This window comes from Vanessa cardui, chromosome 9 (genome assembly GCF_905220365.1).
Source record: "Vanessa cardui chromosome 9, ilVanCard2.1, whole genome shotgun sequence".
NCBI lineage: Eukaryota > Metazoa > Arthropoda > Insecta > Lepidoptera > Nymphalidae > Vanessa > Vanessa cardui.
Window position 1 is genome coordinate 2,234,245 of NC_061131.1, and position 140,330 is coordinate 2,374,574.

General features: G+C 33.1%; 1 protein-coding gene across 2 annotated transcripts; it reads left to right on the forward strand.

Moving 5' to 3' along the window:
* The first annotated feature begins 309 nt into the window (after positions 1–309).
* LOC124532495 (muscarinic acetylcholine receptor M2) lies at positions 310–61,457 on the forward strand. Of its 2 annotated transcripts, XM_047107405.1 has the most exons (7): positions 310–496; positions 34,938–35,011; positions 35,897–36,023; positions 42,251–42,389; positions 58,735–58,918; positions 59,033–60,081; positions 60,478–61,457. In XM_047107405.1, exons 3-7 carry the CDS (start codon positions 35,944–35,946, stop codon positions 61,117–61,119), a joined length of 2,094 nt encoding a protein of 697 aa, XP_046963361.1. In that variant the 5' UTR covers positions 310–496; positions 34,938–35,011; positions 35,897–35,943; the 3' UTR covers positions 61,120–61,457. The 2 variants fall into 2 exon arrangements, with proteins under 2 accessions (XP_046963361.1, XP_046963360.1); XM_047107404.1 differs by having other exon boundaries at positions 59,033–61,457.
* The last annotated feature ends 78,873 nt before the right edge of the window (positions 61,458–140,330 follow it).

The window sequence follows — 140,330 nt, forward strand, 5'->3', positions numbered from 1 at the left end:
GAAATAGAAAAATCTCTTTTTGAGATTCTAAAGCATTAAGTAATAATATTTATCAATTTATTGATTTTTTTTCTTTTTTAGGACGAAGACCACTTTGTCGATTGAAACGAGGTAATATTATAATAATCTATTTAACCAATACAAATATGAAAAACAGCATCATAAATAATATTAATTTAAATATTTAAATCTATTTGCTCAACAGTTGCTTCAACTATCGCCGAGTAAAGTACAACAGTGTCGCCTGTTGCGTCGTAGCGCTACGCCGTAGCCGTAGCAGTTATCTCGCGGACGTCGGAGTTTCCGCGCGTAGTTGATGCTCCGTCGTAACCTATTTAGTTGCAATACGATGAAATATAAGTTACGGTTTCTAAGTTTTATCTAAGTTCTGACTTAATTTAAGTTTCTCGTGTTATTTATTCGAGACTTATGAATTTTCGAGTGTTAAGTTTTTTAATTAAAATATGATACTGAAAAGGAATAATTCTACAAGTTGGTAAGTTATTATATATGAGCATTAAATATATATACGTACATATATATGAATAATTTATCATAAAAAATTTTGACAAATAATTTTTTTTTTTAAATTATAAACATAATTGTTGCTCGACTGAGATTGATGTTAAACTATAGTATTAATCTACTACATTTAAAATGATGATCAGATTTGACGTCACATTTATAATTATTTTTAAAATTATAAGTAAACGACTATTTTTTATTTTTAAATGAGTGTAAATAATTTCTGCCTCTTAAATTGGAAATTTACTATCGGACTGATCACTCAAAATTAAAAAGAAATGAATTATCCATATTATTATAATATATTTTATACCGCAAGCAATGCATTCGATATATGTATGTCAAGCTTATCCTTTATATTATATTAGTATTGATTGACAATCCTGTCGCTATTTATGTATCAAAATGCATAAAATGGATTTATTACACGAAAACCACGTTCATAATACCATGATTATTATTAAAAAAAAAAGTTATTACTAAAAAAATATATATTTTATAATGATAATGATATTTGTCAGTTGTTATAGTTTTTAAAATTGAGTAGTATTTATGTATCCCATGTGTAATTAAATATCGTTTAATATATAAAGTCATTTTTAAAAATGTAATGTGTCAAATTAAGATATTATTTAATATACCGTTTTGATTTGTGCTTATTTTAATTATCACATCATTATAAAAATAATAATAATAAATAAAGCTGTGCCTTTAATGCGAAAAAATTATTGAATTTTGTGTTTAATAATTGTCATTTTCCACACGTGATAATTATTTTTTGTGCGTGGACTTTTAAGGGTTAAAATTTATTTTTTATAGTATAGGTTGACGGACGAGCATATGGGCCAGATGATGGTTAGTGCTCACCAGTACCCATAGACAATGCCGTTGCAGGAAATATTAACTATTCCTTAAATCGTCAATCCGCCACTAACCTTAGGAACTAAGATATTCTGTCCCTTGTGCCTGTTACACTGGCTCATTCACCCTTCAAACCGGAACACAAAAATACTGAGTACTGTTGTTTGGAGGTAGAATAACTGATGAGTCGGTGGTACCTACCCAGACGGGGTTGCACAAAGCCATACCACCAACTAAATTATATTTATTATTATATCACATATCTTTATGAATCTATTCAAATAATGATATTATATACGAGATATAGACATTCACGGAAATAACACATATTAAAACATATATATTTACAACCTCACATTTTACCGACGATTTTTATTATATTATGTCCGGGTGAGTGAAAAGGTCTATGTTGTATTTGCATTGAAAAAAGTCAAGTGGATGCTGAACTATGAAACCTTTTTCACTTATTTTTCCATCTCACTCATGCTAAAGAGATGGCGCAATAGTTAGGATACATAATAAAAAAAAAGTTGCGATTTCCAATCCGAGTCAGCACCAATGCAATTTCATGAGCTTTTTCTGTTTTTAATCCATCTACGGCTATAAATGAGAATCAGCATATGTCGAATAGAAAATGCTCTCTACTCGCATTGTAGCAGCGTAGTTGAATAAGCTTCGAGCTTTCTCCTCTTGTGTAGATGAAGCTTTAACTCAACGCTTTAGTTGGTTTAACTTATCTTTGAAATTGGAAGTAGCAATTTAAAATAATGATGTTTGGCGATCGAATATTTGATACTTAGAAACAACAACAACAACAGCCATTAAATTTCTCACTCCTGGGCTAAGACCTCCTTTCTTTGCGGAAAAGGTTTTTGGAGCATATTCCACCACGCTATTCCTGCTGGAATGGTTCCACCATTATTTAAACGTTATATATGAACAACAAAAATAACAACAACAGACTGTAAATTTCCAACTGCTGGATTAAGGCCTCCTCAATCTTTGAGGTAAAGGGTTGGAATATATATCACGACGCTGTTCCAATGCGGGTTGGTGGAATACACATGGGGCTAATTTTTAATGAAATTAGACACATGCAAGGTTCCTCACGAGGTTTTTCTTTGCCGCCGAGCACGAGATGAATTATATGCACAAATTAAGCACATTAATATTCAGCGTTATTTACCTGGGTTTGAACCACTGGATAAACTCGGCTCTAGCGTATTTACAACTTTTACAAATCCGTCTGGAATCTACCCAAATTGTCTTGCACATAACCACACATCTTCATGCGTCTCCCAATCAACTGATTACTATTTCACCCTGTACAAAGCTTTTCTCTACATACTTAATGATCTCCAGTATACCAAGTTTAAGATTACTTTCTAATACCATACCATTTTCATCTTACCATATATAGAAAACACATTTCTGTACAACCAAAACACTTCAATTTTAAAGCGATACCATAACTGATTTCAATAAAAATAATCCAGCTATTAGTTATAAATGTTGAAACTCTACATAACTTCAAAAAGCACAATGGAAAATTAGTGAGAGCCTATTCAATTCATAGATCGACCCTTTTCTAGCCCTCATCCTTAGTCTATTTTCTTATTTAAGGTCTATCCCCACTGCTTAGAAACCCAAGTAATCCAACAAATGACAAAGATTAAATCTTATATTGTTCTCGCTGACAAAGAGAAAACGGTATTTCAAACAAAAAGCTTTAAATGACGAATTTGAAAACATTAAAGAATTTTTATTTTATTTATTTCAATGCATAATCACATTTTTAAGCAAATTAAATCAAATAGAAGTTATGAATATTAAAAATGTAAATTACAATCCCATCAAAACAATACTTGTCAAAAAAATCAAGTCTCGCAACTCAGTTGTTCTACGGTAAAAAGTTGTGATATCCATGTAATACCAAGTCTTATCCATGTAATACTTAAGCGATTTCCCGTATTAATTAAATTATTTAGTACAGTGCAGTTGCATAAAGCAAAGGTTTATTTGGCACCAACTATCCGATCTTAAAATTAGTATTTTTTATTTATTTTTTAGGTAGACACAAACGATGTTTAACGTCCACGATAACATAGCCTACATTGAAAAATTCGCTTCTACTTCCAGTTCTTACATAGATCTGGATTTCTTTTTAATTGTTTTACTGTTCGCGCTGTCACTTGGAACTTCGCAGACAAATCGACAAGGCTTCCCTCAAGCTCACTCTAAGACATTGTCTGCGAGAAAATATTCTTAATGTGTTTTAATTTTCTAATGTTGTGTTTCTAAACATACATTAATAATCTATTTGTATGTTTTTTTTTTTAATTATAATATAACTAAAATAGTAAAGTTAACATATCTAATACATTTATTTTAAACTTCTTAAACTGCAGGTTTTTTTATGACATTTAAGTAGCACCATTCAAGTAAATAGGCCAACCGATGTAAGTTATCACCACTGGCCGTAGGCATCGATACTGTAATCATTCCTAATAATCAATGCGCCACCAACTTTGGAATAACTAATAGAAATTCCAAAAATGTAAACCTAATTTAAACAGAGTAACTACAAGAAAACACTATAAGTAAAACATACTATTTTATTTTCATCTTCTTTCAATTTATTTATTTTCATACTCTTGTCTTTTTGGACCCAGGGGAACAGTTTTAATTTATCTGTTACTGTAATAAAGTCTTAAATATGACAAAAATACATACGAAATTAAACAAACTTAAACGTACTGTATGTACTTAAGGCTGTCTGTAATTAAATGGAATCGTAAATCCGTCATTGTTCAACGATTAAGATATAATTTACATATCTACGGCTTAACCGGCTCAATATTAATCTTTACAAATGAGGTTTGATTCTATCTGTTTAGTGTTGCTAGTTTTACATACAATGAAACGTCATAACTTGTCTCAATCTATAATAATAATAGCTATCAGTATATTTTCCACTGCCAGTCTAAGGCCTCTTCTCCCGTTGAGGACTTCTTCTCAAAGGGAGAAGAGGCCTTAGAGGCTAGGAGTATATTCTACAACGCTGCGCCGGTATGTTGGTGGAGTTACATCAAAATTTTGTTGAAAATAGACACATGCATTTTTCCTGACGATGTTTTCCTTCACCGCCGAGGTCGAGATGATTTATAAATAAATACTAAGCACATGAAAATTAATTAGTCCTTGCCTGGGTTTGAACCTACAATCATCGGTTAAGATGCACGCATTCTAACCACTGGGTCATCTTAGCACTCGATACGATGATAAGCGACAATGTAATGTGACCCATGAGCCTTGTGCCAAGGGCATTTATTACCTTTTCATGAAATTATCTTTTTAAACCTTGTGTCACTTTACTTAAAACCGATAAAGTTATTGATGTCATAAATACTTAAGTTTATGACCAATTTTATGTCGTAGTCATTAATACCTTCGTTAATATCTCAGATTATATAATGTTCAAATATTTGCATAGGTCGTGTGTGTCTTTGTTCTCGTCAGATACCAATTCAGCGTTTGGGTACAACTTGGCTTTGCAAAATTGAGTTTAACTGTACATTAAGTATAATTTATTGTTATTGATATTTTTAATATGTGTAATACAAACGAAATATCTGTCGTTTAAGGGTTCTATGTTTAAAATTAGATTTTTCAAGGTCATTCGTATATGAAGATTTTTCGTCTATCTATCTGTCTGTCTGTTTGTTTCGGCTGTTCTCTGGAACGATTGGAATTTGACGGGAATTTCAGTGGCAGATAGGAGATAGGGAGTTACTTAGGCTACAACAATAACATTTTTGTTATAATCAAACTCGCAGAAATCAAGACGCGAGTATAGCTGGTCTAAACTACTTAACGAGATGATTTTGTTGTAATACCGAACTGAAAATATAACTACTAAGTTTAATAATTTATGTACATTTATGTTCTAATGGGAACCATAATTCAGGCAGATTTGTATAAGTACAGCGCTTCTTTAGAGTTTTTAGCTTATTAAAATGCAAAAATTCAACATTTCCTATTGTCCTTTTCCACATAACATTTTCCTTGATATCTTCAGGTGTTTCCAGGTACTTTTATGAATACTTCCACTATCATTGGTGTTCGAACATTTACTCATCAACCATATTAAAAAAAAAGTAACACAATGACCTCGCGAGCTCACATATGTTCAAAAAAATAGATAACATTTTTTGTTTGTTATAGAGTATCTATAGAACCGGCAGTTTTTTATTGAATCTCAATAGGGAAACTCGGTAAGCTACAAGCTGTTTAAATTCGCTCATCCCAGCAATAGCGTTTCCATTGCGGTCAAGCCACGATTTACCATTCTGCCGTCCTGCAATGTATTTTAACAAGTTAATTTGGTAACTTAACCAACAGCGTCGGTTGCCTGGAAGAGACCGCTATGTAGCGGTAAGGTTGCCAAAATTATACGCTTCTATTATGCGTACAATAAAATATAAAGTAAAGTTTATTCCTTTAACTTTTGAACCAGAAAATACGCGGAACCCGAAAATACTGTTGATACTGCGGAGAACAGTTCTTTCCATTGTAAAACGATCCCACATGATTTGGTAGAGCGAGTATTTAAAATGGATACACATAGTATTCATAGTAATACAAAACAAATCTCAAATAGGTTCTAAAAGTAGATTGTTTAAGGTCCTTCGTACATACCTCGTATTAATAATAATATTTATTTTAGATATTTATTGATTATTATTTAAGTTACATAACCTTTAAATCTACGGTAGTAAAAAATAAATTGAGATAAAAATACACATACAAATATAAAACGAACAGTTTCGGCATATAAGTTATTACTTATTGCCCTTTAGTTTAATCCAATGGTCTAAAAACTCATTCACATTGTAGAGACATGGGTGAATAATTAATTCACATAATTTAACAAGAACGAAAAAAGGTATTAAGTTAATCATATCTATGACGTATCTGAAGGAATTCACTGCACATGAAATGTCAGACTATTATGTCTGATACGTATATAAGATGTACGTATCACGAGTGACGTCACGCTGTCAGTCTGCTGTCAACATTTCACGAGTGAGATACGAAATTAATTCTTTCGGAATCGCCTTAAGCGTTCCCATTGTAATATTTTATTCAGCTCAATACATAGCCACAGATAAAAAATAATGTCAAGAATAAAATATAAACTAAAGTTTTCGTTCTGTGACCCTTTCTATTTCAAATTTATTTAACGTTTTTTCACAAAGGCGGTCTCGTTCGATTTGACAAGGGTATAGATTTCTGTTGAGAAATCGAAAACAAAGATATCTTTAAATCTCATAAAATATTAATTCAACTGAAACCTGTGACGCTTAAACTTGTTCAAAGCAGTGCATTGAAAATAAATCATTAAAAACAAAACTTTATAAAGGGAACTCCAATTCTTTGTATCGAGTAGACAGTGGAAAATATTCGCTATAAATTTTAATTAGAACGATCTACATTTCATCTCTATAGCAAAGCTATCCCCGCAACTTTATTCATTATTTCTTTTTAAATCCTTTCAATAACTTCAATTATTTCTGGCTATAAAATTTATGATAATATTTACAAAGACCATGAACAACTGGATATGGATAAAGTTATTGTAAAAATTTAAGTATATATTTATATAATACAATTGTTCGTATTTTGAACCGTAATGGTTCAGTGGTTAGAACGCGTGCATCTTAAGTGATGATTGCAGTTCCAAACCCAGGCAAGCACAACTGAATTTTCTGCTTACAATAACTTTCGTGATCGTCGGCGAAGGCAAGCATCGTGAGAAAACCTGCATGTCTCTAATTCCTATTAAATTTATCAGACCTGTATCCGCCAACGAGTATCAAAGCATCGTGGAATTAGCTCTAAACCTTCTAAATCATTTTTATTTAATATAATATGATTTAAATAAATTTTTGTGCTTAATTGACGTGTAGTATAAATGTAAATATATATGTACGTGTGTATTATTTTATTCTAATTAGCGTCGAGGCTAGTTACTAGGCTGGGTATTTCTGACGAAATATTCTCACCAACGGTCACAAAGGGATCACGACGATTCTGAACATGAGAGACTTGATGTTGTATCTATGTTTTCGCACACATTTAAATGTATAAAAAGAGTTTAACGCACACATTTACATCTATGTATACGTATAGTATGTCGTATTTGTGTGAATGTGAATTGAATGTGTGCGTTAGTTTATCTGATTCGTCAAAGTTATCAATAGATTTTGTTTTTATTTCCCGATCAGTCTTGTTACAGTTTAATAGTATACTCGTATATAGAGAGTTATCGTGTTACATGAATAGAGATCGTGCAGCGGTTACGTAATAAAGGGATGTGCTGCGTTATGGTTTAATAACCGAAGCACGTACGATTACCACGATAGACAATATTACTTTTAATTTGAAACTGTATCTGTACATAATACCTTTTTTATTGCTTAACCTTAATCGAAATATTGCATTAAGAACTATATCAAACTAAAAAGGTATTCGTCTTTTAGTGAAATCTCAGAATAGTACCACTTACTAACTTTTTTTTGAAATTATATTTAAAACACATGAAACAAATATTGTGAGCCTAATTAATTCAAAGAAAGTATTTATATACATCATATACTCTACTGCCAAACAGCTATACTAATTATGTTGAGTTTGAAAGGTGAGTGAGTCAGTGTAACAGACACGAAGATATCTTAGTTCCAAAAGTTGACAGCAATGTAAGAAAGGGTAGGATATTTATTTGAGCCGTTCATGGACGAGGATGACTACTCACTCTCAAATGGACCATTTCCTTGTCCATAATATACGTTATATTATGGACTGGCAATAGCAATAGCAAGTGATGAAAAAACACAATACTAGTTATTGTGTTTTTTCAGAAGCCCGAGTCGGATTTGAACCGATAAATTCAGGATATTGTTCTAATAGCCTCATAAGACAATAAGGAATGACAAATAATTTATTTGGTGGTAGGGCTTTGTGCAAGCCCATCTGTGTAGGTACCATCCACTCATCAGTTATTCTACCGCCAAGTAACAGTACTCAGTATTGTTGTGTTCCGGTTTGAAGGGTGAGTGAGCCAGTGTAACTACATAACATCTTAGTTCACATTGACGATGTAAGGAATAGTTAATATTTCTTACAGCGTCATTGTCTAAGGGTGATGGTGACCACTCACCATCAGGTGGCCCATATGCTCCTCCGCCAACCTATACTATAAAAAAAAAAATAATAATAAGGCCGTCGACTCATGCAGAGTACACAAAGTATGAATATAAAAATAATTCACTCAATAAAAAAGTTTAAATCAATTAATTGCTATTCATACGATTCTTATGAATTATAATTCACGGACCAACTTCTGAATTGGACAATAAACATTCTTCAACAAACTTGATCTCGTTAAATAAAATACGATATAGTTAAACAGGGGAAAGTAAAACATTTTGTTAGGGGAAGTTTTTAAAAGAAGAATGAAGTTTATTGTATGCTTACATTCGATCTTGTTTGGAAAGCGATTATAATCTAATTTGTGAAACCTACACCCAAGTAGAAAGTTTAATGTTATTTGATGTTGGTGATTAATGTAAAAATAAGTTTTATTTAATTGGTTGATAGCATCCTAGACATAACTCTTGGACTCAATAATTTATTGCGCATTAATAGTATAGAAAATTACTATTATTAGATGTAAAAATATAAATATATGTACATTGGAAGGAATTTAAAAAATTACCATCTGTTGTCGGCATTTTATTACCTTATAAAAAATATATTTATCTCAAATTCACAATAAGAATAGGGTGTGGACTTTAAAAATCGTAAAGAAATTGTTTTGTTTTAACAAAACAATATTTTCTAACCGGTTCCATTTAGTAGATTATAGGCAGATTTCCATCTAAATGTTTAATATATACTATTTTTATGCGAAAGTAACTCATATCTCTTTGTATATTACTATTTCAAGGTCAAACTACAGAACGGAATATGAGGATATTTGATACTTTTAAGCTTGAACTTAAAGAGTATGAGCCACTAATTTATTCATAAAAGCTGATACGATATGATGAAACTAACCCAACGACACCTAATCACCCAGTTCGTCGGTTGACGTGTTAGGATATTAAGCGGGGGTCAGAGTAAAAATAATTATTCGAAACTCCGAAACGATTCCCATAACAAACTTTACAAGTTTACAAACTTTTAATAATATTTATGGTCGAATTAATACCGAATCATGTAAAATTTCCATTTATAGTTGTAATTTTAAAAACCAATATATTTTGATTTGTAATTTACCCTGCGGCTTTACCCACGAAATTTATAAAACACCAACTCCCATACTCCGTTTTACTCCCTTTGGGGTTGAATGTCACAAAATCCATTCTTAGCGGATATCTTCACCCTAAAAGAAATTTTCCTGTCATAATTCAACTTGGTAGGTGTTTTAGTTTCTGAGATTTCATGATTAATCACTGAGTGGTATTTTGCTTCAATATATATAGGTTTATTGTATATCAAAGGCTCTGCTAAATGTTCGTAAAGTATCACTTCGTATACAAAGGACCCCCAACATATTACGATGTTAATTTAAATAGTTGAAACTTCAAAATGTTCATAACATACCATTATCACTTCAAACTTAGCTCCATCGCAGTGATTGACCCAGTGACCTAAACATAATATCTCTTGAGATAAACGCATACAAAGCAACAAGTTCTCACTGTACAGCCTCTTTTTACTTATGAAACATTAAGTTTATTTGCACTAGCGTTTGCAATGAACACGTTCTACTTTTGTATCGTGCTATAAAGAATAATATGATAAATCTTATTGGTTTATATTGGATTAAAGTCTGCAGCAACAAAATTTAACGGTACTTAACAATAATGAAAAGCATTGTGCTAGGTATGAATATAAACAAAAAGACTTTATGCTTGCATTCTCTCTTGCATCGAGTATGGTTGCGTAAACCTGGGCGCTGATAAGACGATATAAGGATAAAATGGCGAAATGCAAGAAAGCTATGTCAGGAGTACAGATATACGATTTAAAACTAAAGTAACAATATACTATTTCGCGTCGACCAAAACAAGTGGAAACGTACAGGGTATCTTCTACGCAGTAAATCTGAGAAATTGAGCAAAAAATGAAGGCAAATAGTCTAGATTTCGAGAGATGCCTCTAGAAGCCAAGGTTGTCAATCGCAAATATGTCAGAATAACCTAAAATTACATTACTCTACTTTCCTAAGTAGAGTCTTAGATCCTAATGCCTTTTAGATCCTAATAAGCTTATGTCGTAAGGCACACCGATGGAGCAATTTTTAAGTTTTTTTATGAACTACAAAATAAACATACAACAGATTTTTTAATGTCAAGTTCAATTATTTAGTTATAAAGGATCTATTGTTATTATTATTATTTATAATGGTCACCATCGCGGATAGACAATGGTGCTGGAAATTTTTCGTAATATTAATAGCAGCTAATATTAGTTTTGTGACTGACCTGAGATTTGAGGCCAAAATCTAAGGGTTTGCAGACCACTACTAGTCACAATACCAACAACGATTAAAGAAGTATAATTTTTATCATAGACTATATTATCTTAACTAATTTATATTTAGAACGCATTCACATGCGATCCATCCTCCGACTTCTACAGTAAAATCCCATCTTTTATTTAACAACAATGAGTCACATCTGCGAAGTAAAATTTTAAACTGGATCTAACAGTTCGCGCAACATTTCAAATTTAACTGAATATTGTTTATTTTTAGATATAGATATAATTAAAGTATCTTTTCTTTCTGTCATGTGATGGTGTCAGGTTTAAGTGAGATTTTAAATTAATATGGCTACTTTCATTAGTACAGTTATTTAATACGGAATATTTACCATGTTTCGAGATTATCTACGATGTCGCGGGGACAAAAAAAAACTTTGTTGGTTAAGCAAATTTAATTGAGAAAAAAAAAAATTATAAAATAATCTGATAAACAAAATGATTTTAATTTACATAAAAAATAATCATCAGGGGTGAGGTCGTTGACGGTATCTGGTCATGGACATCAACAATTTAAAGCTAATATTAATGAGTTGGCATCTTTAAATTAAGAACGGATAAAGCAAGCTCAAACCCACGAATGGAATACATCAATAAAAGCCGTGCAACCAAAATAGCGGCAGCAGCAGAAGCAGCAGCACTGGACATGCAGCAATTCCTCCGACGAAGCAGATGCTCGAACTCAGCAACAATTCTCAGCTGAGTCCGCCCAGCAACACCGTAGTACTTCAGAATATACTTTATTTAAAAGTATATATGTATATAAATACATATAAAAAAAAAACACTCCCTGTGAACAAAACAACTTATTACCTATCTTGCATAAGCACTAAGAAGGTCCTAAGAATGCCTTAGACACAGGTACAAGCAATAAAGAGTTATTAAAATTCAACAATAACTCACAAGATTGAAGCTATTGAATTGGATATTTAAAGTGTCAAAAATGTACAAATTATTGCTTAATTTGCAATAACACAAAACGGAAAATCAAGAACTATATTTATTTTTACGAAATAGTGCCTCTAAGTGATTTAAATCACTATAGGATTCGACTTAGGTCATCCAATACATGGACAAGGTCTATGTTCAGGTTTTGAGTAAAATATGAAGAAATTAATAGAAATAATTACTGAGCCATGTAGGATATTGATTAACAAAGGTAATTAATGCATGAACTCACCTCAGGAGTGTTTAAATAAATGAATATTCGGCAACGCCTGTCAAATAATGCACGTGGCCGGTATTATACGACGACTGGAATTTAACGAAAAATATGATTAAATATCATTCTAAAAACCACTAATGTGCCTCGATTATGCAAATATAAATTGTTTTACTTACGGTTTAGTAGCCTAAACCTCTTAAATATATATAATATAATAGCTTGACGACGTAGGTAACCCTCCGTTTACGTAAGTATATAATTCGTGTATAATCTGAAACGAATGCAAAACCAATATACGAAATGTAGAAACAACATATGATATTCCAATATTCCAGAATATTCGCTGAATATACTCACGAATAAAAATGATTATATCGTTTTAAAATACACAAGTGTCGGTATGCGACCGGCGCCTGCACAACGATAGAATGACGACGCAGAAAACGCAGTGTTGCCGTTCCACGAAATTGACAGATAATAAAGACAACGACGGTTACGGTTCAAAAATCGAAGTTTTGTTATAAAACCGATAAATGTTTATAAAAATAAATACTATAATTTTAATAGAAATAAATTATTGAAAAATTAAAATTTTTAGGGTTACAGTACCCCCTTCCCCTGTTAAAGAATTCACGCAGGGAATTCGTCGGATGCCCTCATCCGCATCATCACCACAGAGTAAACTGGAAAAAGAGAGAAAAAACCACAACATCTACGAACATCAACATGGAATTAATAATTCCTCAACATCAACCAACTGAAACAAGTATAAATTCGAACTTCGCTAACGGACTGCGTAACAAAGTGAATTCAACTTAGCCTAAGTACAAGAATACGCATAAGAACTGAAAACAATAATCATGTTTGCAGTTTTAAGCAAAACACCAATAATATCACTTTGAAACTGTGAACAAGTCTATACATGTAAACAGTTCAAAAGCAAAAATTACACTACAGCAATTACAACCTAAATTAAAATATGCTAGTCTTCTACACTACAGCAATTTACTTATAAATCTAACAGTTCTACTGATGGTTCCATAACTCACTGCTAGTGAACCATAATCACTTAATTCAGAATAACCTAATTAAACAAAGAAAAACTTACTGCACTATATTCAAAGTAACAAAACCTAAACACAATTCAAACTATACCAAAGAAACCATTCATCAGGGCAAATCTTACACACTAAAATAATCTTTACAGCCCGGATTAATTTTATAGCAACGAAACCTAAAGACAATTCAAACCATTCTAAAGAAACAAAACGTCAGGGCAGATGTTACACACCGAATAAACTCAGCGGCCCGGACTATTTTACACTAACGAAACCTAAAGACAATTCAAACCATTCTAAAGAAGCCAAACGTCAGGGCAGATGTTACACACCAAATTAAGCTCAGCGGCCCGGACTATTTTACACTAACGAAACCTAAAGACAGTTCAAACCATTCTTAAGAAACCAATCGTCAGGGCAGATGTTACACACCATATTAAACTCTGCGGCCCGGACTATTTTACACTAACGAAACCTAAAGACAATTCAAACCATTCGTAAGAAACCAATCGTCAGGGCAGATGTTACACACCATATTAAACTCTGCGGCCCGGACTATTCTATAGATCAACTACTTAAAATAATAAAAAAAACGAAACAACTATTCAACTACATCAGCACACTTAAAATCTTTTATATGCCACTTCCCAAGGTACTTTCCCTTATCATCTTCTAGCTCATACACTAAAGGAGATAATTTACGAATAACTTTACATCGTTCATACTTAGGAGCTAGCTTAGCGGAAAAATATTTCGGAGCTGAACTTTGTTTGTATGTTCGCTTCCAAACAAAATCACCAACCTTAAAACTAATATCCCTACGACGCTTATTATAATATTTAACGTTTTTATCATGAGCTTTCTTCAACTCATTTTTAACATTAGCAAAAACATCTTTCAAACTACACAACTTATCAACATAATCGTTACGCGAACCAAACGTCAAACTGTCTAGTTCAGAAAAATCTGAATAAACTTGACCATCAACGATAGCTTCACGACCGTGAACTAACATAAATGGAGTAAACGAAGTAACATCGTTCACTGAAGTATTAATCGAAAATTGAATTTTCGCTATATTGACATCCCATGTACGATGATCAGAACCCACCAAAGAAGAAACAGCAGTCATAACTGTACGGTTATAACGCTCAACAGTATTGTACTGTGGACAATACACAGGACCTAAATGAATTTGCGGAATATTATATTTATTAAGTAACGATTGTAATTCATTACCTACAAACTGCGAACCATTATCAGCAATAACTGTTTGGGGAATACCATGAACCAAGAAAACATGATCTTCAAGCCGTTGTGCAATAACTTTGCCCGAAGCTCGCCTCAAGGGAAAAAGTAAACAATATTTAGTAAAACAACAGACCACAACAAACAGAAAAGTATTTTGCTGTCGAGACATAGGCAGTGGACCAACTAAATCCATGCTGATACACTGAAAAGGACGACAACAAACCTTAGGGCTTCCAAGCAAACCCGGAGTAGCTTGATTGGAATATTTATAAGCTTTACAAATACTACAACGTGACACATAATCAGATACGTCCTGATACATACCAGGCCAATAAAAACGAAGTTTAACTTTTTTATAAGTTTTTTCTATGCCAGGATGAGCAGCTAAAGTGGAATCATGGTTAGAACGAATGACATCTTCTCTTAATTCTTTCGGTACTACCTCCTTCCAATTAAAATCACTACTAAGAGAAGTTTTACCTTTAGTGTAACGATAAAGTTTATTATTATTAATTTGAAAATTTGGACATGTCTGGGGACGCTCCTTACAACGAATAAAAATATTATTATACCAAGAATCATTCGTGGAACCAGAAGTAACACTAGAAACAGGAACAGAACGTGATAAAGCATCTGGTACAATATTTTCAGAACCACGACGGTGCTCAATTGAAAAATTATATGGAGATAAACGACATCCCCAACGCTCCAAACGACCAGTAGGATTCTTCAAATTTAAAAACCATTTTAAACTAGCGTGATCCGTAATAATTTTAAAAGGTTTACTGCCTTCCAAATAAGGTCTAAAATGTTCCACAACATGAACGACTGCCAAAGCTTCACGTTCAGTAGCTGAGTAATTTCGTTCTTGACTATTCAAAGACCGACTACAATATGCAATTGGATGTTCTTCGCCGTCAATATTTTGAGTTAACATGCCACCTATACCAAATTCAGAAGCATCCGTATGAACGATAAAAGGTTGAGAAAAATTAGGACAAGCTAAAACAGGTGCAGTTGTTAAAGCATTTTTTAACGCATTAAATGACTCTTCAGCTTTAGGTGACCAAGAAAAAGGTAATGCATCCTTACGAGTGGATGTTAAAGCATTAAGTAGACCTGCAATATTGCTAAAATTTCTTATAAACCGTCTATAATACGAAGCTGTTCCCAGAAATCTCTTAACATCTTTACGACAAGTAGGAGTTGGAAAATCTATAATTGACTTAATCTTGTCGGGATCAGTTCTTAAACCTTGTTCGTCAACAACATAACCTAAATACTTTAATTTCTTACGAAAGAAACAACACTTCTTTAAATTTATGGTTAAATTACCAGATTTTAAACGATCAAAAACCTTTTTTAAAAGACTGATGTGTTCCTCAAACGTCCGACTAATAACAATAATATCATCTAAATAAATGAAAAGTTTACCATGAAATTCTGGACCAAACAAACGATCCATTAATCTTTGCTGAGTAGCAGGAGCAGAAGTTAAACCAAAACACATAACTTTAAATTGAAACAATCCACGATTCGGGACAGTAAAAGCCGTTTTTTCTTTTGAGGCTAAATCTAGAGGAATCTGCCAGAAACTCGATTTTAAATCAATAGACGAAAGATAACGAGAATCGCGTAAATTATCTAAAATATATGTTATATAAGGAAGAGGATATGCATCATGCTTAGAAACTGCGTTCAACTTTCTACTGTCTAAACAAAAGCGTAATGTTCCATCAGATTTAGGAGCCATTGTAACTGGATTATTCCACGGACTGTTACTCCTTTCTACCACATCCATAGCTAGCATCTCATCTAATTGACGATTCAACTCGGCAAGCTTATCTTGTGACATCATATAATATCTTTGCTTGATGGGCGCAGCGTCTCCTGTATCAATCTTATGAGTTATAAGATGTGTTCTACCTAAACCCTTCTTCTCCGACGAAATATCTTCAAACATTTTATAAACCATATTGGCCTCATGCTTCTGTTCTTCAGACAAGGACTCAAACGGGTGTAAACAATTAACTGCAGACACAGCAAAATCCTTTGCAGCACAAAAAGAAACAAGACAGTCCTTCTCCAACAAAGCTAATACATCCGGCGCTATATTAAATACTTTCCAAAAATTAATTCCAAATATTAAAGAAGATGATACTTCGGGTATCACATAAAATTTAACAATACGTGTCACATTGTTAACGGTAACGGGCAAAAACATATAACCGGCAACATCTGAATTGGAACCATTTGCCGTAACAATACTCTGCAAATCATCTGAAGGATGTAAAGTACCTAAACCAGAAAAATAATCAACCGCACTGCCTCCTATTATAGAAATTTCAGAACCTGAATCCAACAAACCAGAAACAGATAAGTCATAAATTTTAACTTTAAGATAAGGTCTAACGCTAGAATCATTGGGTAATGAATTAAGGACTGCCGACACTTTAGTTCGATAAGAATTGAAAAATAATTTTACTACACTACACCAATCTTTCCAATCTTTTTCATCGAAATTGGGATGACAGCCCTTCCTTACAACTTTTTGAATTGTTAGAATTACATTTGGGACAGGTCTTAATCGTCTTCCCCTTTTCTCCGCAACGAAAACAAACAACCTTAGGTGGAGATTTACAATTAGACAAAGCATGTCCCTCCGTACGACATCTAACACAAAACTGTTTAGCCACTGGAGTAGCAGCACATGATTTAGATTTTGAGCAACCCTTGTAAGCTAGATCAGGAGCTACCATTTTGTCAGACATACGCGGCGGTTCAACAAATGCATCTGCACGGTTTTTCGCATATTCCAAATGACGGCAGTACTTCTTCAAATCAGCCCAACTATTAATCTCAGTAAAGTATAATTGACCGGTATAAAAAGGTCTGATGTTGTTTTTGACAATTTCTAATTTTTCTACTTCAGTGAGCGGCTTTCTTAATCGTGAAAAATAATTTTGCATTATACTAAGGTATACAACAATCCCCTCATCAATTCCCTGAGTCCTAGAACGAATCTCGTCCAACACTTTTCTATCAAAATCAGGTGGTAAAAAATCCTCCAGTAGCAAGTCTTTCAACTCTGACCACGAAGTAACAGTGCCACAAATTCCTCTAAACCAAGACAAACCACTATCTTCAAACAAATCAACAGCTGAATTAAAAAGTTGATCAAAAGATATACCACGAGCCTTACATAATTCCTCCACGCGTTGTATAAAAGCAACAACACACGACTTACCATTAAATTTTAAATTAAATGAATTAACGTTTACAGAACGACTGCAAGAAACATTTACTTGAGGTGTAATCGTATTTTCAGTTTGAATACCTGCATTTTCAGAATCAAAATATTTTGCATGATCTTCTTCAGATGGAAAATACTTATTTTCTACTTCTTGGCTACTTTTGAAAATGGTGTATAATTTGTCAAATTTATGTGTTATATTTTTTAACATAGAACTACATTCAATTTTTGCCAATTCATCCTTCTCATTAACTGGAGTTAATCTACCTAACCGATGATAAATATGATTACCCAAGGCGTTAATTCTATTCAACGTCTTAAGTTGTAAAGGCGACTTTGAAGTGGTAAGACTAAACAATTCTTTTAATTTTAAAGAAATGATTTGTAACTCCGAAGAGACATCACCGTCATAATCAATAATTTCGTCAGTTAGAACTTCCTTAGAAAGCTTGCGAATTTGTGAACGCAATTCATCTACAGTGTCAGCTGGAGCACCACCACGTATTTCGATCTCATAAACTAATTCGTCCTTGTGTAATAAATTAAAATTAATGGGGCGATCTTCCATGGTAAAGCAGTATTATATCAATGCAACGTACAATGCAATAAGCCAAAAGCAAGATTAAATGTAAAATAATAAATGTTTAAATTAAATTATTATGACCAGAAACCGCCACACTTGAAAAGAACTGAACAATGTTCAGTTAAGACTTAAAATAAACTTATAAGCTTAACTTAAAATTAACTTAGATTAACATAGATACAAAAATATGTAAATATCTTATATTATAACAAAAGCAATATTATTCCAGAAAGAATGTAAAGAATAAGAGTGTTGTATGCAATGAAGTTATAAAAGCCAACTCAAATAAGTTTAGAAAAAAAATTCGAAATAAATTTCCTGTTCATGACCAAAATTTTTGGGAGCAAAAGGATCACAAAAATGCCTAAAATACCGTCAAAAGCCCCACGTTGGGCGCCAAATTGTCGCGGGGACAAAAAAAAACTTTGTTGGTTAAGCAAATTTAATTGAGAAAAAAAAAATTTATAAAATAATCTGATAAACAAAATGATTTTAATTTACATAAAAAATAATCATCAGGGGTGAGGTCGTTGACGGTATCTGGTCATGGACATCAACAATTTAAAGCTAATATTAATGAGTTGGCATCTTTAAATTAAGAACGGATAAAGCAAGCTCAAACCCACGAATGGAATACATCAATAAAAGCCGTGCAACCAAAATAGCGGCAGCAGCAGAAGCAGCAGCACTGGACATGCAGCAATTCCTCCGACGAAGCAGATGCTCGAACTCAGCAACAATTCTCAGCTGAGTCCGCCAAGCAACACCGTAGTACTTCAGAATATACTTTATTTAAAAGTATATATGTATATAAATACATATAAAAAAAAAACACTCCCTGTGAACAAAACAACTTATTACCTATCTTGCATAAGCACTAAGAAGGTCCTAAGAATGCCTTAGACACAGGTACAAGCAATAAAGAGTTATTAAAATTCAACAATAACTCACAAGATTGAAGCTATTGAATTGGATATTTAAAGTGTCAAAAATGTACAAATTATTGCTTAATTTGCAATAACACAAAACGGAAAATCAAGAACTATATTTATTTTTACGAAATAGTGCCTCTAAGTGATTTAAATCACTATAGGATTCGACTTAGGTCATCCAATACATGGACAAGGTCTATGTTCAGGTTTTGAGTAAAATATGAAGAAATTAATAGAAATAATTACTGAGCCATGTAGGATATTGATTAACAAAGGTAATTAATGCATGAACTCACCTCAGGAGTGTTTAAATAAATGAATATTCGGCAACGCCTGTCAAATAATGCACGTGGCCGGTATTATACGACGACTGGAATTTAACGAAAAATATGATTAAATATCATTCTAAAAACCACTAATGTGCCTCGATTATGCAAATATAAATTGTTTTACTTACGGTTTAGTAGCCTAAACCTCTTAAATATATATAATATAATAGCTTGACGACGTAGGTAACCCTCCGTTTACGTAAGTATATAATTCGTGTATAATCTGAAACGAATGCAAAACCAATATACGAAATGTAGAAACAACATATGATATTCCAATATTCCAGAATATTCGCTGAATATACTCACGAATAAAAATGATTATATCGTTTTAAAATACACAAGTGTCGGTATGCGACCGGCGCCTGCACAACGATAGAATGACGACGCAGAAAACGCAGTGTTGCCGTTCCACGAAATTGACAGATAATAAAGACAACGACGGTTACGGTTCAAAAATCGAAGTTTTGTTATAAAACCGATAAATGTTTATAAAAATAAATACTATAATTTTAATAGAAATAAATTATTGAAAAATTAAAATTTTTAGGGTTACAACGAATGTCTTGTTTACAAGAAATATCGCACTCGACCAACTAAAAATAAAAAACCTGGTAGTAATGCCGTATTAAATAGCTGTAATAATACGAGTATATATTTAAATAAGTATACTATAATTATAATAATATTGAGGAATATAGGAACTCCATGACGATATACATATTTCCAACCCGAATTGCGACATGTATGGATTAATCTCCAAATTATTTGTGTACCAAGTGTATGTACGTTGCTAAACAAAAATTTATTCAGACAAATAAAATAGGATGATGTATGGAAACACAAGATTCAATCTTTCAAAGAGTAATCTAATACAATATTCTTATTTATATTTTATGGCAAAGCAAACAGTTTTTTTGTCCCTTATAATAAGATTACCAGTGCAAAGCCATAAACCTGTTCAAACCGAAAGTCACGAACCCACGTATCGAAATAAAAAAGCGAGTCTGCCTGTGCATAGCGGTTTTATATTTTTACACGTTTTCTATTAGCTTTTATTATGTTGCAGGTAATTGGGCCGTAAGAATTATTAATTATATCACTATGGAGCTAAGATATTATGACCCTCATACCTGTATTTACACTGAATCAATAACGATTCATACTCAATGATGATTTATATTGGAACACTACAATACTAGTATAGCTTTACACTTAAACAAAATTACTAGTTAGAGATTTATGCAGATTCGTCTAGATAGGTTCATTAGTCCACTCATCAAATATTCTACCGCCATACAGCAATACTTAGAATTGTATTGTTCAGCCGATTTGAAGACTGGGTTATGTTAGCCATTGTAATAACAAAACATCTTAGTCTCTAAGGTTTATGTCGCCTCAGTGATGTAATATATAGTTATTATTACTTACGGCTCGAATGTCTATGGGTAATGAATGAATAATAAGGACTATATACTATCAATCTCATTTATCCATCCTCATTTCATCATCCACCTGCCCTTATCCCAATTTTCTTGGGATCAGCGCAGCATGTGTTTCCTTCCTCACTTCTATATTTGACACCTCACAAGTAACATTATTTCCAGCTATATCATCTTTAACACAATCCATCCGTCGTTTTATTGTTCGTCCCCTTCCTCTATATCCATCCACATCATGCTCAAGACCTTCCTCACAATATGTTCCTCCTACCTCCTTCAATTCATTTATCCCTCCGCATTTATTATTTAAAACATTAGAATAAATATGTAAACAAAAGTAACAAATTGAATTAATTCTCATATTTACATTTGCAATTTTGCAATTATTTATAATTTCGATGATCTGGATAGCGTTAATGGCTCTAGTAAGCTTCTAGTAATTTAGGATGTTTTGATTTGTTTTGATATAACACCGACAAAGGCGTTTGATGAATATTCTCGCTCAGTTCCAGAACACAACAAATACAAAGTATCTATGTTTAGTCGTAGCATATTCAAAGTTGAAATTAATCAAAGTCGAATGAGCTATTACAAGAACTGTATCACCAATATATAGAAATATATTAAATGTAAACCAAAGTAGAGAGTATCATGATCAAGTTATATTGTGAGTACTTTTATATAACGTCTCGTAAATAGTCTATCATGGTAAATAGTTACCATCGTTTATAATAAATAGCGATATTTAATCGTTCCTTACCATTAACCTTTGGAACTAATATATCCTTTAGGCTTATGGTTATACTGGCTCACTCACCATTAAAACAACAATACGCAGAATTTATTTTTGGTGAGTGAATATCTGAGTGGATGATACGACCAAGACGACAACTGCACAATGCTCTACTTTGAATTTACGTTACGTTCATTTAACGTTCTAAATTCAAATTTGCCTTCATGATTCTGGAGCTAGAACATTGATCCAATTAAAGTCAGATTTGCAACTGATAGCAACTGTTTTCTTACAATGTCGTCAAAGTAGTGATAAGTAAAATAATGCTGTCTCTTTTTATTTTGAATAATAAATCAATGTCAACAGAAAGAGATAACTAATTGTTTAACTAAAAACCCGTTGAATAATTATTATTAATGATAGCATATATCGTTTATGTAAACATGTCACTGCTTAAAGTAATATAATTCATAATAATAAATGTATGCTTTAGTTTAATTTGTTTCGTAAAACGGACACAAATTGCGGAGTTTCATTCCCTAGTCCGGGATAATCTTCGCGCTCGGAAAAGCGTGATCACTACATATTACGGATTTCGTGATTACCGTGTCACTATCTCTGAACTAGTTTTGGAACTATACTGATATATATCGTTGGTTATTTTAGTCGAGTTTCCAATTATATACATATACTTGATACTAGCTTTGTGCTAGCCAACTGGGTTGTCAGTCAAAGTCAAAATCGAAAATTATTATTCAATATAGTTGTGATTACACTTGCTTATTGATAGTCAAAAACCTACCATCGGAAATTAACACCTCGGAAATGAAAAGAACCGGCGAAAGAAACTAAACTACAGCGCGCTAAAATAAACGTATAATAAACGTATTTTTGTTATTTGAAACAGTCTGGAAGCGATCATCTCATTCCCAAGGTGTGCAATGAAATAAATATTCGATATTCTATCATCAAACAGCTGTACTTAGTAGTGTTGTGTTCTGGTTAGAAAGGTAAGTGAGCCTAATAATACAAATGTGAAAGTTACACTATCTGTCTGTCTGTCACAACCAATGAATAGAATTTAACGAAAATGTGGTATGAAACAAATTTGAACACCAAAGAAGGACATACCTAACACATGGCAACCAATATCCCTATAACGCAAGCGAAGCCGCAGGCGACAAGTAATATGTAATATATTCACTATGACAATGCATTCGAATCTTACTTTTAGACTAAGTAATGTAGCAACAACAAAATAATTTAACCAATTTTACCCCGCACACAAAGCATGGCCATTTAGTTTAAACTGTGTGCCAAGCAAAGTTAGACGACACAAACTTTTTAAATATATTACACTAGAACGACGTTCAGTGCGAACAATAAAGAATTTTTTACTATAATTTAACCTAACTCGGAACGTGAAATACTTGTTGGTAATTACGACGTATAGTGCGACACAACTTAGATGTAGCATCGGTAAAATTGGTAAAAGTGATCACATCCGAATTAAGTACGCTATCTCAAATTATCAATGTTTATTTCTCACGTGAATAAGATCTTTACATACACGTAATAACGTGTAATATCATAGTATGACCTAATATATTCGTCGATTTACATGCACTTGATTTCTCGGGTTGAACTGACGAGAGAATCTATTGCGACGAATAGCGTCGAATGGCACGATAGGAAACAATTTCTACTGGTTGTGTAAATCGGCAGTCATCGATTTTAATGATTTTGCCGATGCGACATCTAAGTTGTGTCGTACTATACTTTAAATAAATTGAGCACATTGTTATGAACTTAACAAAAAATTTGCAAATGCGAGATGGCGCATTGATTAAACTCATTAATTTTTACAGAAGAGAGTGTGTTCCGACCCAGGCAAGCACCACTGAATTTTTATGTTTAAATTGAATTTATAATTCATAACATGCTCGGCGGTGGGGAAATATGCTCGAGTCAGATGAAAATCTGCTAATTGCATTACGTTTATAATATAAAACAAGATCTTAACTTACCTTATTTTACCCATTGTGTTTTAATTTTTATTAACTATAAATACGAGGAATACTCTACATACTTGCAGAACCTTCGGCTTTACTTAGGCGGCATTAGTAAAACTTTACCCATAGTATACAAACCGTCACCATCCATTTTACGCCCTCAAGGGGCGAATAAAATAAAGTACCCTTTGTTCTTCTCTTGAACTCAAACTATATCCATACCAAATTTCATGTAAATCGATTCAGTGGTTTAAGCCTTAAAATAAAGTTACTTTTATATTTATAATATTAGTGTAGAATAGAATTCTCTCATTTTGAAAATTTATTACCTTTATCACATAAATAGCAACGGCGCAGTAATAAATAATTCCTGATGACTAAGCTTTTTACTTGATCAACTCAATTTATTGTAGAAAATTTAAATAAACTTATAATTCAACTTCTGTGACAAATCTTTTGGTTGTTTAAAATAAATGACAATCACCGAATATCATATTTTTGAATCCTCGAGAAGATACCGTCAGATGAAATAAAATAAAAAACATATAAAAAATATTGCATTGACAAGATACTACATTCTGTTGAGAAGGAATAATCCCACCAATAACATTAAATGTAAAAAAAATGCCAAGCCTCACGCTGCAGTCTTTCCATCGTAAAAAGTTTTGAGATCTCATAGAAGCCAAGTCCTATTCAAATTATTATGTAGTTATAAGTCAACATTTAGTAATTGTATCAATAGTTTTCTTTATATTATAATTATAGAGACATAAGCAATGAGCACAAGAAGAAACAAATAAAACGGCATATTTGGAGGAGTTGAAAGTTACACACACCGCATGCGTAAACATTAGTATCACAAAATAATTGCCCCCAGATATGGATAATATCTTCAACAACAAAATATAAAATATTTACGCCGACGCCACCAAATAATCATAGTTGGACTCTTCACATAGACGATATTATGAATCCCAAATAACTCACACGTAGGTCGACTACGTCAAAGGCCGGGTATCTTTTTCGGGATCTCACATGAAAAAGGGCGAATGACTATTAAAGGAAACAAAAGACGTACTACTGATGATGCGTTGTCCTGGCCTGTCTGAGTGGCAGCAATCTTGTCAACAAAATCTCCATTTTAGGACATCAAACGTGAATTTTTTTAAGAAATATCTGTACTCGTATTCTGCTTCAAATTTATAATAAAATACCGCTGTTACTGAGGATATATTACTGGACACAGAATTGAAAAAATGATAGCTGATATAAATTCCATTAAAACTGTACATAAAGATAATCTTGTAAACAATTTTGATTTTCCGCTTGCAACGGCAAAGATAACGTTGGATATTGTAATATAATAAGATACCAAAATACATAGCTAACTTACATGTTAGCATTTAACTAACATGACTTTGTATTTTTAAATGTTAAAAAAGAGTAACTACTGATTTTCTTGCCGGTTCTTCTCGGTAGAATCTACTTTCCGTACCGGTGGTAGCTTCACTTAATTGTAAAATGACGATTCAAAAGTGCTTGTAAAAGCCTACTTGAATGAAGTTTATTTTGATTTGATTTAATAAAAAACGGTAATCAATAAATCTTATTAATATAATACTTTTTTATAGAGATGCTTGGTTTTAAGCCAGATTTCTAAAGTACGACTGATCAAGAACAATAAATGTAGATAATCACCCTGTAAATCTATTTTGTTATTAAAAAGAAACTATGCGTAGTTCTTCTTCATTATCAGTGGTAGAGTTGAAATGTTGACGCTTAAAAAATGTTTAGTTGTAAAATTACTTGAATAAAATCATTATTGCCTTTGGATTTGAACAAATAGCATTTCTGTTGAACATTATACATGGTTGTAGTCATACATATATAAAAATATAATTGCCGTTAGTTTGCCATAATTTTTTGTATGCTGTCCTAAAATTACTTTTAATTTAGAGACTGCTTTGATCACAAATACGTAGTAGGAGAAAACCACCCAACGTTTATGACGACTAAAAACATTACCGTTGAAATGTATATATATGGTCTCGACGTGTATATAATAATCTTAGCCATTTTTAAAATATTACGATTACTATTAAGGAATATATGTCAAGCGGAATTTTCAAAATGTATTATGGATGTCTAAATATTTTGTTCCATTATTTTGTGTCAATTTCACTTCAAGTGAAACGTCGTTAGAACACATTAGAGTTAGACAAATTATATATTTAAACATTGAAAGGATTTCTTTGAGTCAATTAAACAACCTGCAAAGAAAGCCTTAATGAAATTTTAACTCTATTGTCAACGTTTGAAAGACTGTGACAATTCACAATTAAGCCTTATAATTAATCAGATGCTTATAAACTTTGTTAGACTCAATAGCAGAAAGATTTCATCTAATATTTTCTTACTAAAAAAAGATCCTTTTATTAAAGTAAGTACAATTAAATTCGACTTTGATTTTTTATCATATTTTTATATGACAAATATAGTACGAAGCTACTCGAGAATTAGTCGACGACCTCTGCGGTCAAGTAGTGTGTACACCAATTTTCATGGATTATTATACATTCCAAGGGTGTCGAAAAAAGTTCATGAGGTTTCTATGATGTCTTGGGTCTGGATGTTCGTGGTACCGTCGTTACTTCTGATTTTCCATAACACAAGTGCTTAAGCTACTTACATTGGCATCAGAATAATGTATGTGATGTTGTGCAATATATATTTAGTTTATGTAAAAACTCCCTATATTTAAATTACTAAAGCGATACTGATGATTGATTATCGGTATTGCTTGCTTGGCGGTAGAAAATAAGATCAGAAAGGTACGTAACTACGCTTGCAGAATTCCATACTAATCTAACGCTACTAACACTTGATTTGTGTTACTTACATTTATATTATGTTCCTTTTTATGAACCTCTATAGTAGATTGTTCTTTTATCGTTACGGCATTCTATATTTATTATCTGTAAAGTTTTAAAAGGACTAGCATTTTATTCTAGCTTTTATTTCTTAAATCGTACATTGTTTAGTATTAACGTAGCGTATTATTCAAGAGCTAACTTTATGTTACCACCGGCTGTCAGCATTTCTTTCAAATTTTTGTTATGCTTGACGGCGATCGGGTAAAAGAACCACATAATGTTAAGTGGCTCAAATCGCCATGAACGTAAGCGCTGTAAGTAATATTGACCATTCCTTACTTCGTCCATGCAACCAGCATTGGCGAATTTGAACCTTGGGAACTAAGATATCACGTCACTTGTATCTGCACTCACCTTAGGAACCGTAAACAAGAGTATTAAGTATTGCTATTTGGCAGCAGAATACCTAATAAGTAATATCTTCTAATAATTTGTAATAGGGAATTTCTTATATATGTGAAGCTATATTTTATTTAGTATTTTCTTGTAACGTCGAAACTGTAAAACCATGCAGATTTACGAATTTCGTGTAAACAAATTCTAACACACCTATTTCGTTTCGAACCACTAAGGCTTCGTCAAATCGATTACCACTGTTCTACCGTGCAACGAGGCTATATCATCCTAGTACAATACACCATTAGGTCAAAACACAACAAGCAATTGTGACATTTATCACTTATGTACTAAAGGTCAAAATTGTTCGCCATGTTTATATTTACGGTACGTTAGCGATACGTTCGTGTCCCTTTTATTTTGAGACGATGCGGTCTGTTGGGTACCTATTTACTGTAACAAGAGGGATGATTTGATACACTTTAGTACATTATGAAGACCTTGTTGAATACGTGAAAATTATATATAAAGGTCAATGTTTCTATATAACAACAGATTTGTTGGCTTTCGTAAAATAAATCATGAAATTTAACTTATTAATATGGTACATATGAGTCGAGATGGCCCAGTGGTTAGAACGCGTGCATCTTAACCGATGATCGCGGGTTCAAACCCAGGCAAGCATCGCTGATTCATGTGTTAATTTGACTTTATAATTCATCTCGTGCTCAGCGGTGAAGGAAAACATCGTGAGGAAACCTGCATGTGACAAATTTCATAGAAATTCTGCCACATGTATATTCCACCAACCCGCATTGGAACAGCGTGTTGGAATATGTTCCAAACTTTCTCCTCAAATGGAGAGGAGGCCTTTAGCTCAGCAGTGGGAATTTACGGGCTGTTGTTGATTGATTGTTGTTGAATATGGTACAAAAGGTTTTTGAAGTGATAACTTATTATAGGTAGACCGCTCCGTTACGTAACGCGTTACGGTATAATCCGTATAGTTTAAGTTATCGTCTCTCGATCTTCTCGAGACAAATACATATTCTTTTTTCATGTTAAACATATTGACACACTTTAAAAGTTTGACCGATACGTGGTCTGTGACGGCAAACATGCCGCTCTGATATACCAACATTCCCCTTCAGCGTTGCACTGTTCTCCCTCGAGTGTGCTTCATTGCTATAACTTTTAATAAGCAAATAAATATTTATTATAGTAACTAAACTGCCAAGTGTCCCGTAGCGGCCATATTTTTAAACGACTTAAAAACAGAAACGGATTATCTATTCAGTTTTTTATTTAATGTTTGTTTTCTCAGAGTTTTGTCATTTATGAACTTATTTCGAAAATTTTTGGTTTAGTTCGCCGTTAAATCAAATTTTAAAGAAATAATTGAATTAGTTATTTCTTTGTTAAAATATAATACTATTTGAATTGTCTTTAATCACGTACCATTAAGTATAGTATACCGTTTAGATTTATATAAAAATTGTAGTCATTCATATACTTTATTCTAGTAGGTTTTATAAGCACTTTTGAATCGTGATTTAGTAACTATATTGTATGAAGTTACCACCGGTACGGAATGTAGATTCTACCTAGAAGAACCGGCAATTCAAAAGTAACTCTTTACTCAGTCGTTTAGTAAAATGTATGTTCGTTTGTCTAAATCTAAGTGTAGATTAAAATTCGGGAGGAGTTGGGTAATTTAGAAAGGCAGGAGGAGGTGAGTATTATCTGGGGGTAGCACTACTATGTATTCTATGACTGTAGCAAGGAATACAAAATGTATCAAAATTATGCTGATTTCATACATAAATAGATTTTCCTAGCCTTAGTTTGAATCAATGGTATTCGTATATTTCGACTGCGTCGTTTTATAAGTTCATAACCTCGAGATTCTGGATTCACATCCCAGGTCAGGGCGATAAAAAGTCATTGGTTTTATTTGACAAAAATATCAGAGTAACGGGTCGACAGTCGGAAGTAAAGTCTTTGGTTCTGCTCCTGAAATCTTTCCGTTCGTTTACGATTTGCCCTTTTATCGGATTATGAGAGTGACGTCATAAAAACAGGTGCACTACCTATGTTTTCGTATTATTATGCACTGTCATATGTTCTACGTAGTTGACTTTTGATTGAGATTAGTCGTCGTGACCACAATTGCTCAGAACGACGTTATAATTTAACTTTAAGTATTTAAGTTAAGTTAAGTTTTAGTTTAAGCGTGATTGCCTATACCTTTACAATCTTGTTTAATTACTTGATTATTTATTAGCTTTAGCCTTTGTATGTCAGATTTTAGAAAAATTGGGATATTTTTTTTCCTAAATATTTTATTAAGCTTTATTTAATTCTAATATGTGGTCAGGTTAACACCAGGTGGCCAAATTGCCGGCCTACTACTCCAACGCATAAAATAAAAGTAAATAATAAAAATAAACACCCGCCAAAATTAAATAATGGATATATACATATATCTAGTTATTGTCTAGCGCTATGCTTTTACTTTTTAATGGATTATATTCTTACTTTTAAAACAATTATACTTAACAGTAGGAACTCATACAATCTTATATGATCTCAGATACACGAGATTTACGTGGCGTTTAAGATTTTAATTAAATATTATTTATTACATATTGTACCATTTCAGGATTATTGATTCGGCTTATGTATAAACAGAAGAAGTTCCTTAAGACCTCTTCCAGGCCACTACGCAAAGCCAGTGAGCTAAAACAAATCGTTCAACAAAAGCAGTGGCCGATACATTACTTCAATTCATTTCGACATTGAACCTTATGTCTATGTACAAACGTTTGAAGTTAGAATGCGATATATGAGGTGGTTTACGAATATTTCTTTAATACGATTTTATGACCGATTGCAGAAATATAAATGGGTATTGAAATAAGTACGTAAGATCTATTGTTGTCAACGAGCCGCTGCGTCTTCATACGAGTGGACGAGATTATATGGAAATACTGAGTTTCGATTATCTATTGAAAACTTTTATTTGATGTCATTCTTTTCACAGATTTAATCCACGTTATTCTTAAGAGAGCTTAGTTGACTGGACATATTAAAATGTAGAAACATAAATGAAATCTGTATTATCTCGCATACATTATGCGATGGCTCGACCGGAAATATCAGTGCAGGATCGATAAATTAACGCCCCGAAGAGTCAGCCAAAATTAAAAAATAAAAATTATTAGACATAGTGTAATCTAATGAATATTATAATCCTACTCTTACATACACATACGTTTTTCAAATAACCCATACTAACTTTGCTATGTTTGCTACCATTAAATATTGATCCCAAATTTTACGTTTTTTTTTTCTTTATTTATATTGCCTTCTGTACTTTAAAATTAAAATCAGCAGTTTTAGACATACAGTACAGTATAGTACAATAACAGCCTGTGAATTTCCCACTGCTGGGCTAAGGTCTCATCTCCCATTATAGAGAGGGTTTTTGGAACATATTCCAACACACTGTTCCAATGCGGGTTGGTGGAATGCACATGTGGTAAAATTGCGATGAAATTAGACACATGCAGGTTTCCTCACGTTGTTTTCCTTCACCGCCGAGCACGAGATGAGTTATAAACACTTATATATTGGTGCTTGTCTGGGTTTCAACCCGCAATCATCGGTGCACAAGATGCACGCGTTCTAACCACTGGGCCATCTCCGCTCTCTGTCGGTCGAATTGTTGGTGAATATTAACCTCATTATTTAAAAAAGGCTTTCCTCCAATCTTCATATTACCCTTACGAAGTCGAAACGATTATTGACTGAAATTTATTTACATATTTACTCTTGGTATTTCCCCTCTTTTATTACCCTTTTACTTTGACTTTAATTAAAATCTGATGAGGCATACATTGAGCGTCGATGAAAAGATTAATCGCCTTTAAAAATGGAGGACGTTGTATGTTTGTCTTGTTTTATATATATGTATATCTACCATACTTAAAAATAACTACAATAATTTGTATGATTATATTTTCATTCAAATTAGTGTTTTTGTTAAAAAAATGTAATTGTTATATTTTTAGAAAAAATTAAATAAGACATGATATGATTGGACTTTCATCGACATATTATATTATATATAGTTTTTGATTTAATTACTTAAGCTTTGTTAAAAGCGAATTTAGTATAATCGTATTTCTTATTATCAATTGGATTCTTAGCATTAACGCTTAATTAATATAGTTGTCTCTTGACGATATTATTTAACTGCTTTTCTTTGAATCAATGAACACATACTTTATTCAAGTAGGCTCTTACAAGCACTTTTGAATCATCATTTTACGATTATTTCAATATCAGTCTACCGCTGGCTCGGAATGTTGATATAGAGATTTTTTTTTTAAATAATTGCATCTATAAATCACATATTGTATATATTTATATATCCTATATGATCTTCAATTAATATTAGCACCAAGCTCTTATATCGTTCCTACAATTGTCGAATCTAAAAGGCTCTTTGGAATTTTATTATAGACCGAACCCAGGAAGGAAGTCCTAACTTTGTAAAGTCGAAATCTTTGGAAAACAATATACATATACTTATATGAAGCGAACGTACAACCTCCATAAATCGAAAGTGTCTCGTCGGCAGTGCTTTGAATTTCACAGGAATACTAACACTTTGACAGGTCGTTAGAGGCGACAACGCTTACTTGCAAAACTGTATCCTTCTCACTTAAAACATGATAGGTAACAAAGATTAATTCGATAATAAAAACATAAATATCTATTATATATATATTTATGTTTTTATATATATATATATATATATATATATATATAATAATTAGTTATCTTTTTATGTATTCCAGTACATGCATATACTTATATTACAAATGCGAAAATTACTACGTCTTTTACCCTTTTAAAACCAAAATACTGAACCGAATGTGATGAAATTTGGTATAGAAAAGCTTATAGCGGAAGAAATGGCACAGGCTATTTTTATTATTAAAACTTGAAAACCAACTTCTTAGAATTGAGCGTAGCGGGCGTCAACGAATTTTTAGTATTTATATTATAGATAACATTGATATGGTGAGTACATGTGCGTAAAACCAGTTTCTATCGGAATTTCGACAGGATTTCAGTTTTACGTTTTATGCTCCTCTGAAAATGTGTATGCAAAAAATAATTCATATTGTTAAGCAAATGAGTCGTAAAGTGGTTTAATATTATAAAACAACGTCTCGTATTTAGGCTTCTGTTGTACACATATACAATATAGTAGTTATATTTGTACAAGAAAAAGGTGGTTGTGCCTGGATTAAAAGGAGAGATGAGTTCAACGTAGATGTGATTATACAACGTACAATGGAAGATTCTACTATGTAAGGGGTCATTTTTATAAAATTTTATTGCATATACCTTAGTATAAAAGTTCATCCCACTTAATCAAGTGAAAGTGAGTATGGTAGTCTGTTACCCTTTAACGATTTAACTACTCAAACGATCGTTCAGGTTATTTTGCATATACGTTGCCTGAAGTACAAAAGGCTATAGAATAATTAACACCTATACCACTTCCTTCCCTCCCCTTAACACATAAGTATTAAGATTCAAAATCCAACGCCTCGGATTTTGTACACATACAAAATAGAGAAGAGAATCAGTATTTATTGAAAACGCGAAAAAAATAAATATTTTATTTATTTATTATTTAAATAAAATATTTATTTTTTTCGCTTATACTTCGCTTATACTATAAGAGTCGAAGTGTATAAGAATATTGTTTTAAGCAATCTCTTAAAGAGATTTCACCGTGAGATAATTTGATTAAGGAATCGGAATAAGCAAATTCAAACTACAAAGTTTCTTACCGGAACCGGTCGTAGCCATACATTTAATTCAATTATGTATTAGGTCATTATAAGAGCCTAGTTATAATTAATAGGGAAAATATTCTTGAATTCTTATGAGCGAATTTTTTAATTGTTTACTTTTATTTAAAAATAAAATTATAATCTTATAAAACCTACAATGCAGTACTTGGTGGTAGGGCTTTTTGCTAGCCCATCTGGGTAAGTACAACGCACTCATCAGTTATTCTACCGCCAAATAACAGTACTCAGTATTGTTATGTTCCGATTTGAAGGGCGAATGAGCCAGTGTAACCTCAGGCACAAGAGACATAACATCTTAGTTCCCAAAGTTGGTGGCGTATTGACGATGTAAAGAACAGTTAATATTTCTTACAGCGTCATTGTCTATGGGTGATGGTGACCACATACCATCAGGTGGCCCATATGCTCGTCCGCCAAACTATACCATAAAAAAAGAAAGACATGTATCACAAGGATTTCCTCTCGACAATTAAAATTGTTAATCAAATAGTAACATTTAAGGTAGGGTCACAATACATGCAAACAATAATATAATGTAAATCAACAAAACACAATCAACTGTTTTGATAGAAACAGTGCCATTGTATGAACACGCGAATTAAAGATAAACATATTGTACTAAGTTTCTGACATCGCAATTACATCCTTCCTGAGGCTGGTTATTCGACTCTACATTGACTCTACATATATAGTCTACTAACTAAGATCTCATGTTCAAATATTAAGAAAGTAGATATTATTCTGGATAACTTTTTAATGATACTATAATTTGAATGTTTTAATACAAGATATAAATGGTATAATTTGTATACAGTTAGTATATATCTTCTTGTTTCTGCATACACAAAGTTAATTCTTACTTCTAGGGAACGGTTTTTGTCGCTATAATAAAAATCCACACACAATTTTTTTAACTATAAAAAAATTTAAAGCGCACGTCATAAAACTTATTTAATGCTAAAACACTCAATACAAGATTATATTCAAGACAAAATGTGTTGGTTTAGTATTTATTAATTTCTTGTCAGGATATATAAAATTAATTTGTACTTTACTAAAATACGATGTAATTAAAATTGCAAAACTTCTTCAGAATAACTTCTGAGTTTCTTGTCAGTTCTTCACGGTAGAATTTCCTTTCCGAACAGGTAGCTTTACGTTTAATTCAATACTGTAACACTAAGATTTATAAGTGTTTTTCTGATCCTACTGGAATATTTGAGAATACTTTCATTTTGAGAACATAAAATTATAGTGTTTTGCAAGTATATTTTTTTATTACGAAATAATTTTTCAGAACTATACTATTTTAATTAAGAAAACAATTGAATCGCAACTTGCTTGTCCGGATTTAAGCGATCTGCGAATAGATAAAACATATGACTTAGATTTTATCTTAGTCATTTTGTTTTCCATTAAAACTTAATGTATGTTTACAAATAGCTGAAGGCGTGGTACATTATAGTAAGCAACGCAAAAAACATGCAAATACCTGGTCATGCGAAACGATGCGACTTCGCGTTAATACGTCAAAAGTACTGTCACTTCAATTATTAATTATCGACGTATTAACATTTATACACATACCTGGAATTCGCATTTGTTTTCTCTTTAGTATTCACTTAAGAAAACTAAAGTATGAAATCTAAAGCGCCATACAGGTGAATAATTGTTACAAATATAAGATATGGATCAAATATACTTTATTCAAGGTATTTCATTAACACAAACATAAATAACATTAAGTACTTTAATACATACAAATATAAATAAAAAACAGTTGCTATATATACATAAATCTTGACCGTGGGTAATAGTGGCAAGAATGCAAGCAGTATTTGCCCGTTGAAAATATAAATGAATCAATATTTTACACAATATGGTATTAAAAAAAATGAACATAAATATTTTCTTAAGCCAAAATAACGTACTAATGTAAAATGAGGTAGTAATAGTTTATTCGAATGAAATATTAAACCACACCTTATCAGTCAGGCTTACAGGCATTTCCGTTTCAGATGCTGGCATGGACGAAGCGGATAGACGCCGGACTTCCATCCGCCTGGATCCAACATACAGACTGTATATATAGGTGAGATATGCTTCATATATACAGAAATTGATAGATTGTAGTTTTTATATCTTTAATATATAAACTGTATGCTAAGATTAGTAACTATACAACACTGGTCGGCCGTTATGACGTCACATACTACAAAACAAAGATTTACAAGACAAGTGAATTTTTGAATTCTTCTATACAACTATCTAATTGTAACTATTTTTTTTTATTTTTTCTGTTTCTATTTAAGTGTGTGTATAAGTAAAAATAACTAAATACATGTAGGAAACCTCCACATAAAAATGTATGTTTTGCTAACTCCCTTGTTACGTTAAACGAGGACACACCGAAGCGAGTTAAATAAAATGTTGCCCGTTTTAGTGCATCGTTATCAAATCTTTTCAACTGTAATAGTTGTTTTCTTTTTGATTTATGGGATTTTTTTGTTAAAATTGCTTCAAATACAAATATTATATTATATATTTATATCAAAGTAAGAACTATTATTATTAAAATGTTATGCATAATTAAATTAACTCTTACGCTTAGCGAACTTTTTATGGTGTTAAGAGCAAATTCATTAATTTGAGTACAAATAAATTGGTTGATCTTTAGTTATCGAAGTATTTTCAAATAAAATGTTTTCAAATGAGATATAACATAATTTTCTATAAGTATCCATCTTATATGGCAAAGTTAATATGCTCAATAGGATGATTAAAAAATATAATACAATAAATATAGAAGAATGTGCATTAAAGTATACACTGATATGTCTTAAAAATTCAACCAGTATTACCAAAAAATTGTAATGATAGTAAATTTTGATCGATTATTTGGTAACTGTTCCATAAGTTGCTATTCTAATAACACATATAATAACCATGTAAAGAACTAAATAAATTCTCAATTCAGATGCGGTAGGCATATCGAAAGATCTCTGGAACAAAGGCTTGGCAATAATGAACTCGACGGAAGCGAGCCTCGACGTCAACAGATCAACGCCTATATACACCATAGGCACGAACTTCATAACACAGTGGTAAGTTGATAGTCTTGTACTATATACATACATACATACATACATACATACATATATATATTAAAATAAATAGACAATTCAGAATTGTCTAATATTTATACAATATGTAAAAATGTTATAGACGTTAATATAAATCATTGCAATCATATTTTGTTTATTCAATAATGGAATTACTATACTTCCTACTTTCCTCTTCTATTAATTGTAAAACTTTTGTTAAGAGTGGTGATATCACTTGTGATTTTCCCATCGCCAGGCAGCCTGTTTGCCTTTGAGTTGTAGATAAGAGAATTACATATATTAAAAGAAGAGTAAGTGTCAAAATGTATACGTGTGGTACACATTTTGACTGTCATCATTCATCTCCTATTTTCAACCGACTTCCAAAAGGAGGAGGTTATCAATTCGTCTGTATTTTTTTTTTTTTTTTTTTATGTTTGTTACCTCATAACTTTTCACTGGGTGGGCCGATTTTGATAATTTTTTTTTTGTTTGAAAGGTAGTGCTTCCCGTGGGGTCCCATTTTTTTTTATTTTTTTCCGATTATGGTATCCATATGAAAAAGACATAAGTCTTAAATTTGCATTATGTATATGCGCGACAAATAGGTTAATAACTGAAAATCACGTCAACCAATTTTGATAACTCTTTTTTTATTACAAAATATATACTTCAAGGGTAATTTGGTGAAAGTTTGGTAAGGTTCTGAGCACAGGATCCATGACAAAGTAACGGAACGGAAGGGAACGGAACAATTCTGAGGAGTACGTTAGCGATACTCAGTCGAATCTTTTATTTATAGGTTATTTGGATATTTGTATCACCTTCCAGAACTTGGTTATGTTCATGTAATTGTCATAATCGAATATTATAATCAACTAGCGACCCGCCCTGACTTCTCACGGGTGCAATACTGATACTAAATATACTAAAGAATTTGTTTATTTACGACATCACATCTCAAACTTCTAAAATTATCAGTGTTTCTTTACTATATTGTTCATGTATTATATACACAAACCTTCCCCTTGAATCACACTATCTTTTAAAAAAAACCGCATCAAAATCCGTTGCGTAGATTTAAAGATATAGGGACAGAGAAAGCGACTTTGTTTTATACTATGTAGTGATGGAACTCCTATACGGCTCGCAGTTAGGGTGCGATATGGGGCAGAATTTCTTACTATCTTTAATCAAATTTTGTGTATGTGATGTGATGTCATATGATGTACGACATATATTAGCTCTTTTCCAAAGGTTTTTTGCTGAGGTCGATTACAGCTCTTTCGAGGGATCCTTGTAATTTATGCCGCATGACGTATTAAAGTCGCATTTTCGAAAGTCTATTTTTGCTTTACTCGCAAGTTTCCTTTGAAATTGTCCTCGAAGTAGTTTCTGACTCATATAAACGGAACGCTTAATCTATCCATATTAAGAAAAATTTGTTTGTCAAATTCACAAGCTTCACTTAAAATCAAAAAATAAATAAAAATTTTAACAAAAAGAAAAACCGACTTCAATTAAAACACTATTTTAAAACAAATGAATATACACAAAAAAGTAATAAAAATAATTGCGTATTCAACATATTTTTTAGAGTCTTCCTAAGTTAAATGAAATGAAAAATATTAGACTACTTAAAAGTCGATTAACGATTATATCATGTAGTTATAATTATTGTTATATTTGGAGTCGGTGTCAGCTAATAAAACCCTACAGTATATCTATCAAAAAACAATACGAGAATACTTTAACAAATATGTTTTTTACAAATTACCTTTTACACAATAATTTACTGGATCAATCAAGGGGCTCGTATCGCTTCTTTCTTTTGATTGTTGGGGCAAGGGCACCGTGGCTGACACCGGCTCCAAATATACCAATAATTATAACTACATGATATAATCGTTAATCGACTTTTAAGTAGTCTAATATTTTTCATTTCATTTAACTTAGGAAGACTCTAAAAAATATGTTGAATACGCAATTATTTTTATTACTTTTTTGTGTATATTCATTTGTTTTAAAATAGTGTTTTAATTGAAGTCGGTTTTTCTTTTTGTTAAAATTTTTATTTATTGAAGGAAATTATCTCAAAAAATGTTTTGAAAATCATTCACTTGTGTTTTAGAGGTACGTGTTGGAATGTGACCTTAGCCTAATATTAAGTTATCAATAACCCTTATAACTAATAAGTGGAAATGCCTCTGATTAATATCATCAATTTATAATTTATACTACTATACCAAGAATATGATAATCAATACTTATTAAATAGTATGTCCTGACTGATCTGAGGCAAATTTAGGACCATGAAATTTAATAAGAACAATTGTTTTATTGAGTTGACACTCACTAAGGGCAATTTTTTTGGAAATTCTACTCCCAAGTGGGTGAAATAATGGTTGAAAGTTTGTATAGAAGTTCGTCATTTTATATTTGAGACACTAATTAAAAATGAAGAGATACGTATTTAAGTGTTTCTGTATACTCTATCCCTAAGAGGTTGAAATGAGAGTTATAAGTTTGTATGGAAGTTCATCAATTTTTAAGTTAGAAACATAAACCTTTATTTTTCGAATACTGTGTAAAATTGTGTAGATACATATCGATTTGAGCATTTTTGGATATGTTATGTGATTTGATGAACCTACTTGAATAAATGATATTTAAATACATATTTCGATTTTGAATCTTTAATATTAGCCTTAATTATATACAAATAAAAATTTAAGAATTACTGCGTATATCTATAAGTTAAATTTTATTTTAGAATATCAAGTTCATTTTATTATTTTCAGTTCTAATTATTTTATAGCTTTTTACAATAACAATAATTAGTAAAAGCACTAAATACAGTTCACATACAAAAAATTAAGTCATGGTAACATAGTTATCTCCCAAGCTTCATGCCACTAACCTATTTCACATATGAGAACAATGAAAGCGTACACATTCTTTTGTGACGCAAAATATCTCGAAAATGCGAATACGCTCCATTTGCGTTGCATTTTAATTAGGCATTCAGCGAATCGTTATGAACTTAGCGTATATGCATAATTTAATGCTTAAGTTTGCTTGGTGGTTTATGCAAGTCAAAAGTTGCAATATGAATTAGCAGGACGAGTTCAAATGTATACTGCCTTACAATATATATTGCGTTTTAAATCGTATCTTTAGTCTACTTTTAAGTTCCACCTCGATGTCCGAAAATCCACAACAGTGCGATTTCTTAGACATTTTCTGCCTCGCACAACCACTTTGTGGTACCAGGTTTTTCCGAACCGATACGACATGGGAACCTTAAATAAAAGAGGGTACTCCTTTCTTAAAGACCGGCGACGCATCTGCAAGCCCCCTGGTGTTGCAGATGTCCATGGGCGGTGGTAGTCACTTTCCATCGGGTGGGCCTCCTGATCGTTTCCCACCTATGCCATAAAAAAAAACTTTAAAGTCACTCTAAGAAAGCCTTCTCTCCCTTTAAAGGAGGTTTCAGCTTGTCCCACCACGCTTCAATGTAGGATGGCGGATACACATGTACTAGTTTCAAGTGAAATTAGAAGCCATCAAATACAAATTAGGCATATGTAAACCCAGGCCGGGTTTGAATCCACAATTGGTTAACACTACATGTTCTAGCCACTGGATCGTCTAGGCTTGCATATGCTATGTTCAGCATATGTCGTGATACAATTCCCATCACGTAACGTAGTAATGCACAGAATTGCTCAACCATAATGCGAGCGGCACACGACACGAAGATTGATTCATTTTTAATGAACTAATTTCCTTTTTCGCTGGAAACGAACGATCATTCGCACACATTTTTAAAACGTGTTGCATTTTGGTACGCTATTCGTTTCGCGATTTTCATTTTTAAATCATTTACACATAACTTTGAAGTTGTATATATATTATGTACATATGTTGATGTTTATATGTTACGAATCTATTAACATAAGATTTAAAGAAAATAGAAATATTAAATGCTTAAATATATACAAATATGAACTAAAACTAGTTACCTTATAAGGTATCTTGACCGCGTGGAATGGTGACAAGAATGCTAGCAGCATCCTCGTTGAATGGCAATTCTGATCCTCTGGGCATACATACGAATCTTAATACAATTGTATTCTACTCAAATTAAGTAAAAAACAATTTATAATTAAGCATTTTTGAATCATTAAAACTTAGAATCTACCAGCAAATTTACAAAATAAATACCCACTTCAAACGCTAGATCTAGATATAGTCTAGGTTATAAGGTCGCAACTACTGGGTCGAACGCCAGTTCTTTTTGTCATTGATACGTTTAGTTTATATTTATTTGACACTAACTGAACCCGCCGTTTACACCTAACATAAAACTTTACAGCACAAATATTCACCCCTACTTTAACACTTCGAAAGCGTGAAGTAAAAATAGGTCCATGTCTCTGGAACTGATGCTATCAAAAAACTAATTTTATCTAAATCGATGCAGCGGTTAAGATATAAAGAGGTAACAGACTTGCCTTTACACGTATAATATAATATTAGTATTTATAAATTTATCTTTTAACAAAATAATTACTTATTAAGGTTGGCTACGACATACAATCTCATGGAAAATTAACTACACAGGACATATTAAATTTAAAATATGGGCAAACATTGATGTTACCGAGAAAGCTGGTAGCTTCACTTAATTGTAAAATGACGATTCAAAAGTGCTTATAAAAGCCTACTTGAATAAAGTTTATTTAAATTTTGATTTTGAAAGAGTCGAGATGGCCCAGTGGTTAGAACGCGTGAATCTTAATCGATGATTGCGGGTTCAAGCCCAGGCAAGCACCGCTGATTCATGTCCTTAATTTAACTTTATAAATCATTTCGTGCCTAGCAGTGAAGGAAAACATCGTGAGGAAACCTGCATGTGATAAATTTCATAGCAATTCTGCCACATGTGTATTCCACCAATCCGCATTGGAACAGCGTGGTAGAATATGTTCCAAACCTTCTCCTCAAAGGGAGAGAAGCCCCTTAGCCCAGTAGTGGGAATTTACAGGCTGTTGTTGTTGTTGATGTATTGGTGCTCTCGTTCCCACACTCTAACAATCCATATGCGCTAACACAGATGCCCCACTCCATCTCTAATAGTACATTAAATCCGATACGACCGGAATGAGTTTCAAATCCACGTATTAACGTGCTTTCCAAGAGATGGCAGCGTCCACACTTCCGAACATCTCGCGACACAAATACAATGTAGTAGCCCAACCCGGGCCTTGAAGACAGGACCTCGGATTCTGTTATATCTAGTTACTACATATTCATGACGTCATGCAAACATTGAAGTCTTACATAAAAATATTTTACTGAATTATGTTTATGTAACCTTACAACAAAATGCAATGCGACGCCATTAAGATCGCTTAGTTAATTGAAACTACGAAACTAACTTCCATAAATTTTGCACAATCCGATTGACTTTAGACTTAAGCACCGATGGACTTCGATCGAGAAGTTTATATAAATGGGGATAAGCTATTAAGTAGCGATGGCCGAAGTTCCCGATCACTATCTAAAATATTTACTAGTTCGGTAGTAAATGCAAATGAAATAACATTTCGCTGTATAGCCTTTAAAATATTAATTAGCCCTTTTTGAGGTGAGGTTCCCGTAATGTAAATTTGAATAATTATGGCAGGCATATGTCCAGTAGGATAATAAAAGATGATTATGATGATGATGAATTTTGTGTAAACCCACTACTGGGTACACACAAAATTTCAAAATGACGTTGATGCTCACTCTTGAATTTCATTGGCTGATATCAAAAACGTGTTTTATAAGAGCCGAGAGAGCCCAGTAGAGCCGAGATAGCCCAGTGGTTAGAACGTGTGCATCTTAACCGATGATTGCGGGTTCAAACCCAGGCAAGCACCGCTATATTTATATGTGCTTAATTTATGTTTATAATTCAACTCGTGCTCAGTGGTGAAGGAAAACATCGAGAGGAAACCTGCATATGACAAATTTCATAGAAATTCTACCACATGTGTATTCCACCAACCCGCATTGGAACAGCGTGGTGAAAAATGTTCCAATCCTTCTCCTCAAAGGGAGAGGAGGCCTTTAGCCCAGCAGTGGGAATTTATAGACTGTTGTTGTTGTTATATTAGCAGTAGCGACTTTAAAAGTAATCTAATACAAATCCGTAATTAAATTTATGTCTCCCACAGGAAACTACAGAAGTTGAAGCAACGTTCGTGCGTCGCCAGCTCAACTTATCCTGAATGCCAAGGATACTTGATAAGTAACGCTACCAACTACACCGACGTCTACTTCCTCAATGGTACTTTGGATGACACTATTGATTTGGTAGGTTGATTATAATTAACAATTTTATCACTTTCTTTATATTAGGTTTTTCTTGGTGGGAGGACATCGTGCTAGGCTGTACCTGGTACGTAAGGTACGTGAAGTCACTCATCACGTCTTCACAACAACGATACATAGGTTTAGGTTTTTCTGGGTGACAAGGCTTGGTGCTAGGCTGTACCTGGTACGTAAGGTACGTGAGGTCACCCATCACGTATTCACATCAACAGTACATTTTTGTTGTGTTCAGTTTTAAGAGTAATTGTTCCCAAGGTTGGTGAAGTATTGGTGATGAAAGGAATGGTCAATGTCTTTACAACGCCAATATCTGTGGATAGCGATGACCATTAAACATATTTTACGACAAGGTCTTTAGCCTTTTTTATGGTATAGGTTGGCGAACGAGCATATGGGCCACCTGATGGTATGTGGTCACCATCACCCATAGACAATGACACTATAAGAAATATTAACTATTCCTTACATCGTGAATGCGCCACCAACCTAGGGAACAGAGATGTTATGTCCCTTGTGCCTGTAGTTACACTGGCTCACTCGACCTTCAAACCGGAGCACAACAATACTGTGTACTGTTATTTGGCGGTAGAATAACTGATGACTGGGTGGTACCTACCCAGACGGGCTTGCACAAAGCCCTACCACCTCCAAAAATCCTCCTTGTATATGAGCCACCAGATTTTAAGTCTCCAGCGCTCATAGAAAGAAGCATTAAGAAATATTCTGATCTTTTGAACTGGGCAACGGAACATCCGTTAATTTAGTTTTCATCAATACATATATATAGAGGTAGGTGGAGGTAGGTATACGTATAGAGGTAGGTACATTATAGTAGAGAAAACTCGAGGATATCAACTTTCCTGTCCGGAAAAATAAATGAGTTATTTTAAATTTTATAATCGTTTTTAATATATAATTTATTTATAGAACTTTATTTAACGTCTGAAGCCGAGACGAATAGCTAGTATATACTATATATTTCATAATATTATCCCTCATTTTCTTTAATAGTTCCATTTCCGTATTTCCTGTTTCGAATAAGGCGTTGGAATAATATTGGTAGCTCAAAACGTGCGAAATTTCTGATATCCCTTATTTTACTCACACCAATTTTCATTATTCCAAGGACCCTTTTCACGACTGTTATCCCACTGGTTAACCCATAAAGATATATATTGATACTCGGTCAGATCTGACTTGGCAAATAATAACATCGGATTCCCTTGCCCAGGACCCTCTTGTTAATAAATTATAGATATGGAAAGAAATCACCAGATCGAATGGAAGTTGCCTTCATATAATCTCAAGTCAGAATCATCCCTTTCTAGAATAGCCAATGGGCAAGTGAGGTCATATTTATTATATGTTTAATATGAAGAAATAGTCATAAATAAGTTTTCTTCGAGTCGAGATGGCCCAGTGGTTAGAACGCGTACATCTTAACCAATGATTGCGGGTTCAAACCCAGGCAAGCACCGCTGATTTATGTGCTTAATTGGTCTTTATAATTCATCTCGTGCTCAGCGGTGAAGGAAAACATCGTGAGGAAACCTGCATGTGACAAAATTCATAGAAATTCTGCCACATGTGTATTCCACCAACCCGCATTGGAACAGCGTGGTGGAATATGTTCCAAACCTTCTCCTCAAAGGGAGAGGAGCCCTTTAGCCCAGCAGTGGGAATTTACAGGCCGTTGTTGTTGTTGTTGTTGTTGAAGTTTTCTTCAACGACATATTTCAAGATAATAAATATTACTTACAATTTAGAACTGTCGTTTTTACCGTTATTTTCATCAACATGATATTCAATTTTTAAATTATTACAGTTAGTATTTTTTGTTTATATAATATATATTATATAACACAAGCACGCACACATACCCATGTACACACATACATCCATATAAATAAACAATTGCATATTTAACTTTTGAACTTTGAAAAATACTCCGAAACGTTCCTTTAGCACTTAAAATTCAGTGCACCAAATACTGTACTTATTTTTGGATTCTCTTTGATACTCTACTCTTTGGTCTACGGTATTCGAGCAAAGCACAACTTTATGTTAAAATGAGGCATAAAATAAAGGAAAATTGCTATAAATACGACAGAAGTTACTGTCCGTACGTTCTCGAAAACATCTCAGTCAATGAGGCTGTACTGTATAAAGCGTCCGTTACTTGTGTTGAGAATGATATATTTTAAGCATTACAATGGAAACTTTTCTGTTTTAGAGGAACTTTATTTATATGTATAAATAGACATTTGGCAAAAAATATTTTTCAACAATGTCTAAATAGAGTCAGTAAATTAGGACATATTCACACGCACACACGTAAACGTCCAATGGCACACTAAAAACGCCTGAGAGATCACATAGTGAAAAAAACTCTCCTTATGATTTAGTCATTGATTCAGTAACAGCAATAAAATTTGGATCGATATAATTTATGTAATGTAAGTTAATGAAAGTAATATTTTAACACATACTTCAATACATTTAATAAAATTTAAAAAGGTCTGTATCTGTACATGGAAGAAAAATAAGAAAAACTTTATTAGGAGAACTTTATAAACACAATAGAACCCAAAATAATGTTTTTTAGAATTTTTGTCTTTATGTCTGTTTGTCTGTACGTTTGTTCGCGCTAATCCCATAAACGGCTTAACCTAATTGAATGCGGTTTTCATTATTGCATTACGATTTGCTGGAATTAACATTTAACCTTTGTTTGTTTCAATCGGTTCATAAATAAGAAAATTATTAAGAATCTTAAGCATCGCATTATTACATTAATCAATCAAATCAAATTAAAAATAAAATGCCACAATACTGTAATCATCCTGACCGTAATAAATAATTTCATATTCAAGTCTGTTTTAACACCTACTAATTACTTTTTGAATTACTCAAATCGGACATTCCATTCAAAAGATATTAAACCCAATAATAATATCCACTTCCATACTCACAACCAAGCGGACGGAGTCGCGGACACAGCTAGTTTTTAATAAATTAGACTATCATGCTACTAGCAAGACGTGTCCAAATCTGACCGTCCTGTATAAAAGTTTATCAAACGACATATCAAATACTGATAGATACAAAAATAAAGTCAAACGACGTCTACTTCCTCAATTGTACTTTGGATTACACTTTGGAATCGGTAGGTTGATTACAATTCACAGTTTTATTACTTTCTTTATATTAAGTTTTTCTTGGTGACACGGCTTCGTGCCAGGCCGTACCTGGTACGTAAGGTAAATAAAGTACTCCACTCCACAGGTGCTTGCAACAACAATTCTTGGTATTATTGTGTTCTAGATTCAAATCTTGATATAAAGAACGATCAAATTTATTTAACCGCGCCAATGTTACCTATTTGTCATCTGATGTTGCCAAAAATGATGTGCTGAAGCTCCAACTAGCGGCAACCTGCAACCAGCACGATACCGTACAAATCAAATACCATGTAATTGTAATTACATTATATAATCGTAAATCGATAAATTTACTTGGTGGTAGTGCTTTGTGCAAGCCGGTCTGGGTAGGTACCACCCACTCATCAGTCATTCTACCGCCAAGTAACAGTACTCAGTATTGTTGTGTTCCGATTTGAAGGGTGAGTGAGCCAGTGTAACTGCAGACAAAAGAGACATAACATCTTAGTTCCCAAGGTTGGTGGCACATTGACGATGTAAGGAATAGTTAATATTTTTTACAGCGTCATTGTCTATGGGTAATGGTGACCACTTACCATCAGGTCCATGTCCTCGTCCGCTAACCTATACCATAAAAAAAAGACTTTGAAGTTGTCTAATATTTTTCATTTCATTTTAGTTAGGAGAACTCTAATCTTGAATACGAAATTATTAAACGCAATATATATTTGATAGCAACAGTTGCTATGCCATATCCGTAATAGCGCCACCAATGGTCAAACGTCCATTTACATTTATGTAAAAAGTTACGACCCAATGAATACTCAAATCTCTAAATAATCGCGTTGCGTGCTGTTCAGTATTAACACTTAAATAAATTTTACGAGCTACAACACAATAAAAAACATTCATTTCTAGTAATTAATTGTTAAATCTTTACTTCGCATCGGCAGATAAAAGATAAGCTCTTTAATAATTATTAATTAACAAAGAATAAATTAAATACTTATCCGTGCAAGTCCATATGAGTAGGTGCCTCAGTCATTGTATCTAAACTAATATTATAAATGCGAAAACTCACACACTCTGTATATCTATTGCTCTTTCTTTATTTGGTATCACTACAAAACCCTTAAACCGAATTTGATGGAATTTTCTTAGAATCTAACATGAACTTCAAGGAATGGCATAGGGTATTTTTTTCCCTGAGACATGACAACCAATACCAAAAACGCAAGCGAAGCTGCGGGCGACTAATAGTGATAAATAAAACTGCAAATGAAAATCAAATTTTATAGCATTTTTAATTGATTTCAATAATATATAACTCTAAGCCTCTCCATATTCAATTTATATCTATGACAATGCACTTTACTTTCAAATCAAAAATGAAAGCAACCAGACAATAGTCAATAGACTCCTCGGTCGACGTATACACAAAACTCGATTATACTCAGCTGTAGCTTTTGTTAAATACGTTTTATTAAATAGTACAGAGTGGCGTGTTTCGGAAAATCGTTGAGATTATAGTGTTGATAAATTTAAAGTAACTATTATTTAATATTTATGTTACGATAATATGTGTTATTTTATTTTAGTATCATTATTATGTCCTGTCTCACCAAGACAAGTTTGATTCGTAACAAATTTCACCAGATTCGATTCAGTAGTTTGGTCGTGAAAGAGCGACAGGTAGATGGACAGAGTTACTTTCTCATTTATAATATAAATATAGATTCCATAAGACAAGGGTAGCATACCGTCAAAAATCAAAATCAAAATAAACTTTATTCAAGTGGCCTTTTACAAGCACTTTTGAATCGTCATTTAACAATTAAGTGAAGCTACCACCGGTTCGGAAAGTAGATTCTACCGAGAAGAACCGACAAGAAAATCAGTAGTTACTCTTTTTCAACATTTAAAAAAATACAGTCATTTTAGTTAATACAATTATTTAAATTAATATATTGTGTTTCTTGTAATTAAAGATTATTATTATCTTTGCTAGTCGAACGTTAGCTGATCCTGCGTCTTAATCTCCTCGAAATTAAAACTTTATTTCTAGGACACGAAATGTAAGCGCCCATTTTACACCCTGGAGGGTTGCATTAAAAAAGTATAACAGTATATCCGTCCTTGGGATACAATATGGCTCCATGCCCAATTTCATGTAAATCGGTTTAGCGGTTTATTTATTTATTTAGAAAATTAACAATTATAATTACACCTAATAGTAAAAACAAATATAGATAAACATAAATCAATCAAGTCTCCCCTTAAAATTAAAACAAACAAATTACATATTACATTAAAAATAAAAACAAAAACAGAAAGCACAAAAAGCAACTAAAACAGTTACAGTTTAATGATATGACGTAAACTAAATTTAAATTCGCTAATTTTTGAGTTAAATATATGTAATTCTTTACAATGTATGTTATAATTTTTACCATGTAGAGCTAACAGAAAGAGCTACTTTTGAATTTATAATATTTGTATAGATTTTACAAATTTGTATAAACAAGGTCGATTTTAATACGAAGCTGAATTTGTATTTACCGTTTTGGTCTGTATACTTAACTATGTATCATAGGATACACATGAACATCAACAGCTATAATTTATATAGTCTTTTACAGCATAATAAGTTATTAAAAACTATTATTTCATGGAGCTCGATATTTCGACATTATCTACGAATTTCTTGTTCACGAGACATCAAATAAAAAACATAGTAAATAACTCGTTTTCAATAACTGTAATAAAAAAATAATCATGTTAGATTAAAATCTTAAGGCTTATTATTTAAAACGATTTCAGACATAAAAGAAATTGTAAAACGCGATCAATATATTCATTCATCAATATTACTAATTGCTTTTCTACTTAAAGGCAATCACTAATGCTCGTCTAATCTCAAAGCAATCTGCATCTGAGGAAAACTTTTTTCAAAGACTTTTTCATCAAAATCAATCACAGTCTTTCCTAATTGAATAATAAAAAAAATATTTCTTGAAAATGAAAATAATTAATCACAATTTAAATTAATAGACCAATAAATAAAATTATAACTTATATTGTAAATACATTTAGTTTAACATATTTCTGTTGACTATGTTTATTGTTTTCCCGTCATCGATAACACGTAAAGGTTTTGTGGGCTTGGAAATCGTGAGCACGCCACGAACAGTTGCCCCTGGGAAAAAACAGTTTTTTTTTTGTATTTTACAACTTCTACTTTTAGTTGTTGTCCTTGAGCTTTATAATGTAATCACTAAAACTGGTTTAAGAGAAAATTGGATAAATAAATCGATGGGGACTATTGGAATACGAGAAATAAATGCATCTACATTCATTTCATGTTTTTGTCAAAATTATAGTCATTCAATATTAATTATGAGTAATATGTAGTCTTATTCCATTATAGACTCCAGATGGCCCAGTGAATAGTACGCGTGCATCTTAATCGATGATTGCGGGTTTAAGCTCAGGCAAGCACCAATAAATATTCATGTGCTTAATTTGTGTTCATAATTCATCTCGTGCTCCGCCTTTGCCCTGCAGTGGAAAATTTACAGGCTGTTGTTATACCATTACAGTCTGGAATCGTCAAGAGTTACGGTGTGAAATACTATGGAATTCTATACAGTACGACTTAACTTTTTCAGTATTTGTGTCATTGTCTACGGACAGATATTTGACGACATCACTCTCTAACTATGAAAATTTCATTTATTTCTGCTATATGTGCTATTTCATAGCCAAGAACTGACATTCATATTTATTTTGACGTAGCCAATTCGGAACAGGTCTGGAATTCTTACAAACTTCCACCTCCCTTTTACTTACTTACCCTTAAGGAATAATTTCTGTGATAAATACTATATAGATTTAAATAACATAACTGAACCACCTACCAATATCTAGAATGTGAATTGGTTCAGCGATTTTAGCTCGAAGAGGTAATAGGCATAAGTACATTCGTTTATTACGAGACTGTAAAAATATCTATTGAATGTATTAAAAAAAACCGCTAAGCACCAATACTATTACAGAAATTGTATTATTGTTATCTGTTTTAAAAAGTTTGTTAGTGTAACTAAACACAAGATACATAACGTCTAAAATCCCAAGGTTTGTGGCGTATTGGCGATATAAGTAATAGTCGACATTTCTTACAGCACTAATGATTATGGCCAATAATGGTCACGTACCATCCAAAGGCAATTTTGCCCGTCCTAAGCCTTCAAAATATATCCACATGGATGATTTTCATACGAGACTTCACATCACATATCCTTATAAATATCATTATGTAATTTATATTTGGTTCACCGATCACAAGATAAATTTTGTACACAAATTAAATTCGAGTAAAACCATCGCATAAAGTAAGTATTAATTCTGAAACCGATACAAAATAAATCAAAACACGAACTAGACTTTTTAAATAAATAAAATTTTCCTTTTTTGTGTTTTACTACAAAAACAAATGGCTGGGCAATAAATATACGGGAGGCGTCGGACAGAAACAATTTTACGACAGGACATTTTATGTACAATAAACCAATGCGCAGGCAGAGGGTTCAGTTGACCCTACAGACAGCTTTATGCCACCATAAATACATGTAAGCAATGTAATACACAACACTAACAACCAAACAAAGACACATGGATCGCTAAACATCTGCGTTCAATTAATATCAAATTGCACCTTAGTTAAATACTCTTACTATCACTTAAACAATATATCTTGTTGTTGTTGTTTTATATATATTAACTAGCAGCGCCCCCTTCTCGCGCGTTTGAACTTAAAAAAAGAGTTATAGCTGTTAGTTACTTCGTATTACATCGGCTTTGTGCCAGTGAAATTCCCGTCAAAATCGATCCACCTGTTCACGAGATTAGCAGCAGCAAACAAATACATAAAAATTAAAAAATAAGTTGGTATGTGTACCGTGAATGCATACAAATGCATGTAGTAAAAAACGGTTGTTTTAGTATTACGTTTGTAATATACTTAGATATACTCAAGTCCGGCAGTTAAACAAATGTAAATGTAAGTACGGTATTTACTTGGTAGTAGGATTTCTATTCAGCTCATAATCTAATAATAATCCGGTCAACAGATATTCTACCGCAAAACAGCAATTCTTAGTATTGTTGTATTCCAGTTTGAGGCACAAAGTACTGCAACACTGTTTATGGACGGTAATGATTATATACCATTAGGCGGCCCGTTTGCCTCTCCGCCTAACAACTTACATTTGACAAACAGTTAATTAATGGCGATTAAAATTATAAATTAAATTATTATTCTTAAAGGTAGTCATAATAATAAAGATTTCATAAACACACACAACAAAATAGAGTATTATCATCAGTCGATTTTCATAATTACATAACAAACATAACATACAAGTAAGCACAATGAAGCGAGCTCTTATAGAATAGTATTACTTTAGGCAAGAGAACACACATAGCGTTCCAAAAGCAAAAGGCACTCAAAAGAATTCAGGCGCTTCAGAATTTTAAATGTCCATTAGCTAAATTGATCACTTACTATTGCAGCACTTTTCGCTCGTAAATTGTTTTTTTTTTTTTCATTTACTTTAATACTATATTAAGTTATTCTATATTTTATTATTATATTTAAAACTTTCGTTTGAATTTGAATTCCGATCCTCTGGGCATAAATCCAGCTCTACTGTCACCAAATTTCAATGGAGGAGATGAGATTATTATACTTTTGAAGATTTTTGCAACTCCAAGGTTCAAATTTTTTAACTGCAAAAGGCATGAAAGCGTAATTTAGAATATGAGTCGCTTATTTGATCACTTCTTTGCTCCAGTTTTTTCCGTGACGACTAGTGTTCGTATACTGCTCTACAATAAAAATAATGTACCAAAACACAATTTATCTATTACCCGTAGTTTTCATTTTTCGTCATAAATCACATAATGTACATAAAATATAATTAGAAAGAAAAAAGCATCCCTATATAATACTAAAAAACGTAAAGTATTTCCTGCGTAAAGTATTATATTATATGACGGCAAAATATTACGGCAATTAAATATACATATATTATGTAAAAATAAATTTTATGAAAATGTTTTAAAAAACCTCATTTTTCCACAAACCAACCAAAGAGTATTGACAATTAAATATGACAATACAAGAACCAAAAGACGTACAAAACAAATATCTAATTTAAAAAAAAAAGATTTTTATCACATTTGAGGTTTCATAGATTAAAAAAGAATCTTTTTTTATAACTTCATGACAACGAAGCCACAACACACTTTTTTATTTGCTGAGCATAAATAAAATATACGAGTATCGTACATTCATGACCTTCAGCGAGACATTTTATGCACTGAGCGCGTATAGCTCTACATTATGAGGGAGGATGATAAAAAATCTCTGCATATTTTCGTGTTTTAATATAAAAGTATTCTACGTTTGGTACTCAAAAGTTCAACCATTGTTATTGCGCTGAGTTGAACAGAACTATTTGTATTATTATTATTTTTTATCAGTTCGTTACTGTTTCTCTGGATCGCAATTTTCTGGGATCGCAAGTGGCCCTGTTAAGTTAGGAGCATTTTATTTCTTTATAATAATGAATATATTTTTAATCTACTTTTCGAACAACAAAAAAGTAGTCTAGATATCTATTTAGTAAAATGATTGTGTTTCTCGATGTCATCCTCACGGATCATTTTAACGGATGAGAAATTAACTGCAAACTAATTAATTTCTTTATTCTCATAATGTGAAACAACCGACGAAATACTTTTTGACATTTCTAACATTCACTTCAGACAGACATTCACAATTTATAAAAAAAAAAAAACTTAAAACCTTTTTGGTGGCCTGTCTTAACATTTGAGCTTAGAACCTCGCGTACTGTAGCCTTCTGTCGAGACAGGCAGCTTTATAGCCTGTAGTCTTATAACGAGGTAGTCAGGTGATTCATATCCCGTTTGCAAATAAAAACGCATGAAAAATAACATAAGGACTGTTATAAATCACATCGCGATCGATCAATCCGATGTCATACTAACAAGCATTCTCTTGTTCAACATTTTCTATATTCATAAATCAAAGACACATTACGTCTAAAATGTCCCGACGTATAATCAATAATACCACACTCGAAGTCCTCGTTAATCTTAATTCTATTGCCTATGAATATTTACTTTGTAGTATGTTTTGAGGTTATAGATATATTCAGTCACAAAGGCGCGCACTTCCACGTAAATTTATTTACATGCATTAGTGTGAGTGATGCTCGTGATTACAATATGTCTGAATGTGTGTGAGACGGTAAAGAACGCAATAAGGTAACGAAATTAAAAAACAATAAAATATGGATTATGTTTGTTCTAAGTTAACGTGAACAACGTGACATCATAGGTAAGAATAGATAGATAGCTTTCTTACAAGCAAGTTTAACTTAAGATAGACTTTTCACACGTATTAGTACAATTGTTAGGGCGTGTTTACTTTGGTGATATTTATAAGGTAAACACATAAATCTTTTGTTTATTCAAGGTAGGCCTAAGAATTAATATCATTAAATGCTTAAATATATACAAATAAGCACTAAAACTAGTTACCGTATAAATTTTGCCCGCGTGGAAAGGTGGCAAGAATGCTAGCAGCATTTCCCCGTTGAATCGCAATTCCGATCCTCTGGGCAAAAAACGAACCAGCCCTCCTGTCACCAGTGGAGGCAATGAGGCGAGGTGTTATACTTTTGACAAAGCTTTTTGCACCACCACTCCAAGGGCCAAGCGTTTCGACAGCAAATGGAACAAAGTAATTTGGTATAATACACGAATATTTAGATCTTTTTTGGCTTCAGCTTTTTCGGAACGGCACCGGCTCTTAACATTGTTTCTCGGATATGAGATGGGGCCAACGTGTCAACGCATATAGCGTCCCTAGGGCCCGTGCTCGTTCCCAGGGAATCAATGTCAATCCATCAGGTCTCTTACCATCATTACGACTAATTCACGAGGATAATTTAATAATTTGTTTATTAGTAAGTTTAAATACGTTATGTTTTTTAAATTAAACTCATGAAAATTCAGTGGAGCATGCCTGGGTTTGTACCCGCAATCATCAGTTAACATGAATGCGTTTTATCCACTGGGCTATCCCAGCTCAACCATAATATAAAAAGAGATTGTACTAGTATTAACTTCACTATAAAATGGTTTATACAACCTAGAAATCCCCACTACAAATATTTAAACCAACAAAAAGTAATCAACTTGAACATCACCAATCAATACGGGCTTAACATATTTACTTATGCCGATAAAATTGTTTTATGTTGAAAAGACTATAACGCCTATTCTTCACGCTGAATATATAAATAGAAGCGTGAGGAAAGTGACAGTAAATCGATTCGAACCATTACCGGTATGTCAGGGCCATTGCATTTGTACGAGCTTTAAAACTGTTACTGAAATTGAATATATTGTAGTTTGTTTTATAACAAAGCCCATCATTGAGGTTATCCTGCTCAACCGTGAAGGTCAAACCGGGAACGGTCCGCGAGGTTTTCTTCCTCGCCCAGGGATCTTCTCAACGACGGCCACACGTGTTTTGAGTCAAATTGTCAAAGCTTAATTAGGCCTTTAGTGTTTAAATATATCGTTGTTTTTTATGATAAAGATAGATTTAATCGAACTAATAGTCACTGCCCACAACTATGTATAGATATGGGCGCTTTAAGAAATATTAATCAATCCTTATATCGCCAATATTGCGCCAATCTTGGGAACTAAAATGTTACCTTTGGCTTGTGGTTGTAATAGCGTACTGACCCTTCAAAGTTGAACACAACAATAATTAGTATTGCTATGTAGTAGTAGAATATATAATGAATTAATAGAACATTTAACTAGGTTATTTATGCACAAATATTATCTAATATTATAATTAAAATGTAATCAAATGTAAATCATAATTAATTTTAATTTTATGCGAGAAATAAAAGGCTTTCTAATTATTCTATTCTTATATAACATACCTAGATGGGCTCGCTCAAAGTCAACCACTAAGTTTATCATTTTTGTCACTCCAGCAATTTAAATAAAAATTATGACATAATGACACATATATCAAATCAAATCGAAATAAACTTTATTCAAGTAGGTTTTACAAGCACTTTTGAATCGTCATTTTACAATTAAGTGAAGCTACCATATAAAAATATACATAGTCATTATAGAATAGAAATATACATAGAAAAATGCAGACTACATTCAGTCTATCGAAGTAATTTTGGAAGCATATAAGTACTTACTGTCTTTGACGTTATAGTAAAATTATTTAAGGATGACAGTAATTAATATTTTTTTAAGGTATAGGTTGGCAAACGAACATATGGGCCACGTGATGGTAAGTGGTTACCATCACTCATAGACAATGACGCTGTAAGAAATAATAACTATTCCTTACATCGTCAAATAATTAAATATAATAATCGTTAAATAATAGTGGACTATTGTCAATGTCGTTCACTTGACGTACGGAAATAAGGTGATCACTGAAAATCAGTGCTGCCGTCTTTGCGAATTTCACACATAGTATGAATCGTATTTTAATTTAAGATTTAAGTATAGGAAAAAAATATATATATTTAAATCGTTATTTTTATTCTTTTTTTTTCTGTGTGTGAAATTCCTAGGACGACAGCAAATGCTGAGTGATTTTCCTTTTTGTGGCATCGTACTGCTGTGTAGGCAGCATTTTGTTTTTATTTATTTATGCCTCTTTTTATAATCTTTCTTAGATATTATTTAATTGTATTGTTATTTTAAGTTTTTGTTTTTTTTTGTTGTTGTTTTGTTCATGTCACTGATGTCTCAAAACTAAAATAAAAAAAAAAACAAATAAAAAAATTCTTTCTTTCTTTCTTCTTTCAAAGCGCCACCAACCTTGGGAACTAAGATGCTATGTCCCTTGTGCCTGTAGTTACATTAGCTCACTCACCCTTCAAACCGAAACACAAAAATACTGCGTACTCTTGTTTAGCGCTAGAATATCTGATGAGTGGGTGGTATCTACCCAGGCGGGCTTGCACAAAGCCCTACCAAGTACTATGACAGAAAAAGCAGTAACTTAGAACTTAACATGATTTTGTTGTAAATTAATATGTTTAAACTTATACGATTTACGTTGAAATGATTTACTGAATAGTAAAAGCGTATATAAACACCAGGAGGTACATTTGAAACAAATGGCACTTGTTTGATATATTCTACCAACATTAAGATTAACTAATTAAGAATTTTAAATACATGGGATATAAAATTAAACTTGCTTTAATGCCAACTATAATATAAATAAATTAGTAACTGGAGCGCGCGTAACATTATAATGAAACAACAAAATCAAAAATTCCCAGTAATGCGAAACGACGACTCTTTGTGTTAATACGCCAAAAGAGCTGTCACTTTAATAATTAATTATTGAAGTTTAAACAAATTGTTAATTAGTATACGTACTACCAGGAATTCGTATTCGTTTTTGGCTTTTAAAGGGCTTTCGAATCCAGCTTCGGACGAAATCCAACGCAAAATGATTGTTCAATCAATTAACTACATTATGTTTTTATTTCTTTTAAATGCCCCGAATTAATTAAGAAATAACTAATATTCCTACTAGTCTTCTTACTAGTCTAAGGAGTGGGGACTACAATAGTCCAAAGGTAGGATCGATCATGCCACTTTATACATCGCTAAGCGTCTTTTGAAAATATGAAATAAATTAACAACACAAATTGTCCTCAAAGCCGTCAATGCCGACATTTGTGCGAGCGTGCGCGATTAATCAATGTACATACAGTACGACACAACTTAGATGCAGCATCGGTGAATTTAATAAATCCGATTACTGCCGATTTATACAATAGAAATAGCTCTCTATCGCGCCATTCGATACTATTCGTCGCTATAGATTCTCACGTCAGTTCAACCCGAGAAAACAAGTGCATGTAAATCGACTTGTCAAATTGACGAATATATTAGATCATATGATATTACAAGTTATTAAGTTTGTGTAAAGATCATATTCACATATGAAATAGACATTGATAACTTTGGACAGCGTACTTAATTCGGATGTGATCGATTTTACGAATTTTGCCGTTGCTGCATTTAGGTTGTGTCGTATTATACAATGTTACATTCAGGCTTAACCGTGTAATTAAACCTACGCAAGCAAAGTTTGCTCATCGCTTTGTTAGTTACGCACTTGTATCAAACTGCAATTGTGAGAGAAAGTGATGAATAAACAATTATGACCTCGATTTGAAAAGTCATCATAAATCAAGATTTCCAATGATATTTCGTATTTTCGAACATTTATTTTGAATATCGGCAATGTTGACAGCGATCCGGAATGTCCCAATGGTTAGAACGATTGCGGGTTCAAACCCAGGCAAGCACCACTGAATTTTCATATGCTTAGTTTGTGTTTATAATTCATCTCGTGCTCAGCGGCTGTTGTTGTTGATAGCGATACTTTAGAAGTAAAATTTTGTTGTATTTTAAACAAATATATATAAATCAAGAACTATTTGTAAGGGATAAGCTATTACCACATCGTCTGATATGTGTAAATATAGGGTAAGTTTGTATACTGGCTCAGTCTTTGGTGTTATGTATAGATTATTTTACGATTTACGACATTAATACTTTGATAGAGTTATTCTCCAATTACTATTCAAAATTCTAAAGAATCGGATTGCGTGCTAAGCAGTATTAACAATTAAATAACTTTTATGAGCTACAATAAACCCAGAAGCTCGTTTATTGTTTGTATCGTCTAGTAGTAATCAGTTGTAAATCGTTTCATTTATGTTGATGTTAGCAATAATAGTTGCTCTTAAAAGCTTATTAGTCGTCAACTGTAGAGCTGTTTTTTAAGAATTTAGATAAATTATATAATTAAACGAGTAAATATGCTACATGGCGGTAAGTGGTCAGCACCAACCATAAATATACATGTTACCAATAATTATTGCTATGTTGCGATAGATAGTAGACTTGCACAAAGCTCCACCAAGTAACACTCAGAGAAACAATTGTTATACTTGGTGGTAGAGCTTTGTGCATGTCCCTCTAGTACTACTCATCGCATATTCTATTATCAAATAGCATCACTTAGTATTGGTATGTTGGCTAAAAGGGTGAGCGAGCCAGTCTAACTAAAGGTACAAGGGATAAAACTTCTTAGATCCCAAGATTTTCACTGATAATTGTGATAATTAAAAGTAGTAACTATAAATCGGTAGTCTGCACGAAAGTCTCTTCTTAAAATAATCGTACCAATTTTCCTTCAATTATATATAGAACATTATTTAACAATACATCAATACAATAGGCTTAATTAACAATGAGTAGTACTAACTAACTCTATTAAAGTATTGTAGAACGATTCTTTTTTCACAATAAATGGAAGAGATTAATAAAATATAATATTAATGTGAACTTTATACACAGATTGCAAGCTTTACCCCTTTTATGTGCATAGTGTAGTTTTATCCACTCAATGTACTATTCCTAGTGGTCTCGAAACAATGCTCCTCCTGGTACGATATGAATGGCAAATTGTAACATAATAGAGAGTACTTGAAATAGAGATTGCTATTACAAAAAGGTTTTACTAATTATCCGTTTTAATCTTACTCCCCAAGTTCTTAAGAATCATTATCGCTTATATTTTCCAAGACAATAAGGATTATGATTTATGAAATAAAAATAACATAGAGCTCTTTAAATCTTCTACATAAAGAAGTTTTAAAAACAATGTAACTTATTATGCAGCTAGAATGAAACTTGCAGATCTATTGAATTTATATTATTATATATGAACAACATCAACAGCCTGTATATTTCTCACTGATGAGCTAAGGTTTCTTTTCCCTTTGAGGAGAAGAGGTATTAGAGATCACCGCCGATTACGAGATTAATTATAAACACAAACTAAGCATATGAAAATTCAGTGGTGCTTGCCTGGGTTTGAACCCGCAATCATCGGTTAAGATGCACGCTTTCTGACCACTGGGCCATCTCAGTTCTAATATATATATAAAATGTTTTGGAATTAAAATTAACATTTTCTTCTTTTTTTTTTCTAGCAACCCGTTTTACCACCGTTTCCACTCTGGCTGGCTGTGATCATAGCTACGTGCCTGGTGTTGGTCATCCTGCTAACCGTGAGTGGCAATGTGCTAGTACTCCTCGCCTTTCTGGTGGACAGAACCATACGTCAGCCGAGTAACTATTTTATAGCCTCACTGGCTGCTACTGATCTACTTATAGGTAAGAATAAGACTTCTTTTTTATACTACAGATTTATAGTCATAATATTTAAAAGTATCTGAATCATTGTAAACTTAATGGTACTCTCAACTTATAATGTTATGTTGGTTTCAGGTACATTATCGATGCCTTTTTATACAGATTATGTCTTGAAAGGGTATTGGCATTTAGGACCTTTGTTATGTGACCTTTGGCTATCCGTCGATTATACAGTATGCTTAGTATCGCAATACACCGTCTTGCTAATAACTGTAGATCGATTTTGCAGTGTTAAAATAGCTGCGAGATACAGAGCGTGGCGTACGAAAAACCGAGTAATATGGATGGTTACGGTAACTTGGATAATACCAGCATTGCTTTTTTTCACAACTATTTTTGGATGGGAACACTTTGTCGGCTATAGAGATCTGCAGGAAGGCGAGTGTGCTGTGCAATTTTTGAAGGATCCCATTTTTAATACTGCTTTAATCATAGGATATTATTGGACAACACTTTTTGTATTAATCGTATTGTACGCTGGGATTTTTAAAACAGCATATGATATGCAGAAAAAAAGTGAAGCAAAACAGAGAAAGATGCAATCAATGGTAGCGCTAAGCGCCGGTGTAATGACTGGTATGGCGGGAAGGGCTGCTGGAATGGCAGCGCTATCTAAAGCTACAATATCAAGCGAAGATCAAATAAAAGTTTCAGAATCGATTCGAAAAGATTCTACATCTAAAGGATCACTACAGGCTCCGGTTCTCAATTTAGGTGGTTCGACTGATTCCAATTCGAGTCAAAAATCTTCAGCACATAAAAGTAGCGCTACCGCAACTGGAACATCTACAACTGTTGAATCTGATGCAGATAAAAAGGAAGATCAAGTAGAAGCAGAAAGATCCAGCAGTCCAGCATTTGACTCCGATGATGAAAGTACTACACAATCCAACGTGAAGAAGCGACCTTCTGTTGCCAACTTAGTCATGCAAACAGGTGCATTACAATTGCTTAATAATATGCGTTTAAATGGTAACATGCTTATTAAACCTGATATTAAGCAATCGCCCCTTTTGAAAAATGAAACTGAAAAACCGAAGTCATCGCTTTCGCAAATATCGGAGAAAAGTCTTCTCGATACAGAAAATCCCGATACCTCGCAAAGTAATGGACAAACACCAGCAGTAAGTGTTCCTCTATCTACCGTTAGCTTTATGTCCCCTTCATCGTCGGGGATAGCTACGCCGTCTGAAAGAGAAGTATCAACTACAATCGCTCAAAGAATCATCCCTCCACCATCAGAATTTAGGGGTAGCCGATCCGTGTCCGACAGTCCACCATCTCAATCGGAATCATCCAGAGCTAAAAATTTTAAATCATTAAAAAGTGATGGTACTTATTCTGATGTGCTATTAGGTCTGGATGGTGCTGACTTAAGGTACATGGATGAAAGTTCAGTCATTGTTCCTTCACCTACAAACGAAAGTCCTCCATCTTCAATCACATTTCCAACAGCTACAGAACCATCATCTCCTCCTACATTCAATTCGGGTAATATAACAAATACTTCCTTATTACAGGCTGCTCTCATACGAGCAACAGCTGAAGCTCAAGTAACACAACCCAAATCAAATTTATCTCCTCCACCACCTATAAAAGTTAACACCGAGGTAAGTTTGACAACTGGAGAGCGTCCGAAACCTATTATAACCCTTGTATCTTCGTCTTCCAATAATAATGATGGCCAATCTATAAAACCATCCGAAAGCAAAAGCTCAAAAATAAAGTTAAATGACACGCCGGCTATTGAAAATAGTGATATCTCTAGTTCAGCCGTAAGTGGGGTGGGTCGAGGAGATTCGAGAAAAGACTTCGTTAAGAATATAGGAAAGAAATTAAAAGTAAAACGTTCAAAGCGAGATGGATTATTTCCTAGTATTGGTCGGCAAAAGTCGAAATCAGAAAATCGAGCAAGGAAAGCATTTCGGACGATTTCCTTTATATTAGGCGCGTTCGTTGTTTGTTGGACCCCATATCACGTCTTAGCTTTAGTCGAAGGTTTTTGTAGAGATCCTCCATGTATTAACCAACACTTGTATATGTTTTCGTATTTCTTATGCTACGCTAACAGCCCCATAAACCCTTTCTGCTACGCATTGGCTAACCAACAATTCAAGAAGACTTTCACGAGACTTCTCCGGGGCGATTTTCATATTACCTAGTCCATGTATGTTGGGTACAAAAATGCGTAATTTAACGCTGTTATATAGCGTTATGAATGAAAATATTACGCGCACAATTTATGTAGAAATTATATCAAATAGATCGCTGATTATAATAAGACAATACTAATCTATAAATAGTTTAAAGTGCTTTCAATGGATAGATAATACAGATTAAGATATGTATTTATTATTATTTAAAGAATTTTCCCAGCTTTTTTAAGGTTGGCCTTTTTAATAATAATATGTAAATAAAGTCGTAGTGTACTTGTTGCATAATATTAAGTATTTCATCTATAATGTTCAGAACTGACAATAAGTGTTAGATGTTGTAAATATGTTTTTCAATATTAAAAGTCTCTTTATATTTCTAATTGACGTCAATGATGTTATCGTAAATAGTCTTGATACTTAGTATCTGATTGTAAATTAATAAGATAGACAGGTTATATTGTGACAATAAATCAGATTTTTGTATCTGAAATTTAAGAACATTTAAAATAATTTAGATAATAATTTAATTAACTATTGATGTTATTTAAAATATATCAAAGTGTTTGGATGTGTTGCGCTTCCAGATTACATAATACTCAATTGTAAATATTATTGACACAATATAATTATATAAGTATTAAACTAAAATCTATTCATTGTCACATTATTAAAACAAATGAAAACGCTTAAAAATTTTAAGCCATGAGCCCAGCTGAAGATTTTTAGCGTTCCTAGTCAATTACATCAAACTTTTAATTAGTTATACTAAATATAGTTGACTATTTAAAAGGTTTTAATAGATAAGGTGTTTCGTTAGCCAAATAAATTTCTTCTTAATATTAAGATAACCAATTTTTTTAGTACTCTATTGCATTATGTAGGTTGATTGTTAATTTACGTTCGACTAAGGCCTAAGAAACTTTCACTTATCTTTAAGTAATTTTTGTGTAAATATGAAAATTTTGTAGATGCGTTACCTAACTAAAATTGTTATAAAAGTAATATTACGAATTGGTGAGAATGATTTAATAATGATATTACACTTACACAGATCATTATGAGAATTTTAATCTGTACTCTATATTACATATGTGAAAGTAACTCTGTCTGTCTGATGCTCTTTCACTGCCAAGCCACTGAACCGAATTTAATAAAATTTGGTATGAAGTAAACTTGAACTTCTAGGAAGGACATACTTTATTTTTAATTTTGTTTCAATTTAGTTTATTAAAAAATATATAAACACACTGTTTTCTTTTTTTTAATTATAATTTATTCGAATTCATTATAAAGTTTTAAATGGCAATTATTTCATTCAATACATTAAACTATAATTTTAAATGACAAGATTCTTACATTGTACTGCTTGTTTAATCACATCTAAGTAACTTTTTTATGTCCTGGTACAGGTATCAAAAAAACGATATGGATTCCTAACGTGAAATGGTCCCTATAAAAACCAAAGTTACAAAGTCAACAAACGTAAAATGCATAGGAACGATACTGATACTGACAATTCGTTAGATGTGTGTGTACAGAATATTACTCAAAATCAGATTCATAAAACATTAAAGCATTCCCATCAATTCAAGCAATTTTAGTCTTTAACACACAGTATTATAATCCATTGTTCAATAGTTAATAAGTTGTTACAAAAATGAAAGACTAAAGTGACATAACGATAGATTCAGTAAACATTTAATAGTATATATAAAATAGCGAGTACAAATATAAATGCATTAGAATTAGATGTTTTATTATTTGTTATATAATAAGTACATAAAGTAGATTTCAAATTAATTTGTACAAAATTTAATGGAATGATGTGAATTGAAACTAATGCAAATCTCGTATATAGATTGTCTTGTTTCATTACAATGATAGTACGACACAACTTAGATGTAGCATCGGCAAACAATTAAACGGATTACTGCGGATTTATACAACCAATAGAAAAAGCTCCCTATTGCGCCATTCGACGCTATTCGTCGCTATAGATTCTCGCGTCAGTTCAACCCGAGATGCCAGTGCACGTAAAAGGACGTGTCAAATTGACGAATATATGAGGTCATATGATATTACAAGTTATTGCGTTTTTGTATAGATCATATTCACATAAGAAATAAATATTGATAATTTGGGATAGCTTACTCATTTCGGATGTGATCGGTTTTACAAATTTTGCCGATGCTACATGTAAGTTGTGGCGTACTGTATATATACCTACATGTCTCTTAAATTACATTTTATTGATTTAAAGTTGAAACATTTACAGTACATATATTGTGTCCTTATATTTTATAAATATCGAGTGTGATAAATTATTTTTTAAATAGAGATCTTTTTATTGATAGTTGATAACTCAATGTAAACTATTCTGTTCGATAAAAATATAGTCAACGATGAATGCATGTTTGAAATGTTAGAAAAAAAACAATGTGAACACGCGATATTGAATGTAAAAGTCATGATTTTTTTTACAAAATAAACGTCAATATGGTGTATCAACAAACATCGATATACGACATTTTAGATTTGTTTTCGTTATAATATTGTTTTTTTTTCCTTCCAGAAAAGCTTGTACACTTCGAATAATTTCTAGAATATTTAAGTGTGTAGTTAATTTTAAAGAATTCAATAATCAACGTAGAACTCAATCGTGATATGTTACATAGTGATGTTATTCAAAAATGACTTAAATAATAATAATATTTGAATGATATAGACATCAAAATAGCATATCACCGTAAGTCAAATATAACGTTTTATGATCTAGTCCAGCATCCAGTGTCAAATTTGTTTATCAATAACTTTGTTGAATCTATTCCTGATTTAATCGGTAATGAGCGTATTTAATATTTAAGATGTAATTTCTATTAAGACTACATTATATGTGAATGTAACAATAAAACAAATTTTCCTTGTAGATATTTCTAATGATATTAAAATTTCTTGTTTAAATTAAAATGCTTATATCACTACTGTCAATGTAAAAGGTCGTATGTCAAAATGATGTTCCAAATGCAAACCGCTGAAAACCGTGGATTTTTTTTATTTGTAAACTTAATATTTTATAAACTTAATTAGTAGGATAAGGTACTCGGTTTTATGCTCTCCTATCAACACTACATGTACTTACGACGTTTTGCACTAACAGTTGCGACATTTTGACGCCTTAGTAATGTCGATTATAGAATGAATATTGTAAATAATTTTATGAAAGTTAATTTAAATTATAATTGAATATTTAAAACATATGTTGTCGTTCGAGGCAAATAATCATTATTTGTACGATTAAGAAGGTTTTTTATGAAAAATACTAACTCTTATCCCTGACTTGGTCTGTTTATCTTATGTGAGCGTTCTGTCGTGATAATGTGTTTGATGTCCACTATTTTTTCGTTTTCTAAAACAAAAGCAACAAATTCTAGCATATTTTTTTATGAAAAAGTTATATTCATATTCAATAAATGAATATAAAAAAAAAACATATTCAATAAAATATTATGACAGCGGTAAATAATAGTAGCACTAGGAATATTTTTTCGTTGAATCAAAATCCTGAAGTTGTGGGATGAACCAACGCTTATGTCAGTCAGTGTACATGAATATAGAGTGTTTAATCACTTTACTCTACAAGTATACATTATTCAAATAGCAAAATCTCCAGGAAATAATTACTTCTTAACCACAGGAAGCTCGCTTAAATATTCGTTCCGTTGAATATCTTTATTTCTTCGCTATGCAGTTATTAAAAAAAAACTGCCCGAACAAAAGAGTTATTCTTTTTTTAAATCATGAAATATATATTTGGATTTTTTTTAATAAACTTTAATAGCTGCCTTAATAAAAAATAAAAAAAAAACATTTAATATTCAAATTCAAATTCTATTTTTTTTTTTTTAAATAATAAAATGTACTTAACCTCAATTCAGAAGGCCATTCGTTCATTAATAATAGTTAGTATTTTAATAAAAGACAGTTCTTTTTGTTATTATTGTATGTGTTCGGTATTTAAACATGGTTCTAAATTAATTATAATTATGTTGATTGTTTTTATATTTTATATAGAGAAGCATCACGATAAACGATTACTCTGAAAGTTTATAAGATATTGTATTATTTTGTGTATTTATTTAACTGTAGTGTAAAATAATAAAATATATTATAGCAATAACAGTATTTTCTCTTATTCTCTTATTACTTATCTTTACACCAACATTAAAAAAATAAGTTAAAATTTCCTAGTTTTGAAAACGTGAATTGAAACTACTTTTGGCTTAAACTGGATTCAAAAAACGAAAAATGGGTGGTATCTACCCAGACTGGGTCACACAAAGCCCTATCACAGACTAAGTGTAAATTTTGACATGATATATCAATTTAATTGATTATTTTAACAAACCTATATCATGTAAGCGATGACAAAAGTGTTCATTATAGAATTTAGGTTATAAACCGAAAATAACTTAACATTTTTCACTCGATGACAGCATAAAAATCCTTCTAATACGGTATTCGAATAAAGTATAATATATTGCTTATGATTTTGTACCATGAAATGTTCTTAACTCTCTATAATTACATAATATTACATAAACAGCAATTAAAATATATTGCCTGCGCGATTGAGCGCTTATCAAAATCATTTATTAATAGTGATAAATAACATCAAGAAACGAGGTGTCTTTTGATACCCAGTTGGAATGAAGTCCTTTCGCTATATATTATGTTATAAATCACAGAAATAATTAAATAAATTACGGACGTTTCAAAATAATTCAATAATATTGACCACATTTTTACTGAAAATCCTATGTGACTTAAAGTAAGACCAAAAAAAATGAGCAGCGTCTTTAGATACTCGCTTGAAACTTGAAGTTAGTTTCGCTAATTATTATGTATTTAATAACAAACACAATAAAATAAATAAACAACATATGAGAATTATTAAATACCAGTGACAAATTGTTTACTAAATTATTGATTAACATTATAAATCGAAATCAAAAATCAAAATAAACTTTATTCAAGTAGGCTTTTAAAAGCACTTTTGAATCGTCATTTTACAATTAAGTGAAGCTACCACCGGTTCGGAAAGTAGATTCTACCGAGAAAACCGGCAAGAAACTCAATAGTTACTCTTTTTCAACATTTAAAAACAAAGTCATATAATATATCCTACTTGCAAGTCAACAGGTATTAACTCCACGCTTTTTAATCATCAATTTTTAAAAATCTTGTATCGAATAATGTACTTTATAAAATCGTATACAATAGAAAGAGACAAAAAAAAGAGAAAGATTCCTGCTTGTTTTCTCTACTGTGACTATAAAACGTTCCAAAAATTTAAAAAAAGAACTTTAAATTTACATGAAAAACAATAGCTCGGTACATGAATACATTACCGTATCACGCTTACATTCTGTAACGAGGGCTCATATTAATATTATCATATTATAAACGTTGGGTACGGATGTTTGTCCATAACTTATATTCAGTATATCGTCTAGCTGTCATGGCGGAATAACAATTGAGTTGAAAGAACAGCCTACTAGTAACAAGTTATAAGCGTTGTGATCAAAATGATTATATGTTAAAGCTGCTATTTCATTTAAGCAACCTTCATTACCCTGGGGGTATTATATGTTTTATTTCAATGTCATGACGAGTTAATGTAGACAAATGTTAAGATTATTATTATTTTTTATGATATAGTTTCTGGACCAGCATATGGGCCACCTAATGGTAAGTGGTAACCCATAGACAATGACACTGTAAGAAATATAACAATTCCTTACATCGTCAATGTGCCACCAACCTTGTTAACTAAGATGTCATGTCCCTTGTGCCTGTAGTTACACTGACTCACTCACCCTTCAAACCGGAACACAACAATACTGAGTACTGTTGTTTAGCGGTAGAATATCTGATGAGTGGGTGGTACCTACCCAGACGGGCTTGCACAAAGCCCTATCACCAATTAATAATAATATAAAAATAATAGTAATAATAATAGTAAGATTAACATATTGGTAATAAATATTGTTGATATTTATATTCTATCACACAAAATTCTAATCAATGATAAAAGATATTTTATCAACATAGATTATTAAAATATCGAGTAATGAGATCATGTCAATTTAAGATCGAAGTTATTCTTATCTGTACCCCTCCTTCTACTGACCTATTCAAAATAAAAAAAATAAAAAAATGATATTCGATAATTCGTTTCTTTTTTGTAACATATTTACTTGATTAAGGTATTTTGACTAAAAATATTAATATAACGAAACATAATTTTAATCTCATTTCAAAAAATAAATTATTGTAAATTAAAATCGAAATGTACGTTTTGTTGTTTATAGCTCCAATCCAATCCGTCAGCCCATTTCCATCCACTGTTGAACATAGGCTTCTCCAATTGCACGCCACTGAGATCATTCTTGGGCTACTCGTATCCAGCTCCTGCCAGCCGTCTTGCGTAAGTCGTCACTCCATCGTGCCCGAGGATGTCCTACACTACGTTTGCCGAGACGCGGTCTCCACTCTAGAACACGCTATAGCTCAGATTATAAAAAAAATCTTGTTACTTTAAAAATATCTTAAATCTAAAAGCTAATTATATGTTATTTATGAGAGACTGTAAGCATAAATTGTCTATAATATTTCGTGCAATGAGGCAAATTAAGAGCGTTCTTCGTAACAGACGTAGTCTTTGTAGAGGATCGAGTTACTTAAATTAATATGTTTAAATTTATATATAACTAGCTGAACCAGCGGCTATACCCGTGCGAAATTAATAAAACACAAACTTCTAACCTTTGTTTTACCCTTCTTAGTGGTGGAGTTCTTAGGGGGTGTCCATATCCTTTAAGGAACCTATCTATCAAATTTCAAGTAGGTGTTATAGTTTTTTAATCATTGAGTGGTATTTCGCTTTTAATTGTATAGATACCAGTTACTGATCACTTTGTTTTTTTAAAATGATAGTTTGAGAAATTCTTTTGTTACTAATTGAAAGTATTTAATGATGATAAATGAAAATAAGAAAAGTAATCCTAACTGATTTTGATCACGGTGGGCGATCTCGAGGCAAACGAGCCAACTAATTCATGATTTTAGACGAAGAATCATCGACTTAATGTACTTTATGAAGCACGGGAGTTCACACACTTGCAGACTCTGGTCTGTTGCTGAGAATATTTCTACAGGACTTAACACATCATCGGTCGGTGGAAAAACTCTGGATGTGTTACCTTATATCAAGCCAACAAGACAGTTTAAATAATACCCTTAAAAAAACAAATTATAAGTTTGATTTCCACTTATATAAAAAAACTTTTTAATTATTGTTTTCTTTATATATATATATACAAAGAGCTGAGATAGCCCAGTGGATGATCGCGAGTTCAAACCCAGGCAAGCACCACTATATATATGTGCTTAATTTGTGTTTATAATTCATCTCTTGCTCAACGGTGAATGAAAACATAGTGAGGAAACCTGCATGGGTCTAATTTCATCGAATTTCAGCCACCTGTGCATTCCACCAACCATTGGACCAGCGTGGTGGAATATGTTCCAAGCCCTCTCTCCTTAATGGAAGAGGAGGCCTTATCCCAGCAGTGTATACTTTACAGGCTGTTACTTTACTTTACTTATACATAAATATAGGATTTACTCCTATAAGGGCTTTTTGCAAGTAGGTCTGAGTAGATACTGCTTACTAATCACATATTCTGTAGCCAAAAATATTATTGTATTACTTTATTACATTGCCAATTTAAGTGTACTTCAGATGACCTATTTGATACTACGAAAAGAGCAAATTCACATATGATGACAAAAGGAAACCCGCTTATTTCCTATAACATGTACCATTTGCCGATCGTTTTTGTTGTCAAGAGGGACAATACGAGGTGTCGCTATTGTATACTACAGTTAATTTATTTTCTAATGTAGAGTGTACATACATACTGGCTTTATTATATGATAATATTCTACCTGATTTCACAGGATACTATATGAATATTCTTTATATATTTTGATGGAGTTTGTTATTTGTTAAATAAAATAATTTATAATAATGAAATATCAATGACTGATGAAAGAACTATATTGATGGTTATTGAGAAAAAAAAAAATGTATAAAATCTGTGGAAATTACTTGGTCTGTTATTTAGTTATTCTACCGCCAAATAACAGTACTCAGTATTGTTGTGTTCCGGTTTGAAGGGTGAGTGAGCCAGTGTAACTACAGGCACAAGGGACATAATATCTTAGTTCCCAAGGTTGGTGGCACATTGACGATGTAAAGAATTGTTATATTTCTTACAGCTTCATTGTCTATGGGTGATGGTGACCACTTACCATCAGGTGGCCTATATGCTTGTCCGCCAATAACCAATACCATAAAAAAATGAAAATTATTTGGAATGAAAGTGTTTACAATATGTAAATCCTAAACGATGTTCTTAAATTCAAACTGGTCAAGTACTAATATAACTATAACTAGATGTTTAATTTGTGTTTATAGTTGATGTCGTACTAGACGTTAGAAGAAAACCTCTTGAGGAAACTTGCTCGAGGTGGATAATCTGCCACGTGTGCCAACTTGCATTGGAGCACCATACTGCATTAATTTCACTCATTTCCTTCCCAGAAGAGATTAGGCGTTTTCCGCGCAGTGGGTCAGAAGACTGAATTTACTTTTATAAATAAGTATATGAGAAGTAGTAAATAAATAAATAAATAATGCTTTTTTTACAAAATGTTTTTTTTAATTATTAATTGATAACTCAGTATATTGTATGTGTCCACACACAAGGGAGTAGAGAGCATGACAGCATAGCAAAGCGTCGTGCGTCACCGAAAGGGTATAAATCTATTCAAGAAGGCGCGTCAGTCTACGGTGAAGTATCGGCATTTTATAAAATATATGTATCATGTCAATAGCTAACACACCATATTAATAGTCAGTGGTACAATAACTGACGATTGACTTGATTGTACCACAGATAAAATAAAGTAAAACTAAAAAATAGTAAAGTTCATACATATATTTTAGTATTAAATTTTCTAAATAATATTGTGTATATAATAAAATTCTTTACATAGAAATATATAAACTCCACTGAGTAATTAACACGGGTTGCAAAAACTCTTTACAAATCAATAAAAACTCAACTCAACTCACTCCATCTACGTTTCTCTTCTATCATAATTTACGTTGGAATTTACTCGAATGTTCACTCCTAATTTCCATTGGAAAATTCTCCAAAAAGTAAAGGATTTCACAATTCCAAATCAAAATATACTTTATTCAAGTAGGTTTTTGCAAGCATTTTTGAATCGTCATTCACCAATTACATTAAGCGGAGCTACCAACGTTTCGGAATGTAATCTCTACTGAGAAGAACCGACAAAAACTCAGTAGTTTAAATAAAACTAGTTATAACGGATTTTAATCGCGTATATTAATTTTTTTGGACATCCCGACGTTTCGAGTACTTTACAGCGTTCGTCTACCCGTGACCACGAACGCTGTAAAGTGCTCGAAACGTCGGGATGTCCAAAATAATTAATGTGTAATAATCGCGAAAATTGAAGACAACTCAGTAGTTACTCTTCTTCATCATTTGAAAATACAAAGTCATGTAAATTAAATACAATTGTATGAGTATGTTATATATCCGGCCTAGAAGTCAATATATATTAACTCCACGCTTTTTTATTATCTTTATAATCTTGTATTGAATAATATGCTTTCTTTATCATTTTATTTTATTTTTTTTTAAATGATTTTAATGTATGAAACAGCAACGTTAAACATGTCTGCAACATACTAAACACAGATAATAACAAAATTATGTTTATTCACAATATAAGACCACTTTTATTTAATTGTTATTAATGACTATCATTTTATATTCCTGAGGAGTAAAAAAAATGAGTGAACCTCCTGCTGATTTACTACCTATATCATAACAAACCGTACGTATCTCATGAAAACATAGAAACTAGAATTTATACATATTATAACATTCCATAGATATTATAATTTTGCTTAAAACTTTTGATTAGATTCGTAGTTAGATCATAAATAAGCGTTGAGCTAATACTTGTTGACTGTTATATATAATTGTATTTGAATGACATAAAGTATTTCAAATATTGAAAAAGAGTAACTACTAAATTGCTGGTTCTTCTCGGTTTAACGTCTCGGTTACACATATATTTCATATTAATTTGATATCTTTACCCGAATTACCTTCCGTCAATCATACCCAATTAAAAAAAGAACTAAAATTACAGTTTCTATTTCTCCAATTTTATTTGGCCCCCTGTGAAATGTGTTGTTTCAGTATCTTGCTCGGCGGTGAAGAAGAAACATAGTGAGGAAACCAACGTGTGTCTTGTTTTAATGAAATTCTAGGTCATATGTTTAGTCCCAGGACTTTCTCTCAGAGGGAGAGGAGGCATGAATCCAGCAATGGAACACATACAGAGAGTATACTTTAAAAAATTGTATTGCAATCGGGTGGCAAAAAATAAACCTTATGTTACTTTTGATTATAAAAATAAATATGTTGAATATGTTTTTGACTCACTTGACTTATTTTCCTAGGTCCCCTGGATGGGGCAGAGGGCGTCCATAAAGAGTCTCCAACCAGTCCTGTTTTGGGCTTCATGCTTCGTCTCTTGCCACGTTTTGCGAAGCGGCTTGAGTTCGTCCAGAACCGAGCGTCGCCAGGTTTGTCTCGGTCGGCCACGCTTTCTCTTGCCTTGCGGGTTCCAATCCAAAGCCTGTTTAGGGATATGGTCTGGTGCCCTTCGCAAAGTATGACCGATCCAATGCCACTTGCGACGCTTTATTTGCTGGTCAATGGGATATTCATGGCATCTCCGCCACAGAGCTATGTTGGAGATTATTTCGGGCCAGAATATTTTGAGAATTCGACGCAGGCACCTGTTGACGAATACTTGGAGTCTCTGCATGAGCTCTTTTGTCACTTTCTACGTCTCACACCCGTATAGCAGAACGGTCTTTACATTGGACCTGAAGATCTTTAACTTAATCCTTCTGGTCAGTTTGCCAAATCGGGCGAAGTTGTGCAAAAGCGGCCTTCGCTTTGGTTATCCGTGAGGTGAAATCCTCCTCAGTTCCTCCAGTCTCTGACACAATACTGCCAAGGTAGGTAAACTGATGGATACGCTCCACCTGCTCCTGTCCTATATATAAAGGTGACGTGTCTCGCACTCCAGATCTCATTTCTTTGGTCTTCTTTATATTGATGTTGAGTCCTGCTGCTGCTGCTTCTCTCTTCAAGTCGTCGATTTTGGCTTGCATGTCTGATCGAGTATGGCTGAGTAGACATAGGTCGTCGGCATAGTCTAAGTCTTCCAGAACTTCTGTTAGTCCCCATTCTATACCGCGGCGTTTGTCAGCATTCACTCGTAACATGATACCATCGAGAACGATCAGAAACAGCAGAGGTGAAAGAAGACATCCCTGGCGAACACCCGCATGTACGGTGATGCCATCGGATATAAGTCCTTCATGACAGACTTGGCAAGAATAGTGCGCGTACATGGCTATAATCAGATTTGCTATCTTGTTCGGTACTCCAATCTCACTTAAACGTGCCCACATGCTAGTCCATTGCACAGTATCAAAGGCCTTTTCGAAGTCTACAAAGGTCAGGTAAAGTTCTCTTTGCATTTCTGATGCCTGTTCAACTATTATGCGGAGAGTGTTGATTTGATCTATGTTGTTGATTTGATCTATGAATATGTAGGTAAGTGAAAATTAAATTAGAATATCATTGATGTAAATAAACGATATATTGACACTTAGTTACAAAGCAAAATAGTTAAGAGTGTTCATTATAATCGTATCTAACACAAAAATATTATAGGTATTATATACTAATTATCTTGGTGAAAGAGCCAAGTGTAAACCCGTCTTGGTAAGTCCACCTACTCTTCGGGGCATCATGATAACTTGCGCACACGATCCCATTATGCCCCTCTAGTATTTTTGGGAGCATTGCGATGGGATAGAGCGGGAGCTAGACATCTTGACACACACATGCTCTGGGAAGTTAAATAAACAATCAAGACCATTTTCCATTGAGAGACAAAGGTATCATCTATTCGTCATACAGTCTACACAAAAGAATTGGCCAAACAGAATTTCTTACTGTGGTTGTATCTCAAAATGAAGGGTAAGCCTGTCAGTAACTACAAGCACAAGGAACTCAAACATGATAGCTAATTGTCTATCATCAGTGGTAACCACTTACCATCAGATTTCCCATTTGCACATCAGTCTTCCTATATTAAATAAAATAAATGTATATTAAATCTCTGCTAAGAGCAGTGATACTAAAATTAGCCTCGATATTCACGAATCCATCACTAAGCCCTATCTTTTTCATATTCGTACTGCATGAAAATAAATGTCGGAGATGAAAAACTGCACGGTTGATTAAAACGAGCGTGATGGATATATGTCTCGTTATCGCCGCATTCACGATATCGAGTACGGTCAACAAAAAAACATGATAAAAGTTTGAAAATATTTTCATGGAACAAAGTGGTACGTGCTCGGTGTAATCTAGGTGCATCCCAACGTGCTCGTTATGTGTGACGGAGTTAGGCTTTGTAGGTCGACCGGGACAGGAATTTTCGTGTTTTCAGTTTGTTAATGTCAATGAACTTTCTTTATCAAACCAAGTTGACACATTAATATGATATATTGTACATATTTATGTATATTTTATATTCAAATGATGCCCACGGCTTTAAAGGCGCGTGAAGGAAAGATATTGTAGATGTTCTAGGGTTACCAAAGACTGTAATTTACCTGTGTGCAAATTGCATTTAGAATTATTCAACTTTTAACGTGATTTAGTATGAAACATCCACAAATCGAAATTTTACCTCTTTAATCTTGTGAAGATGATTTTCATATGCTTAATTTGGGATTATAATTAACTTATTGTTCATAGTTTATGGCAACAAAATAAGATATTGTAAGGAAACTTACATATTTGCCATTAAAAAAATGTCACCCATGGAATAAACGCTAAACCCTTTTGGAAATAAATTTCCAAAAGGGAAGATGTTTATAAACACACCAGTGTTAATAATTTTATTTTATAATAATAAAGCAACATTTTTAATTATTTATAATTGGCCATATCAAATACATAATACATTTAAATTGTCCGTGTATCATTTATTATTCAGAAATAGAATAACTGCTGAATATCTTCATACTTTATTTTCCACACCACCTCATCATCATCTTCACCTAAAATTTTTGATCAGAATTTCAAATTTGGAATTACATTATGTTTTAATTTTCCTTGTGGTACTACCACAAGGAAAATTAAAAAATATAAAAAAAAAATGTTTTGTTGACGCTATTATGGTTTTTAAAATGACACATTAATCCGGTTTGAATCTGTGTTTTAAGGCTACAGAAAAAAAGAAACGTTTGAGGGAGCATTCTCGCTATAATTACTATGCCGACGATATACAGCTTGTTCATAGCAGAATCTAGAACTCTACAAAACCAGTCTTTTCGAACAAAGACATTTTACCCAATAATGTGGAAAATAATTTTAATACGTAAAGTTAAGTTCATTAATTCAGTATTGAAATAATCAACTAAGATTCCTTAGCTTGAGATTGTCTTAACCCAAATACATACAAAGCAATAAAATTTATAGGCTGGTTCTAAAATCTTAATATATACATATAAGAAATATCTGTTTGTAATATAAATATATATATATATATATATATATATATATGGTACATATACCAAAATAACATTTCTTACAATTTTTGTCCGTCTGTCTGTCTGTTTGATCCGGCTAATCACTGGAACGGCTGGACCGATTTTGACGAGACATTCACTGGCAGATAATGCTACATTTTTTTTATTAAATTCAAACGCATACATGGTCGCGGACACAACTAGTTAAAAATAAAGCCTGTCCAACGATTGGACTAAGGCCTAAACCGCTCTGGTCCATTCAAGTTGGGATTTACACGTAACATTACCAACCGACACATGTAGGTTTCCTCACGATGTTTCTCTTCAATACTAAGCTCAAGACGATTCAGCACTAGGAATTTCACAGGATTTTGGCCGGGTTTGTACCCAAAGTATCTAATAATTTTCTACTAGGCTATTAGCTATATTGGGCTCATGATTTCCATCAAAGAAACGCAAACGAGAAATTATATAGGCTATTGGAAAATTAGTTTTTCTCCCGAGTACACTGTGTACACGCTTACCATCCATCGACCGGACATCGATTATGATAATAACGTTATTAAATTGCAAATATCTTTTGACGAAGCCGATTTATGGTCTCGACTTATCTTACAGAGATGAAAGTCTGACGTGGAAGTTTTTTAATTTTAGAACGCTTCGTATAGTCCAGGTAATAATCTGAGTTTACGAGCGATTTACTTTTATTGAGAATTGATCCAAATAGATTGTTTTTTTTATAGTGCTCTATTGAAGGCAAGCACATTAAATCGCAATCAAAATAGAGAATGGATACAATATCATTCGAAGAGCTTATTAATAATGATGATGTTATTATTGTTTATTTTTAAAAACCAGTGATATTATGAAATCCGTTAACTAAGTTTTTCGCCCTATTTTGTTTTTTTTTTAGGCTATAGTGGCAAACTGTGTGTGGGATGCTCACTTGATGGAAAGTCAATATAGTAACACATGGGTATCTGTAACTCGGGAGACTTACAGGTGCGTTGCCGGCCTTTGATAAATATTATTTCTGTAAAATAGGAATTATGGTATTACTTTAGGAAGAAGGGCGAGTTATTAAAATTAATATGGGTATTTAGTAGGTAAGCGGACTGAAAAAATAGTCACCAGGTTGTTAATGGTCTCTGAGACATAGACGCTATAAGAAATATTAATTATTCCCTACATCACCAATGCGCTACTAATATTGACAGCTACGATGCTTATGCCTGTAGTTACAATGGCTTACACATCCTTTAATTCAGAACATTACTAAGTATTGTTGTTTCGCGAAACAAGATATAAAAAGAGTGAGATGGCGATACCTAACTTGACTTGCAAAAACCCATATTGTCAACGAGTACCAAGTATTATATTAAGAAGCATAGGTATATAATAATACAAGTATGAAATATAAACACAAGCCCGTCCCTACTGCGTATTGCTAAAATTAGGATTCAAATATTCATGTTCTTAACTTCAAAGAAAAAAAGACTTTCGTACAATATTACCTCTGAAATTCTACTCTCACTCTAAATTTAAATTTAAAAAAAAGTCTTAGCAAATGTTTACATTACAAATTTCAACTGAATTCTTAATTTTGGCTGTGCGTCAGCCTTGACAAACGATATTCCTTTTTTAAATAATTTATTCATATTTCAGTTTATAAAAATCCCGTAACATCTAATATAAGTGAACATGCAAATGCGTTCATTGACCTTGGGTCGTTTTCATTACGCGAACTTGAAATCCCCCAAGCTGATTTAATATATAAGCTCTCACGATCACGCTCTTTATCACATCAAAAGTTATATACATGTAAATAAAAAAAGATTACATTATTAAAATTTGACATCTGCATAGCATACTTGACAGCTAGGAAAAGAAGAATAAATCTCTGCACATAGACACTTACTCACACAATAGAATTTACAAGGTATTAAGAGTGGCTAGTATTTCTGATCATAATAATGATGGTGTTACTAACCTCAAAATATTTAATACGCTATTCTATTAATCTGTAAATGTAATCTTTATTTTATTTTTAAAACGTGAACTGCCAGTATCTTTCTTAATTTTTTTTTAAATCTGAAATTAAAAGGCATACGATTAAATTAAAACAAGATATAAAATTTTCTGGGCACTTATACACGTCCATCCTTCAAATTTATTGCTGTAACTGATATTTTTTCTACAGTGGAACCCAATAACTTTTCACTGACTCAACCTAGTTTCATACCCAGAACCTCGAGATCTGCAGACTGATATCTAGATACTACAAGGCAGTCAATTATTAACTCCTACATAATTGCTATAGGACGTAAGTCTATAAGCAGAATCGTGTCTTTGTTGGAGTGGTGGAAACGTGCCGCCTTTGACGATGAATAGTCCTCACATAATTTGCATATGCACCTGTGACAATATTATTGTTCTTAATTACACAGATATTATTCTAGAAAAGAACAATATTTCTTAAACCTTAACAAATGAAATTAAATGTATCCAAATGTGCACCTAACAAATTCGACTTTTAAAATAAATAAAGATATTCTTAATTCAAATATAACTTTTTCGGTGCTTTTCCAAATTTAAAAAAATCTTTGTTTGTAAACATTCTTCGAGTAAAAGACTTTGACGTTTTGTTGTGAAGTTTGGTGTCTTCGAGGGTATTTGTAAGTTTTTATTATTAATTATTAATCATTTAAAATAATTATTATTGTTGTTGTTTGTTATTTGTGACTATAAAATCAAATCATATCTTTATAAAAAAGTTATTATTAATTTAAGTCGTTAAATAAATAATTAGTCAGAAAAAAGAGGTTTATTCATACACTGCTTTATTTATGTGTGTGTATATGATTAATGATGCTAGGAATTAATATTTCACGAACTACAAGATTATTTATATATTAATGATCTTTCCTTCGAACATCATTAATATAAGAAAGGTATTGTTGGGGGTATTCATGGATATTAGTAGTTAATATTAAACACAATTACTTATATACAGTTCAATATATATGTAACTATTGTTATGGCTTACTAAAGAAAAAATATGAAGGTATCATAGTAACAAGATACTGAGTTTTCAATAAAAAATACAAAATGATTTATTGATTGTGATATTAAAATATAAAATATCTTAGTTATAATTTTCATTAAAACATAAAAATCGCTTCTAAAAAGCAAAGAGTTGTATTTGTTTGGTTATATAATCATTTATAGTAGAAACGCTGATGCAGTTTTGTAAAATATATTTCTTATAATGATATTTTTTTAACAGCTATATAGAAATGTATTTTTCACGTAATAACTTAATTTTTAAGCTCACATAAATAACATTGTTTAATTGAATGAAAATAAGACAATTACATTCACAAATGTATCTGTACGTATACAGATTATATGTGCCTGTGTGAGTGTGTTTGATTGTAAATTAAATTGAAAATGTACGATTGTATTAGTAAGCATTACGCATAAATTCAAAGCAAGTCGTATCATGTCCCATAAATGAAACCGAAAATCTATTTGAAAGGGGCTTTAAGCACCTTTGCAACACAGACGAGTTAATAAAAGAAATGGCTTGAAACGTTACTCTCACGAAAATTCGCAAAGTGTACTTGATTTATTATTTTATTTAATCATATTTCAAAGATATTTATAATCCAGATTGATAACTAAATTCAAACTGAACCGTTGAATTACATGTTTGTCAAACTAAGTATAACAATATTATTGATACACAGTTGTGTAATTGATGTGTAAATCAAACACAAATCTCAAAACAGGGGCTTAGACAAAGTAGCGTTGCTTGTCTATGCATTTGTATGGTAACGACATGGATAACGTTCGATAACAATTCGATAACCTATGATTTCGTAATGAATTTTAACATTTTCTACCAATTGGCGACGGCGATGACGATTGACCACGTGATTTAGCGCGGCTTATGTCAATCCCATACATTTCTGTTCTTTTCTAACTTCGCTATCGTTTTTTAAATGTTACTTTGTCTAAGCCCCCCGGGTATTTTTATATGACAACTATAAATTTATTGGTAACTATTTTTCGCCCGCGGCTTCGCTTCGTTTCAGAGGATTGGTTGTCATGTATTGGGCTAAAAAGTACTCTATGTCCATTTTGGAGTTCAAATCTGCTTTAACCCAAATTTCGTCCAATTCGGTTCAGTTGTTTGGCAGTGAAAGAGCGTCAGACATACAGACAGACAAAGCTACTTTCACATTTATAATATTAATATAGATATATAGCAGCTCATCCTCTCTTCATCCTACCGAGACTAATGAAGAGAACGTTCAAGGTCGTTCTTTAAATCTAATCAATAAAAAATCTCTTTTGTAGGAAAACTACATAGCCCAGATTACATATCAACAACAACAACAGCCTGTAAATTTCCACTGCTGGGCCTCCTCTCCCTTAGAGGAGAAGGTTTGGAACATATTCCACCACGCTGTTCCAATGCGGGTTGGTGGAATACACATGTGGCAGAATTTTTCTATGAAATTTGTCACATGCAGGTTTCCTCGCGATGTTTTTCTTCACCGCCGAGTACGAGATGGATTATAAAGACAAATTAAGCACATGAATCAGCGGTGCTTGCCTGGGTTTGAACCCGCAATCATCGGTTAAGATGCATGCGTTCTTACCACTAGGCCTTCTCGACTCCCAGGTTAAGGTCAGCATAGTTGCCTTCCAGGTTACATATATTTGATAAAAAACATGGCACTTCTTGTATAGAGTATATTCTATGATAACGACTTATAGAACTTCAGTCTCAACAAATCGATTCAATATTAAACCAGCATTAGTCTACTTTACGTGAAATATGTTCGTGTATCGAAACCTGTTTGAATGTTCTACTGTATTTTTTACACATGAAAGGCAATCCACTTTATTCTGTTGAATTGATTACTTGAATAGAGTATTCTGTGATGTAAGAAATATTCTCTTTCACTATACGTCACCAATACTATAACCTCAACTGTTAACAGTGATGTTATTTCCATCGTACCGATATATCGTCGTGTTGGGCCAAGTCAAATGACCAAGGTTGGCTACAAATATGGCTCAATTGCACCCAACATATGTATTCGATATTTCCCTGGAAAATATAACTACGAACATAAGAATTTGAACGGTGGTAGGGATTTGTGCAAGCCCGCCTGGGTAGGTACTACCCACTCATTAAATATTCTACCGCCAAATAACAGTACTCAGTATTGTTGTGTTCCGGTTTGAAGGTTGAGTGAGCCAGTGTACTACAGGCACAAGAGATATAACATCTTAGTTCCCAAGGTTGGTGGAGCATTGACGATGTAAAGAATAGTTAATATTTCTTATAGCGTTATTGTCTATGGGTGATGGTGACCACTTACCATCAGGTAGACCATATGCTCGTCTGCCAACCTATTCCAAAAAAAAAATAAGTGACGTACCATCTTAGTTTCCCAAGTTTGTGGCACATTAAGGATGTACATAGATTTTCGTTACAATTTCAATGGTGATAACCACTTACCATTTGTCACCCACTCATCATCAAAATCTATGAAAAAGATTAGCACATCATTTAAGAAGATTAATTCTCAGCATTGTCGGTATTGAGTTAAAATCCGCCGTTGAATACGCCAGTTCAGCTCTAAAACTTTACACAATTACAAGTCGATGAAGAGACTTCGATCAACATCAGATTTAATATTTAATTATACTAATAGCATTTAGATATCAAACACACCTGTGTGAATTAACGATGTGGAAGGATCCTCGATTAATCTGTAAAGCTACGGCCACATGTGTGCAACCGAGCGAGATAATTACAATAAAGAGACTTCGCAGATCGCACTATGTGACCGTATCTTTACATACGATTTTCTTTTAGGATCGCTTAAAGATTCGCTTGATTGCATTTGCTTCTTTTTTTTCTATTTGCCAAGCCTATTAAAATATTATTTACTGAAATTACATTTTTATCGAAAATAAGTTAATTAATAATAATAAACGTTGTAACTCAGATAAACACCGATACGATACTCTAAGATACATTTTCTTTTTATTCTTGGCGGTAATAATATATCCACCGACCTATATTGGAGCAGTGATGTGGAATAAACTCCAAACCACCTCGAATTGGGAGGAGACCTTAAGGAGGAGGTACGTATGGGCTGTTATTTTACTATAATTTTTAATTTTTATAACGTAGAAATTAAGCAAGCCAATGCACAAAATAATACAATGCCCGAAATATTCTATTATCTACGAAAATAAACAAGAAACTAAATGGAATCGTACCAGAGGCGATCTTATCGCTAAGAGAGCAATCTTTGCCAGACAGCGTTGAATAAAGAACACTGAATATTTATATTAAACTAGTAACCCGCCCATGCTTCGCACGGGTGCAATACTTATACTTAAATATACTACAAAATTTGTTCATTTAACATCACATTAGAAACTTCTAAAATTATCAGTGTTTCTTTACTATATTGTCCATGTATTATATACACAAACTTTCCTCTCGAATCACTCTATCTATTCAAAAAATCGCATCAAAATCCGTTGCGTAGTTTTTATGACTTAAGCATACTTAGGAATATAGAGACAGAGAAAGCGACTTTGTTTTATACTACGAAGTGATGAAAGTAAATTCGAGTTTAAATCATATTCTAAGAATAAATAAAAGCTCCATAATGTAACGTTCAAAATTAAGCAAAACTATATCAAGGGACTCGTAAACTGCATTAATTTTCAAGACGCTTTCGAAATAAACATTTTTACCAAGTATTCAAAGTTTTTATACAATTTTTATATTTAAACTTATAGCATGGTTCGTTAACTTCAGAAAAGCGTTGCAATCCTTAAGTGTAGGTTTAAGTACTTTCAATATGTGTGAAGAAAAACAATAAATGAAACAAAAATTTGATTCGATTGGTTTATTGAAAAAAAAAAAGTAGGTGGACGTGCAAATGGACCACCTGATGGTAAGTGGTCACCACCGCTCATAGACAATGGCGCTGTAGGAAATCCAAAAAATTTCTTACATCATCAATGCACCACCAAACATAGGACTTAAGATATTTTCCCTTGTGCCTGTAGTTACACAATACTACAATAATGAGTGCTGTTTGGCGATAGAATATCCGATGAGTGGTTGGTCACCTGCCCAGACGGGCTTACACAAAGGCCTACCTTATTACCTACCTAAATGCCTTACCTTATTACCTGCCCAAGTAAATAGTTTTCACGATTAAGAGTCTGCACATTTACCAAACATTTTCATTCAAAATAATCCTGAACTTCGATGCAGTTTATTAGTTAGTGTGTATAGCATACAAATATATTTATTATTCCTGCTACATATTTTAACACCAACTAATGATGACCGACAGTGGTCTTTCTCAAAGGAAACTAATGAATTACATTACAATGTGCAAGCTCGTATCTTTTTTCTTATAGCTGATACAACCGAAAATAATTCAAGTGCAAGACCAGCGAGCTGAGATGGCCCAGTGGTTATAGCACGTGCATCTTAACCGATGATTGCGGGTTCAAACCCAGCAAAGCAACACTGAATATTCATGTTAATTTGTGTTTATAATTCATCTCGAGCTCGGCGGTGAAGAAAAACATCGTGAGGAAATTCGCATATATCTAATTGCATAGAAGTTCTGCCACATGTGTATTCCAACAACTCGCATTGGGACAGCGTTGTGGAATATTTTCTAAACCTTCTCCTTAAAAGGAGAGGAGGCTTTAGCCCAGCGGTGGGAAACTTACAGGCTGTCGTTGTTACAAGACCAGCGATTTAATATAATTTCCGAGGCACGAGAATGTTAACAGTCTACTTCAAGCTGCTACTAACAATACTGCAGGTTATATCGATCGAAAAAACCAATAACTTTTTATTGGCCCGGCCCGGAGTTTAGACCTCGGCTTTACTATCCTCTCAACCAACAATGAGAGCTACATAATAATAATAATACAGAAAAAAACGTATAATGTACTGCCTTGGTATATTTATAATGCGTTGTCTACCTTAACTTAATTATGAACTATGATAAAAAACGAGGTAAATATGTATAATGTATGTACCTTATCGATAATAAGACCACAAAATTATTTCCAAAACTATACAAGATATCGAAAAATGACAAATATATGATGATAGATATATTTTTTCCTATCAATTTACGATCAAAATTTAGATGTTGGAAACCGACCAGAAGTCAATTAGCGGCATCTTAGTTATACCACGGCAGTGTATTTTTTTTCTTAACTGTTCGCTTAAGATGTTATAATTTTAAATAGTATTTTTAATTTTTGTAATTTATTTTTACTTTAATGAGCACAGTAGTATTATTTACCTGTTTCTTTATTTCTTACATTATGAGTTAGCCTGTGTAAGTGATGTACAGTGAAGTACATGGTAATATTTTTTAATACTAAATGTATATGTAGAATTAGACACTTTGTATATCACGTTGGCTTCCCAGATTAGTAAATAGAATGTTTTATTTTTAATATCTCTTACTACTAAGCGGAGTCGATGGTCGTCCGGTACGTCAACCTCAAAGACCGCCAGTCGACAGCGGTTTCATTTAATTACGCGTTGTAATAAATAAAATCAATATTTAAGTCTAGAGTTTATACGCTGATTTTAGACGGAATATTTCATGTAAATCATCGGAAGGTATTTTTGATGGCAGTATTTTGTGATTGCTATGATCATTTGAATCTATCTTGTTGTCAAATTGTGTTAATAGTACGAGATGAATTATAAAGACAAATTAAGCACATGAGTCAGCGGTGCTTGCCTGGGTTTGAACCCGCAATCATCGGTTAAGATGCACGCGTTCTAACTACTGGGTCATCTCGACTCGTTTTCTTTCACAGCTAAACACAATATGAATGTTAAACACAAAACAATCACAAAAAATCAATGTGTGTCAAGTGCTTTACTGGATTTGAACTCGAAATCATCAGTTAAGACCTTCTGCTACTGGGCCAACACGGCTCGTAATGCTGGCGAGAGGTGAAATAAAGCTAGAGAGTTTGAATTGTTAAACGAACTAAACTCAAACAAACCAGTCCGATTTGAATAATAATTTTTACGTTGAAAATAGTTCTATAGCATTTAAGCTTCCTCAATAGTTTAACGCTATAGAGCTTTAGGACTCTCAGGAGCGGAGCTTTAGCCTCAAATGCTTTTATCAACTTGACCTATTAAAAAATTTAAAGCTCATACCAAAAAAGTATTTGATAAATAAAGCATATTACTCAAAAGAAGATTATATGAAAAATAAAATAGTGTGAACTTTTTATTTGTTCTTTATTACACAGTATAAAACAAAGTCGCTTATCGCTATCTGTCCATAAGTATACAGCTTAGATCTATAAAATTACACAACAGATTTTGATGCAGTTTCATTTAATAAATAGAGTGATACGAAAGGAATGTTTTTGTATATAATACATAGACAATATAGTGAAGAAACACTGATATTTAGACGTTCTTTACTACATTTAGTATCAGCATTGCACCCGTGTGAAGCCGAGTAGGGTTAGTTGTTGATATACGCTGTAATTAAAAACCTAAAGAATATCTACTAATTTCTTAACAATTCTTATCAGTAGATACTGCTTTTACATCAATCGCTTTACATTTAATTGAATACTGTGAAATAACGTTTCACACGTTATGAGGAGACTCGTATTAAGTATACAAACACAAAAAAGAACATTTTTTATTTACCTAATTCTGAAAAATTTTAGCAAAACATGTTTACTAAATAGTTTGTATAATACAAATGAATTCGCATGCAACTACAACTATAAATCGTATAAAATCGTAATTCTTAACTTAACATGGCTTAAAGAGAAATCATTTCGATTAAATTTTTAAAACGATGTCACAGTAAACATATCACATAGCTATTAAGTACACAAGAGTTTTCAATCCGTGCGAGCGGTGAGCATTCTTGTGAATAATTTACATTAATAGTACTTAATGAAGATGAAGCCAACTTGTGTTTAATTAAATTATGCCACATGTTTACAACACCTGACATATTGGAGCAGCGTGATAGTATATATTCCAAACATTTAAAAGAGGAAATGAAATCTCCTCAGTAGTGATACATTTTTTTTATTTGTGTTAGTTCATTAAGTCATAGGTATAAATATAGAATTAAAAAAAAAAAAAAACATTTATATAATTTCGATACTAATGCTAATATTGACATACACATGTATACACCTTATATCTAAATTTACTTAATATGAACATTTATGTCGACGATTAAGACAATAATTTCAGTATTATATTTCAGACTGAATACTATACTAGCCGAGATGGTCCAGTGGTAAGAACACGTACCATCTTAACCGATGATTGCGGGTCCAAACCCAGGTAAGCTCCATATAATTTTCATGTACTTATCTCGAAGCAGCATTGGAGCAGCATGGTGAAATACGCACCTAAACTTCTCCTCAAAGGGAGAGAAGGCGTTAGCCCAGCAGTGGGAAATATAAAAGCTGTAACTGTAACTGTAGACTATACTATGTTTTATTTTTAAATACAATTAATTAAACAGTTTTCTAATAACATTATACAATCAAAAAACAGAATAGATAGCGACTACCGCGGCTTAAAATATAGATTTTAATTCGCAGCACTATTGCTTGATGAGCTCTTGATTAAAAACCCAGATGGTACTAATACGTCGGTCTATTCTGGTAGCACTGATATTAAAATGTAAGTTACGATTATATTACATTAAAAGTAAAAAAGTAAGTAAGTAAGTAACAGCCCGTAAATTTCCCACTGCTGAGAAAGGCCTCCTTTTCCGTTAAGGAGAGGGTTTGGAACATATTCCACCACGCTGTTCCAATGCGGGTTGGTGGAATGCATATGTGGCAGAATTTCGATGAAATTAGACACATGCAGGTTTCCTCACGATGTTTTCCTTCACCGCCGAGCACGAGATGAATTATAAACACAAATTAAGCACATATATATAGTGGTGCTTGCCTGGATTTGAACTCACGATCATCGGTTAAGATTCACGCGTTCTAACCACTGGGCCATCTCAGCTCGTACATTAAAGTAAGATAAATTGTTAAGTTTTAAGCGACTTCAAAAAAAGGAGTGTTCTCAATTCGACTGGTATATTTATTTATTATTTTTGTTCGCCGATTACTTCGCCATTTATGAACCGATTTTGATGATTTTGTTTTAGTTAGAAAGAAGATACTCCTGGAATGGTACCATGATGAGGATATCAGAGTCTGATGATGTGATCCTGGAGAAATCGAGGGGAACCATCACATCTTATAGATACATGTACCGTGTTTTACATATTTCTGAAAGTTATATTGGCATTTGCTTCTGGCAATCATAATGTTATACGGCTGAGCTGATGATGGAAGGTGTAAGTCCTCAATTACTAGGAAGTAGGAAATAGTTCTTTCAACATTAATATGTGGATTTATACTCCTCTTCGTAGCTTTTATGAAGAGAAGTACAGGTTCACTAAACATTTCTTCTGTTATGTTATTATTTAGTATATATATCATGCTCCAGAAGTGGTCCCATGTAAGTTTTATTGAAATAGGTTCAGCGCTTTTTGAAAAAATCAACAAATAACCATTATGGTTAGGTAGGTTTCCCGTGCACTCCAATGCGATATAAAAACTACCACTTTGCATCTATTCAATATTACAAATTTGGAACCCTATCCCCTTGGTTTTCTTTCCGCTCCCTAAACTTATTTTTTTATTCGAGAATCCTCTTTAATTCATCAAAGGCTGAAGCTCCTCAGAATAAGAACATAACCGATCTTTTATATCCCATAATCAGTTTTCAAACTGTCCAAATAAAATATACGAAATTCGAAATTCAAATGTTTTTTTTATTATTCTTTACGCTTATTGGCAGTCAGCGTAATAATTAATACCACTTCTATTAAATCTACTATTTTATTTAACTGTTCATAAACATTTCATAGGTTTGGATTTTTCGTTCGACCACGATGTAAATAATATAGCGAGTTGAATTGAAGCAATGATTTTATTTACAAGAGATATATATACCATACATACGAGAGTAGCTGATTATGACTCTTAAAAATAAGATAATATACTTGCAGGCAAAACATTTTTGAATGAGCGTTGAATACACAAAGAGAAATATAAGCGTCGATAATAAAACCTCCTTTTTAAAGTCACTTGAAACATTTTCAAATGACTTTGACTACAACTTGGTTTGCAGATTACCAAAAATTTTATCTGAAGCAATTTAGTGAATCCTACAAATAATTTCACTACTTTTCTATGTTGTCTTGGGTCTGGGTGTTTATGGTACCGTCGTTTCTTCTGATTTTCTTTAACAGACTATAACATTAAATTTGGATCAGAGTCATATTCTGATCCCAAAGTGATGTCAAACATTTATTTATATATTTATATTTATGTGTCCTCAATGGCACCCGTGTGACAACGGCTCTGTGTGTTATATACATCTGTGCAATAATCTTAGGAAGGAATTTCTTCGTCTACAATCTTTCTCGTATATGTTTGTAGAAGTGAAACACAAGTTGCTCCTCTGTGCTGTCTCGTTTACAGCGAGTCTTAGAGCCGACCACCCCATCCCCGTCCCACCCCCGCCGAGTCATTAGTGGTGAGTTAAAGCGTTTTGTTTGCAGTTTCTTTAAAAATATTGCTTTTATCTCGCCTTTTTTTGCTGCTGTTGAATAAGATTTGAATAAGTTATGAATTACTAGCAGTCGCCTGTAGTTTTACTCGTATTTTAAGTCAAGTTAGGTATGATAAATAAAGTATATACGACTATTTTTATATAAAATACACGACGACTACTCCCAAAAATGCGAAGAGCCGCGGGTGTCAATTAGTATTGTCTAAATATTGTAATATAACATCGTTCGAAATATTTGAACTTTATGTCAATATAGAAAATACAAGAACAGACATAGTCTACTACTCTATATGCATAATATCTAACAACCAACCCCCAAAATGTAAGCTACGGTCGAAAACTAGTTTTAATTATAACATAAATAAATATTTTAACAGAAAGAAAAACCGACTTCATCAAAACACTATTTAAAAAAAAATTAATATACACTCAAAATTAATAAAAATAATTGCGTATTCGAAATATTTTTTAGAGTCCTCTTAAGTAAAATGAAATGAAACATACATATAAGACTACTTAAAAGTCGATTTATAAGATACTCGCGTCAAAATGGCACGTACAACAACAACAACAACAGCCTGTAAATTCCCATTGCTGGGCTAAAGGCCTCCTCTCCCTTTGAAGAGAAGGTGTGGAACATATTCCACCACTCTGTTCCAATGCGGGTTGGTGGATTACACATGTGGCAAAATATCTATGAAATTTGTCACATGCAGGTTTCCTCGCGATGTTTTCCTTCACCGCTGAGCACGAAATGAATTATAAAGACAAATTAAGCACATGAATCAGCGGTGCTTGCCTGGGTTTGAACCCGCAATCATCGGTTAAGATGCACGCGCTCTAACCACTGGGCCATCTCGACTCAACAAATGGCATGTAAGACGGTTAAAAACGTCTCACAAGATACTCGAGGACTTCTGACAGTATCACACTTGATTCAATGATTTCAAACATTGATGAATAATATACTACAGACTTTAGACGTATCCGTGATCAATAAACACTTTCCTCTCTAACACTTTCCTAACTTATTTATACTAATATTATGAATTCGAAATTGAAATCTATTTGTTGGTCTTTCACGGTGAAACCACTGAACTAAATTTAATGAAATTTGGTATATAATGAGGTTGAACGCTAAGTCCGTTTCTATAATGAAATTCCGCAGACATTTTTAACTTTGCCGTTTCGTAAATTCAAATCGTTTATAAAAATACATTGGTACAATAGGCATATTATTCGATACAAGATTTTTTAGATGATAATATATAACATGACTTTGTATTTTTTAATGTTGAAAAAGAGTAACTACTGAGTTTCTTGCCGGTTCTTCTAGGTAGAATCTACTTTCAGTAGCGGTGGTAGCTTCACTTAATTGTAAAATGACGATGCATAAATGCTTGCAAAAGCCAACTTGAATAACGTTTATTTTGATTTTTTGATATTTAAAGTTCCAAAAAACTATAATAAAACCTATAAGATAAGTGTATTTGTTAGTTTGTTACGTTTCATATTTTCAATACTCGACCGATCATCATGAAATTACGCAGAGGCACAAAAAAGGATATTAAATCATCTCACTCAATACTTTCTCCTTCCGCACACGAGTACCTTATGAAGGCGAACTATGTCATACTTATTAAGTGAGCTGCTGTCAAATAAAATAAAAGTAAAAGCTGTTTAATTATATTTATCTCGCTCACTTGTATATGAAATAAAAGGTAATGAAACGAAACGGAAGTATAAACCACATACATTATGTTTTATTTCAACGATGAGTGACGAATTCTCGAACAACTCAACGGTTGAACAATTAATTTATATCAATTATACAACTAGTAAATAAAATTAAACCCTTTTAATACGGACACAATATTGGTAAGCTCCACTCACCAAATATATTTACATATATGTGTGAGTGTATATTGTTGAGCCGAGATGGCCCGGTGGTCGGAACGCGTGCATCTTAACCGATGATTGTAGGTTCAAACCCATGCAAGTACCGCTATTTATAAATCATATCGAGCTCGGCGGTGACACACAACAATATCGCGAAGAAACCTGCATATGTCTAATTTCATAGAAATTCGACTTTCCGACCTTTCCTCCAGAACCCTCAATATCCCGCTCCTCAGAGTCAGTCCTACTCCAACCTCCGATTCTGACGGTCGCGTTCAGTAATTAATATTGTTGTTTTTCTATATCGAGGACTCAAGCCTCAACCCCTACTATTTCTTAGTTTAGTTTTGTGAACATTATTTTTTTCAAAACGGCTTCAAGTCCGTACCGTATAACAGTACGCAGTCTCAGGAGAATGAACGAACGAACATACAAACGCTCACTTGTTTTTAAATAAATAATAAATATGTTAATCGAATGTAAATCAACGACTACTGTCGGTTAAACCAATTTATTATTTAAGAGCAAACAAATTCCTTGCATGCTATTGATTTCGAACAATAACTCTTCAACAAATATTTGGGTTCAATTAAGCCAGAATTGATTGTTCTATACGAATACAATAGTACTACATGATTGTTAAAAAATGTTTTTCGAATAATCGAACGTGTTCAGTGAATATGTGAATCTTTGAAGATGGTTTCTAGTTCTAATGCGAACTAGTATCAATGGTTTTTAGAGTCCACACACACCATCACACACCAACAGTTTTTAGATTTTTTTTAGTTATCTGTCATATTTAGGGCACTATAACGTATTGAATGTTTTCAATATTTCAGATCAGACAATCAATAATAATACCATGCGATAAAATCAACATATATATACTAGCTGAACTTGCTACTTTATCCGCAAATATTATAAAACACCGACATCAAATGAATTACCTATATACCCCCTTAGGGGTTTCTTCAAATTCGAAAGGAATCTGTCTAAAATTGAAAAGAAAACTACCTTCTAAATTTCAATTTTGTAGATGCTATACATATTTTTTGAGATTTCATGAGCAATCAATGAGTGGTATATCGCTTTTATACCTGACTATTTTTGATTGTGATATACATAATTTAAAGAGATTTTATATAATATAGAATAGGACAAGCCTTGATAACGCTCTTCTATGAACTTGTCAATATTTTTGACTCCAGTACTTTGTGTTCTTCTGCTTTATAAGCTAGGTACTAGACCATACAAGAATTTCCAATATTATACTCTTGAAAGATGTCTTTGTATCATACGAGAACGGAAATAAATATTTGGTCAGTCTACGAGAGGAAATCGAATGCCTTTTGAAATCGGAATGTTGAATTCAGCTTTGAAATGACAGTAACCGTTTCAGTATTGATAGAGAACGCACTTGGAAATACATATAGATAAAATAGACAACTCATTTTGTCTAGCTAATTGGCGGAAATCGTAAGATAAGAACAAAATAATAAAATACTGTTTTCCTCTCATTCCTTTCTGTCTGTCTCTTTCTATACTGTTTTACAATGTACGAGGTTTTTAAATAACAATATGGTCATTAATCAATCACAAACGTTGTTGATTTATTTTATTGTATATTATTGAATACTTAATAGATAGCAATAGCTTCATTCCATTTTGGTGGCATATAGAACCTATCTTTATGATAAAACACCGTTTTCATGTTGACTAAATAACACATTTTTTTATCTTGAGAAAAATCAGCAATATGAAAAAAGAATCATGTAAAATCAAAATACATTTGTTACTGTACATATAACAAATTGATTATTAAAACTTTTCAAGTTTTAAATGTTGACAAATATCGCTTTATCCTATACTACTTATTTACTTACTTGTTGTATATTAAATTATATATTCTAGTATTAAAAATGTTTGCATTACAAAGTGCTTAAAGGAAGGGGATACATGAACCATATATTCACTTTTATAGGCAAGGAGCGCCTATCTTGTGCGGAGTTCCGCCCTGAGGCTAACGACGTCACATTCGAAGCCTGCACAATGTATACATGCTTTAAACATACATATATGTACATCAGTTTATAAGACGACCGATTAATATATATGTCGTCGATTACGAATAATTATTAATTCAGCTGATATTGTTGTATCTGTGAGGTTTGACCGCCGTGACATAAAGAGACATGTGATCGGAATCGTTTGAAGGCACAACTGTCCCATAATATTAATTCTTTTTCGAGAGCGAAGTTGGAAGGTAAATATTATTAGAAGGAGAGATACAGTTCGGGCCTTCCAAACGGGACTGTTGGTTCACGTAACTGTGATAGTTACTGCTAAAATTATGTACCTACTTTATAATTTGTTTTTGTTTCTTTAGAATTTATAATAAAATGCCTGAGACCTACGCCCTGAACCCTGTACCAGAATATCCTACTGACGACGAGCCTGCCACTGATCTATCGCAGTCGCCGTCATATAGAATAATTTATACTCATAAATAAAATTGTACCCTCGCTGATTATAAACGCACTCACAAAACTAATGATTATATACAACTAGTTTATTTTATAAGTAAGCGTCTATTAAGAAAGGATTCTCAATTTTCACTTTTAAAGCGGTGATTTGGGGTACCCCTTAGTATGAATTTTGGTTGTACAAAGTCCGGACAAACTACAATATTATAATTATACAAGAGTTTGTAGATTAAATACAAACTTGAAGTCCTTTATAAAATATCACAAATTTCTTTGTTTGCATTCGTTGTTACTACAACTATCTCAGTAGCTTAAAATGCTTATCCATAGTACTAAGTTCATTTCCAATGATCAACAAAGTAATAGTATCAAGTTGAATAACATCTGTGAGTTCTGAAATAGTTCAATACACTTTTTTGTAGATATCGTGTATTCTAGCACCACACTTTAATCATGAATTAGTTTTTTAGTTATGTGTGTTACATTTTCTTATTATCATAATCACAAAAACTGCACAAGACTTTGTTTTAGACTATTACACTTTACTTTGGGGGCGACGATTTTAATTAAAGACACTTACTAATTATTTATTTGCCAGCTCAAATTTCTTTCACGGTATTTAGCAAACGAATGGCTGGTTTACCGACTATTATAAATTCAATTTCGAGTCAAAATAAAAACATATTCAAAATAAATATTTTAAACTAAACGCAAAGAATCAACTGAGATACTAAAATATTTATAGAATATAGTTTTGTGCACTACTTAAACAATGTAATATGTAAAGTCGGTAACATGTGCAAACCGGTCTGAGTGGGTTACCTCATATATGCTATCTGTGGTATGAAAATTGGGTGAGTCGGCGTAATTAGACAAAGGCAACATAACATCTTAGTTGCCATGGTTTGTGGGACCTTAGTGATTTCAGGGATCGTTAAAATTTCTTACATCTACTTCAACCTACGGTATATACTTATCTACCAAAACTATGTATACATATATATAATAAAATATCTCTGCCAGTCAGTCTGTCTGTCTGTTTGTTCCAGCTAATTTCTGGAACGGCTGGACTGATTTGTCGGGACATTCACTGGCAGATTACTGATATAATAAGGAGTAACTGGCTAATAATATTGTTATTTGTTAAATTCAAACGCGTACAAGGTCGCGGGCACAGCTAGTAAAGAATAAACTCTCATTATCTAATGAACAGCAAGTCTTATGACCTGAAAAATCTCAGGAACAAGACCAGTGACTTTACGTGTCTTTTTGTTACGAGAATGTACTCACTTCTTATTATATTGACTATGACTCCGTAAATTTCTATCAACTCAACCTGTCAATCAATCAATCAATCAAAATAAACTTTATTCAAGTAGGCTTTTACAAGCGCTTTTGAATCGTCATTTTACAACCAAGTGAAGCTACCACCGGTTCGGAAAGTAGATTCTACCGAGAAGAACCGGCAAGAAACTCAGTAGTTACTCTTTTCTAGTTTTGAACTTCGGTTTACCAGCCACTAGATAAACATAACAGTGGTGGATGGATGGTATTCATTGTATTTAATATATATAATTAAGAGAATCATAGCCTAAGATCAGTACCTGGGTATTGCTTAAGGTCAGATATTTGTCAGAATACCCAACAACAACAACAGCCTGTAAATTCCCACTGCTGGGTTAAAGGCCTCCTCTCCCTTTGAGGAGAAGGTTTGGAACATATTCCACCACGCTGTTCCAATGCGGGTTGGTGGAATACACGTGTGGCAGAATTTCTATGAAATTTGTCACATGCAGGTTTCCTCACGATGTTTTCCTTCACCGCTGAGCACGAGATGAATTATAAAGACCAATTAAGCACATAAATCAGCGGTGCTTGCCTGGGTTTGAACCCGCAATCATCGGTTAAGATGCACGCGTTCTAACCACTGGGCCATCTCGACTCCGAATACCCACATTAAATTAAAAAAAAATATAACGTAGACATTATATTAATATGCTGCGTGATACGTCATTTCGTCATAATATGTCAGTTTAAATTCCCATATCAAAACTATCGTAACGATGTGGACCTTTGAGCCTCGTATCAAAGGGCGAACCGAGAGATTAATACGGTTAAACCCTAATGCTTAGGACGAGATGTATATACATACACAAAATGTTATATAATATATAATAATATAGATTTCGTTGTATGAAATATCTTAAATGTACCTATGCGATACAACACTCTACCACAGAAATAGTTTGTATTTAATTTTTATTTATACATATCAATGACAAATGATAAAAAAGCGTGTAATTAATACTTGTTGACTTCCAGGCAGGGTATATTACATACATATATAATTGTATTTAACTAACATGACTGTATTTTTAAATTTTGAATAAGAATAAATACTGATCTTGCTGAATCTTCTCGGTAGAATCTACTTTCCGAACCGGTGGTAGCTTCACTTAATATACTTGTTAAATGATGATTCAAAAAGCCTACTTGAATAAAGTATATTATGATTTGATTACTATTCCATTGCTTGTTAAGAACGATATTTCTTATACTATATTAATGTGCTTTAATTCTAAATGTAAAAATAATAGCGGGCTTTTAGAATCTTGTCTCAGGAAGGATTTAAATACTTTACTGAGCCGGAAACTTGGTCTTACAAGTTAGTTCTCATGTTATTAAGCCTGACAGTGTTGTAAATACATTGTGATACCGTAGCATTACTTAAATGAGTAAGAATTTAGCTCAATATTAAAAAAACAGGACGAAAAGACTTGTAAATCTTAGTAATTTTATTATTATATAATTAAACTATCGAGATGGCCTAGTGGTTAGCTCGCGTGCATCTTAACCGATGATTGCGGCTTCGAACCCAAACACCGCTGATTCATGTCCTTAATTTGTCCTTATAATTCATCTCGTGCTCAGTGGTGAAGGAAAACATCGTGAGGAAGCCTGCATGTGACAAATTTCATAGAAATTCTGCCACATGTGTATTCCACCAACCCGCATTGGAACAGCGCGGTGGAATATGTTCCAAAACTTCTCCTTAAATAGAGCGGAGGCCTTTAGCCCAGCAGTGGGAATTTACAGGCTGTTGTTATTATTAAAACTAATAGTAGCCCGCGGTTTTCTCGCGTTTTAGGTTGTAATGCGTCAGGTAAAAAAGTAACCTATGTCCTTTCTCGGAGTACAAGTTTACTTCATATTAAATGTCATCAAATTCGATTCAACGGTTTGGTCGTGAAAGAGCAAAATATAGACAGAGTTACTTTTACATTTATAATATTAATATAGATTAATAAGATTTACAAAATGGCTCTCGAAAAAAATTATAGTAAAATAATCGAATTTCAAATTTAATTGTCGACTTCCGAGGTCGAGTTGTGTGTGTGGTTTTCATGGTCCGAGGTACTGGGTTCTATTCCCGGCCTAGTCGGTGTAGGTTATTATTTAGTTTTCTATATTGCCTTGGGTATGGGTGTTTGCAGATATTTTTAACTTTACCTCTTCGTAAATTCATATCGTTTATAAAGATACATTGGTAAAAAAGGCGTATTACTCGATACAAGATTTTGTAAAAAAGCGTGGAATTTAATACCTGCTGACTTCCACGCAGGATATATTAATTTAAATAATTGTATTAAATAACATTGTATTAAATGTTGAAAAAGAGTATCTACTGAGTTTCTTGCCGGTTCTTCTCGGTAGAATCTACTTTCCGAACCGGTGGTAGCTTCACTTAATTGTTAATTGACGATTCAAAAGTGCTTTTAAAAGCCCACTTGAATAAAGATTATTTTGGTTTGATTTGATTTGTGGTACCGTCATTACTTCTGATTTTCCATAACACAAATCCTTCAGTTACTTACATTGGGATCAGAGTAATGTATGTGATATTGTCCAATATTATTTTTTTACTTAAATTCAAAATTAGAATAACAATTGAATATATGAACAAACAGTATACAAACTAGCCGCTCCGTAACAAGATTTAGGTGAACAGCTAACAAAATTTGTTCGTTTCCATCGTTCAGTTACCTGGTCCATTATTTCATTAGCCTCGACATACTGTAATGGATGATCAACTATGTGAGCTCGTAATATAGTTTCAGTTGCAATCAGGTATCATACACCACATCCTCGAACGTTAAGTGCATCGGTTGCCTTGAACTATGGAAGCTTTTATGCTGTGGTCTGATTGGTAAATATGGATTTAATGAGGTATCAACACAGTTTATAGATAATAGTATTATGTGCTATTTTAAGCGCGATTTCGAAAACGTAACAAAGGAACGTTTAAATAATAAAGTAGATTGTCATGGCCGGAAAAAAGTTATATACGTTTTCTTAATGATGTTTAAATATAAATGAAGCAAAGACGATTAAATGTCTAAATTTAAAATGCTTTTCATTTTATAAATACTAAACCGACTATTTGTATTTCAACGTAAACAAATAAAAATAGAAGGTCTTGTTAATATTGTTTTATATTAATTGATTCGTTGATTTTAAAAACAGGATATATTATAATTAAAGTTCTTTATAATGAGGTATGTATTTTATTTGAGAATTGGATTATTAGAAAGTACAGAGTTTCTTAAAAATCTCAGTAGAATCTAAATTTCAAAACAGGGGTACCCTGTAGAATGACGATTAAATTGATTTAAGAAACTCATTTGAATAAGGAACATTTGGATTTTGACTTATTATTATTATTATTACAGCTTTCTGTAATGTGACACTAAATTATAATACAACAAATATAATATGCAGATTAACCAAATAAAAACAATTGGGTTTAATTAGTAAGTATTTCGGGTGCTATTGTGTTGTGGTATGGAAACGAGTAAAAGCCTCCTCCAAGGAAGGAAACAAACTAAGCATACAATATATAAATTAAATAACAAAATCCTCTTGAATCGATGCAATATTCTTTTATGCTCCTTAAAAATCATGTCACATTGTTGTCAGTCTTGCCTCGAGCACAAAAAATGTAATTTCGCTGGTCTCTCATCTCTTCACTTTGTTCGTAAACTTTTAGTCCAATATGATTGCGATATACAACGCGTTTACGAGGCGAGCTCCACTTTACATCTTGTGTTCTTTCTCGTATACTGGACAAAGTATTTATTATACTCTGTAAAACTAAGCTAAGTGTAACATTTCTGATAGGACTCGTAAAATTCGATGTTGATTTGTTCCTGAAAAATCTGTCACTAAGACGCCTAATTTGCGTTTAGAATTTGAATCGTACTAGCCCAATATGAGGTAATTATAATGGTCACTTGCATGCAGAAATACAATGTGTTCCTTAACTCTCTTCGTTATTTCAGACGATATATTTGACACAACTAAATTAAAAAAAGGGTCTATCAGACTTCCAAAAAGGAAGCATTGATGTTTTTGGCAAAGCTTAACCTTTTAAATATTAAGAAACAATGACAGATATAAAAATGAATCCATCCTAGTTAATAGTTTCTAAGGAAAAAACCGTTAGGGGCTGTTACCCCATATCCCCCTTATTGAAAAGCAGAGACCTAAAATCACGCGTACAATTACTTTAAGTGAAGGAAATGGAAATCTCCCTAGGTGTTGGAGGCTCGATAGGTGGGCCCACCGTCAGGGCGTCAAGGTAGCATGCGTAAGCGATCCCTTGGCGCCCGCTGAAAGACAGAGAGGGTACCGCTGGTTTTTAGTGGGTAAACCCGGTGGACCGGGGCGCACTCGGCGTCCAGGGAACCGGGGAGTAGAAAAGGTTAGATAAAAGTTAAAATACGTCAGAAGACATCAGTGCAATTTCCATATAGTACGTCTTATAGAATCTTTGCTGGAACCTCTGATAGAACTATACTGCTATACTATACTTTAGTATTTATAATAATTTTAAATGTTATTCTATTGTAAAAGATTTCGAAAACAATTTTAAGTCACCTTAAAATTACAGAATCGAAGTAGGTCGCTACTGAAAAATTGATTCCTCGAGCTGGTATCGATAAATTTGGTATTTGAATGTTCGTTCCGTTAGCTGTAATCTTCTAAATTATGAACCAGTGAGAATGTTTAACCACGTATGACGTAAACAAAGAATTATTTCATATGCTTCGATGTGAAATTCGTGACGTCATTTTACTATAAAAAATGAAGTAGACTTTGAAGGCTTACTGGTTATAAAATCTTAACTAAAGATTCAGGGCCCAGAAACGCGTTATGGAATTAATCTCGTATCCGAAAGCATACCTTGCAAATTTATGAGTCGGATTTTCATCTGTAAAATTTACATGTGTAACTAACACCCCAGATTGGACCAGCGTGCTGGAATATGATCCCATCCTTTTCAAACGGAAGAAAAGAGGTTTTAATCAATAAAAATTGAATTTTAAAAATCGAACTTTGCAGAATTCATAACCTAATCTTTGTTTGTGTATCTAACATAGATATCCTTCTATCACATCGTCATATCTAATCTACTTTAAAACAAATTGAGTTACAAACAAGTATAAATTACCCATTAGGAAGTCCACTGTATCTTTTAGATCATATACTAAACAAATTTTCGCAGAATTTCTTTACCTTATCCCAAAATCAAAATGAAAATATAAATTTAATCATTCAGATAAGAGTCTACGAGTCCTATGATTCATAAAATAATTAAAACTTTTCATGAAATAAAATTGTAAATTGTAATGTAATTTTTATACTTACTCATACATCATATAAAGCGTCGATGTATCAAATTGAAATTGGTAAAAAACTCGTAATTTCAATTCCAGAAGTCATACGTGCGTGAAATACAAATTTATCGGCTGATTATAATACGCTTTTGAACGTCTAAAGATATAAAGTGTGTGATCTTCTCATGGCTCGCTAAGTACACGTGACAAGTATAACTTACAATATCCAATACCCATACAAATATTATACACGCGAGAGTGACTTTGTTTGTTAGCTTTTCACACTTAAATCGTTGAACCGATTTTGATGACATTTAGTATGGATATAGTTTGAGTCCTGGAGAAGGATTTAAGATACTTTTTTAATTCACCCCTCGACTGAGTAAAATTTGGCTTGATGATTTTTGAATTTTAAATTCACTCCTTGAAGGGGTAAATAAGGGATTTATGGTTTGTGTGCTATTGGTAAAGTTTTATAAATTTCGTTTAGTAAAGCCGCTGGTTCATATAGTATATTATATAATGATAATGTTACTGTTATTTTATTAAGCAAAGTTCCTTTGTAACTCAGAGAAATATTTTGGATTTTTTCCGTGCTCTTATAAAGGTGGACAGATGGGAGACTTTCAGAAGCATTCCTATGTTTCATGTTGAAATATACCGTGTGATAGATAATATTTGCCCAAAAAAATTCAACACGTTCTAATTTAATGTCAAATTATTCATCATTTTTGCGTCATCGATTCCAAATAAATAACGATTTTTCTTTTCATATTATTAGATTTAAAGTCGTATCACACTGAATCCAAATAAATAAAATTTACTCTGAATATAATTTACATATCTGAATGGCTTCGCTAAAAATTTGAATACATATTGAAATGGTAATGTATACGGCGATACGAATCAATCTTTGCTAATTCATTTTCCTATGGATTTTTTGGGTCTTTAAATATTTGTAACAGCCTGTAAATTTCCCACTTCTGGGCTAAGGCCTCCTCTTCCATTAAGGAGGAACATATTCCACATATTCCTCCACGCTGTTCCAATGCGGGTTGGTGGAATACACATGTGGCTGAATTTCAATGAAATTAGACACATGCAGGTTACCTCACGATGTTTTCCTTAACCGCCGAGCACGACATGAATTATAAACACAAATTAAGTACATATATATAGTGGTGCTTGCCTGGGTTTGCACCCGAAATCATCGGTTAAGATGCGCGCGTTCTAACCACTGGGCCATCTCAGCTCTGAAATAAATAAATATTTGATCATGTTGTAATCATAGCGTAACCAAGTAATAGTATTTTTAGTTAGTTAATATTTTATGACAATGTATTTTTAGTTTTTTATTTATTTTCGTTATATATTGCATTTTATGCTCAACTATTATTAAAAACGATGTAACTAAAACTATACTGGACATCGATTGTTTCGTTGTCAACGCTATAAAATTAAAAGTATACCATAACAACACGATTAAATACAAAAAAAAGATTGTGCATAACAAAAACAATCCTTCAAAAAACTCCTTCCTGAAAGGCCTGCAACGCACATGCAATCCCAGTGTTGCAGATGTCCATGGGCGGTAGTAGTCACTTTCCATCAGGTGAGCCTCATGCACGTTTGCCACCTATGTCATAAAAAAAAAAACAATATATTCCAATGAGTTATTTCTGGTTTTTTTTCAACAAACAGCAATAACTGGCTAATATTTAAAAATAGGTTTTCAAACACACGCAAGTACAGACGATTTATAAATACAAAAATAAACAGAGTAATAGTAAAAGTATTAAGTTTACAACTTATATATCGGATCTCAAATGCTTAATAATTAGTGTTATGAAAGGCAAAAAAACAATAAAATACACATGACGGATAATTTCATACATTTGTATTCCATCGACGCAAACGAACACGAAATTTGAAAGACACTGATTTACTATTAAATTATGTAGAATATAGCTGTCGCCCGCGGCTCCGCTCTCATTTTATGGATTTGGTTGTTAAGTGTTAGGCAAATAAGTAGCCTATATAGCCTTGGAGTTCAAATTTGCTTATATTTACATTAATTAGATAAAAACAAATATTAACTAGTTAGTTATCCTTTTTGACTACATAATTACCGATCTTTGATCAAATTATACATTTTGTAAGACAAATCCTTTTTTTCAAATAATTTAGGTGATAATTTGACGTATTGGAACAGCGTGGTGGAATATGTTCCAAACCTTCTCCTCTAAGGGAGAAGAGGCCTTTAGCCCAGCAGTGGGAATTTACAGGCTGCTGTTGTTGTTGTTGTTGTTGTTAGGTGATAATTTTGATTTTTAAATAATCCCAGTTATTAATATTTTTTTGTGAATCATCAAATCGATATATTTTATCTCAACTACTTTTCTTGGCTAACACAATCGAGAGTTTTCGTGTAGTAAATTGTTGAGCGTCTCATCATAATGAAGCTACTAAAAAAACATTAACAATAGTCATTAAGGGCAAAAATGAACCTTGGATCCTGGACACTATTGTTATTGTCATGTATATTTTTTAATAAATAATAAACAACATATTCACATCACAAATAAAAAAATAAGTTTCCAGTATAATTATAGCATATAGGTATAATAAAAAATGAAGCGTTTTACAGAAACTATTGGTCACAACCGCCATACGTATTCTTAGATTAATAAAGATAGCATACCGATAGAAGCTTACTTAGTTCTAAGAGCTGATTCCAAGCTGAGTAACCTATTTACTTCTTGACATATCTCCTTTACAAGCAAACTCTTAATACATATGCAGATATTGAATCTGTCTTTATTTAACAAAAGAGAGCAATCCGATCTATTTATAACCTTGGCGCTTGAGACTCTCTTCGGGATGTTTTTACAAAGTGGGAATACTCACTGTTGCGTCGCAATACATTTACAACAATATTATGTATATTCACAGTCACATTGATCACTTTGATAAAATCAGTGATAATCATTGCATGTGCACTAGGAGTAAGGATAAGCTTACAACGCCAAGTTTCCGACTCCGCAAAGTCAATAAATCTTTCTTGGAGCAAGGTATCCGTTTCTATAATAAAATTCCGCAGGATCCTTCCAGGCAGTAACATGACTTTGTATTTTTCAAATGTTAAAAAAGAGTAACTACTGAGTTTTTGCCGGTTCTTCTCGATATAATCTACTTTCCGAACCGGTGGTAGCTTCACTTAAATGTTAAATAACGATTCAATCGTGCTTGTAAAGCCTACTTGAATAAAGTTTATTTTGATTTTGATTAACGTGGGAAGCTACTATGACTTAAAGAGGTAAGTCAAGTTTCAACAAATACAATATAAAAGGTAAGTTTAATACAAAATATTTCATATATCTCTCACGTCTACTACTGAAAATTTAAAAGGAACAGCTACCTGTTCCTACTTCAAACGAGTACACATGTCTCCGTATACAATATAAAACAAAACTTTCTCTATAGGTACAAAATTTTTAGTTTGAGGAATATAAAACTTCTTTTTTATCATATTATATAATGTTATTTATATAAACCTTCTTGAATCATTTTCTTTCATGATGAAATTTACATTAAATTCAGTTGCGTTGCCTAAAAGATTGAAGAGAATCTATTTTTTGTATACCCGGGGGTGGTAAACGGGCAGTTAAACATTACTATTTCGGGCGATAGTGAACAATGATTTTTCAAAAGATTTTCGTATTGAATTTAAAATAAAAACACTAAATAAAATTTGATTTATTCAAGTATTCTCTTAAAAGTAATTTTCATTTTCGAATCGTACTCGATTCTAAGAGTAGATTCTAAAGAAAAGAACTGACTCGGATCTGCACTCAAGTGTATTATGAGTGACAAAATAGAGAATGTACCTGTGATTATGTACAAACATGGCGCAAGAATGTCCGTCGTAAAAATTGGTCAGTAGCACATCACCGTCTATATATAGGTATTTAGTAAGTAAAAGTAACAACCTGTAAATTTCCCACTGCTGGGATAAGGCCTCCTCTTCCATTAAGGAGAGGGGTTTGGAACATATTCCACCACGCTGTTCCAATGCGGGTTGGTGGAATACACATGTGGCAGAATTTCTTTGAAATTTGACACATCTAGGTTTCCTTCCACACGATGTTTTCCTTTATCGCCTAGAACGAGATGAATTATAAACACAAATTAAGCACATGAATATTCAGTGGTGCTTGCCTGGATTTGAACCCGTAATCATCGGTTAAGATGCACGCGTTCTAACGGCTGGGCCATCTCGCCTCGTATTAGGTATTAAACAATATATAACTAACCACACTTTGTACCTGCTAACTTATATAACTACATCTCGGCCGTTATTTACTACCCAGAGGAGACTAGCCAACTACACTGGACATATTTTAGTACATACTAGCTGTATTTGCGACTTAATAAGCGATTGAGTTTAACAAAAGAAATATTTTAGGAGCCTTAGTTACTACTTATTTCATCCAAGTAATTGCCAGTGAAAGTCTCATCAAAATCGGTCAAGCCGTTCCAGAGAATAGCCGGATCGGACAGACAAATAAAAATTGTATTATCGGTGTATGTATGTATACATACATATATATTTAGTAAAAAGGGGTTATTTGAACATTACAAATAGATTCTCCAATTTTATTTATTATATGTGTTGAAGTTTAACACAGATAAACTCTTAAATAATACATTGTCATAATCCGCTTTGATGGTAAACTCAACTCAACTGGAAAAAGTTCAGACTCAGAATAAACGATTTTAAATGCTACACACTTCGACTAAAAACTTGATACTGTCTTACCAGCGCCAATTGGGTTTAAATCCAAGACCTCAGTATCAGTGGTCTTATATCAAGCCACTAGACCAACGAGCCATTCATACATACATATATGTGAATATATATTATGAATACATCCTGCCTGAAAGTTAACTAACTCCACGTACTAGCAATTAAATTCAAACTGTAATTACTAGCAGTGCGGTAAGAAGTGTGTCTAACTCGCATACTCTACTATGAAACGATGCCTTCGGTATGACGAGGCTTCCATTGTCACGAGCCGTCACGGCACGTTCGTTTATACGCACACTAGCGATTGCCTCGAATTCAATTTTAAAATACTTGCATTAATAATACTTAAAGTATACAAGGCTGTTGAGAGCTGGCTAGGTAGGATTAGTAATGAGTCATACAGTACAGTAACAGCCTGTAAATAACCCACTGTTGGGCTAAGGCCACCTTTCCCTTGAAGAAAAGGTTTGGAGCATATTCCACCACGCAGCTCCAAAGTGGGTTGGTGGATACACATGTGGCAGTATTTCGTTGAAATTAAACACATGCAGGTTTCCTTATATGATGTTTGCTATAGTAGAGTTGATTCACGAAAAACTTATTTGACTTAATGTTATCCTGGCCAAAAAGATTAGGAGAATGTCACTTGTCCTTGTTTATATTTAAAAAATATGTTAGTTTAAGAGGAAAGTTAAGTACTATTATTACTGTAAAGAAATATTGTTGTCACTTAGAATATAAAATATGCTTATACTCCACAGGTCTTATGTAAGCGTTGATATCAGAGGCAATGTATTACCCTGATAAAGAGTCATGAAGGTCCTGATCGAATACATTATGTTAGAGGGATGGTAAAGGAAATTCTTCCATCTCGTACGATAAACCCCGATCAGCTTCATATTAACGGCATAGTACAAGCGGTCTTTTAGTGTTCCTTCGCCGTGATTCAGATAAGCTTTTTCTTAGATTATGGAGACGAATTATTGGAGTAAATTTGTCTTAATAGTTTTATGCCTAAATCGCTGAAGAACACGTCACAACTAAGATTTTCTTCACGCCTGATTAATTTGGTGATTTTCATTTGTTATTTTTTTGGTATTGGTGGTCAACGAGCAGGCTTTCCCGATGGAAAGAGATTACCACCGCTCAGATATATCTGCAACAGCAGGTTCCAGATGTGTGTTGCCGGTCTTTTAAAAATGAGTACGCTCTTTTCTTGAAGTTCCCATGTCATATTGTTCGAAAAAACCGCCGACGAATACTGGTTACACGGAGGAGTTTTGCAACGCAAAAAACTCTCTTAAAAATCGCGCTGTTGCAGATTTTTGGACATCTAGGTAGTGCCGTTCTAACCACTATTACTATTACTTTGTGATTGTTATTCTGCTGCGGCATAGTCCTCAACATAATTACACCTGCCATCTCATTATCTACTTGTAGGTCTTCGGAACATCTCTTTAGGTTCCTTTTAATTCAAATTGTAAAGATTGGACATTTCCATATGGTTAGTTGTAATAAGACCAAGTATTGCTATTTGACGGTAGAATACATACCGAGTAGGCCTTACCGAGTCGAGCTTCCCCGATGTCCTACCCTCAACCCCAGAAGACGCTATTATGTCCTTGCAATTATGATGACATTATAAAAATCGTACTGTGTACGTACACATTCCTATTTATATGTGTGTATGTATGCGTTATTTATTCAAGATGCTATAACACTAGCAAATATGTAACAATAAATTCGAATTTCACCGCAGAACAAGTTTATAACATGTCATAAAACTGATATGCGACATATCTATAGTAAAATTAATAGTATACGAGCAACAAACTAACTCATTATCGTTCGTCGTTCGCCTTTAAACAAGTGAAATACAAAGTAATTTCTTACACAGTACTAAGCTAAAGTTAATGTCAATGAAAATAGACTCACTTCAAAATATCGAACGTGTAACATCGTTTCAGCCGCCCTGAAATTAATTTACACTACACGATAGTATCGAGGCGAGATGGCCCAGTGGTTAGAACGCTTGAATCTTGACCGATGATCGCGAGTTCAAACCCAGGCTACATTTCTATTTACAATTCATCTCGAGCAGGAAACTTGCATGTGTCTAATTGCAACAAAATTGTGCCACAGGAGTATCCATCAACCCGCATTGGAGCAGTCTTGTGGAATATGCTACAGAACTTCTCCTCGACGGGAGAGGAGGCCTTAACTCAGCTGTGGGAAATTTACAAGCTGTTGTTGTTGTTGTTGATAGTATCCATAAATATATATTTTTTTTGTTTTTATGGTATAGGTTCGTGGACGAGCATATGGGCCACCTGATGGAAAGTGGTCACCATCACCCATAGATAATGACGCTGTAAGAAATATTACCTTAAATCGTCAATGTGCCACCAACCTTGGGAACTAAGATGTTATGTCCCTTGTGACTGTAGTTACACTGGCTCACTCACCCTTCAAACCGGAACACAACAATACTGAGTACTAAGTACCAAATACTGAGTATTTGGCGGTAGAATAACTGATGAGTGGGTGGTACCTACCCAGACGGGCTTGCACAAAGCCCTACCACCAAGTAGATCTATAATTCTATAAGGCATAACTGTTGCGGGTTGTATACATAATATGATTTAACACACCGTTTCCGTAACAAGATATCGGCCCATCAATATTGTACACAAAATTGTATAGTTCAGTATGGAATATCACGTACGTGGGCTTAACTGGTATTTTGATATAATAATTTGTAGAATGATAATCTATTTAGCTTAAAAACGAGTTAAAATAAACGAATTGTATGAAATATTTGGGTTGCCTTTCGGAGATATTACGTTTTAATTATGAAACGTAATTATCTTTTAAAATAAAATACTCGTAACGCTTTCAGCGTATGTCCGTTTTTTCTTCCATGTAAAAAAGTATATTACTAAAGTACATGATATAACTTTGTAAAATTAAGAAGCATGTTATTCTTCCAAATCCAGAAAGATACCATTTCTTTTAAGGTAAAAGTCAAAAATATATTTCAAATCAATCTTAGTTCCCTTAGGTTGGTGAAACATATGTGCTGTAAAAGAAAAATATTTTTTACGGTGACGATGTCAATGAAGTTGACCTAGAATTAGATGCTACGTTTCCCAGTCTACCTATATAGTCAAAAATAATAATGAATGAGTTGTCACAAGTATACTTGCGATAAGCAAATCATACTGTATTAAGATTTTTCCTTATACAAGTATGCTTCATATATCTTTCAAGTTCCTTGCCGTAAATATAGCTTCAGTTTCGCTTTGTCACTCAAGTGTGTACAATCTTTATTAAGATAATATTGTGTGACTTAGATTTAATAAAATTTCTAACGCAAGCAAAATTGCCGTCTAGATCAATAGCCTATCGTTCATTTAATTAATAAAGATAACGTCAGCCTAGTTGAGCTTATAGAGACACAAAGGAACTCTCTTATAGTTATATAATGTTTCAAGATTATAACCTTTTCGTAAAAGACATACCGCTGCTGGTTTCATTATTAATTAATATGTTTTAGTGAAAATTATTGAGTTTATTGGTGTCTTACCTTCCAAATATACTCGTATACTACTAATTGTCGCTCTTTATTTTACTGGCATTTTAAGAGTTGGAAACAGACGTCATAAATACGTAGCCTATATGCTTAATTGGAGCTTAAGCTTGCTTCTTAACCCTTTCACCGCCAGACTTTTTACCGATTGGCGTGCCCCCAGCGCCCGGCACATTTAACAATAAAATAATACCTACAACAAATAGGGTTGTGGGTACATTTTTTATGTTGATGTCGATATTTCGCTATAATAATGATATTGTATTTACGAGCTTGGTTAACCAACAACTACATACATACTTACCTACTACAGTATACTCTACTACTACTACTGAATGAAAATTTAAAAAATGATACATTACAATTATTATTATAATTTTTATACATCTAAGTCGACAAACAAGCGTAGGGCTCACCTGATGGTAAGTGACAACCGTTGCTTGTAACACTAAAAACTAAAAGCACCTCAATCGCATTGCCGAACACCCCCCCAGGAGCTCTGGTTACCTTACTCACCGTCGGGCTACTTCATATTTCGAGGAGGATATGTCCTGCTTTAACCCTACCTCAGTTGAAATAAGACTAAAAAAAACTAAAAAAAATAAAATAAAAATTATAATTAGATACTGTTCATCAATAATAAAATCTTCGTCTGACACAAATTCATCATCGTCATCACCTTCTAGAATCCGTATTAATTATTCAGCAGTCGTCATGGTAATTAAAACAGGAACATAAAACTATTACAAAAACACGCGCAACACTAATTGAAAGTTCCATACGGTTGTGACGTCATGAACGGTCGTGTTTATCCGACACAGGCGCTGGCTATATTAGCAAAATGGACACAGTCTAGGGATGGGAATTTGCATTTATAGTTGTCCATACAGAAATTACTAAATCGCTAATTTCTTAGAAAAATATATATTTACACAGTAAAAACAACACGTTATTAAATAACAATAACTTAATGTGCTTTTTATGAAATAAGTTGGTCTTTAATACAATATTTTTGTTAATAAATATTCCATATCTTATAAATTTTTAACATTATGTCTCATCACTACGGTCGGATAAATACGACACAGGCGTTGGAAGTCAATGCATTTTCTCCTGAATAATATTAGTAAATTTACCGTAATGAAATAGCATTTTATTTTGTTTCTTGATATAGAAAATGTGAATTATAAGACTAAATAAAAGGTTGAATAGATAAACTTTCGAAAAAAATATGTATTTTAGGCTGAAACATCATAATACCTTTAGAAATTGAATATATAATAGACAGGGTTTTGTGTCGGATAAATCCGACTCAGGCGGAATGACCCCGAAATGTTTTGTCGGATAAATCCGACTCTGGCGGTGAAAGGGTTAACGAATTCCATCGAAATTGGTTCGGTCGATAAAGAGAAATATATGGAGTTATTTTCCCATTTACAATATAAATATATATTGTAATATAATTATAGTAATATTAGAAATGTGAAAGTTATTATCCTGTCATTTTAAAAAGGCAAAAGTTGCCTCAGAGAAATGCTTCATGTTTCTTTGTAATCTGTTTTAACTTTGTAAAGAATTTCGATTAAATAAAAGCATTATAGTGTTCGTTTCAATTTGTTTGAACATTTGATCGTAAATTTTCAAATAGACGTTTTATCGACTCCATCGGACGAGTTAATTCACTTAACAAATTGAATTGTAGCCAACTTTAAATTTACTCATGGGTCAGACGATTATTATTAGAAAACAATACACAGGACTGTCATTATCAATTTATTTTTATTTACGTATAATCAAATTAGAGTGTCTGTAATGTTAAAATAACATTATTAATTGTATATATGATTGCATTATATGTACATGTATAGTTATAGCTTGAAGTGGGGCTTATTACTTATTAAGATAAATATTATGTTTCATTACGTATTAGAGTGCTGGTATGAACGATATACTTGGTTTACTCACCAGATATTCGACAGCCAAACTGCAGTACTCAGTATTTTTGTGTTCCGGGTGAGGGCGTGTAAGCCGGTGCTTACCGATTACTACGGAACATAACATCTTAACTCCCAAGGTTGGTTGTGCATTGGTGATGTAAGGAATGGTTCATATTTCTTACAGGTTCTTTGTGCGGTGGTGACCTCTTACCACCAGGTGGCCTATTTGCTCATCGGCTTACCTGTATCATAAAAAAACCTTTTTTCTAAAGTGGACAGGAAACAGTTTATAAGTTGTTTGTCATGTCGCAGAAGGAAGCAGCGGAGCGGGAGCGGGAAAAGAATGCCGCCGCTGACTCGCTCCGCAGAAGACGACCAGGGAGAAGGAAAAGGCGCTACGCGCACCTTCTCCCTCCGCCTCAATAGGCGCCGTAGGGACCAGGGGGGGTCCCAGTACCCTGGGAATCCCCCCTAGCTGTTGGAGGCCCGTATAGACGGGCCGACCGTCAGGGCGTCACGGTAGCATGCGTAAGCGATTCCGTGGCGTCCGCCGAAAGACGGAGAGGGTACCGCTGGTTTTTTAGTGGGTAAACCCGGTGTGCTTGGGTCGTTCAGGGCGCCGGGGAGTCCCACACACCCCCCCACTTTCCATCACGTGGGGGAAGCGCGTAAAGCGTTTTTCCAGCGAGAAAAAAAAAAGTTTATAAGTTGTTATTTTAACTTGTTTATGGATTATTGATTAGTCAACATCAGTTATCACTGGGCTCATTTTCGGACTCAGACTTTTCTTGTTAGTGTTTCGGTTCGCCGTTACATTTTTGAGTAGAATGTTATTCCATAAGATCTGAATAAATAAACACAAGTCAGAAATATTATAATTACTTTTCAACAAAAGCATTAAACATAAAGTTCCATAAGAAGTATTTTAAACGCATTTTTTTATCAATAGAAAAACATAATGAATAAAAACGCTTTGAATAAATATTTTCGTACGAGAAAAGATTACCACGCAATAAATATCGTAACGCAATGGTTTTCCAATCACCGACCGAGTTTGCTAATATAAAATGCTGAGTTTTACGAGTTTACCCAATAAGCCGTTGTCAATACGGCTTATTTGTTTAGGAAGCTAATAAAATTGACTGCTTGGGATTATATTAAGCTTTGTACACATATGAGCTGAGATGGCCCAGTAGTTAGAACGCGTGCATCTTAACCGATGATTGCGGGTTCAAACTCAAACAAGCACCACTATAAATATGTGCTTAATTTGTGTGTATAATTCATCTCGTGCTCAGCGGTGAAGGAAAACATCGTGAGGAAACCTGCATGTGTCTAATTTCATCGAAATTCTGACACATGTGCATTCCAAAGCGCATTGGAACAGCGTGGTGGAATATGTTCCAAACGCTCTCCTTAATGAAAGAGGAGGCCTTATCCCAGCAGTGGTAAATTTACTGCGGCTGTTACTTTATACACATACAGATCTCGAAGTAAATATATATAAATGAAGATAACCGTTTCATGAAACATCTTGAAGATACAGAAATATTAAATCAATACATTTTAGTTACAAATTGTTTTATATTACGTGCAAATGTAAAGTACACGTAAGTAAGTCTCGCCAATACCGCTAACTTTGAAAGCACTCTACATTTTTATTGTACATAAATTTGTTAAAATGTATATCATTGTAAAGGAAATATTTGTCGTTTCTAGTTTACTTAGAACAAGCGCGCACTGGTGATTTTTGTCACGGTGACTGTTTCGTCACTCTTGTCGAATCTGTAAATATGTATGGAGGTGCGAAACGTTACGATGTGACAATTGGGTTACATTTGTGTCTGCATCTGTACATATTCATGGACTTGACAAGAGTGACGAAACAGTCACCGTGACAAAAATCACCAGTGCGCGCTAGTTCTTATGTGTGTGATGCACTGACATCCTTTACGATGGACGACTTATATTTATTTGTTTACTAGTTGTTGTTGTTTTAGATGCATAAAGAACTTATTTTTACAGCAGCAACTGTCTCTTTTGCTGAGATGGCCCCGTGGTTAGAACGCGTGCATCTTAACCGATGATTGCGGGTTCAAACCCAGGCAAGCACCACTATATATATGTGCTTAATTGTGTTTATAATTCATCTCGTGCTCGGCGGTGAAGGAAAACATCGTGAGGAAACCTGCATGTGTCTAATTTCATCGAAATTCTGCCACATGTGCATTCCACCAACCCGCATTGGAACAGCGTGGTGGAATATGTTCCAAACCCTCTCCTTAAGGGAAGAGGAGGCCTTATCTCAGCAGTGGGAAATTTACAGGCTGTTACTTTACTTTTTTTTTTACTTTAACTGTCTCTTTTATATTACTTTTATTAATAGTAATAAATTTTACCATCTACATATTCCGTTAAAATATCTGGTTTCCTAATTAAAAACTATGAATTACAATTTTTCTTCAAATAATTATCACAATGGAATTATCGTATCAATGTACAGAATTTAATTAGACAAAGTATTTCACATTCTCGCGTTAAATGAATTCGCAGAATAAATAGATCAAGATTGCTACGTTCAATAAGAACTCATTCATTAGTTTGTAACTCTGTAATCCTCAATGATTAAAAAACAATGGAACGGAACTATATACTGATTAAGAATGTTATAATGAAAGCGAGGTTAAACAAAAGAATTCGATTCGAGTTGATGCGATTATTTTATCAGCTTCTTCAAATCTTTGGACTCATGACGATTCATTAATAATTTACTTGGTGGCAGTGGCGGATTCACTAATATAATTTGTTATTATCTTACAGAAATAAAAAAAAAAAACTTGTTATTATATGTATACACATTACGTCCGTAATCTGTATACTCGTCACTACATAGGGGATTGGAAAAACCTAGTAACCGACAGAAATATCACCTAGTTTATAATCATACTAATAACGGAAACAACCGATGTAATGAGGACGATAGAACAAATCATAAATATTGCAAAAAAAGTAGGGGCTGCAAAATTTTAATAGCCTACTAACGGCAGATTTGTAAATCCGCCACTGCTTGGTGGTTACTTTTTGCAACCGCGTCTGGGCACACCACAGGCACAAGAGATATATCTTAGTCTCCAGGTTATTGGCGCATTGGTATTGGAAGGAATTCTTACAGTGTCATTGTGTATGGTGACCACCCTCTCAGAATGTTTGGCCAATTAATAGCTTATATATGAAACATTCATTCATTTTATATAAATATATAATACATATTTGGTAGGCAAGAGATCTATGATAATAATATTATCACTTCTACAAGCACTTTCTAATGAAATTAAAAAAAAGTTGGAGCCAAATCGTTAAAACATCGTAAAAAAATAATTAAGAAAGTTATCGAATGTTCCTTAATTATAATTATTTCGTTCTCGTTAGTACGTTCGAGTTCGGAAATTCCATTATTTTGAAAAAATAAATGTATACATCTTTTCAACATTAAAAATACAGTTATTATTTCTGAAAGAAATATAATCGAATAGACCTTCCATTATAGATTTTTCTTTGTCCGATTTTGTCCAGAGCATTTGTTCATTATAACATTCGAGTCGACAAACTTGTCTCAAAACATATTCAAATGGTACCTGACGGTAAGTGATCACCACTGCATTAGTAATGTAAAAAAAATTCATCATTCCTCATATCACTAACGTGCAAACACTTGAGAACTAAGATGTTATATCTCTTGTGCTTGTAGTCCATCTTTACATCTGTGTGTGTTGTAACAATGCACTAACATCCTATGCGATGAACGACTTCGATTTATTTTATATTATTATAGTATCTCCACAGATGTTTTTATAATGAAATAAAATTCCGTGCAGTTGTTACATCTTATTTCAATCTAAATTTTTGGACTGTAAATTGATGACAAAATATTGCCTTGAACTCTAATATAACGACTTATGCATTGAGTCGCGATTTGTCTTTTTTAAGTAGTCCTCGTGACGTCACACTACACCGGCTAACTACTAAAGTTAGACTCAGTTCACTCGCAACACCTAGATGTCCAAAATCCACAACAATTCGATTTTTGAAATATTTTCTGCCCCGAACAATCACTATGTGGAACCAGTTTTCGTGATAGACTTTCCCGAACCGATACGACTTGGGAACTTTCATGAAAAGAGCGTACATCTGCATGCCTTGGTGTTGCAGATGTCCATGGGCGGTAGTAGTCACTTTCCATCAGGTGAGGCTCCTGCTCGTGTGCCACAATAACACAAAAAAATATCGTTTGGCTGATACAGTAAGACTTGTACAGAGCGCTACCAACAATTGGGTACACTCTTTAGATTCACAATCAGATGGGAGGATAAACCAACACGATCTCTAATCGTCTCGGCTTCCAATTCCGTTGCAGAAGCAATTGGAATATTGACACTGTCAACATACAATCTCCAGGCTATTGGAATAACAGCGATGGGCAAGATTATCCCTCCCTTGGGTGAGATTTTAATGTAAATCGATCGATGTGATTTTTATATTAAAAATGATTATTTCAAATATTGTTTTTGAATTGAAAAGTTAATTGTTTAAAAAAATATAGTTTGATTTACTGATAAGGATTTGAATCAAGTACCCTTTATCATCATCATTATTATTACATAGTATAAAAGTCTCTTATCGTCTGTCCATATGTATGCTTAATTTTTAAAATTATACAACAGATCGTGATGCGGTTTTTTTAGAGATATGTATATTGTTGATTCAAGACGAAGGTTTATAATTATAAAGTATGCACAATATAATAGAGAAACACTGATTATTTTGAAGGTATTTGAAATTATGTCCTAAATAAACATATTTTTGTGCAATTTTTTGTGTACAAACTTGCTGAATCTTGCTGAATCCTACGAGATAGATCAAAATAATGTTAAACAATATTGTACACGAAGCGATTCTAAGTAGGTACCTTAAATACATTTTAAATATACTAAAGATCAATATGGCCCGTGAAATCACGTAATTTCAATGAATATTTTCGAACATTTTCAACATAGCGGTTTGTATTGTTTAATGGCTGAACAACTGTGAACGTTGTAAGCCATTTTCAACCGACTTCAAAAAGGAGGAGGTTATCAATTCGTCTGTTTTTTTCAACCGACTTCAAAAAGGAGGAGGTTATCAATTCGTCTGTATTTTTTGTTTTTTATGTTTAGACCGATTTTGATAATTTTTTTTTTGTTTGAAAGGTAGTGCTTCCCGTGGGGTCCCATTTTTTTTTTATTTTTTTCCGATGATGGTATCCATATGAAAACGACATAAGTCTTAAATTTGCATTATGTATATGCGCGACAAATAGTTGAATAACTGAAAATCACGTCAACCAATTTTGATAATTCTTTTTTTATTATAAAATATATACTTCAAGGGTAATTTGGTGAAAGTTTGGTAAGGTTCTGAGCACAGGATCCATGACAAAGTAACGGGACGGAAGGGAACGGAACAATTCTGAGGAGCACGTTAGCGATACTCAGTCGAATCTTTTATTTATTGGTTATTTGGATATTTGAGTCACCTTCCGTAATGTGGTTATATTTATGTAATTATCATAGTCGAATATTATAATCAACTAGCTACCCACCCCGGCTTCACCCCGGTGCAATACTGATACTAAATATACTACAGAATTTGTTTATTTACGACATCACATCGCAAACTTCTAAAATTATCAGTGTTTCTTTACTATATTGTTCATGTATTATATACACAAACCTTCCCCTTGAATCACACTATATTTTAAAAAAAACCGCATCAAAATCCGTTGCGTAGATTTAAAGATATAGGGACAGAGAAAGCGACTTTGTTTTATACTATGTAGTGATGGAACTCTTATACGGCTCGCAGTTAGGGTGCGATATGGGGCAGAATTTCTTACTATCTTTAATCAAATTTTGTGTATGTGATGTGATGTCATATGATGTACGAAATACAGTTGGTCTTTTTCAAAGTTTTTTTGATGAGTTCGATTACAGCTCTTTCGAGGGATCCTTGTAGTTTATGCCGCGTGACGTATTAAATCCGCATTTTCGAAAGTCTATTTTTGCTTTATTCGCAAGTTTCCTTTGAAATTGTCCTCGAAGTAGTTTCTGACTCATATAAACGGAACGCTTAATCTATCCATATTAAAAAAAATGAGTTAGTCAACATCAGCTTCACATAAAATTAAAAAAAAAATAAAAATTTTAACAAAAAGAAAAACCGACTTCAAACAAAACACAATTTTAAAACAAATGAATATGCACAAAAAAGTAATAAAAATAATTGCTTATTTAACATATTTTTTAGAGTCTTCCTAAGTTAAATGAAATGAAAAATATTAGACTACTTAAAAGTCGATTAACGATTATATCATGTAGTTATAATTATTGTTATATTTGGAGTCGGTGTTAGCCAATAAAACCCTACAGTATATCTATCAAAAAACAATACGAGAATACTTTAACAAATATGTTTTTTACAAATTACCTTTTACACAATAATATACTGGATCAATCAAGGGGCTCGTATCGCTTCTTTCTTTTGAATGTTGGGGCAAGGGCACCGTGGCTGACACCGGCTCCAAATATACCAATAATTATAAAACTACATGATATAATCGTTAATCGACTTTTAAGTAGTCTAATATTTTTCATTTCATTTAACTTAGGAAGACTCTAAAAAATATGTTGAATACGCAATTATTTTTATTACTTTTTCGTGCATATTAATTTGTTTTAAAATTGTGTTTTGTTTGAAGTCGGTTTTTCTTTTTGTTAAAATTTTTATATAGTATATTTATTATTATTGCACCCATGAAGCCGGGGCGGATTGCTAGTAAATAAACTTGTAAGGCTACAAGATTGAGAATAGAATGAAAAGATTGTGAGTCAATCATTCTTAATGGCGGACCATTCAATTTGGATTGCCACAGCTTTATGCTCGTCATCTAATCCGAAAGTTATCAGAACTCGAATCGGGATTCTCAGTTTATTACTTAACCCAGTCTCAAGAGATAGTTTAACTCACAATATAATACTTGACTAAATTCTATATATAATTGAACATTGAACTTTCTTTCAACCCTTAACTATTTTATATAAAAGGAAGGAAACCCTATTTTATTCGAATTGTTATGAGTACAAAAGAAGAAAAGCGGAAGTGCCCAAATAATATTTCTGGAAAATCAAGCTTAATTTTATTCCATTTGCTGTCGAAACGCTTGGCCCTTGGAGTAGTGGTGCAAAAAGCTTCATCAAAAGTATAACACCTCGCCTCATTGCCTCCACTGCTGACAGGAGGGCTGGTTCGTTTTTTGCCCAGAGGATCGGAATTGCGATTCAACGGGGAAATGCTGCTAGCATTCTTGCCACCATTCCACGCGGTCAAGATTTATACAGTAACTAGTTTTAGTTCATATTTGTATATATCTTTAAGCATTTAATGTTGTTACTTCTTAGCTTAAATAACTAAATTTAAATCTTATTTTCTAAAAGAACTAAGTACAACCCGATAGTACAAGAATATTTTCACGTAAGATTTACAGGTTCAAACTTAACTTTTAATATAAAAGTGAAGATTTATAATTCATACAAGTAAAATTCATAACAAATTATCCCTCGCATTTCGCCCTTTCAAGTCAAACACTATAGTCTTAAAGTGATCGTGATGAGTGATATATCGTTTATGTTATATATAAAACAAACATAATGTTATTTATTATGTTTGTTTTATTTATAAACCAATTGAACTTTCCAAAACTTTGACGATCTCCATGGTCAAGTGGTGTGTACACCGGTTTTCATGGGTACGCTACTCTGAGGTCCCGGGTTCGATTCCCGGCCGAGTCGATGTAGATTATCATTAGTTTTCTATGTTGTCTTGGGTCTGAGTGTTTGTGATACCGTCGTTACTTCTAATTTCCATACCACAAGTGCTTCAGCTACTTGCATTGGAATAAGAGTAATGTATGTGATGTTGTCTCATATTTATTTATTTATTAAAACTTTAGAGTATTTTTTTTTTGTAACCAGCGTTGTTATTATCATGTTTAGCCTGATTAGACCAACTTCTATATTTGGAAATCAAAATTAACTTCCATTCAAGAATTCATTAATATTTCTATCTCAAACATAAAATTTAAAAACTGTCTAGCTCATAAACAGAAACCAAAATATCGATTTATAATTTCCACATAGAAATTAACGAATTTCCGTCGAAACTTTCAACCCCTATTTGTACCCCTTAGGCTACTCCTATGTTATCCATGTGTTAAAATGTGTTTCATAAGGCAAATGTACGGAAATTCTATACAGAAAATTACAATGCAATACTTCATCCCATTAGAGCTACACGTTACATGTCAAAAATTCATTTTTTTTATTTTATGATGAAGGTTTTTGATAAATTCTAAAATAATAATTTCTAGCACCAATTGCAATGACATACAAATAATGCATCTACTATTTGAAGTAGATAGGTATAGGTAGTAATCTAATTTGACTTCATATATTTGTCCCGTACATTCAATTAAATAAGTAACGTTTACTATTATAATACGTTACGTGAGCTGAGATGGCCCAGTGGTTAGAACGCGTGCATCTTAACCGATGATTGCAGGTTCAAACCCAGGCAAGCACCACTATATATATGTGCTTAATTTGTGTTTCTAATTCCTCTCGTGCTCGGCGGTGAAGGAAAACATCGTGAGGAAACCTGCATGTGCATTATTTCATCGAAATCTATATAAAAAAGCGTGGATTTAATACCTGTTGACTTCCAAGCAGGATATATTAATTTAAATAATTGTATTTATCTAACTTGACTTTGTACTTTTTAAATGTTGAAAAAGAGTAACTAATGAGTTTCTTGCCGGTTCTTTTCGGTAGAATCTACTTTCCGAACCGGTGGTAGCTTCACTTAATTGTAAAATGACGATTCACAAGTGCTTGAAAAAGTCTACTAGAATAAAGTTTATTTTGGTTTTGATTTTATTACGCCAAAAACACTCTTATGTGCATTGTCTGAAGCTTCAATTTAATAATAAATAAGCTTAGAATTTAATTCGTATTAATATTAATTTGTAAGTATATAAAACAAACAATGCTATGAATATAAGAAATGACATTTACTGCCAATGCAGCGCTGAGACCAAAGTTACAAATAAGCTATCCAAGTTACACTTCCTGAACTTCTCGTACGACATAATGAAAATCTCTTTAACGAAAATGCACTTCGAGTTTTCACTATGCCGAGTTCGGTTAGTTGTGAACTGCACCTGTAAAATCGTTTCAGTTCAAATACTTTGTAACTAAGTTAATCAGAAGTTCGCTAACGTGTAATTTCATGACCGAAAATTTGGACACATTTAAATTATACTCCGCTATAATTTTGTTCCATAAGAGTCGAGATGGCCCAGTGGTTAGAACGCGTGCATCTTAACTGATGTTTGCGGGTTCAAACCCAGGCAAGCACCGCTGATACATGTGCTTAATTTGACTTTATAATTCATCTCGTACTCGGCGGTGAAGGAAAACATCGTGAGGAAACCTGCATGTGACAAATTTCATAGAAATTCTGCCACATGTGTATTCCACCAACCCGCATTGGAACAGCGTGGTGGAATATGTTCCAAACCTCCTCCTCTAAAGGAGAGGAGGCCTTTAGCCCAGCAGTGGGAATTTACAGGCTGTTGTTGTATAATTTTGTTCCCCGTGTTAAAAGGGCCAAAATGAAAGTACTTTCGTTTTTATTTCATGATACAGCTAATCATCAGCATCTCTAGTTATACTGACTCACTTACTTAAACCACACACAAAAGTAAGAGTAGAATTTCTTATTAATGGGTCGATTATGCGTCATGTGAATATTTTGGCTCAAAATAAAAATCTATTATTTACACTTAGTATTGTTTAAATATTTGGTAACACAAGTGTGTTTTTCGACTTCACTATCATATTTATTTCTTGGAACAATGGTCACGCTTCAACAGCATGATCCAGAATTAACGATTCTTCCGATCAAATCGATAATTTTTTTGTCGAATCAATGATTGATTTTATAAAATAAATAAATGTAATTCGCCTATATTAAATTCAGTAACGCTTTAAAAATCTTGATAAAACCCTAATCGCGTTGCAAGGCAAATTAGGTATCATGTTTAAATTCGAATATCAATTCTTAAGCTACTATCCTTTCTTTTCCTTGGTGCTGTTCGGTTAAATTTAAAATCCTTTAGCAGACTCACTTCCAACATGTGCGGACCGAAGATTCTTGCTCATTATTTGTTTTGTTAAATGTATTCCGTGGTGGATCATAAAAACAAAAGACTGAAGTATAAAAAAACTGCTTTTACACGTAGTCTTACTGGCCTACGGGCCCAGTCGGGTCTTTGATTAAAAATTCCATGCAGCGTAGCTTCCATTTAAACCCTTTAGACGAAAAATCCTTTGTGTACAATGCACATTCTTTTGTTCGGCTTCAGCACCTGAGACTTTTAATATATAAAAGTAATAATTGAAAGTGTTAATTTGGTCTTGAGATTTTAAAATCTTAAGATAACGAAATATTTTTTTGGCTAAAGAATTATATAGATCAACTAGCTTTATCCGACCGCTTTGCTGGCATTAGTCGCAGCAAAATCAATTTTGTAATTTTTTAATTTGCAATTAATTTTCGATCATTATAACAATGACAAATAATAAAGGATCAAATCAAGAAACATGCGAGATCTAATTAAATTCTTCAAAATGATTTCATTTAATATTCGTCATCTATTTCATTTTCTTCGATGATGTTCTCGATATGTTGCAGATTGTTCATGACATCATCATTATTATAAAAAATCGATTAATCGACGATTCAGTACCTTAGTTGTGGTACGTAACTATTTTTCTACGTTGTCCTTGAAATATAATTACAGAAACTGGGAAGAGGTGAACCAACCTGATGATATACTTTTCCTTGCACTTTAAAATTAGACGCGAAATTGTTGTATTATATAATATTTGTTAAACCCATTGATATCATTTGAAAACATGAATTGCATTTTCTAATATAAAATAAGGAACGAAGAGGTTGTGGTGGCTCAACAATTTATGGTAAATAAACTTTGCCAATGGAACAGCCAGCAGTTTTTTTAAACTTCATAGCGTGGCAATATGCGTATACTATATTCACTGAATCAAAGATCATATCGGGATGCATCTTGTTATTTATTGAAAAGCGTATTAGCTTTTATTAAAAAGATTTCTCTTGTTCGAAGATCTACAACTTGATCATTACCTTGTTTGGAACTCCACCGAACAATAATAAGGAACAATAATTAAGAACTTCATAATTTTAATAAAAGAAATAACCATGTTTATTTAAAAAAAAATTAATATCAATTAAAGATTGCTTCAAGCTCGGGCAAACAGCATTTAATTTTCAGGTGTTTAAAACGTGGCGAAGAAATAAATATATACAATGTGTTCTATGTACGCTTGCAGATAGTTACTTCGAATGATCACAGATCGTACAAAAACAGACGCAATAAATTTAGCAAGCTCTTTTCTTTGACTGACATTTCTCGAACGAAGTTCTTCAACGCGGCTTCCAGCAGAGTTAACTGTCAGAAATCACGTAAGGAAAAAGAGTTATATGCGATCTCTCCTTTTCTTTAAAAGTGTTTTTCTAATAGATTGGAGAGAAAGTTTAAGAAAATATTTGAATTCATTTATAAAAATATGTATTTAATATCAAATAAAAAATTGCCATCCTTCAGGTAAAAATCCTTATTACTAGCCAGCCAGATATTTTTTTATTTACAAGAACTTTTTTTACAGAAATTACCTGCTTATTTAAACTTGACATTATATATGGTTTAATGTTATATGATGTACATTTGTATATTCTCACATCACAGAGAATTTTAATAACAAGATTATCATATCAATTTCTTTTAGTTGTCAGACGTTTAAATAATTTATTGATTTGTGTCTGTTATTTAATACTAAATAGCGAAACCAACCTTCCTTTTAACCAGGTGTTCCACGAAACCTCAAATTTTTTTAAACGAACATGAAGCGTGTTTTAGTGAACAGTTTAGAAATCATCTAGTTAATTCATCCCATAACACATGTAGTACATTTCTTTAACATTAGATATTTATGTTTTTTGTCCCAAAGCTACATATCAAGTTCTTTTAATTTATTTTTTTAAATGCATACAGCAAATAAATAACATTAATATCTATAAACTTGTTTCACTTTAAACACAATGCGCTGTATCGTGGGGGAATAAATTCTGAGTGGATGGCATTAACCCGGACGGGCATACAAAAAGTTGAACCACCGGGTAACTCTTGAAATTAAAGTGCCGTAAGTGCTATGCATTATGTCTTAAACTTTTTAATAACATAAACCGAGATAGCCCAGTGGTTAGAATGTATGCGACATATTAACCGATGATTGCGAGTTCAAACTCAGGCTAGCACCACTGAATTTTCATATGCTTAATATATGTTGATTATTCATTTCGAGGTCGTCGGTGAAAGTAAACTTCTTGACGAAATCAACATGTGTCTAATTTTAATGAAATTCTGCCAAATACGAATCCACCATCCCGCATTAGAGCAGCATTATGAAAAATGCTTCAAACCTTCTCCTCAAAGGGAGAGGAGGTCTTAGCCTAACATCAAATATAAAAATGTAGTTGCGACAATTACATTGTTACTATTATAGACTACATTCTAATAACTGTTTAGCTCCCCAATAGTAAGACCGAAAACCCTACTCGTTTAAATTCGACCATATCTGAGTTGGACATTTTCTTCCAATACATTCTGACATCAAAGTTAAAGATCTAACACGAGACGAATAAACGCGACACTAATAACGTAAAACTCGGTAGTGTTTGCACAGGCTTAAGCCAGCGATTCACTTGTTCTTTGATGTTCAATCGTCAAAAAGTATCTTAGTATTAAGCAGAACACTTATGTTTGTTTCAACTTTCATGAATCGCTCCGCTTATCCCAATACACCAACCTTTGTCTGTGCTGCTAAGTTGCACAGACAAAATTCAATAATAGTCTGTGCCAAGTCTGTGTCGGGTGGACCTACCATTAAATTGCACTGAATAAATACATGGTTTGAAACAACATAAACATTATGTGGTAAAAATGCTTATGTGGTTCCATGGTATGGGCGTCACTGATGGTATTGCTAGTTATCGATCCAGTAAACATATGTATTGGAAGCAGGTCAAGGGCAGTGCAAGTGTCGTTAATAAATAAATACATATTATTAATGTGTAAATGAATTTCAATTTCCCACCCAGAATTTTTTTCTACCAAGATATTTATCACCCATTGCTTGCCCATATTTGATTTATTCAAGGTCACGCAATGATTTTTTCCGCGATATGCGATTTGGCAAATTTAAAAATCAACACGGACCTCATCTATTAACTTTTATTCGTAGTAATTGTTTTTGTGAACCATTGGCATAATTGGATCGAATTATCGATTGAATTAACAAGGCTGCTGATACATCTAAGGCCAAAATACCCAAGGATTGCTAAAAGGCTATTCTACTTTTTTTATACAGTGGGTAGGTGAACCAGCAAATATGCCTCCTGATCTTAAGTTGTCACCACTGCTCATAGATATGACCGCTGTTAGATATATTAACCATTCCATTTATCGTCAATGCGACACCCTTAAAACTGGAACAAAAAGATACCGAATCTTTCTGTTTGGCAGCAGAATACCTGATAAGTGAATTAGTGGACTACCTACTCAGGCGAACTTGCAGACAGCCACGACCAAGTAGAAGAAATTATATTAGCACATAATTCAAAAATTATACTGTACGGTAAAGAAAGTTAAAAAATTAAAAAATTCCATCTCATTGTCGTGAATTACTGCCTTAATAGAATTACTTCTAATGAAAGAGAAATGAAGCTAATCCGGGCTCCCAGTCAGTCATAATGAAGTATAAAATGACGGAACGAGGTATCGCAAGTATTATTTAAAACGTCTCCCGTCCCTTTGTTCTGCGGAACGGTGAACTCGTGAAGATAACGAATCGTACAGACGAACCCGATGGATGAGTGAACAGCGATATAATTACTAGCTTTATCTCTGTCTAAATTCTTCCTTTAAATTTTGCTCTCTTCGCACCAATAATAGAACGTGAATGTTTCAATAAAAGAACTTATCTGTTCAGGCGTATTATTTGTATCCCTTCTTCCTGATAGTTTAGCTACTACCAACCATTAATACGTAGTATTATTGTATTTAACGCTCAAAGAAAACATTCGTTCGGATCTAAGGGTGATGATGCATTGGTAATTTAAGAATAGTTATAATTTTTTAAGGCGCCAATGTGTTTAGATCGTAGTGACTCTGTCACCAATTGGTACAAAAGCTGGGCCGTCTAAAGTCAATATTTGTTTTTATAAATTCCCCGATAGGATGTATATTTTGTTGTACATAAGTTTCAGGTTTCTCTTAATCTAATTTTCTCGTTAATTCAATCTAGAAAACGTCACTGAATAATACAGATCAAATAACGAAGTTTTCGTTGTTTCAAATCTGGTTAATTCAGTTATAAATATCACGAACCGCTGACATTTAATGCAGGGAAAATGCTGATCTAACCTCATGCGAAACCTTTAAAGTTCGAAAAGGTCAAACGGCATTCACACAAAGACAACAAGATATAATTTTAATAAGTTAACAATTTCATTAAAATTAACAGAAACAAAAGGTAACATTTACATAACTATTCCGTATTTTTTGTCACATTTTAAAAATAAATAAAATTATCAAATACAAATCAAAATATTATAATAAAAAATTAATTACAATTACCAGAAACAAAAAGTTACATATGCATGACTGTTCTAAAAGTTTTGTTACATTTTTATTTTGTGTCAAAAGGTCGCTATATCCTTTAACTTAAAACTTTTTAGGACGCTTAATTGACGGTTTTTATATCTATAATTTAATTGTCATTGTAATTTCGTTCTGGGGATATTTTATGAATCTATCGCTGCGTGCCGGACCGTTTATAAAGCTAATCAGAAATTTATAAGGGAAAGAATTTGCAAGCAAAAATTAAGTTCACTGTGGGTACTTTTCATTTTGAATGTCAAATTTTATATATTGAATTTCTGTAATGCTAGAAATTTTTCTTCCATTAATCTATTTAGATTTATTAATTTGTTTATTACTAGATGAAAGCTAGATGCTATGCTACTTGCTATGCTCAGGTAAAATAAATAGAAGTAAAGAAGTATAAATATATTTATTACCTGTACGATATTATTATTTCGCACATGCTTTCTGAACGCATCCGTAAATGTCAAACATGGCCGCCCCGTTGAACTGTTATGTTATTGAATTACATGGATTTCAAATCGAAATAGCTCGATTATACTAATTTTGCGGATATATGTCATGGGCTAAAAAGTTATTATATTTTAACGATCTATAATAGTGGATAGGTTTCGATCGGGTCTCGGACACGGAATTATTAATACCTATAGATAATTAGGTCAGCTAGCAATTTTTACAGAGATTGTTCTTAAAATACATATTTGATGTTAGAGCTTTGTTTAAGTCTGTACAGTTAGATTCTCTACATCAGTTTCGTTCATTCTACCACTTAGCAATTAGTATTGTAAAAACTTGGTATATTCTAACGACTGGACTATTTCGTCTATTTTTTAGCCACTAATGTGATTCAGCTGAGATGGCCCAGTGGTTAAAACGCATCTTAACCGATGATTTCGGGTTCAAACCCTGGCAAGCACCACTATATATGTATATATGTGTTTAATTTTTATTTATAATTAATTCGGCGGTGTAGGAAAACATCGAGAGAACACCTGCATGTGTCTAATTTCATCGGAATTCTGCCACATCTGTATTCCAACAACCCGCATTGGAACAGCGTGGTGAAAAATGTTCCAAACCATATCCTTAATGGGAGAGGAGGCCTTAGCCCAGCAGTGGAAAATTTACAGGCTGTTACTGTAACTGTTCTGTTTACTGATGTGATTCGGTAGTTCACTGACCATTCAAACAGAAATACCTCAATTAAAATTATTGTCATTTAGAAGTAAAATAAATCTATCATAGCGTAGACGGGTTTGTATAAAGTTCAAAGCAAATTCACGCAAGACAAGATCAGGTCCTTAGTATATATTTAAATATGTGCAAGTGCACTTTAGTATACGACCTAGTAAAAGAGAAACCTCAAATACAAATCATATTTTATGCATTGCTTTTAGGAGTTCTTCTGCTAGTCGTTCGAATATTCCTTTTCAACATATAATAAAACCTTAAATAAATCTGATCCAAATATATTTGTATTTGCAAATTATAATTATTAAGTATAAATTGTTAAAATTTAAGTTATGAATTGTCGTCACAATCTTTTTATTTGAAAGAACATTAATTTATAATAGGTTTTATTAGTCTTGCAATAGAGTTCAATTTTAAGTAACTGTATTTGTAATTTAGCACAGGTGACAATTTCGATAACCCAAAAAAAATCTGTGTAATGAAACCGCCCGTATAAACCAACGAACCTTTTAACTAATAAATACACACGTATAGTACAACACAACTTAGATGTAGCATCGGCAAATTCAATAAAACCGATTACTGCCGATTTATACAACCAATAGTATTAGCTCCCCTATCGCGCCATTCGACGCTATTCATCGCTATAGATTCTCACGTCAGTTCAACCCGAGAAAGCAAGTGCATGTAAATCGGGGTGTTTAATTTACGAATATATTAGGTTATATGATATTACAAGTCATTACGTTTGTGTAATGATCATATTATTCACATAAGAAATAAATATTGATAATTTGGGATAGCATACTTAATTCGGATGCATCATCTAAGTTGTATCTTAATGTACATATATGTATACATCCACACATATAACAAAAATAAATATGAATTCAACTAATTATGAAGTGGTCATAAACAACACTACCAAATTCTCATAGACAAGAATTATACTTGCGACGCATAATATACAAACTCGTGGCTGTGAATATGCTAATAAAATATGTAAACTGATTTATAGTTGCTGGGAAACTAATTCAGAGGGGCTATTACAAAATTATTATACGCTGTTATTAACCAAAACGATTATTATTACCGACTATATGTAATATATACAATGAAAGTAAACATTTACGGAATATCCATTTCATAACATATATACACACACATGAGTACATAAGAAGAAATTTGTAAGTGGCACTGGTAACCAAGGAGCTATGTGGAATCCGGCTTCATAGAATGGGTAATTTATGCAAAGGAATGAAGACCATGTTTGAGGATGGTCATGAGCATGGATTTGGATAGATAAAGAGGTAGGGGACGATGTAAGTAACGATGGATGGATTATGTGAAAGGCTATATGATTAGACTATAATGTTACTTGTGAGATGACGTTGGACAGAGAAGTATGGAGGAAGAAGAAACATTTTTTCCCCACGTGATGTAAAGTGTGGGGGTGTATGGGACTCCCCGGAGCCCTGGACGCCGAGTGCGCCCAAGTATACCGCGTTTACCGACTAAAAAACCAGCGTTACCCTCTCCGTCTTTCGGCGGACGCCATGGGATCGCATACGCATGCTACCGTGACGCCTATTGAAGCGGGGGGATAAGGTGCGCTAGCGCTTTTTCCTCCTCCCCGATCATCTCCTGCGGAGTGAGTCAGCGGTGGTATTCTCTTCCCGCTCCCGCTCCGCGGCTTCCTTCAGCGAAAGTGTCATGTCACATCTCTGACCAGCGCATCTCGCTACCGAGCATGGCGCTGATAAAGCTCGGCAGCGAGAGGTCTCCGCCCATAGTCACCGGGTGTGCCTCTGGAGCCCCACGCAGCACACTCGTACAGACTGTGGTACGCCATGTCCACTGGCACACCACACTTGTGGTAGGAGGGTGACTCCTCCCGCCGCGCTATCCCGTGCAGGTACTTACCGAAGCATTTGTGCCCAGTAAGTGCTTGCGTCATTCTGTACGACAGTGTGCCGTGCTTCCATGAAAGAGGAAGATATGCTATGCCGACTTCAAATAAAATTTTAATAAGAGCTGAAAGATAGCAAAAGTGTATACGCAAACAAAGTTCATCATCATCATCATCAGCCCGTACCCGTCCACTGTTGGACATATGCCTCTCCAAGCGCACGCCACTGTGGTCTTTCCCCGGCTACTCGAATCCAGCTCCTGCCTGCCGCCTTGCGTAAATCGTCACTCCACCGTGCCTGAGGACTCTAGAACAGTTGCATTATGCATATTATGTATTATCCTATTTACTCTAATAATCCGTCACTCCTAATAAGAGTTTAGCAAACAAGACTCATAGTGTGTGTCTGAGTGTACTCACACATCACAATTTTTAGTCAAGAGACCATAGAAGCGGTCACTATAAATATTATGTAAAGTATATTTGATTGATGAATTAAAGAAACGTTCTTACATATATAATGAAACTCTTATGTTTCATAGCCAAATAGTCTTGCTATTAAATATAGACAGTAAGGTAAGGTATACATAAATAGCTACAAATAAGCGCAGTGTTGTCGTTTTCACGAATGCGCCTCTAAATTGAAAACAATTTCCTGAACAGCAAGATTGCACGCTAACTTGTTTAACTATTGCATTTTACCAGACTACCGTGAGAACCAATTCAATTTAATTGTATCTGATTATTTAAAGCATAGCATTGGTCCAGTTAGCGGCTAGTAATGGTAATATAACAAAACCTGAGAGACTGAAAACGAATCCTAGGACAGTTCTTAAATTAATGGGCATTTCTGTCAATATATTAATTTCGATCTAGGTTTAGGAAGGCCTAGTGGTTAGAACGCGTGCATCTTAACCGATGATTTCGAGTTCAAACCAAGGCAAGCACCAATGAATATTCATGTGCCTATTTGTGTTTATAATTCATCTCGTGCTTGGCGGTGAAGGAAAACGTCGTGAGCAAACCTGCGTGTGTCTAATTTCATAAAAATTCTGCCACATCAGTATTCCATCAACTTGCATTGGAACAGCGTGGTGGAATATGTTTTGAACCTTCTCCTCAAAATGAGAGGAGCCTGTATCTGGCCATCGAAGCATAGAGTTAGTTTGTGCATGCGAGCGATCCCGTAATGTACCCGACGGAATTAAGTTGGTTTCACTAGTTTTATAGTAGACAGTCCAGCAAATAAGACAATGATGCTGGTATGACTCACATACTATGGGTCGGCGGCACTCACTCATCGCATTTGAGTATGAAATAAGTTGATAGTAAGTGGCCACCACCACTTATCACTGTAAGAAATATTGACCATTCCTTACTTCGCCAATGTGCCCCTGTACTTGAAAACTAAGATGTTATATCCTTTCAAACTGGAACACAACAATACTGGGCAACAATATTTGGCAGTAGAATATCTGGTGATTGAATCGTACCTACACAAATGAACTTCATAAATATAACGAAATAATTATAATTGAATCAATAATATTAATTTGATTTTATTATAAAATGATTCTTGTTGCGTTCCTTGATAGATTAGCATTAACATTTAAGACTCTGAAGGTCAATGTTAGCTATTACGGCGAATTTGTGTACACGAGACCTTGCGTGTGTAACAAGGATCGATAGCATCAAAATCGGGGATTGCATGCTTCTGAAACTTATCGAAGGTCGATCCGGCACTGTTTCATAGTTTGACATAAATGGGCAGCGCGTGTATTATGTACGATGGAGTTACTACTGGATAATAATATAGGTTTTCACGCAATTCTGTCGAGGATTTTAGTTATAAAAACCATTAAAATTTTAATGTGAAGTTATGTGGTAATATTGTTGGAATATTGTTAGACAACCCGGAATTTTGAATTCGGACGAACGAGCGAGCATATATACTATATGCTCGTTCCTGACTGAGTTATTGGTCACGCGACTGAATTCTCACAGATCTTTAATTTTCAGTTATTTTTGTTATTAATTTTGTGTATAATATAATGTATATACACCTAGCCTTAGTCCTCCACTGGTGATAGGAGGGCTGGTTCGTTTTTTGCCCATAGGATCGGAATTGCAATTCAACGGGAAAATGCTGGTATCATTCTTACGACCATTCCACGCAATCAAGATTTATACAGTAACTAGTTTTAGTTCATATTTGTATATATTTATGTATTTAATTTTATTATTTCTTATGTTAATAAAGATAATTTTATGTCGTATCATTTAAAATATAACACATAAAAAATATATCACAAAGAACATTCTTATCTAATGTAGCTCTGTCGAAAAAAAACATACATGGTTCCATAAAACGTAGTCCCAGGAATGTTGACTGTTACGAAGACAAATGACAATATTGGATTTAAAATATTCAAACAACGGAAAGAAATCTGCTGCGAAACAATAAATACGAATTGTTTCGTGTACGTGGAATTCTTAAATTGCAAATCTGATGCGATTTCTGTCGTCAACACAGGTTGAAAAAACAGTAGATTCTAATAACTCACACCCAGGGAAAAATACACCATACCATACACTAAGTAATTAAAAGTTCAAAAGTAAAGTAAAGTAACAGCTTGTAAATTTCCCACTGCTGAGATAAGGCTTCCTCTTCCATTAAGGAGACGGTTTGGAACATATTCCACCACTCTGTTCCAATGCGGGTTGGTGGAATGCGCATGTGGCAGAATTTCGATGAAATTAGACACATGCAGGTTTCCTCACGATGTTTTACTTCACCGCCGAGCACGAGATGAATTATAAACACAAATTAAGCACATATATATAGTGGTACTTGCCTGAGTTTGAACCCGCAATCATCAGTTAAGATGCATGCGTTCTAACTACTGGGCCATCTCAGCTCTCTAAGTTCAACTTGATAGATAGTACTCACACTTTTGAATTGAAAAATAAATCTTTTTAGAAACGTTTAGTAGCTGAAATAATGGTTTTCATCGACAGTTTTTTCAGTTAAAAAAAAAACATAAAAATTTTATTAATCAAAAATCGTTCTATTTGCAACGTACCGTACGCCCCATCGTCTTATTTTCTTATTCGTTTTTTTTCAAATATCGCAGAACAGCTCCAAAAGTACTGTCTCAAATAAACATGACAATATATTTCACAGACAATTTCATTTATTTAACAAATATAATTGGTAACTGTTGTATACTTTTTATAATTATACGTATGCTTTTTGGAAACATTTGAGAGGTTTAGATAGTGTATATGATAAGTGAAAAAGGAACAATATTTAGGATATTTAAGGAAGCGCCTTGTATCTTGGCCATTGTCCATCCTAAAAATATAAACAGTATTATAAAAGTGTGAAATCTTAAAAACAATCAAATAATCCTATCTTTTAATCTATCTTATAAAATAAATATATACTTTATAATATTATCGTCGAAAACATTTATATGTTATTTTCTTATAAAAAAAAATATTTTTTATTTTATATTCTGACGCTACATGAAAAGGAATTGGAACGTTGATTTGAAATGTTTCGTAAATCTCTCAAGACGTCTTTCAGTTACGGAACTAGATAAGAATCTTACACACAATAACAAATGTTACTTAGTCTGTAAACACTATGTAGACAAGTAATGTGAGATTTAACATTTGCTTTAAAAAAAAATCAGTTACAGTAGTATACAGTACTTACAGTAGTAAAATGTAGCAAAGAGTTACTAGTTTTTAGAAATGACACGACGTCGCTAAATTAATATGATAACATGAAAATATATGAAAAATGATGGTCTACCGTTTGATAATAATTCAAAGACAAGAAATAAAATTGTTACAATATATTCCATATTAATTTATGAAACCCAAAAAAAATGTTTAAAAAAAAGCAATAGCAGAAAGAGACAGGTTGAAATAGAAAGAAATGGAAAGGTGAAGGGATATAACGCTTCATCTTTCACGTGAGGATTTCAGCACCATTTGAAGTTGAAACACTTAGGCCTTACAGTAATAGTTCAATTAAACTTCTTAAAAATATAACATCCCATTCAGGACCAAAAGGTTTATTTTCCAAAGTCGGAATTACAATTCAACGGGAGTATGCTGCTGGGATTCTGGACACTATTTACCGCGGTTATGATGTGAATGGCAGCTATACATATTACTAGATGAAAATCAGCTTCGATCAACTAGAGTTATAAAACGAAACAAATATAAAATGTATTTGTTATATCATTTTATCATATCATTTATTATTAATTTATTGTGGAAAATTTTCCATTGAGTTTACCGTAACCCTGATCGAAATGATCATTTGAAACACATTTACTGAACGCACCTTTAAACGTCAAAGATGACACGTTAAATATCATGTCATTAAATTTTATGGATTTAATATCGAATTATCTCGATTACACGAATGTTACACATACATCTGACGACCTCCGTGGTCGAGTGGTGTGTACGCCGATTTTCATGGGTTCGCCACTCTGAGGTCCTGGGTTCGATTACCGGCTGAGTCGATGTAGATTATCATTAATTTTCTATGTTGTCTTGGGTCTGGGCGTTTGTGGTGCCGTCGCTACTTATGATTTTCCATAACACAAGTGTTTTAGCTACTTACATTGGGATCACAGTGGTGGGATCACAGAGAGGATTACAGTGATGTATGTGATGTCTCATATTTATTTATTATTTACATATTGCCATTTTGTCAATTATAAAATCATTTTGATACCTTCAGTCTTAGACTTGCACGAAATTATTAATTTAGATTTAAATTTCAATATCCAACGAATTATTCTTGTTTAAAGCAGTTGAATTTCCGATATAATGTTGATAAACATTGTTATGCAAATTCCCTTATCAATTTAAAACATCGAATTTAAAGCCAATACCGATTACAAAATTTCAATTAAGTGTATATTTTATCTGTGAACGCATACAGTTTTTATTTTCAACTGGCTTCAAACAAGGAGCGGTGGAATTTTTAATTCGTCTACTTACACATATTACACATATTACACATATTACGAATGTTTACAAGTTTTTCTTTATAAGCAGATTTTGATATTTTCATTTAAGTCGTTATAATTCGGCATTATGTTCTGTCAATCATTCATTCAATTCAGTCACGCTCAACGCATGGCGTCAATCACTTCCACCAATTACTATATTTCAACACGAGCTGTGCCTGCGACTGCTTATTATATCAGTTATCCCCCAGTGAAAGTCCCGTCAAAATTGGTCCAGACGTTCCAGAGATTACCCTGTACGAACAGACAGATAGACAAACGAAAATTGTAAAAAAATGTTATTTTGATATCTAGACCGTGTATAAATACATATGCATTGAGTAAAACAGGGCTATTTTAATATTACAAACAGACACTCCAATTTTATTATTTGCATAGATTAGAACATTATTCTTCTCATGTCCTTTTTTTTCTTTTATTATCCGTATATTAATACGTGAAATAAAAAAAGAACTTCATATATATTGCGATTTAAAAAGCCTGGCATGCAAACACACTGGCATCGGATCATTGCGCCTGTAATCGTATATCTATGGCAGCGCGGCGGCCATTTTGATTAGGCAGAAATTGTAATGTCATCAGTGTGCCATATCCGCGGCAATTCGCTATAGTATTTAATTATTAGCAGTTGAAATTAATGCGTTCATTAATAATTGTTGCTAATTTGAATGGTTTGTTGTAGATAACGATTAGTTTAAAAGTTTTGATAAAACGTTTGTTTAATTATTTATATCCAAATATACTAGTGACTACCACCGCCCATGGACATCTGCAACACCAGGAAAATTGGTGCGTTTTGCCTTAAAGACCAGCTTAAGGAAAATATATGCTCTTTTCTTGAAGGTTCTCAAGTCGTATAGTTTCGGAAAAACCGACGGCGAAAGCCGGTTGCAATGAGTGGTTATGCGAGGCAGAGAAATTGTGTATTTTCGGACATATAGGTGAAATTGTTTCCTTGTATAAGGATTGTTTTATTGTAAAAATTAGAATAATAATCCCTTGACAAACTGAAGCTCTTTCGGAACACATATCAAATGTATATCTTGACTTGGGAATCTTTAAGAAAGCCTACAGATTTATTAAAGGCTGGCAATGCATCATCATCAAGTCAGGTGCCTGTATCAAATTTGCCTCCTGCTAGTTTATTACATATACCATAAAAAAAATTATTACATTTGGTAAACATTTAATGATTGATCAATTAGGACCAATGAGCGCCAACTGATATAAAACCATGTCATAATACACTCGAAAGAGATTTTATTCTGTAATTATAAAATTGTGAATAAATAACTTAAAAATGAAATACATTATATAAAAGTTAAACGGTGATATGAAATGAAATACGACTGAAACCGACGCGCACGGCATATCAGATTGCGGGACATAACTCTTACGGATCAACATTTTGCTTGGATTTTGTGGATATACTTTTATTAAGGAAGATAAAAATAGCTTATATAAAAATTAAGGTGGAATCGCTTAATCGCCTTAAGCAGTCATGTGCTATTTATATATAAACTAGCTACTCGTCCCGGCTATTCATAAATGGAATGAGGATCTTTATACAACTTTTAGGTGAAAAACAAAACACATAAAAAAAATTGTTGCCTTTTTTTTCGTTGACTTTTCTCTACTATAATATGCATTAATCACTCTGCGTATTGATGAAAACTGCTTCAAAATCCGCTTTGTAGTTTAAAAGATCTAAGCATACAGACGCCGGGAAGAGACTTTGTTTTATACAAAATAAAAGATCATAAATTTTACGCTACCGAGGTAAAACCTCCTTTGTGAAGATAAAATTAGTTTACTGTAGCACGCTGCTCAAATGCAAGGCGATGGATACGCTTGAGGAAGATTTGTATTCAACACATGTAGGTTTCCTCACGATGTTTTTCATCGGCACCGAAAATGATCACTGACTGGTAAGTTTGATGGTAAGAATGTAGTATAGGACGTCCTCAGGTATGGTGGAGTGATGATTTACGTAATACGCCTGACAATAGATGGAGCCGAGTAACCGAAGAAAGACCACAGTGGCATTTGGAGAGGCCTTTGTCCAGCAGTGGACAAACAAGGACTGCTGATGATGATGATGATGGTAGCTTGGACATTATTCGTTACGTCCTTTATGTATAATTTTGATCCGATTACCTTTTAAACTGGAACGAAATCATTTAATAAATCTTTAATACAATTCTTAAATATAAACAAAGCTTTCAAAGAGTATCACATAAGTTGGTTTTAAACAGGACGCAAGTACGATACGAAGTATTACAGACTCGATTAATGAAACGAAAATACACTCCTAAATGCGCACACTCACCAATGCAATTATTTCAAGCAAAATATTTTGGAGCAATGAAAAATCAACCTTATATCTTTGAAATAAAGGTTGAAATTTTCTAAATATATGACCGTATGTAATGTATGATTTGATAACGAACGGATGAACATGATTAAATGTTGGTTCATGATCAGTTAACTAATGGATCACAATTGATGTGTGATAGTGGGATTCATAACGCACCGCTTGATAAATCATTAATGAAATAATTACACCCTAATTTATTTAAATGAAATTCACTTTGAACTTATTACGTTTTAAAAGTAGATAACAATTTGATAATAAACTTTACTGTAAAAGTTTTTACTTACTTCTAAAGTTTCAGTGTAATTGAATTTAATCGTTTAAGCGATTTGGAAGTAATTGTAACAGCTGTTTAGTTTTGTTAAGATTTTGATGTCAAAATTACCTTAATTTGACATAGTAACATCTCGTCCTGTCTTCTAACACACACAGATAAGATGTTTCTATGTGTGCTATTATCTTAATAATAACATGCTTGTGTTGTTATTATCTATTTGATAACAAATATTCAGAAATTAAACCTAATTTAAGGATATTGGCACCGAAAACATTTGAATAACAACTGAATGGCGGATTTAAACCGGCGTGACAACCACTTAATTGCAGTGTACTTAATTTTGGTTTATAGGTACTACCAACAACAGCCTGTAAATTTCGCACTGCTGGGCTTAGGCCTCCTCTCCTTTGGAGGAGAAGGTTTGGAAGATATTCCACCACGCTGTTCCAATGCGGGTTAGTGGAATACACATGTGGCAGAATTTATATGAAATTAGACACATGCAGGTTTCTTCACGATTACCTTCACCGCCGATAACGAGATGAATTTTAAACAAAAATTAAGCAGTAATTAGTGCTTGCCTGGGTTTGAACCCGCAACCATCGGTTAAGATACACGCGTTCTAACTACTGTGCCATATCGGTTCTTCACAGGTATTTAATTTCGTAATAAACATTTATCTAAAACATCGTGATTATTTACTTATAGAATTTGGAAGCCCCGTCGTTGAGGTATCTTTTATGATAAAATGAATTATGTAGTCAGACAATCTAATACATATAATAAAATTGGAGTGTATGTTTGTAATATTAAAATAGCCCTGTTTATTTAATGCATATATATATATCGATACACGGTACATATACCAAAATAACATTTTTTACAATTTTTGTCGGTTTGCCTGTCTGTCTGTCTGTCTGTTTGTTCCGGCTAATCTCTGGAACGGCTGGACCGATTTTAACGGGACTTTCACTGGCAGATAACTTATATATTAGGGAGTAACTCAGGCTACAATTCTTTTTTGTTAAATTCAAACGCGTACATGGTCGCGGGCACAGCTATTTTTAAATAATTTCAGCAAAATTCTTACCTAAAACCAGCACTGGAAACCACATCGACCACAGTTTCGAAACTCGCTCTCCTTGCTTTTCATGAATACGTTTTATAATATAATACGGTAACTTTTGTAAAAGTTGATAAGTCTCTTTCGACTTTCAAACTTACATTGAAGAAAATTTTAACAACTGCCGTCTTAACGCGATACTTTTTATAACTCTTATCATACGTACTAAAGAAATAACTCAAAGTTGTTTATAATAATATCTTGTACAATTAAAGTTTATACTTCTTTCATTACTTTCTTTGATAAATAGGTAATGTTTTATAGAGTCGTATTATATCTGATTTATGTCATAGATAAGTAAGATGTAAATAATATTTATCATTCCTCCAAGCAACCAACCAATCAACGACCTAACATTACGAACTGTGATCATATATGTCTTATTCCAGTTGTAACATTTTAGTAGGGGAGGCGAAGCGGGGATTTTTGAAGTGACTCGAGCGTGTCAGATAATTATACAGAGAGAATCCTTGTATCTTCTAATGTACCTCTACCGAATATGAACCCTTCATATGGCGGGGTATGCTGAGGGGAACCCGTCAGATTAGTAAAAAAACATCGATCCTCTAAAAAACTCGAGCGCGTCAGATTAAGTAAGAGTAAGTTAATTACATGTAGAAAAGTGTATACCTAAATAATCTGACGATTTCAGCGTGGCGTTGAGAAATTAGCGAGCTCTAAAGTTGAAAAAAAAAACGTCATCTTGAAATACTCGAGCGCGGTCTTTTTTATTTTTAACTATAGGAAATATTGTCAGAAGCATGAGAAACTACTAATCTGACGGTTTCCATGGGGCGATGTCGATAAAATCGTGGTGGAAAGGTGAAGCGTACAGCGGTTGAGAGCTGATATTTTAGGAGATACTTCTGATTCAGGTACGTTTTTTTTTTATATATTATCATGATAATATCATAACATAAATGCAGCACAATGATCTACCATAACCATTCATGGTTACAGAACCACGAGATGACGAGGACGTCCAAGAAGTTGAAGAAACAAAGTACGAAGATGAATCATCCAGCGAAGATGAAGATTAACATTTATATTTCACACGTCAATTATACATACGGATTTTAATTTGTAATGATGTATTTTTAATTTTGTATATGAATAAATTATAACTATTTTATATGAAAATGCGAATATCTTGTTGTTCAATTTCGTTAAAAATGGTCAGAATAACGATATCCCTCAATATAATTGTCAGATTATTCTACAGAGGTACTATTGTATACATATGAACCCCCTGCATAAAAATCTGACGCGCCGGAGTATTTCAAGGTCACAATTTTTTTTTACACATTCAAAAATCAATAATTTTTATATGTCACATCCAAAACGTCAGACATTTTAATACGACACTTTTGAGGGTTTAATATGCCTACACTTCGAATTTCTGACACGCTCGAGTAACTTTTTTTTTTCGTTTTTCAACCCCTTGTTTATAGGCAACCCCCTCACATTAATTGTCAGATTAATATATAATGGTTATCAGGAATATAAAGCGCGTTTATACTGTTAATGGCTGACGCGCTCGAGTATTTCCATACACCTATTTTTTTTTACATTTTTAAAAATGTTTACGCGCTCTCCCCATCGCTAAAATATAAAACTTGTAATGTACTTTTTTTCATTTTGAGACCTAAACTATCGAATCCAATAGATCTCTAAGACGCTCGAGTAACTGCAAATTTAGCATCCCGGCCTCCCCTACTATTTAGATACTCTCCATATTGACTCAAAAAGATTAAGTATTGCTGTTTATTGGTAGAATATATTATGATGATGGCGTGCTACTAATCCAGTCCGGCTTATGTATATAAACCCTTAAATAAAAAAATATACTTCAAATTAATACCAGACAGGTGCCGAGATGGCACAGATGATGAAAGCGTGGTGGAATATGTTCCAAACCCTCTCCTTAATGGGAGAGGAGGCCTTAGCCCAGCAGTGGGAAATTTACAGGCTGTTACTAGAGTTACTAGGGTAATATGAGACTAGCTGTTACCCGCGGTTTTGCTCGTAGAATACAAAAACACTCCTTTGTGGGTGTCATGATAAGATATTTTATAAATGTAGATCAACAGACTAAAATATAAGTTTAATGCTTCTAGTTCTTAAAATGACAATACTTTCATACAACCTTCCATCCCCCTTTTCAACCCTTAACCCTTCGGGTGCCTGGTGGGTCTGACAGACCCGTCACTTCAAAAAATCAACGATAACTTTTAAATTTTTGTAGCAAACCCGCTGCACTCCCGAGTAGCTTCGCGATACAAACTAACGGCTATTTTGACTACTCTCCCGCTGTCCACAACGTACACCCATCCGAACAAAACGCATTTTATGTGCGCTCGGGTCTTAGGGACCCGACCAGGCACGTGGCGTAACTTTTAATCTTTAAGCTATTATTTTTGTTTTGTCTCTTTAATTTATATTGGGTGGTAAATTATTTATGGAAAAAATAGTGATGCAGTTATAATGACTGGGCGATTAATAAATGATGAAATTCGCCAAGCTTTAGAGAGACATTTTGAAGAAAATGAAGATCAGGGTGTAGTTTTTGATGAAAGTGAAGATGAGTCAGATACATAATTCTGATGTTGTCAAGGAAGAAGTAAAAGTCTATAACGAACCAAATAACAGGGATATCATATATACAACCATCAAAATTGATTTATATGTCCCAGCCATTAAGTAATTTTGGTCACAGATCAATATATAAAGTCCTTGATTATTATTTCTGGATTCTCAACACTACTGGCATAAACGCAAAAGTTATTCATATGTTAAACAATTCGGATACTAGAAGGAACTTTATAAAAAAATGGGCATACTGCTCTACATCAGACTGAACGACGTAATAGTTGTAAGATGCAAAATCTTATCTTACTTTACGTAAGCGAATCAGCTCTCATTTAGGGGAACCCTCAGAGCCACCACCCAAAAAACATAATGCTGGTACGAAAAAGCGTTGTTATGTATGTCCTAACCAAAAAGATCACAAGTCTAAATAGATCTATGTGTCTTGCACAAGTCATATTTGCTTGGAACACGAAATTTTTGATTGTCAAAATTGTCACATAAATACAGAATAGTTACAAGCAATACCTTTGTTACTTTTATATCAAAATATAAAAGTTTGTAAGTTGATTAATTAGTGCCTTAAATTAATGTAAAGTTTGATTGTTGACCTCAGTTAAAAAAATTAATATTGTCGATTTAACATAAGTGTTTATTTTTATTACATAAAATTAGAGACTTTTTAATTTTTTTAATATAACTTTGTAGAAGAACTTTAGTTTAATTTTATTTTTCATTCATATAGCTAAACAGCTCTAAAATAAATATAAACACATTATTTGGCGTTCTGACTAATAAAATAAGTAAAAAACAAGCATTTTGTTACCGGGTCTCACAGACCCACCAGGCACGCCATGTAAGTTTTACCCACCAGGCACCCGAAGGGTTAAAAACACTTTTTTTCTATTAAAAAGTAGCCTATGTCCTTTCTCTGGTTTTAGACTATTTAAGTACCAAAGTTTATTTAAATCGGTTAAGTAGTTTGAGCGTTAAAGCGAGACAGACAACAGTATTTATTATACGAGTAGTACAAAGTAAGCACTAAATAAGTTATGTTTATATCGTATCATTATTTTTAATAATAATTTGCACCCGTGCGAAGCCGGGACAGATCGCTAGTATATATTATATATCAAAAAGTCACATCAATAATAACCTTGATAGTAACAGTAGAAATCATAATAATAATTTGATAAATAAAACCTATTTATATAAATACTCTTTGGTATATTACAAGATTAAAAACAAAATTAGTTTATCTATGGTAAATCTTAATGCACAATTCCATATATTGCGGTGTTGCCGTAATAGAAATTACTCCGCAAAGTGGCAATGTCCTGGTTCCGGAAGACGCCAGCTACCAATAAACCTGTTGATTGCTCCTTAATCGACTAACTCAGTCCTAGTACACAAATACGTTTAGTTACTGTATAATGTTACTTGTTTGACAATCTCTTACAATAAGCCTTTATTTATTTATCTGCACAACATTAATTTATGTAAAGGAAACATTCGAATGGATCATTATTCAGTGATTCATAATTACTGATTTTTATAATTGATTGATTGATTGATTTTTAAGCCGAGTTGGCTCAGTGGTGTTCGCGTGCAGCTTGACCGATGATTGCGGGGTCAAATCCAGACAAGCACCGCTGTATATTTATGTGCTTAATTTGTGTTTCATCTAGTGCTCGGCGATGAACGAAAACATCGCGAGGAAACCGGTATGTGTCTAATTTTCATTTAAATTGTACCATAAGTGTATTCCAATAACTGTAATTAGTAAAACTAATATGTCCAAATAACAAAGCCATTTATTTTGATTTATTTGGAAATAAGAAACTTGGTATCTTGGATATGATAGACCAATAT

Coding starts and splice junctions, on each gene's coding strand:
- LOC124532495 (XM_047107404.1), top strand. CDS start 35,944: ATGAACTCGACGGAAGCGAGCCTCGACGTCAACAGATCAACGCCTATA. Junction 42,390..58,734: donor TGGATGACACTATTGATTTG/GTAGGTTGATTA, acceptor TTTTTTTTCTAG/CAACCCGTTTTACCACCGTT. Junction 58,919..59,032: donor TGCTACTGATCTACTTATAG/GTAAGAATAAGA, acceptor TGTTGGTTTCAG/GTACATTATCGATGCCTTTT.